Source organism: Pelobates fuscus, chromosome 13 (assembly GCF_036172605.1).
Source record: "Pelobates fuscus isolate aPelFus1 chromosome 13, aPelFus1.pri, whole genome shotgun sequence".
NCBI lineage: Eukaryota > Metazoa > Chordata > Amphibia > Anura > Pelobatidae > Pelobates > Pelobates fuscus.
Window position 1 is genome coordinate 49,392,363 of NC_086329.1, and position 121,896 is coordinate 49,514,258.

Here is a 121,896-nt window from a genome sequence, read left to right on the forward strand (position 1 = left end):
TCTTCCATCTCCCTGTTCCAAAAATCCATTTAATATATGGTCCCCAGATAGGGGACGTATCAGATATTAAACTAAGAACAGATTTTTTTGATTGAAAAAAAAATCTTTATTTCAAAATAAACAGTTTACAGGTTAAAACATATCTGCGTCGAAGCGCAGTGTCAGACATTCTTATATACTTTATACCTTGCTAGCAGTCAGTTTTGGGCACTTTGGGCTGAGACCTTTATTAGTGCCCAAGTACCAACTGCCAACCATACATACATTAAATGCACCCATACCTTCCCACCAAAACAACAATAATAAATAAATAAAAGGGGGAGGGGAGGTGAGGGGGCTTTCCAACTCTTTATCAAATAGGGGTTTTGTTGGTTGGGGTCAAGTCTCAGGAAGAAGAAAGGAGGGGAGGGGGGGGCTGAGGGGTCTTGGACTCAGTCCTCTTCTTCTTCACCGAGGTTATCTATGGTGTCATAATCTCTGAGAAGGCTGTGGATCAGCCTGCGGCAGTCTCGGATAGTGACTTGTTCCCTCCTCAACACCAAGCGATTCCTGGCGAACCATAGGGCATCCTTCACGCAGCACAGTAGGCGCCATGCGTCCTCAATTGCCCCCACTGTGTGCGTTCCGGGAAATAGTCCATACAGGATAGAGTGATATGACAGATGCTGTCTCTCAACTGAGTTCTCTTTCCAGGGCACCCAGCAAAGCCTGTGCAAATTTGCACTGCCAGAAGAGGTGTAGAGAAGTTTCCTCCTCCACAACACACTGCTGACAATGTCTGTATCTGCACAGCCCCCTCGCATGCATGAATGTCCTTAGGGGGAGGCCTCCCTGGATGGCCATCCATGCCAAGTCTTTGTGTCTATTGGTCAGCCTGCCGGATGCCACCTTTTCCCATACAGTCTCTGTTGTGGCGGCTGGCAGCCCTGGAATAGACTCTGTAATGTCCTGTGCTCTGATTAGTTTGTAGATCACCTTGGGGGACCACAGTTCCGGTTTGACTCCTTCCAGATGGTGTTCCTTCACAAACTTTCTCACATCAAGGTAATACCAAGGAGTGTTCCAGTTGTAAGGGATGGAGCTGTCCCACTTGTCCCAGCCCAGCCCTCTCCAGATGGGTAGGAGGAAAAAGCGGGACATGGAGTTCCCAGCAGTGCAGTTTGCATTGTCTCTTAGCGTCCTGCGAACTCCGTTGCATACAAAGAAGGCTCGAAGCCAGGTGGGGATATCTGGAACTCCCTTGCCTCCCTTGCGGGGTTCTTTGTACATCACGGTGCGCTTCACTCTGTCCATCTTGGATCCCCAGATGAAGTGAAAAACTGCTCTTGTGATGGCTCTGCAAACAGCCATCAGAGGGGGCCACGCCTGGGCCGTGTACTGCAGAACAGGGAGGATCTCGTTCCGCAGCACTAGTTTTTTTCCTTCGATGGTAAGGTCTCTGAGGATCCACAATCCGAACTTCTGATTCACTTTTGCCAGTCTCTCGTCCCAGCTTTTCAAGGCAGCACCCTCTCCCCCAAACCAGACCCCTAGAATCTTAATGAGGCCTGTTTTGATGGGAAAGGGAAGAGGGTCTGAGGGTACATCCCACTGCCCAAATAGCATTGTCTCTGACTTCCCGCAGTTGATCTTGGCTCCTGAAGCTCTGCTGAAGTCATCACAGGTGGACTTGAGTGCTCTCACTGCATGGTGGTCGGCGCAGAAGATGGTGACGTCGTCCATGTAGATCGAGCACTTTATTTCTTTCCCTCTGGTTCCTGGTGTGGTGATCCCTCTGATCTCACGGTTCTGCCTGATGGACTCGGCGAAGAGTTCTATGCAACAGACAAAGAGGAGAGGTGAGAGAGGGCAGCCTTGCCTGACCCCTGACCTGACTAGGAAGGGTTCAGTTTTCCAGCCATTCACCAACACAGTGCTGCAGATATCACGGTACATTAGGTTTACATAGGAGCAGAACACTTCCCCCAGCCCAAACCTGAGCAGTACTCTATTCATGAACTCGTGAGAGACACGATCAAAGGCTTTCTCCTGGTCCAGGCACACGAGTGCAGCCCGGACCCGGCGATCCTTGATGTAATGGATCGTGTCTCTGACGAGTGCCAAGCTGTCGGAGATCCGGCGTCCTGGGATGCCACAGGTCTGGTCAGGGTCGATGATCCCTCCTATGACCGCCTTCAGTCTGGTTGCTAAGACCTTGGCCAGGATCTTGTAGTCCACATTAAGGAGAGAGATGGGTCTCCAGTTTTTAAGGTCGCATCTCTCCCCCTTCTGTTTATACAAAATCGTGATCATACCTTCCCTGAGAGTGGGTGGTAGGCTGCCCGTCTCTGCCATCTCCTCATACAGAGCCAGCAGGTCCGGTCCAATGAGGTCCCACAGCGTTGCGTATAACTCGGCTGGGAGACCGTCACTGCCCGGGGTCCTGCCTGGTCTAAAGGATCTGACCGCAACGTGCAGCTCCCCCAGAGTCAGGGGGCCGTCTAGCACAGCTTTCCCTGTTGGGTCTACCGTCCTCGTGATACCCGAGAGGAATCTCTCGGCGGCATCACTGCACATATGCTTAGGGGAGTAGAGGTCCTTCTAGTAGTCCGTTACTACCTTCGTGACCCTCTCTTTCCCCTGTTGCATATCACCATTACCATCACGTAACTCAGACAGGGGTGTGTGGCCAGAGTGGAGTTTCCTAAAGAAGAAAGAGTTGCACTTCTCCCCCTTCTCAAGATTCTCCACTTTGGAACGAAAGAGGATTTACCTGGCTTCTTCCTCAAAGTGTCTTTTCAGACCCTCCTTGGTTTCCTCCAGCTCCTCACCCACGTCCCATCCACAGAGTTGCAGGTCCTGCAGAGACTGCAACTTGCGTTGCAGTCTCTGGAAGTACTGCTTCCTGGCAGCCGCTAGGCCTCTGCCTTTTGCCTGCCAGAAACTGCGGAGCTTGACTTTAGTCTGTTCCCACCATTCCGCCATGGTATGGAACTGACTCTTGTCTATCTGCCATCCTTGGTATGCAGTGCGCAGCTCCTCCACAATTTCCCGTCTCTGCAGCAGGGTACAGTTTAGCTTCCAGGCACCCGGGCCAGGGGGGAAACCCTTTCCCAGTGTACCTTCGAGCCTTACCGCCCTGTGATCAGAGAAGAAGCAGGGAACCGTGGCAGAGTGCTCATGCTTAACTGTTCGGGATGTGAACACAAAGTCTATCCGAGAGCGCTGAGACCCATCTGGGCGGCTCCATGTATAATTAACAGAGCCATTACCCATTGAGCCCACAGCGTCCCTCATGGATGCCTCGGTGATCATTTCCCTAAGCAGTTTGGAGGTTACATCTAGCTTGGCTGCAGTCTGGGAACTGCGGCCATCTTCCTCTATTGGACAGTTGAAGTCACCTCCCATCAAGACTGTTCTGGTAGTTGCGAGTTGGGCCCGCAGGGTTTGGAGTAGTTCCAAACGCTGTCTCTTCTCCGGCGAGGAGTACACGGTGATGAACCTCACTGGTTCCCCTGCCCAGGAGCCGTCCACGACTAATAGTCGACCACAGACAAGCTCCCGGACAGAGTCCACCGTGAAGTGTCCTCCCCGGATTAGGACAGCGGTACCTGCTGACTTGCACCCGTTCCCACCAGACCAGAATGATGGTCCATGCGTCCAGTCCCTGGCCAGGTGGCGGTAGGACTTAGAGAAAGGGATGGAACATTCCTGCAACATAAACACATCACACTTCTGAGAGGCTAGATATCCTAACACAGCATGTCTACGTAACCTATCCTTGATGCTCCTAACATTAATGGTGAGAATAGAAATAGACGCCATAATCAATGTAAGGGAGAAAAGACAGTGTCATTCACAGACATGACTGCTCAGTTACCGCCGCCTTCCCCCTGTTGGGGGAGGCTACTTCCTTCTCCTCCTCCTTGGTCCTTAATGTCCAGTGGTGGTGGTGGAGGTGGTGGGCGTGTCTCCATCTGAACCGGCTCCTCAAGGAGGCGTTGTAGGCTGTCGAGGGTCTCTGTGTACTGCAGCTCTGGGATAAATGATGTACCACATTCTAGAGCTTCTCGGATGAGCTCGTCTGCTTCTGCATCGGTTACCTCTGCAGGGGAGGGGGAGGCTGCTGTTTGTGCCTTTTTATTTTGCTGAACCTTGGGTGGGCTTGTGTCTCCCCTGTTTCCCCCAAGGGAAAAATTCTGCGGGGGGTGTCTAACACCACTCACCTCAGTTGCATCTGGGCGAAGAACAACAAAAAAATTTCTTTTTCCATTGTATACTCCAAATTGATTGACCAGCTTAACCGGCTTGGATACCTGTACACAGTACCTGCTTAGAAAAACTGAAATTTCATCGTCACTAACAAACGGGTTATACATGTGTACAACAAGCGGAACCCGGGACACGGGTACATATGGCAAGAACGTCATACCTGCCAATAAAACATTACCATCTTTCTCTCTTAGCCTTTCCATCACAGTAGTAACGCAGATCTGATCCGTAAATGTAATGTCGTACATACCCCGGGTCTGGAAATCCTGTATGCAAAATAACCATTCCCGAGGTACCTTCAGCAGACCATCCAGAATCTCCTTCTACACCGTGTAAAGGCCAACTTCACTCCGTCTCTCCTCCGTCACCAACAGCCGAACTGTCTTCGGATATGAGGGGGCACCTCTCTCCATCGCTGATCGCTTCCCGTTCCCGGAGTCAGCGCAGATCGCCCCCCAATAGCAGCATCCAGACCGTGTCCCCACTGGGAGAACACAGTCCGGAAGGCCGAGGGGCTAGCGTTGCCGATCCTCCGGGGCCTCATGACTAGACCAGCTTTTACACTTGATCTTGGCCAAAAGGCCGAGAAGCGATAACCAGAATGGGCGCCCAGCTACTCACCTGCCATTCGCCGGCGCTTGTTCAGCTTGCGGTGAGCCTTGGGCACAGTACCGCCTTTTCCTCATCTAGGTGTACGCTAGCTACAAATAGCAACAGAGACAAAGTCACCACAGCAGCACACAACCTCTAAGCCCTTGAAACCCAGCTCCCCTTCTTAACCTTGTCCATTCCTCCCCTCCCCTCCCCTCCCCTCCCCTCCCCTCCCCTCCCCTCCCCTCCCCTCCCCTCCCCTCCCCTCCCCTCCCCTCCCCTCCCCTCCCCTCCCCTCCCCTCCCCTCCCCTCCCCTCCCCTCCCCTCCCCTCCCCTCCCCTCCCCTCCCCTCCCCTCCCCTCCCCTCCCCTCCCCTCCCCTCCCCTCCCCTCCAGACATACCTTGCACCTCTGTCTCTCCAGCTCAGCTGCTACCGCTGATAAGGTGCCTAACGAGGTTGCTGGATCACCTGGTCTGTTCCTCTTCAGCTGCAAGTAGGGTAGATAGAGCAAGCAATTAAGCACCACCTGCTGATTGCTCTCAATCACTCAATAATGCAATTAATTAAACCTTTAATTGATTGATAACCTAGATGTTGCTCAGATTTCCCTCCAAAACATTTGTGCTGTAATTGCAAAGACCAGCATGCTGCAGGCTGCGGCTAATTTGCATAATTAATCCCGCCCACTTTTCCTACATTGATAATGCACGCTGCCAGCCAGCCAGCCAGCCAGCCATACTCTGACTTCACAATGGATATGTACTGGACACTTTTATTCCATGAAGTGATTACACAGATTTACATGATAACAATGAATAAATACATGGGATCGATCAGGTGAACAGAATTGAATCGTGCACAGCACATGATAGATAATAACAATCAGACTAGCTATCAATCCAGACGAAACAATAACAGTTAACAAACATTGCTACAAGGGTCCATAATTCAAGGAATGTAATGTTTTTGGTCCGTTCCGTCCAGGCTTCATTCAGGCATGCCATGCCGCAGACAGGGGGAGGCAGAGCTCGCACTTAGACAGAACAGAGAAAAAAGCAGGGAAGGAGAACAAGTTTGCCTTCGTTCTCACACACCAAGTGAGAGTCCAGTGGCTTGCTTTTTTTTCCCTTTTGCATTCGTTTTTTGTTTGTTTGTTTGTTTGTTCCATCTATTTTTTTAACCAGCATAAGAGAGGTGCACCGGTCCTGGAGGTACTGCAATACCAGGTCAATGCGTGGAGTGGACAGAGCAAGCTCTTCTTCCATCTGCCTGTTCCAAAAATCCATTTAATATATGGTCCCCAGATAGGGGACGTATCAGATATTAAACTGATAAGAACAGATTTTTTTTTTTTTTTTTTTAACCACTCAGTCACAGAGCATTTCCCCCAGATGGCTTTCAAGGAATCTCTCAGGTAACATCCTCATGGTCATTTTCAATAAAAATAAAATTTTATAAACACATCACATCAAATCACAGCAAATCCCATCACCACCCAAAACCCACAGCAAAACACCCACCAAAAAAACTCACTGCAAATTATACATCCTAAACACATTAATTCCTCCAACCATACTTACCCCATTACATACACATAAATACATATATAATATATTTTTTTTTTTTTTTCAATTATACAAACCACAACGCACCCACCACCCCCTCTTTACCTCTTCCCACTATTATGGAGAGGAGTATACAGAAGAAGGGTGACAAACTTCTGGAAGGTATCTCTTTTGTTCCTTACGTGCCGGTGTCTAGGGTTCCTATGGTCGTACACCTTTATAACCCGTTTGTTTCAGACGAAGAAATTATGCTGTTTTTAAGTAGGTACTGTTCAGTGGTTTCTAAACCACTGAAACAGGTGAATAACTTTGGTATCTACAATGGTAAGCGAAAATTCTTTGTTGTGTTAAGGCCGGATACGGCAGAATTAAGTGGGTTAAAACACCCACCACAAAATGTTTCAATCGGGGGTAACAGAGGGTATTTGTACTACCCGGGGCAACCTAGGTATTGCCGTAACTGTTACCAGTTTGGCCATTTGAGCGAAGAATGTGACAAAGGTAGGTGTTGTCGTAACTGCTTTTGTGAAGGTCACACTGCCGCGGAATGCACGGAAAAAAGAGTGCGACCTATGTGGGTCAGATAGACACATGGCCCGAACATGCCCTAATTTGTATAAAGAATGGAAAAGTGAAGGTGCTGAGAATACGGGTGAAGAAACAGATAAGGGGCATGGTGTTAAACCCAGTATAAAAATGAAAATTCCGTTTATCCCGTCCTATGAGTCTTTGCGAACGAGAGAAGAGCATTTGGAAAGATATGAAAAAATAATGTCAGAGGAAGCAAAAAAGAAAAAAGAGAAAACTGGAAGTAAGGAGGATAATGAAGAAGAAATAGAAGCAGCTGAGGTAATGGAAAGTGGTGAGGCCATGGAAGTTGGTGTGGCTATGATTGAATCTACAACAAAGGTAGATTCTGCAGAGGATGAAAGTGAGAAAGTCGCACCGGCCTCAAAAAAAGCGTAAGAGTAGAAAATTTTCAAAAGAAATGCCTAAGAGCCTGATGGAGGCGCCTTTGGAGGTAGGAGAAATATCTGAGTCGGAGGGTTCCGGGTCGGCGTCACCTGTTTTTGATATAAGCGCTGTATCAAGACTGAGCAGTATCTCGGGTTTTTCACAAAAAGAACCGGAGAGTAGAAGTGAGTCTGAGGATGGGACGTGATTGATGATGAGGAAATTCCTCTGATTAAATGTTTACCATATGCTCTCTTAATGTAAGAAGCTTGCAGTCAGTTGCTAGGATAGCTATGGTATTTAATTTTCTTGAAAATATGAATTTTACTTGTTTTTGTTTACAGGAGTGTTGCCTTAAGGACAAACCACAGACAGTTAAATGGGACTTGGGACCAGCTTGTTACTCTTGTGGAAATGGTAATTTGGGGGTGGCGGTTTTGTTTAGGGGGTGGGAGTGTGAAATAGTGGAAAGTGTGGAGATTGTGACAGGGAGGGTTTTAATGATCACCTTATTTGGGGGCACTTTGTTTAGGATCTTTAACATGTATGCACCTGTAAATAGGAGTGAGAGAATGGAGGTTTTTGAGTGTTTGGGCATGTATTTACCAGGGAGAATGGGCACTTTTTTGATAGGAGATTTTAATTGCATTATAAGACGGGAGGATAGAGTGGGGAGTGGGGAGGGTTATAAATTGGATATAACTGGGAAGTGTTTATTGAATATGATAAGAGATTTTGGGTACAAGGATATGGTGTCAGTTGTTGGGGATAATGAAGTTTTTACTTTTTATAGTGATAAAGGCACGGTGAAATCATGTATTGATTATTGTTTTGTTTCACAGGGGATTGTTGCGGAAGAGCTTACTATGAACGGTGCTCCATTTTCGGATCATGTGGTGTTAGAGTGCAAAGTTCGATTGGATGTGAGTATGAAGTTTGGTAAAGGCATATGGAAAATGAATGTGAAAATGTTAATGGATGAAGAAGTGAGAGAAAATATTGTATGATGTTTAAAAGATGGAGAGAATGTAAGGCAAAGTTTGATTGTATAACGAAATGGTGGGAATGGGTTAAGTTGAAAACAAGTGTTTTTTATTAGGTATGGTAAGGAAAAAGTGAAGAATGAGCGGGTATGGTTTGACGTATGGAGAAAAAGGATTGATTATTTGTGTAAATTGAGAGAGTTGGGATGGGATGTGACAGTGGAATTAGAGGAAGCAAGGGAAAATCGGAGAACGAGGAAGAAAGGTGGTGTTTGCTGCCAGAATGAATGTGGTTGAAAATGACGGAAAGTGTACAAGATTCTTTTTTAGAAAAGCATATGAGGGTAAGAAATGTATGGATGGAATTTTAAATGAAAATGTTTTTTTTTTTTTACAAGATAAGGTATCAATGTTGGCTGAAATAGAGAAATTTTATGGTAATTTATATGAAAGAAAAGAGAGGAATGTGCGTTTGGGGACTGAGTTGTTAGAAAACATTGAAGCAGGTGTGAGAAGAGAGGATGAAAGTGATCTAATTAAAGAGATAGGGAAGAAGGAGTTGAGTGATACAATTGGACAATTTAAGTTGAATAAGTCGCCGGGTTGTGATGGACTGCCGATTGAGTTTTATAGAATGTGCTGGGAAGTGATAGAGGATGATTTTTTTAGAAGTGTGTAAATGTGTGTTAAAAAAGGGAGAAATGAGTGAGTCAATGAAAAAAGGTGTGATTGTTTTAATTTTTAAAAAATTGGAGACCAATTACTCTGCTTAATTCAGATTATAAAATTTTAGCTAAAGTAATTGCAAATCGAATGAGAGGTGTGATTGAAGATATGGTTGGCGAAGAGCAAGCGTGTGCAATACCTGGGAGGCAGATTGCAGGAAGTTTGATAGCAGTGAGAGATGTAATATGGGATTGTATGGAGCGAAAGCAAGGAGTGGCAGTTGCGACGATTGATTTTGAGAAAGCGTATGATAGAGTAGAGCATGAGTTTATGTTTGAGGTTTTGAAGAAAATGAGAGTGCCTGATAAACTTTTATATTGGATAAAGTGCATGTATGTAAATATTGAGAGTGTGGTACAAGTAAATGGCTGGACGACTGATAGTTTTAAAATAAAATCTGGGGTTAGACAGGGGTGTCCCCTGTCCCCTATATTGTTTATTTGCGTAATTGAACCTTTATTGGTGAGTATTAGAAATGACAAAATGGTGAGAGGTGTTGAAATTCCAGGTAGTGGTGCGAGAAGTTTGAAAGTTATTGGATATATGGATGATGTGACTGTGGTGTGCAAAAATCAAGCAGGGCTACGAAGAGTAAAAGTATTGGTGGGAATTTTTTGTATGGCAAGTGCTTTTAAAGTCAATTGGGATAAATGTGCGTGTAAGGCTTTTGGTGAATGGAGAGAATTAGAATTGTGTGGGTGGCCGGTAGTAGAGGATGAAATCAAAGTTTTAGGTGTGAAATTTGATGAAGGATTGAAAGGGAAAGAAAGTTGGAATAATGTTGTACATAAGGTTAATCAGAAGATTGGGTGGTGGAATGAAAGAAGGTTGTCATTTGCTGGGAAGGTTTTAATAATAAAGGCGGTTTTAATACCAATTATGTTGTATGTGAATTTTATTTTTCCTATTCAGAATAAATGTTTGAGGAAGTTGAATCGAATATTTTTTTTGTTTTTTTGGAGTGGTCGTATGGAAAGATTAAGTAGGGAAAAAGTAAAAAAATTAAGGGTGAATGGAGGAATGGAAGTACCAGATTTAGAACAATTTCTATTGATACAGTATGTGAGATTATGTGTAAATATTAGTTTAAAAGAAAGTGTAATAGCATGTATGATGAAATATGAGGCTGGTATGAGTTTAAGAAAATGTGGTCTGGGGGGCGGGGCCGGGCCGCCGGAGGGATCAGACGCGTTCTGTCTGAGCTCCCGCTTCAGGGCCAAAAATCGGCAATAACTGGGGGTCAAATCTAAACAAAGACACACTCCGGCGACTAAACCGACGCCCAAACTGTTGGGGTAAGCAGAGATACCTCCCAAAGACCCTACCTGGTGCCAACGGTGACCCGACGGAGGCCCGAAGCACAGGGGAACTTGAGCCGGGAAGAGACGGCTGCTCTCCCGGGTCTCCAGCCGGCGGCTGGCGTCCCCGTGCCCCCCCCTCTGGACCGGGGGGGTTATCCCGGTCTACACGGACATCCATCAAGGCGCCAAACCGGGCCTACAAGAACCACCCCGCCAAGGTACACTTACCGAGCAGTACCCCTCAAGATGGCCGCCGGTACACAAGCCACGTGCATGAACTGCCAGCACAATGGAGCTGATCGCAGAGGAGACTGCCCATCTAACCTTCTCCAGGGCTGTACCGGCTGACCACACCGAGACCGGCAGCGGTGAGAATGACGAGAGCGGGAACAAAGCGGAGGACCAAGCAACCTCTCCCACCTGCACAAGACACTTCACTGACGAAGAGAGGCGGTTGAACTTAGAGGCCACAGCCAGGCTGCCCAACTTGGACCCAGCTTCCTTCACTGGACCACTACCCATCTGATACAAGCTGAATAGACAGCTCGCTGAAACCTGCCAACCACAAGGACTATTTTACCAAACGGTATTGTTCGGACACTCTCTCGCGGGACTGTTTAGTGTCACATACCCATATGCTAGACACCAGGCCCACAAGTCTCCTTATGTAGAATGCCTAACATAGCTAAATCCTTTGGCATGCCAGGCTACTAGCGAATTGAAGGCTACACACAAGCTGAGGGTAACTAAGTATTAAAGAACCAACCTGCTGATTTGGCGTTACTGCATATATACACAGCGATGCCCGTGTTCTAAGAAGCAAAGTATCACTCTCCAGACAAAGCTTCACCCATATAATACACAGCCAAGCTACTTAAAACCACACTGTTATAATCAGATATGACACATATAGTCAGCGTTCTATTCCAGCACCACAAGTGTCATTACGAGCATAGCCTCACACTACCCAAACCTACTAATCTAGCTAAGCTTGTATTTGCATAATCAATCTGCACCGACATCGACACGGATTAGTACTAGCCTGTTTGGGTAGCTACAGTTGAATATATCTGTTACTCTTGACCCATAAAATTTATAAAATGTGCAGCTATCTCAAATGCCACACATGTTTAACACTGTTCTAATAAGCCTGCTAATGCTGTTGTGGCACTGCATGCATATATGTTACTTCTTGCACAATAAAATAAAGAATTAAAAAAAAAAAAAAAAAATGTGGTCTGTATGAATTGGATCGGATGAAACCAGTTTGCTTTAGTACTCCATGGTTCTATAAAAAGATTGAAGTGTGCGTTAAAAAATATGAGTTGGAGAATGTTTCGAAGGAGGATTGGTGTACAAAGAAAAAGGTTTTTCATTTATTGAGGGAGAACGAAGAAATGATTAATATTGATGGAATAACTGTGGAACAGAGTAAGGAAGTATGGAAGAGAATGAATGGGAAAGATATAGTGAATAAACAAAGAGATGTGGCATGGATGGCAATACATAACGTGTTGCAGACGAGAGAATTTCAGTATGGAAGGAGGATTGCAAGGTCGGATGTGTGTCCTAGAGAGGGATGCGGAGGTAGAGAGAACGTTGTGCATTTGTTTTGGAACTGTGATTTTGTTAGGGAGGTGATGAAGAAGTTGTTGAAATTGGTGGTTGGATTATCTGGAATTCAGATTTTTTGTTTTGAGGTGTTAGTGTTTGGTATATGTAAGATTGACAAAGAAAAAGAGAGAGTGTTATGGTTGATGATGGGGTGTATAAAAGAAGTAATGTGGAACGTGAGGAATTTGTTAATTTTTAAACATGAAAGTGTTTCTGTGGATGGTTGTGTGAGAATGATTAGAGGAAGGATGTATGTTTATTACTTAATGGATGTGAGAAAGAAGGGTGAATTGGATGCGGAAGGTGTATGGAAGACAAAAAAATGGAAAAAATGGTGTTCATAGTAAGCTAGGTGGTGGGGTATGTATGAATTGGTGGTGGTAGATTAATGAAAAAAGTTGGAGAAAAGAAGTTGGAGAAAAAAAAAAAGTTACATATATTTGTTTCTGAAATGCATAATTGTATATGTTAACAATATGTGTTTGATTTTTGTTTAGGAAGAAGAAATTAATAAATGGTGGGAAGAGGTAAAGAGTGGGTGGTGGGTGCGTTGTGGTTTGTATAATTGAAAAAAAAAATGCATTATATATATATGTATTTGTGTATGTAATGGGGTAAGTATGGTTGGAGGAATGAATGTGTTTAGGATGTATAATTTGCAGTGAGTTTTTTTGGTGGGTGTTTTGCTGTGGGTTTTGGGTGGTGATGGGATTTGCTGTGATTTGATGTGATGTGTTTATAAAATTTTATTTTTATTGAAAATGACCATGAGGATGTTACCTGAGAGATTCCTTGAAAGCCATCTGGGGGAAATGCTCTGTGACTGAGTGGTTAAAAAAAAAAAAAAAAAATCTGTTCTTATCAGTTTAATATCTGATACGTCCCCTATCTGGGGACCATATATTAAATGGATTTTTGGAACAGGGAGATGGAAGAAGAGCTTGCTCTGTCCACTCCACGCATTGACCTGGTATTGCAGTACCTCCAGGACCGGTGCACCTCTCTTATGCTGGTTAAAAAAATAGATGGAACAAACAAACAAACAAAAAACGAATGCAAAAGGGAAAAAAAAGCAAGCCACTGGACTCTCACTTGGTGTGTGAGAACGAAGGCAAACTTGTTCTCCTTCCCTGCTTTTTTCTCTGTTCTGTCTAAGTGCGAGCTCTGCCTCCCCCTGTCTGCGGCATGGCATGCCTGAATGAAGCCTGGACGGAACGGACCAAAAACATTACATTCCTTGAATTATGGACCCTTGTAGCAATGTTTGTTAACTGTTATTGTTTCGTTTGGATTGATCGCTAGTCTGATTATTATCTATCATGTGCTGTGCACGATTCAATTCTGTTCACCTGATCCCATGTATTTATTCATTGTTATCATGTAAATCTGTGTAATCACTTCATGGAATAAGTGTCCAGTACATATCCATTGTGAAGTCAGAGTATGTATTGCTGGCTGGCTGGCAGCGTGCATTATCAGTGTTGGAAAAGTGGGCGGGATTAATTATGCAAATTTCCCGCAGCCTGCAGCATGCTGGTCTTTGCAATGACAGCACAAACCTTTTGGAGGGAAATCTGAGCAACATCTAGGTTATCAATCAATTAAAAGTTTAATTAATTGCATTATTGAGTGATTGCGAGCAATCAGCAGGTGGTGCTTAATTGCTTGCTCTATCTACCCTACTTGCAGCTGAAGAGGAACAGACCAGGTGATCCAGCAACCTCGTTAGGCACCTTATCAGCGGTAGCAGCTGAGCAGGAGAGACAGAGGTGCAAGGTATGTCAGGAGGGGAGGGAGGAATGGACAAGATTAAGAAGGGGAGCTGGGTTTCAAGGGTTTAGAGGTTGTTTGCTGCTGTGGTGACTTTGTCTCTGTTGCTATTTGTAGCCTGCTTACACCTAGATGAGGAAAAGGCGGTACTGTGGCCAAGGCTCACCGCAAGCTGAACAAGCGCCGGCGAACGGCAGGTGAGTAGCTGGGCGCCCATTCTGGTTATCGCTTCTCGGCCTTTTGGCTAAGATCAAGTGTAAAAGCTGGTCTGGTCAGAAGGTCCCGGTGTTGGCAACGCAAGCCCCTCGGCCTTCCAGCTGCGTCTTCCTTGTGGAGGCGTGGCTTGGATGCTGCTATTGGGGGGCGACCCGCGCTTTCACTGGGAACGAGAAGGGATTTGAAGATGGAGAGAGGTGCCCCCTCGTTTCCAAAATCTGTACGCATTTTGGTGTCCGAAGAAAGGAGACGTGATGTTGGCTTGCAGGTGATCCAGAGGGAGATTCTTGAAGGTTTGCTGCAGATTCCAAGGGCGTGGCTCTTCTGTGTCCAGGATTTTCCCGCTAGAGGTGTGTTCGACGTGACTTTCGTAGAGCAAGACCAGGTGACAACCATGATGGAGAGAAAGCTGCAGGTGGAGGGTAATGTATTGCTGCACGGGATCACCTTTACCCCGTTTGTTCCTGTAGTAAAGGTACCGTTGGTCATTCACATGTATAACCCCTTTGTGACTGATGAAGAGATTATGGTGTTTTTACAGAGATACTGTTCGGTGGTGGCTACACCTGTAAAGCTTGTAAATATGTTTGAGGTGTATAATGGGAAGAGGAAGGTGTTCGTCACATGGCGTCCTGATCCATCGGAGGTGAGTGGGTTAAGGCATCCGCCTCAAAACTTTTCTATTGGTGGTAATAGGGGCTACTTGTACTACCCAGGGCAGCCAAAATATTGTAGGAACTGCTATCAGTTTGGGCATATTAGCCTGGAGTGCGAGAAGGGTATTTGCTGCCGAAATTGTTACGGTGAGGGTCATACGGCAGCAGAATGCTCGGAGAGGAAATCGTGCAACCTTTGTGGCTCAAAGACTCATATGGCCAGGTATTGCCCTGATAGGCGCCGGGATCCTTCCCGTAGCAAGGCTGAAAAGGGAGCAGAAGTGCCCGAGGCAGTCCGTAAAACTGAGGATATGAGTGGGGTGCAGAAACCCAGAATCCAGTTTATCCTGACGTATGGCACTCAACTGAGATCTAAAGAAGAGATTGAAGAGCGCCATGCTAAATTAATGGCTGAAGACATGGGGAGAAAGCAGTCTGGAAAAGCTGTGCTGGAACAAATTGTGGCCGCTGAATCAATGGAATGTGGAGACGAGGCTGTGGTTGCTGGTCCCTCACTTCTGGTGGATTCAGGTGAAGAGGACACGTCAAGTATGCTTCCGTTTCCAAAGAAAACGAAAATAGGTAAGAGTGTTCTCTCTAGTGAATTTCCGACACTATTGATGGAATCTCCCCCTGAGATTGAAAATTTGTCGGATTCTGAAGCATCGGGTTCAATGTCACCTGGTTTTGACTCTCGGACCATCTCTAGACGGGGTCAAGTTTCTATGTTTTCTTTGGAAAGTGGAAGGCTCGAAGAGTTGAATAGAAAGACGTGAAATGATGAGGAGTTTTTTCCTCTGATTTATGTTTCGTATCTACTCCCTTAATGTGCGTAGCATCAAAGCGGCCATAAGGAGAGCTTTCATCTTTGATTTTCTGTGTAAACTCGCTGTGGCCGTAATATGTTTGCAGGAATGCAATTTACCAGAGAGTCCCATAGCTACCAAATGGGAATATGGTCCTGCTGTCTACTCGTGTGGTGGTGGGAATAATATAGGGCTGGCGGTTTTATTTAAGGGTTGGGAATTTAAAGTGTTAAAATATTTGGAAGTTGTGACGGGTAGGATTTTGGTAGTGTATTTTTTGTTTAGGGGAATTGTATATAGGGTTATAAATGTATATGCACCAGCAGGGAAAAAACAAAGAGTGAATGTTTTCGAATGTTTGGGGTTTGTGTTACCAGGGAGGGAGGCTACTTTTTTGGTGGGGGATTTTAACTGTATTATAAGGAGGGGGGGATAGAATTGGGAGTAAGGAAGTAAATAAGTTAGATAAATCAGGATATATGTTGAATAATTTAGTTAGGGATTTTGGTTTTGTGGATTCGGTGGGAGTTATGGGTGATGAAGATGTATATACTTTTTTTAGCGAAAATGGTTCAGTTAAGTCACGTATTGATTTTTGTTTCCTTTCACAGGGTGTGTACGCTGAATCTCTACGCACATCAAGAGTCGCTTTCTCTGATCATGTTGTGTTAGAATGTAAGGTGAAAATGGATGTGAATTTGGAATTTGGGAGAGGATTTTGGAAGATGAATGTAGGAATGCTGGTGGATGAAGATATGAAGGTTGAATATGGTGAAAGGTATAAACAATGGAAACTAAGTAAATGTAAGTTTGATAGTGTAGTTGAATGGTGGGAATGGGTGAAAATGAAGTCTAAATTGTTTTTTATGAAAAAGGGATGGAAGAAAGCTAGAATGGAAAGAGAATGTTGGGATGAATGGAGAAAGCGGTTTGATTATTTGTGTAAGTTGAGAGAATTGGGCTGGGATGTTGAGGAGGAATTGGAAGAAGCGAGAGAAAATAGGAAAAAATGGTTGGATGAGAAGGGGAGAAAAATTGTGTTTGCGGCAAAGTTGAATGTTTTGGAAAATGATGAAAGATGTACAAGATTCTTTTTTAAAAAAGTGTATGATTGTCATAAGGCTATGGAAGGTATTATGAATGAGGATGGTGTGTTGGTACAAGAGAGAGAATTAATGTTAAATGAAGTTTTTAAATTTTATGAAGAATTGTATAAGGAAAAGAAGAGGGATGCAAGGATGGAAGAAGAGGTGTTAGCAAGTATTGAATCTGGTGTAAATGAAACGGATGTTAGTGGTTTGATAAAAGATGTTGATAAAAAGGAATTGAGTGAGACGGTTAGTGAGTTTAAATTAAATAAAACGCCTGGAAGTGATGGTTTGCCTGTTGAATTTTATCGGATGTATTGGGAAGTGATTGTGGATGATTTTTTAGAAGTATGCAAGTCCGTTTTAAATGAGGGGAGGTTGTCTGAGTCCATGAGAAAGGGTATAATTGTGTTAATTTTTAAAAAAGGGGATAAACGTGAGTTGAAAAATTGGAGACCTATCACTCTGCTAAACGCAGATTATAAAATTATTGCGAAAATAATAGCAAATAGAATGAAGAGAGTGATTGAGGATGTGATTGGTGAGGAACAGATTTGTGCAGTGCCTGGACGACAGATTGCAGAATGTTGGATTGGGTTGAGAGATGTTTTATGGTTTTGCAAGGAGAGGAAGCAGGAGGTGGTTGTAGCAACGATTGATTTTGAGAAGGCTTACGATAGTGTCACATGATTTTATGTTTAGTATTTTAGATCGAATGGGATTGCCGAAGAAATTGTTAATGTGGATTAAATGCTTGTATGAAAATGTTGAGTGTCGTACAAATGAATGGATGGATGACGGATAGTTTTAAAGTTGAATCCGGAGTTAGACAGGGATGTCCCCTGTCTCCCATTATTTTTATTTGTGTGATTGAACCATTGTTGCGTAATATTATGAAAGATAAAGTGGTGAAAGGTGTTGAAATTCCTGGTAGTGGCGCTAGAAGTATGAAAGTAATTGGATATATGGATGATGTGACAGTTATTTGTAGAACACAAGCGGGATTGAGAAGAGTGAGATTGTTAGTGGAAATTTTTAGTTTGGCAAGTGGTTTTAAGGTAAATTGGGATAAGTGTGCATGTAAAGCTTTTGGTCAGTGGAGAGAGTTAGAGTTGTGTGGAAGGAGAAATTGAAGTGTTGGGGGTAAAATTTGATGACGAATTGAAGGGAAGAGAAAGTTGGAATAAAATTAATAAGGTTAATCAGAAAATTGGGTTGTGGAGTATGAGAGTGTTGTCGTTTGAAGGAAAGGTTTTAATTATGAAAGCGGTTTTATTACCTATTATTTTGTATTTGAATTTTGTTTTCCCTATTGGGGATAAAAATTTGAGGAAATTGGTATGGATTATGTTTTTATTTTTTTGGGGATGTCGAATGGAAAGATTGAGTCGAGCATTAGTGATGAAAAAACGTAAGAATGGGGGCATGAATGTGCCGGATTTAGAAATTTTTTTATTAATACATTATGTGGGTTTGTGTGTGAGACTTTGTAAAAAAGAGAGTTTGGTTGCTTGTATGTTTAAGTATGCTGCGAGTATGGGTTTACGAAAGTTTGGCCTGATTGTTATAGATAGGACAAAACCAATATGTTTTAGTGTGCCGTGGTTTTATAAAAAAATTGAGGTATGTGTTAGAAAGTATGAATTGGAGAATGTTTCTAGTGTTGAGTGGTGTGAGAAAAGGAAAGTATTTAAAATTTTAAATAAAAGGGAGAGGGTGACTAGAATTGATGGTTTGAATGATTTGCAAAGTAGTGATGTGTGGAAAAGATTGGATGAGATAGAAATTTTTAATAAACAGCGTGACGTTGCATGGATGGCTGTGAATAATTGTTTACCAACAAGAGAGATGCAGTATGGGAGAAGAATGGCTAGGTCTGAAATGTGTCCGAGAGATGGATGTGGTAACAGAGAAAATGTAGTGCATGTTTTTTGGAATTGTGAATTTGTAAGAGAGATGAATAAAAAGTTGTTGAAATTTGTGGTTGGGTTGACTGGGATTTCTGTTTTTTCGTTTGATGTTTTATTGTATGGTTTATGTAAGTTGGAAAAAGAGAGAGAGAGTGTTGTGGATTGTGATGTCATGTATAAAAGAAACATTGTGGGATGTGAGAAATTTGGTGGTGTTTAAGCATGAATATTTGTCTGTAGATGCATGTGTTCGCATGGTGAGAGGTAAAGTATACATGTATTATCTAAGGGATGTCAGGAGGAAGAATGAAATGGATGCGGAGGGTGTGTGGAAAACTAAGAAGTGGAGGAAATGGTGTGCGAAGAGATGAGGTAGGTGGTGGGTGTGTTATTTGTAAAGTAATTGTATTTTTTGAATATTTTGGGAAAAAAAAAAAAAAAAGGTTTCTTAAGGAAATTATTGTGGTCAAGTAATTGAATTAATATGTATACATTGGTTTCTTATATAGGTTAAAATGGAAGAACTGAGGTGGGCAGAGGTAAAGTTGGGTGTGCAGTTTTTGCGACCATATGATGTATATATTCATTACGTGTATATATGAAGAATAATTAAAGGGGTAAGTATGAATGGATGTATGAGTGTGGTTAATAATAATTTTTTGGGGCTGGATGTGTTTGCAGTGTTGTTTTTTGGTGGGTGGGTAGTTTGCTGTGGTTTGCGGGTGGTGGTGGGATGTTGGTTTGCTGTGAATTTTGTGTGATGTTTAACTTTTTTATTATTTTATTGCAAAAGATCATGATGATTTTATTGAGAGGTTCCTTGAATTTCAACTGGAGGAAAGACTCTGACTGAATGATAAAAAAAAATCTGTTCTTATCTTCGCCTTTAGGTGCTTTGGAGTATCTTCCCTTGGCCTTATAGCATCGCCTTAATTGGCTTAAGCTATCTGCTGCTATTAGGGGAAGATCGAACCAGAGTGGCCTTTTGGTGTGGACTAGATACAGTATCCGAACAGCGGTGCTATACACATGCGATCACGGGTTGCTGAGGTTTAGGGTAGTAGGGCCTTCTGCGGAGAAGGAAGCCAAAGCAACACAGATTAGCCCCAGGTAACCTTGGTGAAACTGCTGGAGTTCCCCAACACAGAGTGGATTCTATTCTGGAGAAGGACTCTTGAGGCCTTAGCCAGCAGTGAATCCAGAGGGTGGCATAGACTGGGCATCGACGGAGGAGAAGGCCGAGCAACGGAAGTAGGGCTTCCTGCGGAGGAAGAATACGGGGCGAGGTAGCGCAACCCACTGCACAGCGGGAAGCCAAGGTGGTAGGGCCTTCTGCGGAGAAGGGACCCAAGGCAGCGCAACTTCCGACAGAGGAGAAGGCCAAGCAGCGGAACTAAGATCTCCTACGGAGGAGATATCCAAAGCTAGGCAGCGTAACCCACTGCGGAGCGGGTAGCCCAGGCGGTAGGGCCTTCTGAGGAGAAGGAAGCCTTGGCTAGGCAGCGCAAATCTCCTGTGGAGGAAAACGCCAAGCGGCGGAATTTAGACCTTCTGCGGAGGAGGATTCCAAAGTAAGGCGGCATACCCCATTGCACAGCGGGTAGCCAAGGCAGCAGGAGCCTTCTGCGGAGAAGGTAGCCCAGGCAACGCTAATCTCCTGAAGGGGCGGAGAAAGAGTGGCAGTTGAGCTTCCTGCGGAGGAAAAGCTGAGGTAACCAGAAGCAGCTCCTGCGGAGGAGTGAACCTCAGTGCTCAACATCCCAACCACAATTTCTACTTGCCCCATCACAGCCCCGGGAGCCAAGACTGCGGCGTTAAAAGGCACTGGGCCTGAACCCCAGAACTCCGGGACCACCCCCCTCGCCTCCACTGGGAAGAGCAAGGGAGTCGGGGCAAATCACGGAGAAGCACCCACCCTGGAGCCATGGATGAACACTACAGTGGCCTTGAAGCTGAAGGAAGTAGATGGGAGGATACCCGATTTGAACCCAGAAACCTTCAGCAAGCAGATGGTACTGGACCAAGGGTTCACCGCGGCGGAGACCCTGAGCATACAATCCCTCTCAGCAGGTCTATTCCATGTCACGTTCATAACGATGGCAATCTGCAAGAGGTACTGGGAACAATTCCTTGCGGCCAAACCCGACTCTCCTTTCACTCGATTCATAGGAAGCTGCCCAATAAAGAGAGAGGAGAGAAGGGTGACGGTATCCATGAGGAATCCCCACACCCCTGGCAAGGACATCTCAACGTTTCTAGGCAGATTCTGCACGGTGATGAGTGACCCGGCCCAGATAAAGGACAAGCACGGCTTCTGGATAGGAAGATGGACCCTGATTGTCCGCCTGAAACAGGATCCATCCTCTCCTGGGAACTTACAACACCTGCCGTAGTGCTTCTCCCTAGGTAGCTCAGCTGGCATGCTGTTCTATCAAGACCAACCCAGGAACTGCCGGAAATGCAACCAGCTCGGGCACCAGGGAAAGGATTGCAAGGCATCCGCCTGCAAGGTATGTAAGGTGGCAGGCCACGACACCAAGGACTGCCCCAGGAGAACAACCTGCAACCTGTGTGGGGACACCTCACACATGTACAAGGATTGCCCAAAAAGGACCAGGAGCTACGCGGCAGTAGCAAGTAAGGGGCTACCAGCGTCAGGCCCAGCTGAGACCCTCCAAATGAAGCGGAAGCCAGGCAAAAAGAAGGGTAAGAAAACCACCCCAACCCCCGCTGTCACACTTCCCCCTCCCACAAACCCAGCCACCTCTCCTGACCCCTCTTGCCCCCTACCCTTCCCGACTCCCAAGAGCACCCGCCCCCCACCCAGCTCTCTCCCCTCCGAACTCTACCCCTTACCCACTGCAGCAGATCTAACCTTCTCCCTCACTGCTGCAGACCCCCCCCAGGACCCCTTCCCTGCTCTTCTCCCCGCTACAGGTAATCCCCCTGAGGAACAACTGCGAGACCCCGGTCAGAGGAAACGGAAAATCAGCAGTGAAGAAGCAGGACTGGGAGACACAAGCCCACCCAAGGTTCAGCAAAGTAAAAAGGCACAAACAGCAGCCTCCCCCTCCCCTGCAGAGGTAACCGATGCAGAAGCAGACGAGCTCATCCGAGAAGCTCTAGAATGTGGGACATCATTTATCCCAGAGCTGCAGTACACAGAGACCCTCGACAGCTTAAAACGCCTCCTTGAGGAGCCGGTTCAGACGGAGACACGCCCACCACCTCCACCACCACCACTGGACATTAAGGACCAAGGAGGAGGAGAAGGAAGTAGCCTCCCCCATCAGGGGGAAGGCGGCGGTAACTGAGCAGTCATGTCTGTGAATGACACTGTCTTTTATCCCTTACATTGATTATGGCGGCTATTTCTATTCTCACCATTAATGTTAGGAGCATCAAGGATAGGTTACGTAGACATGCTGTGTTAGGATATCTAGCCTCTCAGAAGTGTGATGTGTTTATGTTGCAGGAATGTTCCATCCCTTTCTCTAAGTCCTACCGCCACCTGGCCAGGGACTGGACGCATGGACCATCATTCTGGTCTGGTGGGAACGGGTGCAAGTCAGCAGGTACCACTGTCCTAATCCGGGGAGGACACTTCACGGTGGACTCTGTCCGGGAGCTTGTCTGTGGTCGACTATTAGTCGTGGACGGCTCCTGGGCAGGGGAACCAGTGAGGTTCATCACCGTGTACTTCTCGCCGGAGAAGAGACAGCGTTTGGAACTACTCCAAACCCTGCGGGCCCAACTCGCAACTACCAGAACAGTCTTGATGGGAGGTGACTTCAACTGTCCAATAGAGGAAGATGGCCGCAGTTCCCAGACTGCAGCCAAGCTAGATGTAACCTCCAAACTGCTTAGGGAAATGATCACCGAGGCATCCATGAGGGACGCTGTGGGCTCAATGGGTAATGGCTCTGTTAATTATACATGGAGCCGCCCAGATGGGTCTCAGTGCGCTCGGATAGACTTTGTGTTCACATCCCGAACAGTTAAGCATGAGCACTCTGCCACGATTCCCTGCTTCTTCTCTGATCACAGGGCGGTAAGGCTCGAAGGTACACTGGGAAAGGGTTTCCCCCCTGGCCCGGGTGCCTGGAAGCTAAACTGTACCCTGCTGCAGAGACGGGAAATTGTGGAGGAGCTGCGCACTGCATACCAAGGATGGCAGATAGACAAGAGTCAGTTCCATACCATGGCGGAATGGTGGGAACAGACTAAAGTCAAGCTCCGCAGTTTCTGGCAGGCAAAAGGCAGAGGCCTAGCGGCTGCCAGGAAGCGGTACTTCCAGAGACTGCAACGCAAGTTGCAGTCTCTGCTGGACCTGCAACTCTGTGGATGGGACGTGGGTGAGGAGCTGGAGGAAACCAAGGAGGGTCTGAAAAGACACTTTGAGGAAGAAGCCAGGCAAATCATCTTTCATTCCAAAGTGGAGAATCTTGAGAAGGGGGAGAAGTGTAACTCTTTCTTCTTTAGGAAACTCCACTCTGGCCACACACCCCTGTCTGAGTTACGCGATAGTAATGGTGATATGCAACAGGGGAAAGAGAGGGTCACGAAGGTAGTAACGGACTACTACAAGGACCTCTACTCCCCTAAGCATATGTGCAGTGATGCCGCCGAGCGATTCCTCTCGGGTATCACGAGGACGGTAGACCCAACAGGGAAAGCCGTGCTAGACGGCCCCCTGACTCTGGGGGAGCTGCACGTTGCGGCCAGATCCTTTAGACCAGGCAGGACCCCGGGCAGTGACTGTCTCCCAGCCGAGTTATACGTAAAGCTGTGGGACCTCATTGGACCGGACCTGCTGGCCCTGTATGAGGAGATGGCAGAGACGGGCAGCCTACCACCCACTCTCAGGGAAGGTATGATCACGATTTTGTATAAACAGAAGTGGGAGAGATGCGACCTTAAAAACTGGAGACCCATCTCTCTTCTTAATGTGGACTACAAGATCCTGGCCAAGGTCTTAGCAACCAGACTGAAGGCGGTCATAGGAGGGATCATCGACCCTGACCAGACCTGTGGCATCCCAGGACGCCGGATCTCCGACAGCCTGGCACTCGTCAGAGACACGATCCATTACATCAAGGATCGCCGGGTCCGGGCTGCACTCGTGTGCCTGGACCAGGAGAAAGCCTTTGATCGTGTCTCTCATGAGTTCATGAATAGAGTACTGCGCAGGTTTGGGCTGGGGGAAGTGTTCTGCTCCTATGTAAACCTAATGTACCGTGATATCTGCAGCACTGTGTTGGTGAATGGCTGGAAAACTGACCCCGTCCTAGTCAGGTCAGGGGTCAGGCAAGGCTGCCCTCTCTCACCTCTCCTCTTTGTCTGTTGCATAGAACTCTTCGCCGAGTCCATCAGGCAGAACCGTGAGATCAGAGGGATCACCACACCAGGAACCAGAGGGAAAGAAGTAAAGTGCTCGATCTACATGGACGACGTCACCATCTTCTGCGCCGACCACCATGCAGTGAGAGCACTCAAGTCCACCTGTGATGACTTCAGCAGAGCTTCAGGAGCCAAGATCAACTGCGGGAAGTCAGAGACTATGCTATTTGGGCAGTGGGATGTACCCTCAGACCCTCTCCCCTCCCCTTTTTTTTTTTTTTTTAACCACTCAGTCACAGAGCATTTTCCTCCAGATGATTTTCAAGGAATCTCTCAAATAACATCCTCATGGTCTTTTTTCAGTAAAATTTAATAAACACAACACAGCAAAAACACAACCAATCCCCTCACCACCCCAAAAACCACAGCAAACTCCCACACCAAAATCCCTGGAAACAAGTTATACCTACCCCATTCATCCAATCATTCATACTTACCCCATTTTGTACTTTTTACCTAAACACGCAAAAAAAGACTACATATTATTAGCATAATAACCATACAACCCACCACCCAACATTACCAGTATCCACTGCTTGTTTTCCCTTTAACCTGTACAGAAACCAATATATACATTAATACAATTATTTCAATACAATTTTTTCCATAACACCAAACTTTTTTTTTATTTTTATTTTATTTATTAACATTTAATACATTTAACCAACTAAAACCTACCCACCACCTACATTGTCTCTACGCACACCATTTTTTCCACTTTTTGGTTTTCCAAAATCCTTCTGCGTCCATTTCTCCACACTTTCTCACATCTCTCAAATAATACAAATATACTTTTCCACGAACCATTCTCACACACGTATCTACTGTTAAACATTCTTTCTTAAAAATCATTAAATTTCTCGCATCCCATACTGTTTCTTTTATACATGACATCACAATCCACAAAACCCTCTCTCTTTCTTTCCCAATCTTACACATACCAAATAACAAGACTTCAAACGAAAAAACTGGAATACCGGTCAAACCCACAACAAACTTCAATAATTTATTCATCAATTCCCTCACAAACAAACAATTCCAAAAAACATGCACCACATTCTCTCTCCCCCCACACCCTTCTCTCGGACACATTTCTGACCTAGCCAAATTCCTTCCATACTGTCTCTCTCTTGTTGCTAAACAATTGTGCACCGCCATCCACCCAATATCTCTCTGTCTATTAACAATTTCAATTTCATCCATTTTTTTCCACACCTCTTTACTTTGCTGTTCATTCAAACCATCAATCCCACATATATTCTCATTCTCATCCAAAATCTTAAAAACCGCTTTCTTTTCACACCATACCTCATTCGACACTTTTTGTAAACCATACTTCCTTACGCACAAATCAATTCTCTTATAAAACCACGGAACTTCAAAACAAATTGGTTTTGTTCTTGCAATCTCACACAAACCATTTTTTCTCAAACACATTCCTGCAGCATACTTCAACATACACGCGACCAAATTCTCCTTATTACATATCTTCACGCATAATCGAACATAATGGATCCATAAGAATCTTTCAACATCCGGAACATCCATACCACCATTCTTACGTTTCTTAACAACTATCTCTCTACTCAATCTCTCCATTCTACTACCCCAAAAAAACTAAAAAATTATTCTCACTAATTTCCTCAAATTTCTATTATCAATTGGAAAAACAAAATTTATATAAAGCATAATCGGTAGCAGAACCGCTTTTATAATCAAAACTTTACCCTCACACGACAACACTCTACTTGACCACAAACCAATCTTCTGATTCACCCGGCTGACAACCTTATTCCAACTAGCTTTCCCTTTCAAATCATCATCAAATTTAACACCCAAGACTTCAATTTCTTCATCCACAACAGGCCAACCACATAATTCCAACTCTCGCCATCTTCCAAAAGCTCTACATGCACATTTATTCCAATTAACTCTGAAGCCACTCACTAAACAAAAAATCTCCACAATCAACTTCACTCTCCTCAAACTAGCTTGCGTTCTACATACAACTGTAACATCATCCATATAACCGATAACCTTCATACATCTCGCACTACTACCCGGAATTTCTACACCTCTCACAACTTTATCATTCATAATATTTCATAACAATGGTTCAATCACGCAAATGAAAAGTATTGGGGACAAGGGACACCCTTGTCTCACACCAGAACATACATTAAAACTGTCCGTCCACCACCCATTCACTTGCACTACACTCTCAATTCCTTTATACAAACATTTAATCCAATTTACCACTTTCAAAGGCAAACCCATCCGTTCCAATATCCCAAACATAAAGTCATGTGTAACCCTATCATACGCCTTCTCAAAGTCAATCGTCGCTATAGCCACATCCATCTTTCTCTCCTTACAGAACCATAACATATCCCTCAAACCAATCAAGCTTTCCGCAATCAATCTTCCTGGCACTGCACATACTTGCTCCTCTCCCACCAACCCTTCAATCACTCTATTCATCCGATTTGCAATAAATTTTGCCAATATTTTATAGTCAACATTCAATAAGGTTATCGGTCTCCAATTCTTCAAATCATTCTTATCACCTTTTTTATGTATCAGCACAATCACACCCTTTCTCATCGTATCAGACAGCAAACCCTAATTCAAAACCAACTTACATACCTCCAAAAAATCCTCTGCTATCACATCCCAACACATCCTATAAAATTCAACAGGCAACCCATCACTCCCAGGCGTTTTATTCATTTTAAACTGAGTCATAGTTTCAGCCAATTCAACCATATTAATATCCCTTTCTAACCATGCCACATCCTCCTTACTCACCCCATTCTCAATACCACTCAATACTTCATCTTCCAGACTAATATCTCTCTCTTTCACTGTATACAACCTCTCATAAAAATTCTTCACTTCATTCAACAGACCATTCCTCTCACTAACTATAACCCCATCTTCACTCAAAACTCCTTCCATCCCTTTTTTCCCTTCAAAAGCTTTCCTAAAAAAGAATCTTGTGCGTTTTTCATCTTTGTCCATCACATTCAACCTAGCAGCAAACACAATCTTCCTTCCTTTTTCTTCCAAACATTTATTTCTATTTTCTCTAGCATCTCTCAACTCACTCTCAACCTCAAACCCCAATTCTCTCAACTTACATAAATATTCAATTCTCCTTCTCCAATCATCCAAATTTTCACTATCCCACCTAGTTTTTTCTTTTCCTTTTTTAATAAAGAATACTTTCGTTCTTACCTTCACCCACTCCCACCATTCAAGCAAATTAGGAAAATTGTTTTTACACTTACGCCACAATCTATATTTTATACAATACTCACCTCTCACCATTTCATCCATTATCATACTCACATTCAACTTCCAATAACTTTTCCCAAAATCCATACTCACTTTCATTCTCACCTCACATTTCAGAAGGACATGATCTGAAAACGGAACCTTCTGGGTGCGCAGACACTCTACTTGTACACCTTGTGAAATAAAACAAAAATCAATACGTGACCTAACCGTTCCCTTATCACTCCAAAAAGTAAATTTCTCATCATTCCCAATAACCCCCACCGCATCTGTATATCCTAAATCCATAATCAAATTTTTCAAAAATTTCCCAGTACTATCTAAGTTATGCTCATTCCTTACCCCCTCCCTATCTTCCCTCCTAATTATGCAATTAAAATCCCCACATAAAAAAGTTATTACCCTCCCTGGCAAATTTAAACCCAAACATTCAAACACACACATTCTTTCCCTCTTATCAGCAGGTGCATAAATATTAATCACCCTACATATAGTGCCCCTATAAGAGAAAAAAACCACTACAACCCTCCCTGAAATAACCTCCAAAACTTTTATTACATTACACTCCCACCCTTTAAATAAAACTGCCACACCTGTATTGTTACCCCTACCACCAGAAAACACAGCGGGTCCCAAATCCCAGGTAGCTATCCGCGGAGCTTCAGACAAACAGCATTCCTGCAAACAGATAATTTGGAAAGTTATGTTTTTCAAAAAATCAAAAATTACAGCTCTTCTTGCTGCAGCCTTAATGCTTCTTACATTAAGAGAACATACTGAAATCGGAGTAAAAACCTATTCAGATAAAATATCATCTCAAGTTTCCTCATCCAATTCCACACTTGTTCTAGGGACCTGCGAAAATCCCGAAATATCCTTGAATCTGGATACTGCACGGGAATCAAAAACAGGAGAGACAGAACCCGAAGCATCCGACTCTATCAAACCACTCCCTTCAGGTGAAGATTCCATCAAAATTTTGGGAAACTCCCTAGAGAGCTTCTGACTCTTCCTTTTCTTTTTAGTAGCTGGAACCACCTCCTCCTCCTCCTCCGAATCTTCAGAACCCACCTGTATAGATGAACCTGCCACATCCATACCGGGTTCAATAGGCTCTCCATACTCCATGGCTTCTGCTACAGCTGAAACTTCCACCTCCACCATAGTAGCCTGTTTTTTCGCCAGATCTTCCGCCATAATTTTAGCATAAATCTCTTCATATTCCTCCCTGGACCTCAACTGGGTCCCATAGGTAGGAATAAAAGCAATTTTCGTTTTAGGAGTCTGCTTCGTCCCCGCCACCTTATCACCACCTTCATTCCCTCCACCGCCAGCACCAAAATCCATAGCAAAAAGATCTTTTTGTACATTCGGGCATGTTCGTGCCATGTGACTGTCAGCACCACACAAATCACACTTCCTTCCTTCTTCACACCTTGCAGCAGTGTGCCCTTCACCAAAACAGTTCCTACACACCAAACCCTTCACACAATCCACACTCAGGTGACCAAACTGGAAACAATTTCGGCAAAACTTGGGTTGACCCGGGTAAAAAAGGTAACCTCTATTGCCTCCAATCGAAAAGTTTTGGGGTGGATGACGAAGACCACTTGCATCAGTAGTATCCTTTTTCAAGGTAACAAAAAACTTTTGCTTACCATTAAAAACCCCAAAACAATTCACCAGTTTTACCGGCTTAGCAACCATGGAACAATACCTACTTAAAAAAGCAGAAATCTCTTCGTCAGTTACAAAAGGGTTGTACATATGAACAACTAATGGAACCTTGGAAACAGGCACATATGGCAAAAAGGATACACCTTCCAACAGAACATCAGACTCTTTCTGCCTACTTCTCTCCATAATGGTCGTTACCTGTTCCTGTTCCATCAGCGTAACATCATATACTCCCCTTGCAGGAAAATCCTGAATGCAGAATAACCACTCACGAGGCACCTTCAAAAGACCTTCCAGGATTTCCTTCTGCACCGTATACAGACCAATATTCTTCCTCTTCTCCTCGGAAATAAACAGCCGAACTGTCTTCGGATAGGCTGGCGTGCCTCGCTCCATCCTACGGGATCACTCCTCGTTTCTGCTGAAGGCGCGGGTCGCCCCCCAATAGCAGCATCAGGTCAATGTCCTCTAAAAGAAGACATAGCCTGAAGGCCGAGGGGCTTGCGTTGCCAAACAAGCAGAACCTTCTGACCAGACTAGAATAAACTGATCTTAGCCAAAAGTGTCCATAATTCAAGGAATGTAATGTTTTTGGTCCGTTCCGTCCAGGCTTCATTCAGGCATGCCATGCCGCAGACAGGGGGAGGCAGAGCTCGCACTTAGACAGAACAGAGAAAAAAGCAGGGAAGGAGAACAAGTTTGCCTTCGTTGTTCTCACACACACACACACACACCAAGTGAGAGTCCAGTGGCTTGCTTTTTTTTTTTTTCCCTTTTGCATTCGTTTTTTGTTTGTTTGTTCCATCTATTTTTAACCAGCATAAGAGAGGTGCACCGGTCCTGGAGGTACTGCAATACCAGGTCAATGCGTGGAGTGGACAGAGCAAGCTCTTCTTCCATCTCCCTGTTCCAAAAATCCATTTAATATATGGTCCCCAGATAGGGGACGTATCAGATATTAAACTGATAAGAACAGATTTTTTTTTTTTTCTTTTTTAACCACTCAGTCACAGAGCATTTCCTTCAGATGATATTCAAGGAATCTCACAGGTAACATCCTCATGGTCTTTTTCAGTAAAATTTTATATTAAATCACAACACAGCAAATCACATCACCCCCATCACCAACCCCCCCCCAAAAAAACAACACAGCAAACCCCACCCACAAAAACCATACCTTCAAACATTATTCTTAGCACTTCCGACCATATTTATGTTTCCTAGTTTACGCACAATATATACACAATAATTTAAACAATTCAAAACACAACCCACCACAATCAATACCCACCAACCTGCTTCCTTACTCCCCTTCCCTAAAGAAGAAAATCAAAATTACAAAATTACAAATTAATACAACCACATTCCTCTATTACCTAATATTCCTCAAATCATACCCTTTAACATTTACCAAATACCCATCACCGAAGCTTCATCTCTACGCACACCATTTCTTCCACTTCTTAGTTTTCCACACACCCTCCGCATCCATTTCATTCTTCCTCCTCACATCTCTCAAATAATACAAATACGCCTTCCCTTTAACCATCCTAACACATGCATCTATCGATAATCTTTCATTTTTGTAAATAAACAGATTTCTTGCATCCCACAAAGTTTCCTTGATACACGCCATTAATATCCACAACACTCTCTCCTTTTCTTTATCAAGCTTACACAAACCAAATAATAAAACTTCATAAGAAAAAACAGGAATCCCTGTCAGTCCTACCACCAATTTTAACAATCTTTTATTACATTCCCTCACAAACTCACAATTCCACAAAACATGCACTACATTTTCACGCCCACCACATCCTTCCCTTGGACACATTTCTGACCTCGCTAATCTCCTACCATACTGCACTTCTCTCGTTGATAAACAATTATTCACTGCCATCCATGCTATATCTCTCTGTCTATTTTCAATCTCAATTCCATCCATTCTCTTCCAAACCTCTTTACTCTGTACCTCACTTAACCCATCAATTCCAGACACTATCTCTCGATCATCTAATATTTTAAAAACTCTTCGCTTTTCACACCATTCATCTCTTGTAACATTCTGTAACTCATATTTCTTCACACATACCTCAATTTTCTTATAGAACCATGGTATATTAAAACAGATTGGTTTTGTCCTGTCAATTACGTACAAACCATACTTCCTCAGTCCCATCCCAGCTGCGTACTTAAGCATACACGCTACCATACTCTCCTTTTTACTTAATCTCACACACAAACCTACATAATGTACTAATAAAAACCTCTCTAAATCCGGTACATTCATTCCTCCATTTTCTCTTTTTTTCATTACTTTTTCACGACCCAATCTCTCCATTCTACTTCCCCAAAAGAACAGAAATAAAATTCTTCTTAACTTTCGTAAACATCTGTCATTCAAAGGAAAAATAAAATTAAAGTACAAAATAATGGGTAATAAAACTGCTTTTATTATTAAAACCTTACCTTCAAATGATAACACACGCTTACTCCACAATCCAATCTTTTGGTTCACACGATTCACAACTTTACACCAACTTTCTTTACCTTTTAAATCGTCATCAAATTTCACTCCCAAAACCTCAATCCCATTTTCAACAATCGGCCATCCACACAACTCCCTTTCTTTCCAATTTCCAAATACTTTGCATGCACATTTACTCCAATTAATTTTAAAACCACTCGCCAAACTAAAAAATTCAACCAGCAATTTTACTCTCCTTAATCCAGCCTGCGTTTTACATACAATAGTCACGTCATCCATATACCCAATAACTTTCAAACATCTTGCATTACTTCCAGGAATTTCAATACCTCTCACCATCTTATCATTCTTAATGCTTCTCAATAAAGGTTCAATCACACAAATAAACAAAATAGGCGACAGGGGACATCCCTGTCTCACACCCGAACGCACCTGGAAACTATCAGTCAACCATCCATTTACTTGTACCACACTTTCTATACCTACATACATACATTTTATCCACTTCAACATTTTTTCTGGTATACCCATCCTCCCTAAAACATTAAACATAAATTCATGCGCAACTCTGTCATAAGCTTTCTCAAAATCAATTGCCAATATCGCCACCTCTTGTTTTCTTTCCTTGCATAACCACAATACATCTCTCACACCTATCAAACTTTCTGCAATCAATCTTCCAGGCACAGCACAGACTTGCTCTTCTCCAACCAAACTCTCAATCACCAGTTTCATCCTATTTGCAATCACTTTCGCCACTATCTTATAATCAACATTCAACAACGTTATCGGTCTCCAATTTTTCAAATCCATTCGATCACCTTTTTTATAAATTAACACAATCACCCCTCTTTTCATTGATTCTGACAATTCACTCTTACTGAAAACATACCTACATACCTCTAAAAAAATCATTCTCTATCACCTCCCAACACATCCGATAAAATTCAACAGGTAATCCGTCACACCCAGTTGTTTTATTTAACGTAAAATTACTAACTGTTTCACTCAATTCCTTTTTTTCCAAATCTCTCACTAACCACCTTCCATCCTCTAAACTTACCCCATCTTCAATACTTTCCAATATATCATTTTCCATTTCCTTATTACTTTCCTTCTCTATATACAATTCTGTATAAAAATTCATTACTTCGTTTAAAATCAACGTCTTATCATTCATCACCATACCCTCTTCATTCAAGACTCCTTCCATACCTTTTCTGCACTCATACGCTTTTTTAAAGAAAAAACTAGTACATTTTTCATCACATTCAAAAACCTTCAATCTAGCAGCAAACACAATTTGTCTTCCTCTTTCTTCCAAACATTGAGATCTTTTTTCCCTTGCATACTCTAATTCTTGTTCCACTTCAAAGCCTAAATCTCTCAATTTACATAAATAATCTATCCTCAATCTCCATTTATTCAATTTTTCTCTCTCTCTATTAGCTTTTTCCCATCCTTTCCTCAAAAAAAAGTTTTTTTTTGATCCATTCCCACCATTCAATTATGTTTTTAAACTTACATTTACATTCTTTCCATTCACAATACATTTTACCATATTCCTCCCTCACATTCTCATCCATCAATAATTTTGTATTTAATTTCCAAAAACCTCTCCCATATTCCACCATTCCTTCCATTCTTACCTCACATTCTAGAAGCACATGATCGGAAAAAACATAAATTTTACTTACCGAAAATTTCTTTTTCCTAAAGATTAGAGGCAGTGCTTATACCACAGGGATATCCAATCTGGAGGGAAAAAACAGGCAGGCAAATCTCCAAACATTTTAATCCCTCCCCTAATTACCTCCTTTCCCATAAGTAGCAGCTCCTCCTGATCATCCCCAGACAATACATAAGCCAAATAGCTGCAAAATTACTTAGTTTATTAGAAAAAAAAGGGGCGGGAATTGTAGCACTGCCTCTAATCTTTAGGAAAAAGAAATTTTCGGTAAGTAAAATTTATGTTTTTCCTTTCAGATTAGAGGCAGTGCTTATACCACAGGGATATAATAAAGCAGATCCAGAGGGCGGGTTCATTTCACTACTGCTTGAAGCACCTTGCGCCCAAAAGCTGCATCCTCCGAGGCCAGTATGTCCAACTTGTAGTGCTTTGCGAAAGTATGGAGCGAGGACCACGTAGCCGCTGAACAAATCTGAGAAGGAGAAGCAGCTGCTCGCAGAGCCCAGGACGTCGAAACAGATCTAGTAGAATGGGCCTTTAATGGGCCTGCATGATCCATGCCATTCTTGGAATACGCCAACTGAATACAATCCTTCAGCCATCTAGCCAGAGAAGTTTTCGAAACCTTCATGCCTTTTCTTGGGCCCTTGAATAATACAAAAAGACTGTTATCCTTCCTGAAGGATTCTGTTGCTTTTAGATATTGCAAAAGACATCTCTTTACATCTAGGCAGTGAAATTTGCGTTCCAAGGCATTAGATGGATTCTGACAAAAAGTTGGTAAGACCACTTCCTGGTTAACATTTGAAACAGAAAAAACTTTCGGGCTGAACGAAGGATCGAGCTTTAGAACCACCTTGTCCTGATGAAAAACTAAAAAAGGAAAATTTGCCCGAAGAGCTTGGATCTCACATACTCTTTTAGCAGATGTAATAGCCACCAAAAAAACAGTTTTCAATGAAATGAGCTTTAGGGAAGCTTCCTCCAATGGTTCAAAGGGCGGCTCACAAAGCGCGGAAAGGACTAAATTTAGATCCCAGGGAGGACAGGTTTCCCTAACATAGGGCACCAAACGAGTCAGAGCTCTGAAGAACCTAGAAATCAGAACATTTGAGGCCAGGCATCTGAGGGAGAAGAAACTGATAGCAGAAACTTGTAATTTCAACGATGCAGGTTTAAGGCCTTTTGCAAATCCCATCTGAAGGAAGCTTAGGATCTTCTGAATGGACGCGGAAACCGGGTTGACTTTAAACCTACAACACCACTGACAAAATATCTTCCAAATTCTAGCGTAGATCTTAGACGTCGATTCCTTGTTAGTTTCCAACAGGATCTTAATCACTTCAGGATCCAGACCTTTGCTCTCTAAAATCTGGAATTCAGAAACCAAGCCGTCAACTGGAATTTCCGAAGGGTCGGAAGAGGCACCATGGCGTCCTCTAGAATTTCTCCTGAAAGCGGCAACTTCCAAAAGGTGGCCCCCGGAAAGTTCAGGAGAACTGAGAACCAACTTCTCCTCGGCCACCATGGAAGGATTAGGATAATCCTTACATTTTCCAGCCTTACTTTTTGAAGTATTCTGGGAATAAGCACTACTGGCGGAAAGATATAAGCCAGGTTGAACTTCCATGGAACTGACAGGGCATCTAGGAATTCCGGCCTGTCCGCTGGATTTAGGGACGCAAACCGTCTTGTCTTCCTGTTCATTCTGGATGCCATCAGGTCTATCTCTGGAACACCGAAGCGGTCTGTGATGAAATTGAAAGTTCTGCATGACAGGGACCAATCTGCTTGTTTCAAATGATGCCTGCTCAGGGCATCTGCCACCACATTGAATTTTCCTAAAATGTGAACTGCAGAGATGGACATAAGGTGCACTTCTGCCCACAGCATGATCATTGAACACAGGCTTTCTAATCTTGTTGATCTCGTACCTCCCTGTTTGTTCAAATATGCCACTGTCGTACGATTGTCTGAACGAATTTGAATATGTCGCTTTATGATGAGAAACTGAAACGCCAAGAGTGCCATCCATACGGCCTTTAATTCCCTGAAGTTCGAGGAACTTCTCATATCCTTCACTTGCCAGGACCCCTGCTTCTTTATGTCTCCCAGATGGGCCCCCCAGCCCAGCGCAGAGGCATCTGTTGTTATGATAGTGAAGGACTTCATCCGGAATGACAGACCCTCGTGGAGGAAACGAGAAGATGTCCACCACTGCAGACTTTTTACAGTTAGATTGTTGAACCTCATCCGCCCATCTAGGCCGAATTCCTGTCGATTCCAGACTAGCAGAATGTTTCTTTGTAGAGGTCTCATTCTGGCTTTTGCCCAACCGACGGCCGGAATTGAGGCTGTAAACAGACCCAGCAAGCACATGGCTTCTCTGATTGAAAACACTCTTTTTACTCTGAGATTCCGGATTAACCTCTTGATCTTTAGTTTCTTTTCTTCTGGCAGAAATAACTTCATTGCGATAGAATCCAAAATTAGACCCAAGAACTGGATCCTTTGAACTGGCACTAGTTCCGATTTTTTGAAATTTATTAGCCAGCCATGCTTTTCCAGCGATTTGATGGCTGTCCCCAGATCTAACTGTAGTTGAACCTGGGACTCTGCAATCAACAGCCAGTCGTCCAAATATGGAATGACAGCGATGCCCAAACCTCTTAGAAAGGCTGAAACGACTACTAGAAGCTTTGTGAAAACTCTGGGCGCTGATGATAGGCCGAAAGGCAGTGCTCTGAATTGGTAATGTTTGGTTACCGATTGGCAGCACACCGCAAACCGTAGAAAACTTTTGCTGGATTCCGCTATGGGTACATGAAGATAGGCATCTTTCAAATCCAGGGACGCAAACCAACTCTTTGGGTGAATAAGCAGAGCCGCTGATTTTACTGATTCCATGAGGAATTTCTTTTTTATAATCCGCTTGTTTACGGCTTTTAGATCTAGAATAGGTCTGAACGAACCATCTGGTTTTGGCACCAAGAAAAGTCTTGAATAGGTGCCTTGATGTCTTTCCTTCATAGGAACTTCTTCCACCACTCTTTTTAGTAACAGAGTTGACACTTCTCGCATCAGAGAGAGTTCCATATCTAGAGACTGAACCCTGGAACATAGAAACATGTTTATAGGGGCTTGTGATAATTCTAGAGCGTATCCGTGCTCTATCACTGTAAGGACCCAGCGATCTGATGTTGTCTCTTTCCAGTGCTCTAGGAAGTGACTCAACCTTCCACCCACCGGCCTGGCATCATAATTTTTTATTTCTCTTGGCAGTAAACCTTTCCTTCTTCCTATAATCAAAGGCTCTTTGCTGTTGACCCCTGAAACAGTTTCTACGAAAGGAACTTCTGAATGAAGGACGTGTCTCTGCGTGACGGCTTCTAGACTGCTTCCTATATGATACTGGTAAAGCTTTCCTTCCTTCCTTCATCTGTTTCAACAGCTCATCCAGCTTAGAACCGAAAAGTCTTCCTGGTTCAAAAGGTAGTTCACACAGAGAATTTTTAGATGCCGCATCTGCAGACCAATTTCTAAGCCAAAGCGCTCTCCTGGCGACTGTTGAGATACCAATATTCTTGGCCGACAATTTCAGGCTTTCTGTAGAAGCATCCACTAAAAAAATCAGACGCCATCTTGATATTTTTTAATAGCTTTAACGGGTCTTCCTTAGCTTCTCCCGTATATACCTTTTCTAGTTCTTCCAACCAAAGTTTTTGGGCCTTGGCAACGGATGACCCCGTAATCAAGGCTTTAGCTTGGGCTGCAGAAGAGATGAACAACTTCTTTAAAGAGGAGTCCATGCGTTTATCCATGACATCCTTGAGCCCGCTTGAATCTCCAATCGGTAAAGTAGTCTTTTTACCTATTTGAGCAATAGGGACGTCCACTACAGGGACCGTATCCAGCTTGCAGTCTTGCTCTGATTCTATGGAAAAAAGAGTTTTAAAATGCTTAGACATAAACGGCTTGTGACTAGGGAACTTCCATTCTTTCAAAATCAATTCCTTAGTCTGTGGGTGAAAAGGAAACACTTTGGACTTTTTCCCTGTGACCCCAAAATCAAAGATGCACTGCACTTCTTTAATCAATTTCCCAATGGCTTCATCTGGGAAAGCAAATTCCTCATCTGAGGAATCACTGCCTGAATTATCTTCATAATCAGAACCACTAGTTCCCGAACTAGTATCAGATGTTTCCCAAGATCTCAGTCTTTTCTTAGCATGCTTTACCATCTGAGAATCCTGGGCAACAGAAGCCTGGACTGACTGTGATGCAGCTGACTGCATATCCACAAATGTTTGCTGCATACTTTGCTGCAACCAGCTGAGAAAAGTGGACATTTCTGTTCTCTTTGCTTCCTCTGAAGCTTCTTTTGAACACACTGAGCAAAGTTTCTTTTTACAACCATCAGGCATAGGTTGGCCACACACAGAACACATTAAATGCTTGGTTTTAGATGCACATTTCCCCTTCTCAGCAACTTTATCCATACTTTCCGGATTAGACATACTGGAAAACAAGAAAACAAGAAAGGGGAAAATAATCAAAATTTTCTCCTTACGGATTCAGGCTAAGAACCATTTAAAATGAAAACTTAACAGTCTTACCTTAAATGGCCTGAGAGTGTGTTGGAGGGCAGGTGAGAAACACACTTCACAACCGATCTGAGAGCTCCTGGCAAACAGAGGTTGCTGCTGGTACATGCTCATATAAGTCCTGTAACCAAACGGAAACGTCCAGTTCGAATTTGGCGCCTGAATCCAGGTTCGCATTGCGCATGTGCATAGCGCTCTGCGACTCCCTGGTGGAACGCAACGCAACCTGTGTGTGCGTTCCACCGACAGGACCTCCCAGCCGACGCACGCCTGCGTCCTTCGTCATACCGGCACCTGGCACGGCAAAAGACGGCAACATAAATTTCGAGTGACCACGCCGGCCGGCGTGTTGCACGCTACTTACCGGACATCAAGGAAGCAGAGCCTCCAGAGCCTCAGCCCTTCTCACCTACTTCCTGGAGAACCTTCCTGTCTAACCTCCCCTGCCGAAGGCAGGCAAAGAACTGGGGATGATCAGGAGGAGCTGCTACTTATGGGAAAGGAGGTAATTAGGGGAGGGATTAAAATGTTTGGAGATTTGCCTGCCTGTTTTTTCCCTCCAGATTGGATATCCCTGTGGTATAAGCACTGCCTCTAATCTGAAAGGAAAAACTACCTTTTGTGTACGTAAAGATTCGGCTATCACACCCTGTGAAATAAAGCAAAAGTCAATTCGTGATTTAACCACACCCTTATCACTAAAATACGTAAAAGCATTATCATTACCCATCACACTTATTGCATCTGTATACCCAAATTCCTTAATCAAACCACTAAGAATATTCCCCGTTCTATCCAATTTATAACCTTCCCCTGTGCCTACCCTATCTTCCCTTCTTATAATACAATTAAAATCCCCTGTGAGCAACGTAAATTCCCTCCCCGGCAAAACCAATCCCAGATTCTCAAATACTTTTACTCTTTCACTTTTCTCTGCCGGTGCATACACATTAATTACCCTACACCTTATACCTCTATACAAAAAATACACCATTAAAACCCTCCCCGACACAATTTCCAACACTTTTGTTACATCATATTCCCACCCCTTAAATAAAACCGCTATACCTACATTTCTCCCAACACCCAAAGAATAAACTGTAGGACCCATCTCCCATTTCACACTAAACGCTTCTTCTGTTCGATTACATTCTTGTAAACATATATTGTCCACAGACAAATTATGCAGAAAATCAAAAATCACAGCTCTTCTAGCTGCTGCTTTAATGCTTCTTACATTCAAAGAAGCAATCCGTAACATTTATCAGAGGAGTTTTTTACCTCATCATATCACGTCTCACTATCAGACCCACCCTCCGATCTCTCTCCAGGTTCCTGAGAAAAACCAGAGATGTCGGCCAATCTTGACACTGCATGAGGATCAAACAGCGGAGAATAAGAACCAGACGTCTCTGATCCAGAGTGTTCCTGACCCTCTGATGATGACTCTGTCAATAACTTTGGAACTTCTCTTGAGAGCATTACATTTCTTATTATTTTTATTCTCTTTGGCTCAGGAGCTTTACCAACCTCTTTATCTTCCGGTACTTCAGAAGTAGAAGGACCTTCCATCACATCTTCTACCACCACCGGTTCTCCACACTCCATCAACTCGCCTGCAACACACTCTGCTACTTTCTCTTGTTTCTTAACCGCCTCCGCCATAATCTTTTCATGCCTATGTTCGTGTTCTTCTTTAGATCGTACCTGTGTCCCAAAAGTAGGAATAAAAGGAATCCTCACCTTTTCATCAGGTTTCTTACCTGGACTCTGTTGTCCACCTTCTAATTGTTTAAATTCTACTCTCGGTTCCATCACCGGAGGGACTAAGCGCAGATTTGGACAAAGTCTTGCCATGTGCCTCTCTGAGCCACAAAGATCGCACTTTCTTCTCTCAGCACATTCTGCTGCAGTATGCCCTTCCGAAAAACAATTCCTGCAACACAAGCCTTTTGAACATTCGTCACTAGTAGGGCCAAATTGGAAACAGTTACTGCAATACCGAGGCTGCCCAGGGTAATACAAATATCCACGGTTACCCCCTATCGAGAACTTTTGCGGGGGATGTTTAACCCCACTCGTCTCACTTGCATCTGGTCTTAAAATCACATAGAATTTTCTCTTACCATTATAGACGCCAAAAGAATTCACCAGCTTCACCGGCTTTGATACAAGTGAACAATATCTGCTTAAAAAAAGCATAATTTCGTCATCCGACACGAAAGGATTAAACATATGTACACATAAGGGAAGACGGGAGACAGGTACATAAGGGGTAAAGGTTATGCCTTCCAATAGCTTGTCTCCATCTTTTTGCCTTTTCCGTTCCATCAGGGTCGTTACCTGATCTTGCTCATTAAAGGTAATATCAAAAATACCTCTAGTCTGGAAGTCTTGCACACAGAACAACCAGTCTCTCGGAATCTTCAGAAGTTCTTCCAATATTTTGCGTTGAATGACGTACAACCCCACAGCACTCCGTCTCGACTCTTCGACGAACAGCCTCACTGTCTTCGGCTAAGAGGGCGCTCCTCTCTCCATCTTTGACCGCTTCCCGTTTCCGAAGTCAGCGCGGATCGCCCCCCAATAGCTGCAACCAGACCGTGTCCCCACTGGGAGAACACAGCTCGGAAGGCCGAGGGGCTAGCGTTGCCGATCCTCCGGAACCCTCTGGCTAGACAAGAATAAACTTGATCTTAGCCAAAAGGCCGAGAAGCGATAACCAGAATGGGCGCCCAGCTACTCACCTGCCATTCGCCGGCGCTTGTTCAGCTTGCGGTGAGCCTTGGCCACAGTGCCGCCTTTTCCTCATCTAGGTGTAAGCTGGCTACAAATAGCAACAGAGACAAAGTCACCACAGCAGCAAACAACCTCTAAACCCTTGAAACCCAGCTCCCCCCTTCTTAATCTTGTCCATTCCTCCCTCCCCTCCAGACATACCTTGCACCTCTGTCTCTCCTGCTCAGCTGCTACCGCTGATAAGGTGCCTAACGAGGTTGCTGGATCACCTGGTCTGTTCCTCTTCAGCTGCAAGTAGGGTAGATAGAGCAAGCAATTAAGCACCACCTGCTGATTGCTCGCAATCACTCAATGCAATTAATGAAACCTTTAATTGATTGATAACCTAGATGTTGCTCAGATTTCCCTCCAAAACGTTTGTGCTGTCATTGCAAAGACCAGCAGGCTGCAGGCTGCAGCAAATTTGCATAATTAATCCCGCCCACTTTTCCAACACTGATAATGCACGCTGCCAGCCAGCCAGCCAGCCAGCAATACATACTCTGACTTCTTCACAATGGATATGTACTGGACACTTTTATTCCATGAAGTGATTACACAGATTTACATGATAACAATGAATAAATACATGGGATCAGGTGAACAGAATTGAATCGTGCACAGCACATGATAGATAATAACAATCAGACTAGCGATCAATCCAAACGAAACAATAACGGTTAACAAACATTGCTACAAGTGTCCATAATTCAAGGAATGTAATGTTTTTGGTCCGTTCCGTCCAGGCTTCATTCAGGCATGCCATGCCGCAGACAGGGGGAGGCAGAGCTCGCACTTAGACAGAACAGAGAAAAAAGCAGGGAAGGAAGGAGAACAAGTTTGCCTTCGTTCTCGCCAAGTGAGAGTCCAGTGGCTTGCTTTTCCTTTTTGCATTTTTTGTTCAATCAATCTATTTTTTAACCAGCATAAGAGAGGTGCACCGGTCCTGGAGGTACTGCAATACCAGGTCAATGCGTGGAGTGGACAGAGCAAGCTCTTCTTCCATCTCCCTGTTCCAAAAATCCATTTAATATATGGTCCCCAGATAGGGGACGTATCAGATATTAAACTGATAAGAACAGATTTTTTTTTTTTTTTGAACCACTCAGTCACAGAGTATTTCCTCCAGATAATATTCAAGGAATCTCACAAGTAACATCCTCATGATTCTTTATCAATAAAATTTAATAATACATCACATAATAATACACGTCAAACCCCACCACCATCCCAAAACACAGCAAACCACCCAATCCAATACACAGCAAATAATAATACCTACCGCATACTTTCTTCCATTCATACTTACCCCCATTGTTATTTACAACAAGGAAAAGACCACCCCACATTTTAGCAATTATAAACCAAAAAACACCCACCACCCACACATTACCTCAACCCACCATAAAAAGTTTGATTACTGTTAGAAAAAAGAAGAAAAGAACACACATTAATTACTTAACAGTTTTCATTAAACTTCTACGCCATCATTAAACTTCAATATTAACAATTTTTATTTTTATCAAAAAAAACCAATACCAGAAATTACACAAGAATTACCTCCACCTACCTCGTCTCTACGTACACCATCTTTTCCACTTCTTTGTCTTCCACACCCCTTCCGCATCTAGCTCCCCATTTTTTCTTACGTCCCTTAAATAGTACAAAAACACCTTCCCTCTAATCATTCTCACACATGCATCCACAGACAAACATTCATTCTTAAACACCATTAAATTTCTAACATCCCACACAACTTCCTTTATACAGGCCATCAAAATCCACAATACCTTTTCTCTTACTTTTTCCAACATACACAATCCAAATACCAACACTTCATACGAAAATACAGGAATCCCAGTCAAACCTACCACTAACTTCAAACACTTTTTCATTACATCTCTCACAAAATCACAATTCCAAAACACATGCACGATATTCTCTCTCGCCCCACAGCCTTGCCTCGGACACATTTCTGATCGTACAAGCCTTCTCCCATACTGAAATTCTCTCGTCGCCAAACAATTATGTATAACCATCCATGCAATATCTCTCTGTCTATTTAACATCTCAATTTCATCCATTCTTTTCCAAACTTCTCTACTCAAATTTTCATTCAACCCATCAATAACTATCACCTCCTCCCTATCATTCAATATTTTAAACACTTTCTTCTTCTCACACCATTCATCAATCGAAACTTTCTGCAATTCATACTTTTGAATACAAACCACAATTTTTTTATAAAACCACGGCCCATCCAAACAAACTGGCTTCGTCCTCTCCAAAACAAATAACCCAAACCTTCTCAAACTCATCCCCGCCGCATACTTCAACATACATGCTACCAAGCTTCCCTTCATACTGATTTTAATACACATCCTCACATAGTGGATCAACAAAAATCTTTCTACATTTGGTACATCCATACCTCCATTTACTCTTTTCTTTACCACTTTCTCTCTCCCCAATCTCTCCATTCTGCTACCCCAAAAAAAGAAAAAAACAATCCTACACAATTTTCTCAAATTTTTGTCAGATGGTAAAAACACAAAGCTCAAATACAAAATAATTGGCAACAACACTGCCTTAATTATTAGCACCTTACCCCCAAAAGACAACACTCTATCATTCCATAACCCAATCTTCTGATTCACTCGACAAACCACTTTCTTCCAGCTTTCTTTCCCTTTTAAATCATCCCCAAACTTCACACCTAAAACATCAATATCATTTTCCACCATCGGCCACCCACACAATTCCAATTCTCTCCAACTCCCAAAAGCCTTACAAGCACATTTACCCCAGTTCACTCTGAATCCACTTGCCATACAGAAAATCTCTACTAACAATTTCACTCTCCTCAAACTTGCTTGTGTCTTACAAATCACCGTAACGTCATCCATATAGCCAATCACTTTCATACACCTTGCACCACTGCCCGGAATTTCAATCCCTTTCACAACTGTATCATTCCTAATACTTCTCAACAAAGGTTCAATCACACAAATAAACAGAATCGGGGACAAGGGACATCCCTGTCTCACTCCCGAGCACACTTTAAAACTCTCAGTCAGCCATCCGTTAACTAGTACTACACTTTCAATATCTTCATACATGCATTTTATCCATTTCATCAATTTCATTGGTATACCCATCCTTTCCAAAATCTTAAACATAAACTCATGTGCCACCCTGTCATATGCTTTTTCAAAATCTATCATTGCAATCGCTACCTCTTGTTTCCTCTCCTTACAATACCAAATAACATCTCTCAATCCTATCAAACACTCCGAAATTTGTCTCCCAGGCACAGCACACACTTGCTCCTCACCCACCAACCCTTCAATCACTCTTTTAATCCTATTCGCAATCACTTTAGCAATAATTTTATAATCAACATTCAACAAAGTAATCGGTCTCCAATTCTTTAAATCACACCTATCCCCTTTCTTAAAAATCAATACAATCACCCCCTTTCTCATCGATTCAGTCATACCACCTCCATTTAAAACCACATTACACACTTCCACAAAATCATCCGCCAACACTTCCCAACACATCCTGTAAAACTCAATCGGCAAACCATCACACCCAGGCGTCTTATTCAATTTAAATTGGAAAATAGTTTCAAACAGTTCAATTTTATTCATACCTCTTTCTAACCAACTTACATCCTCATCATTCACACCATTCTCAATACCACACAATACATCTTTTTCCAGACCCACATCTCTGACCTTCTCCTTATACAATTCTTCATAAAAAAGTTTTACTTCTTTCAACAAAGCATTCTTATCATTCACCACACACCCATCCTCTTTCATTATTCCTTCAACACCTTTTCTACCATCATACACCTTTTTAAAAAAGAACCTCGAACACTTCTCATCATACTCCAATACATTCAACTTTGCAGCAAACACTATCTTTCTACCTCTTTCTTCCAACCATCTACGTCTATTATCTCTAGCATCCTCTAGCTCCTTTTCGACTTCCAAACCCAACTCTCTCAGCTTACATAAATAATCAATCCTTTTTCTCCATACATCCCAACATACTCTTTCCTGTCTCGCTTTTCCCACCCTTTTTTCATAAAAAAACATACGAGTCTTAATTTTCATCCATTCCCACCAATCCAAAACACTATCAAATTTATTTTTACATTCCTTCCAATAACTATACATTTTCACATATTCATCCTTCACATCCTCATCTTTCAAAATACTTACATTTAATTTCCAAAATTTCTTACCATATTCCATTTGTACTCCCATTCTCACCTCACATTCCAAGAGCACATGATCCGAAAAAGGAACTTTTTAGTGTACGTAGAGACTTGGCCTGCGCACCCTGTGAAATAAAACAATCAATCCGAGACCTCACAGTGCCCTTATCACTAAAAAAAGTAAACTTATCACAGTCCCCCAATACATCTATCGCATCAACAAACCTAAAATCCCTAATCATATCAATCAAAAATCTCCCCGTTTTATCTAATTTATAACCATCACCCACACCCATCCTATCCCCCCTTCTAATAATACAATTGAAATCCCCACACAAAAAGGTCAATTCCCTCCCAGGCAGCATAAATTTCAAACATTCAAACACATTCATTCTGTCATTTTTATCTACAGGTGCATACATATTAATAATCCTACACACAGTGCCCCTATACCTAAAATAAACCATTAACACCCTCCCAGAAACAATTTCAACCACCCTCAAAATATCATACTCCCACCCTCTAAATAAAATCACTACCCCAATATTTTTACCTACACCACAAGAATAAACTGACGGTCCCAAATCCCATTTTGTGCTTAAAGGTTTATCACCCAAATTACATTCTTGTAAAACAACTAAATTAAAGACTAATGTCGTCAAAAAATCAAAAACAAAAGCTCTTCTTACAGCAGATTTTATGCTTCTCACATTTAGAGAAGCAATACGAAAAAGATTACTCAGAGGTACAAAACCTCATCATCTCACGTCCCTTCATCGGAACAATAACTGCTTTCCTGCTCCTGAGAAAAGCCCGAAATGTCAAAAAGCCTTGAAACAGCCGCCGTATCAAAGATAGGAGAATAAGGCCCCGAAGTCTCTGACTCAGAACGTTCCCCCACCTCAGGAGAAGAAACTGCCAAAGGCCTCTGGCATTCACCAGACACCTCTGTCTTTTTTCTTTTTGCTACTGGTACTTTTTCATACCCACCGGTGACCCCAGAAGTGGAGGCATCCGACTCTTTCAAACCCACCACCGGCACCTCTTCACACTCCATCACCTCAGCCACAACTTCTTCTTTTGTACTTTCCTGCTTGGCTGCTTTTAAAGCAGCTTCCTTCATAATTTTTGCATGTCTTTCCTCATGCTCTTCCACCGGACGTAATTGCGTGCCAAACGAGGGAATAAAAGGCACTCTTACCTTTTCAGCAATTTTCACCTCAGGCTTACGTTGCACATCTTTACCTTCTGCAGGCTCTGCCACGGGAGGATCTAAACGGACACTCGAACACCATCTTGCTAAATGGCGGTCTGAACCACATAAGTCACATTTGCGCCTCTCAGCACATTCAAATGCCGTATGACCCTCCCCAAAACAATTCCTACAACATACGCCCTTACTGCAACTTTCACTAAGATGCCCGAACTGGAAACAGTTCCTACAATATAAGGGCTGTCCAGGGTAAAACAAATACCCCCTATTTCCCCCAAGAGAGAAATTTTGCGGGGGATGTTTCACTCCACTCACCTCCGTAGAATCAGCCTTCAGGACAACAAAAAACTTCCGCTTACCGTTGTAGACTCCATATGCGTTTAGCAACTTAACCGGCTTTGACACGGATGAACAGTACCTGCTTAGGAACACAAAAAGCTCTTCATCACTTACAAACGGGTTGTACATGTGAATACAGAGTGGAATCCTAGTCACAGGCACATAAGGCACAAAGGTAATACCATTCAAAAGATTATCACCTTCCTTCTGCCTCTTCCGCTCCATAATGGTAGTAACTTGCTCCTGTTCCATAAGAGTAACATCAAACATACCTCGGGTCTGAAAATCCTGCACACAAAATAGCCATTCCCGAGGTACTTTCAGCAGACCTTCCAAGATTTCTCTCTGGACAGAAAACAAGCCAACATCCTTCCGTCTCTCCTCCGCCACCAAGATCCTCAAAGTCTTCGGGTAAGAGGGGCCACCTCGCTCCATTGTAGATCACTTCCCGTTTCCCGTGGTGGTTCAGGTCGCCCCCCAATAGCAGCAGCCGGACTGTGTCCTCCAAGGAAGACACAGCCGGAAGGCCGAGGGGCTTGCGTCACCAACCAACAGGAACCTTCTGACCAGACCAGCTTTTACACTTGATCTTAGCCAAAAGGCCGAGAAGCGATAACCAGAATGGGCGCCCAGCTACTCACCTGCCGTTCGCTGGCGCTTGTTCAGCTTGCGGTGAGCCTTGGGCACAGTGCCGCCTTTTCCTCATCTAGGTGTAAGCTGGCTACAAATAGCAACAGAGACAAAGTCACCAGAGCAGCAAACAACCTCTAAACCCTTGAAACCCAGCTCCCCTTCTTAATCTTGTCCATTCCTCCCTCCTCCCCTCCAGACATACCTTGCACCTCTGTCTCTCCTGCTTAGCTGCTACCGCTGATAAGGTGCCTAACGAGGTTGCTGGATCACCTGGTCTGTCTGTTCCACTTCAGCTGCAAGTAGGGTAGATAGAGCAAGCAATTAAGCACCACCTGCTGATTGCTCGCAATCACTCAATAATGCAATTAATTAAACCTTTAATTGATTGATAACCTAGATGTTGCTCAGATTTCCCTCCAAAACGTTTGTGCTGTCATTGCAAAGACCAGCATGCTGCAGGCTGCAGCAAATTTGCATAATTAATCCCGCCCACTTTTCCAACACTGATAATGCACGCTGCCAGCCAGCCAGCCAGCCAGCCAGCCAGCCAGCCAGCAATACAGCAATACATACTCTGACTTCTTCACAATGGATATGTACTGGACACTTTTATTCCATGAAGTGATTACACAGATTTACAGGATAACAATGATTAAATAAATACATGGGATCAGGTGAACAGAATTGAATCGTGCACAGCACATGATAGAGAATAACAATCAGACTAGCGATCAATCCAAACGAAACAATAACAGTTAACAAACATTGCTACAAGTGTCCATAATTCAAGGAATGTCATGTTTTTGGTCCGTTCCGTCCAGGCTTCATTCAGGCATGCCATGCCGCAGACAGGGGGAGGCAGAGCTCGCACTTAGACAGAACAGAGAAAAAAGCAGGGAAGGAAGGAAGGAGAACAAGTTTGCCTTCGTTCTCACACACCAAGTGAGAGTCCAGTGGCTTGCTTTTTTTTCTTTTCCCTTTTGCATTCGTTTTTTGTTTGTTTGTTCCATCTATTTTTTAACCAGCATAAGAGAGGTGCACCGGTCCTGGAGGTACTGCAATACCAGGTCAATGCGTGGAGTGGACAGAGCAAGCTCTTCTTCCATCTCCCTGTTCCAAAAATCCATTTAATATATGGTCCCCAGATAGGGGACGTATCAGATATTAAACTGATAAGAACAGATTTTTTTTTTTTTTTTTCTTAACCACTCAGTCACAGAGCATTTTCCTCCAGATGATTTTCAAGGAATCTCTCAAATAACATCCTCATGGTCTTTTTTCAGTAAAATTTAATAATAAACACAACACAGCAATAACACAACCAAACCCCACCACCACCCCAAAAACCACAGCAAACCCCCACACCAAAATCACTGTAAACGCTTTATACCTACCCCATTCATCCTTTCATTCATACTTACCCCTTTGTTTTTCCTTTAAACACACAAAAATATCTACATATTATTAACATAATAACCATACAACCCACCACCCAACATTACCAATATCCACTGCTTGTTTTCCATTAAACCTGAATAAAACCAACATGTACATTAATACAATTTTTAAACACCTTTTTTTTTTTTTCATAACACAATTTTTTCTTATATTACAAACACCTTTGAATACTGAAATCCCACCACCTATACTGTTCCTACTTGCACCATTTCTTCCATTTTTTCGTTTTCCATACTCCCTCTGCATCCAACTCTCCATTTTTCCTCACATCTCTTAAAAAATACAGAAATATCTTTCCTTTGACCATTCTTACACAATCATCCACTGACAAACTTTCCTTCCTAAACACTACCAAATTTCTTACATCCCACATAGTTTCTTTAATACACGCCATTATAATCCATAACACTCTCTCCCTTAGTTTCTCTAACCGACATATCCCAAACATCAATACTTCAAACGAAAACACTGTTATCCCAGTCAATCCCACTACCAACTTCAACAACTTTTGCAACACCTCTCTCACAAAACCACAATTCCAAAACACGTGTACAACATTCTCTCTTCCCCCACAACCTTCTCTTGGACACATTTCTGATCTCACCAAACTTCTTTCATACTGCTTCTCTCTCGTTGCCAAACAATTATGTACAGCCATCCATGCCACATCTCTCTGTTTATTTAAAATTTCTATTTCATCCAATCTTTTCCATACACTTTTACTCATTTGTTCAGTCAGCCCATCTATTCCAATCACACTCTTTTTCATCCAATAATTTAAACACTTTTCTCTTTTCACTCCACTCCTCCCAAGATACATTCTGCAATTCATACTTTTTAACACACACATCAATCTTTTTATAAAACCACGGGGTATTAAAACATACAGGCTTCGTTTGATCCATCTCATGCAATCCATATCTTCTTAAACTCATACCCGCTGCATACCTCAACATACATGCTATCACATTTACTTTTTTAGAAATCCTAACACACATCCTCACGTAATGAATCATTAAAAACTTTTCCAAATCTGGCACATTCATACCTCCATTTATTCTTTTCTTAACAACTTTCTCCCTACACAATCTCTCCATTCTACTGCTCCAAAAAAACAAAAATTATTCTAGTCAATTTCCTTATATTTTTATTATCGGGGGGGAAAACACAACTCAAATATAACATAACAGGAATCAGCACAGCCTTAATTATCAACACTTTCCCTTCAAGAGACAGGATCCTTTCACTCCACAATCCAATCTTTTGATTCACACGGCTAACAACTTTCTTCCAACTTTCTTTCCCTTTCAACTCATCCTCAAATATTACACCTAAAAGTTCAATACCATTTTCTACCACCGGCCAACCACATAACTCCAATTCTCTCCATTTACCAAACGCCATACATTTGCATTTATTCCAATTCACCTTAAACCCACTAGCCATACAAAAAAATTCTACTAATAATTTAACCCTTCTCAAACTCGCTTGTGTTCTACATACAACAGTCACGTCATCCATATAGCCAATCACTTTCATACATCTACCACTGCTTCCAGGAATCTCAACCCCTCTCACAACTTTATCATTAACTATACTACGCAATAAAGGCTCTATTACACATATAAAAAGTATTGGGGACAAGGGACAACCCTGTCTAACTCCAGAATGTACTCTAAAACTTTCCGTCATCCAACCATTAACTTGCACAACACTCACTATCTCTCTATACTTACTTCTTATCCAGCTCAACAATTTCCCAGGCAAACCCATTCTTTCTAATACTTTAAACATAAACTCATGCGCTACTCTATCATACGCTTTCTCAAAATCAATCGTTGCAATTGTCACCTCAATCTTTCTTTCCTTACAATACCATAAAACATCTCGTACACCTATCAAACTTTCCGCAATCTGTCTACCAGGCACTGCACACACCTGCTCCTCACCTACCATTCCTTCAATCACTCTTTTTATCCTATTTGCTACTAATTTTGCAATTATCTTATCTGCATTCAATAATGTGATTGGCCTCCAATTACCCAACTCATACTTATCACCTTTCTTAAAAATCAAAACAATTATTCCTTTTTTCATTGATTCAGACATCACACCTTCACTTAAAACAACCTTACACACTTCTAAAAAATCATCCGCAATCACTTCCCAAAACGTTCTATAAAATTCTACAGGCAAACCATCACACCCTGGCGTTTTATTCAATTTAAAATTATAAATAGTTTCATACACTTCCACCTTATTCACATCTCTCGTTAACCACTCACCATCCTCTACACTCACTCCTTCCTCAATACATTCCAACACTTCATTTTCTAAACTCACATTTCTTTCTTTTTCCGTATATAAATCCTTATAAAACTCAGCCACTTCACTTAAAACCATACCGTTCTCATTTACTACAACCCCTTCTCTACTCATAATACCATCCATCCCCTTTCTACATTCATACGCTTTTTTAAAAAAGAACCTAGTACACTTTTCATCATTCTCTAACACGTTCAATTTTGCAGCAAACACAATCTTTCTACCTCTTTCTTCAAAACATTTATTTCTAGATTCCCTCGCATTCTTCAATTCATCCTCCACCTCCCATCCTAATTCTCTCAATTTACATAAATAGTCAATCCTTTTTCTCCACTCATCCAGGCATTCTCTCTCCGCTCTAGCTTTCTCCCATCCTTTCTTTGTAAAAAATTCTTTTGTTTTCCACTTAACCCATTCCCACCATTCAATTGAAGATTATGCTAGCGCTAGTGTACTTATAATCTTAATTTTAATAATGACAGGAGGCGAGTATTTTGCATTACTCTCTTTACTAAACTCCACAGCAGTAAAGAAAGTGAAAACATTTAAACCAATCAAAATGCAAAACAGTGAGCATATAGTCCCTGTGAACAGGCTCCTCCCCCTCTTTCGGAGCGACATCGGAACAGGGAAGAAGGTTGATGATAAAGTCTGTAATGAACATCAGTAGTAATCTTTAACGGGAGTGATGAACTTCTTGGCTTGAGTAGAAAAACAGGTACCAACAGGTGAAGTGTCCGATAGGGTCTTTGGTCTTTGAAATACGAGCCGTAATCCTATGGATATATGGTAGATGTTCCCAATCTTTGCGAAGTTAAACTGAAAGGAGAATATGAGAAGGTTAGGCACCGGTCTTAAAACTGTTTGTAGTCATGACAGTGATCCATCGGATAATATTGCATTAATAATAATAATAATAATTGCGAGTTCAGTGTGAAATCTACTAGTAGTTTAATAGGCTGATGATAATAATGGATATGTTAAGCCAACACATTAATATTGAGAAACAATTAGCAGGAAAGGAAAGATGTAGACAAGAAATATAACTAGAGTAGTTCCCCTCCTCCGGGTGGGAAGGGTGGGAAAATACTCGCCTCCTGTCATTATTAAAATTAAGATTATAAGTACACTAGCGCTAGCATAATCTTCAATTTTATCACATGACAGGAGGCTTCCTATTTTGCATTTTTAACGCTGTAGGATAAGAGACATAGCCGCACCAGAGTTCGGTCGGAAATAGAAGGTGCGGAATGTAGATTCTCTAGACCAGTCTGCGGAGCGTAGGATATCCGATAGGGAAGCGCCCGCCATAAAGGCTGAGGATGCTGCTGCTCCGCGCACCGAGTGGGCTCCAAACGTAGTGTCAACGCCGGCTAGCGATAGTAGCCAGCGAACCCATCTTGCTAGAGTGGTGGTAGTGATGGGGACATGTGGTCTAACGTATGACACTAGGAGTTGACCTGATGGTGAGGATCGGAGTGGTAGGGTAGTTTCCACGTAATGTTGTAGAGTGGAGACGACACAGAGTTGTGGATCTGTGGGGAAGAAAGGATAAAACACAGATGTGGAGTCCGTCTTAGTGCGGCGAGATATCCGGAATGTAACTCCTTCAGGGGAGATTGAGAAAGCGTCTATGTCCAGAGCTCGAATGTCTGAGACCCTGCGGAAGGAGACCAGGCAAAGCAAGACTGTGAGTTTTGCTGATAGCTGACGGAGGGAGAGTCTGTCGTTAGTTGGCCAATCTCTCAGGAATCGGAGGATAATGTCGACGTCCCAGAATTGAGAATATTTCGGCCCTGGGGGGCGTTGTAATCGAATGCCTCTCATGAGTCGACATACGAGTGGGTCCTTTCCCACCGGGATCCCTTGAATGGGGACATGGGCCGCTGAAATAGCTGAACGGATTACGTTTAGTGATCTGTAGGATCGGCCCAATGAGAATAGGTGAGATAGGAAGTTCAAAATGGTTGAAATAGTGGCCGTAAATGGATCGAAGTTTCGTTCCAGACACCAAGTGGACCAGGAATTCCAGGCGGATAGGTAGCATCTTCTGGTTCCAGGGGCCCATGAGTCCCATAGTAGTTCCTTAGCAGCCTGCGATAGTTCGCCGACTTGCCAGGAGCCCCTGAAAGCGTCCAAGCCACCAGATGGAGACGATTGTCTAAGATGAGAGGATGCGGATTGCCTTTGGGATCTGTGAGAATGTACTGATGATGAGGTAGTAGGAGAGGATCGTTGCATGATAGAGCTAGGAGATCTGGGAACCATGGTTGTCCCCTCCATAGTGGAGTGATGAGTACCAGCGAGGTTTGCTGGTTCTTCAGGTAGTGTATGGTCCTCGCTATCATGGCGAAGGGAGGGAAGGCGTAGGCTCCCGTGATTGGCCATGGTTGTAGAAATGCGTCTACTGCTGCACACTCCGGGTCTGGGAGCCAGCTGAAGTATAATTTCATTTGTCTGTTGTTGCGGGACGCAAATAGATCTAGGTGGAGAGGACCTAGGCGATCCGCGATGTGGTTGAAGATTTGTGGATCCAATTTCCAGTCGCTGGTGTCCCGCCAGTGGCGTGAGAACCAATCCGCTGTGAGGTTCGTCTCTCCTGGGAGGTATTCCGCCGTGAGGGAGATGTTGCGAGGTAGGCAGAAGTTGAAGATGTCTTTCGTTATTTCTGATAGGAGCCGGGAGCGGGCTCCGCCTAGGCGGTTGATGTAGCGGACTGCGGAGATGTTGTCCATCCGGAGGAGGATGCAGCAGTCCGACTTGTCCTTCGCTAGGCTTCGGATGGCGAAGGACCCCGCCAGAAGTTCTAGGCAGTTTATATGTAAGTTGAGGTCCTGGGATGTCCAGGCACCTCCTGTCGATATATTTCCGCTCGTTGCGCCCCATCCCCAGAGGCTGGCGTCTGATTCTAGTATCATGTCGGGAGCCTTTCCGAAGATGGCTCGGCCGTTCCACGCCTCCATGCTGTCCAACCACCATCTGAGTTCGTCTCTGACTTCCTCTGTCATCGGGACCAGCTGGTCGTAGGAGGGGTTTTCCCTGAGGAAAGAAGCTTTGAGACGTTGCATCGCCCGGTAGTGAAGTGGACCCGGGAATATAGCTTGAATGGAAGCAGAGAGAAGTCCCACTATGCGTGCGAGGGCGCGGAGTGGAATGGTGTGGCAGCGGATGGCTCTGCGTAACTCCTTGCGGATGGCTGAGATCTTTGCTGTTGGCAGCCGTAGGGTGCTGGAGATGGAATCTATCTCGAATCCCAGAAATTGTACCGTCTGTGACGGGGAGATAGCCGACTTCTGAAAGTTCACTATGAAGCCCAGAGATGACAGGAGATCCGTGGTATACCGTGTGTGACGTATCAGTCTGAGTCTGTCTGAGCAGAACAGTAGGAGGTCGTCTAGGTATATGATGCAGCGAATTCCTTGCGCTCGAATATGTGCGACCACGGGCTTCATCAGTTTGGTGAAACACCAAGGGGCCGAGCTGAGGCCGAAGGGGAGGCACGTGAATTGCCAGGGAAGGCCTTGCCAGTGGAAACGAAGGTATTGTCTGCAGGATTGGTGGACGGGAACTGATAGGTAAGCGTCCTTGAGGTCTAATCTCATGAACCAATCCTTGTCTTGTAGCAGGTCTCGTAGAAGATGTATGCCTTCCATCTTGAAGTGGTTGTAAGAAACGAATTCGTTGAGTAGTCGTAGGTTTATGACGGGCCGAAGGTCTCCCGTTTTCTTCTTTACCAAGAAGATGTTGCTGAAAAAGCCTAGAGGGTCGGAGGCGGGTTCGATCGCGCCTTTCGAGTATAGGGTTTGAAGTTCGTCGTCGATAAGAGAGGTGTCTATCCTTGAGTTGTGGATGGGACGTGGTAGTTCCGTCTGTCGTGGTTCGTCTACGAAGTCTATGACGTAGCCTTGTACCGTCTGAAGGACCCATGCGTCCGTGGAGATGGAGGTCCATTCCTGAAAGAAAAGGGATATACGACCTGCTGTATGCATGGGGAGAGGAGAATGAGTGAAATGGTTGCTTACCTGAGGAAAAATGAGCTCTGCCTCGGGTGCGTGGTCCTCGACCCCTGTCTGCGCCTCGAGTGTAGGAGTATGGGCGATATCCCGCCTCTGGGTAAAAAGGTTGGGGTCTCGTAGAGCGGGGGCCTGAAGGCCAAAATCGGCTGGCAGCACGGCCCCTTTGGCGGCCAGCCCGTCCAAAAACACCCCTGGTAGGGTTTTGTCTGAAGACTCTACGCATAGAAGTCTGAGCCTTGTTTAAGGATGCGTAGACGTTTACATGTCTGCTTAGCTCTTTTAGGAAAGCTTCTCCAAAGAGCTTGCCCTGTGCCATAGGACCTAGTTCCTTGGTGCCCAACTCCACCAATTTCCCGTCAATGCGGAGAAGTGCTGCTTTGCGTCGCTCAGAAGAATGCGACATTGGCATTACCCACAAAACAGAAGCACCTTTGTGCCCATTCCCGCACATCATGCGCCCATTCTCGTACCATAGTAGCGTCAAATTGATCGGCTTTGGTTAGGGCGTCGTCAGCTAAAAACATAATTCTGGACAATGGTCCCACAGCATCCAGGAGTTTATCCTGTACCCCTCTGAACCCTTTCTCCACACCTTTGCGTGGGTCGCGGCCACCTCGCGACATAAAGGTGGTCATCACCTGGTCAAATTCTGGAGTGTCCGCAACGTGATCAGGTAAAAACGGTCGTGGGCATTCCGACCTTAAGCGGTTGCGGACTGTCTTGTCCATGGACTTCCGTAACCAGAGGTGCATGAACCTCGCTAAGTGGTCGGGCGGTGTCCAGTCGCTTGAGCGTGGGTGTCGTATTTTTCGTGGGTCAAACAGTTTTTGCCCTAACGGGTCTAATATAGTGTCTTCATCTTCTTGCGGGGTCTCCGCAGTGTCTGGTTCATGGGGTTCTCCCGTGAACGTGTGTTGTGGGAAAAAGGATTGGGATCCTGAATCTGCATCCCAAGCGTCTTCGTTGGAATCTGAGTCATCCGCTTGCCATTCATCTATGATGGCCATGGGTTTAGCTTGCGATTCTTCTTCATCTGAAGAATACTCATGTTGCGGGTTCGGGGTGGTGGCTATAGTGGGTTTAGCGCGTTTGGCGGGAATTTTGCCTTTAATAGGGTTTTGGAGACCCTTTTCGCCTTTCCAGTGGCGTTTGCCCGTGAAAGTTTCTGGGCTTTTGCGTGATTCTGGTTCGTCAGAATCTGAGTCATTGCGGGTTGTGTGGGTTTTTGATGGTTTCCTCTTGTCGGGACCAGAGGCCATCATTTTGGAGAGAACTTTCTCCATGGAGGCGGATACGGCCTCGTTTACCATATTTTGGAGCTCTGTTGTCTGAGAGGTCTCCATAATGCCTGAATATGTTTGGCACAGGGCGTATAATAGAGGTCAGTATGTTGTATAGTGACAGAAATAAGCTGTTGTGATATCTTTATGCGAGCCCCAGCAGGGTGTAATAATTTTGTTTTCGTTGTACAGAGTACAAAATACCCCAGCAGGGTTCAATAAAAGGTAATGGTTTGAGAAACCAAATAACCCCAGCAGGGTTGTAAATATATATAATACCCCAGCAGGGTATGTAGTGGTATGAAAGGGAAGGTATACCCTCCGGGTTCTGTCCAAAGGCAGAGTATAATGCCAGAAATTATAGTCGTAATAGATAGTGCCAGTAAGGCAGGATGCAAACCACCGGTTGGGATTTTTTGTTCTGGGCCTCACCCAGGTTGTAGAGGTGGCCACAAAGCGACCTCTGTAGCAGCACAATTTAAGGGCAGCACCCCAAGTATGCACAGGTATAAATACCTAAGTGCTTAAACAGCTTTACAACGGTTTTGAAACAGCTAAAAAAGCTTAACTGACCTCAGCGACAGTATCGTACAAAAATCCGTGAAGGGAGCTCCTGTGTGACCCTCGCGGCACTCGCGGCACTCACAAAATGGCGTCCGTAATCTCGCGAGATGCGTGACTAAAGATGGCCGCCGTGAGTGTATCCGCGGCTGGAGCCGAGCCGCGGGAACTGAGTGAGAAAGGCCGATAGCCGGTAAAGTTCTGGGGCCGCCCGAGGGCGGAATGGAAATGACGAAAAAAGGGGGGAAAGAACCGGGAGCGAAGTTGCTGGAGAGCAACCAGTCCCAGTAAGGAGCATAAGAATTAAGATAGTTAGAAAAGAAGAATACAGATAATAGAAATAGGTTATAATAATATATAAAAATATATAAAAGAATATATAGCGATAACAATGAAACATATAAATATTATGAGGTAATAGGGAAGAGCCAAAAACTCTGACCTGTCTGCGATGGAGCAGTAAAGAAAGAGGGGGAGGAGCCTGTTCACAGGGACTATATGCTCACTGTTTTGCATTTTGATTGGTTTAAATGTTTTCACTTTCTTTACTGCTGTGGAGTTTAGTAAAGAGAGTAATGCAAAATAGGAAGCCTCCTGTCATGTGATAAAATTATATTTTTAAACCTATTTTTACCTTTCATCCAAAATTCATACATCTTACAATACTCTTTCTTCACATCCTCATCCATTAACATACTCACATTCAATTTCCAAAATCCTTTCCCAAATTCCATTCTTGCGTCCAGTCTCACCTCACATTCCAACATCACGTGATCAGAAAAATTCACTCTTTGTGTCCGTAGAAACTCAACCTTCACCCCCTGTGAAATAAAACAGAAATCAATCCTAGATTTAACCGAACCCTTATCACTATAAAACGTAAACTTATCATGTTCCCCTATATACCCCACCGCATCTACCAAACCATAATCTTTTACCAAATGCATTAACTTTTTCCCTGTTTTATCCAATTTATACCCCTCACCCACCCCCTCCCTATCTTCTTTACACAAAATACAATTAAAATCCCCACACAAGACAGTAACCTCCCTCCCAGGCAAAACCAATCCTAAACATTCAAACACTTCCATTCTTTCATTTTTATCAACAGGTGCATAAACATTTATTATTCTACCCACTGTACCCCTATATTCAAAATACACCATTAACACCCTCCCTGATACCACCTCTATAGACTTCAAAATACTAAACCCCCACCCTTTAAACAAAATTGCCACACCAGTGTTTTTTGTTATTCCCAATGAATACACGGATGGTCCCTTAACCCACTGAAATGATACAGGCTTTTCCATCAGGCAGCATTCCTGTAAGCAAAGAATATGAAACGTTAATTTGCCTAAAAAGTCAAAAATAACCGCCCTCCTTGTTGCAGCCTTTATACTTCTGGTATTCAAAGAAATAACACGGAACATTGATCAGGGGTTTTTAACCCTCATCATCTCACGTCCCTTCACCATGTTCTGAGCTACTGTCATGGCCTACTTGAAACCCAGCACCGTCCAACTCTGTTGAAACCGTCTGAGTCACCATCATTGGGGAACAAGATCCCGATACATCCGACTCAGACCAGTCTCCACCTACAGGGGAAGAAGCTAACAAAATCTTCTGAAAGTCAACAGGATCCAACTCCTTACCTTTCCTATTTTGCTTTTTTGCCGCTGGAACTATTTTTTTGGGCTCACTAGCCCCTACTTCCATTAAATTTGAAGGACCTGCCATTTCAGCTTCCATGACTTCTGGCTCTGTACTCCTTACCTCTGTCTCTGGAACTACTTCAAGTGACTCCTTCTTATCAGCCTTTTTCAATAATTCCGCAGCCATAATACTTGCATGCCTCTCTTCATGCTCATGCTGGGTTCTCAGTTGTGTACCGAAAGTCGGAATAAAAGACAACCTAGTCTTCTGTACAGTTTTTCTTTCCACAGGAACTTCAACAGTTTCTGTTTGTTCAGGCCCCGCTACAGTCACCGCCGGAGGGGGACCCTGCTGCAAATTCGGGCAGAACTTTGCCATATGACGCTCCGACCCACACAGGTCACATTTGCGCCTTTCAGCGCAATCTGCAGCAGTATGTCCCTCCCCGAAGCAGTTCCTGCAGCACATACCCTTTGAACATTCAACACTCACGTGACCAAACTGGTAGCAATTACGACAGAACTTTGGCTGTCCAGGGTAGAACAGGTATCCCCTGTTCCCCCCGATTGAGAAATTCTGAGGAGGGTGTTTCAAACCACTTACCTCTGAGGTATCTTGACGTAGCATGACAAAGAATTTTCGCTTCCCGTTATACACCCCATAAGCATTGATCAGTTTCACTGGTTTCGACACTGAAGAACAATACCTACTCAAGAAAATCATTATTTCCTCGTCCGAGACAAACGGGTTGTACATATGTACACATAAAGGAATTCTGGAAACTGGCACAAATGGTACAAACGTAATGCCTTCCAATATTTTCTCATCTTCCTTTACCTTCATCCGTTCCATCACCGTAGTAACGTGATCTTGTTCAGTAAAAGTAATATCGTAAATACCTCTCGTTTGAAAATCCTGGACGCAGAACATCCACTCTCTCGGCACTTTCAATAAATTCTCCAAGATCTCCCTCTGTATCATACATAAACCAACCGATATCCTCTTCTCAGCCGCAACATAAATACGGATGGTTTTAGGAAAAGACGGACCTCCTCTCTCCATCGTTGGTCGCTTCCCGTTCCCAGAGTCAGCGCGGATCGCCCCCCAATAGCAGCATCCAGACCGTGTCCCCACTGGGAGAACACCGTCCGGAAGGCCGAGGGGCTAGCGTTGCCGATCCTCTGGGACCTCCTGACTAGACCAGCTTTTACACTTGATCTTAGCCAAAAGGCCGAGAAGCGATAACCAGAATGGGCGCCCAGCTACTCACCTGCCGTTCGCCGGCGCTTGTTCAGCTTGCGGTGAGCCTTGGCCACAGTGCTGCCGCCTTTTCCTCATCTAGGTGTAAGCTGGCTACAAATAGCAACAGAGACAAAGTCACCACAGCAGCAAACAACCTCTAAACCCTTGAAACCCAGCTCCCCTTCTTAATCTTGTCCATTCCTCCCTCCCCTCCAGACATACCTTGCACCTCTGTCTCTCCTGCTCAGCTGCTACCGCTGATAAGGTGCCTAACGAGGTTGCTGGATCACCTGGTCTGTTCCTCTTCAGCTGCAAGTAGGGTAGATAGAGCAAGCAATTAAGCACCACCTGCTGATTGCTCGCAATCACTCAATAATGCAATTAATTAAACCTTTAATTGATTGATAACCTAGATGTTGCTCAGATTTCCCTCCAAAACGTTTGTGCTGTCATTGCAAAGACCAGCAGGCTGCAGGCTGCAGCAAATTTGCATAATTAATCCCGCCCACTTTTCCAACACTGATAATGCACGCTGCCAGCCAGCCAGCAATACATACTCTGACTTCTTCACAATGGATATATGTACTGGACACTTTTATTCCATGAAGTGATTACACAGATTTACATGATAACAATGAATAAATACATGGGATCAGGTGAACAGAATTGAATCGTGCACAGCACATGATAGATAATAACAATCAGACTAGCGATCAATCCAAACGAAACAATAACAGTTAACAAACATTGCTACAAGTGTCCATAATTCAAGGAATGTCATGTTTTTGGTCCGTTCCGTCCAGGCTTCATTCAGGCATGCCATGCCGCAGACAGGGGGAGGCAGAGCTCGCACTTAGACAGAACAGAGAAAAAAGCAGGGAAGGAAGGAGAACAAGTTTGCCTTCGTTCTCGCCAAGTGAGAGTCCAGTGGCTTGCTTTTCCTTTTTGCATTTTTTGTTCAATCAATCAATCTATTTTTTAACCAGCATAAGAGAGGTGCACCGGTCCTGGAGGTACTGCAATACCAGGTCAATGCGTGGAGTGGACAGAGCAAGCTCTTCTTCCATCTCCCTGTTCCAAAAATCCATTTAATATATGGTCCCCAGATAGGGGACGTATCAGATATTAAACTGATAAGAACAGATTTTTTGATTTAACAAAAAAGTCTTTATTTCAAAATAGACAGGTTACAGTTTAAAACATATCTGCGTCGAAGCGCAGTGTCATACATTCTTACATACTTTATATCTTGCTAGCAGTCAGTTTTGGGCACTTTGGGCTGAGACCTTTATTAGTGCCCAAGTACCAACTGCCAACCATACATACATTAAATGCACCCATACCTTCCCACCAAAACAACAATAATAAATAAAAGGGGGAGGGGAGGTGAGGGGGCTTTCCGACTCTTTATCCAATAGGGGTTTTGTTGGTTGGGGTCAAGTCTCTGGAAGAAGAAAGGGGCGGAGGGGGGGGGGCGGCTGAGGGGTCTAGGGCTCAGTCCTCTTCTTCTTCACCGAGGTTGTCCATGGTGTCATAGTCTCTGAGCAGGCTGTGGACCAGCCTGCGGCAGTCTCGGATAGTGACTTGTTCCCTCCTCAACACCAAGCGATTCCTGGCGAACCATAGGGCATCCTTCACGCAGCACAGTAGGCGCCATGCGTCCTCAATTGCCCCCACTGTGTGCGTTCCGGGAAATAGTCCATACAGGATAGAGTGATATGACAGATGCTGTCTCTCAACTGAGTCTCTGAGTTCTCTTTCCAGGGCTCCCAGCAAAGCCTGTGCAAATTTACACTGCCAGAAGAGGTGTAGAGAAGTTTCCTCCTCCACAACACACTGCGGACAATGTCTGTATCTGCACAGCCCCCTCGCATGCATGAATGTCCTTAGGGGGAGGCCTCCCTGGATGGCCATCCATGCCATGTCTTTGTGTCTATTGGTCAGCCTGCCGGATGCCACCTTCTCCCATACAGTCTCTGTTGTGGCGGCTGGCAGCCCTGGAATAGACTCTGTAATGTCCTGTGCTCTGATTAGTTTGTAGATCACCTTGGGGGACCACAGTTCCGGTTTGACTCCTTCCAGATGGTGTTCCTTCACAAACTTTCTCACATCAAGGTAATACCAAGGAGTGTTCCAGTTGTAAGGGATGGAGCTGTCCCACTTGTCCCAGCCCAGCCCTCTCCAGATGGGTAGGAGGAAAAAGCGGGACATGGAGTTCCCGGCAGAGCAGTTTGCATTGTCTCTTAGCGTCCTGCGAACTCCGTTGCATACAAAGAAGGCTCGAAGCCAGGTGGGGATATCTGGAACTCCCTTGCCTCCCTTGCGGGGTTCTTTGTACATCACGGTGCGCTTCACTCTGTCCATCTTGGATCCCCAGATGAAGTTAAAAACTGCTCTTGTGATGGCTCTGCAAACAGCCATCAGAGGGGGCCACGCCTGGGCCGTGTACTGCAGAACAGGGAGGATCTCGTTCCGCAGCACTAGTTTTTTCCCTTCGATGGTAAGGTCTCTGAGGATCCACAATCCGAACTTCTGGTTCACTTTTGCCAGTCTCTCGTCCCAGCTTTTCAAGGCAGCACCCTCTCCCCCAAACCAGACCCCTAGAATCTTAATGAGGCCTGATTTGATGGGGAAGGGAAGAGGGTCTGAGGGTACATCCCACTGCCCAAATAGCATAGTCTCTGACTTCCCGCAGTTGATCTTGGCTCCTGAAGCTCTGCCGAAGTCATCACAGGTGGACTTGAGTGCTCTCACTGCATGGGGGTCGGCGCAGAAGATGGTGACGTCGTCCATGTAGATCGAGCACTTTACTTCTTTCCCTCTGGTTCCTGGTGTGGTGATCCCTCTGATCTCACGGTTCTGCCTGATGGACTCGGCGAAGAGTTCTATGCAACAGACAAAGAGGAGAGGTGAGAGAGGGCAGCCTTGCCTGACCCCTGACCTGACTAGGAAGGGTTCAGTTTTCCAGCCATTCACCAACACAGTGCTGCAGATATCACGGTACATTAGGTTTACATAGGAGCAGAACACTTCCCCCAGCCCAAACCTGCGCAGTACTCTATTCATGAACTCATGAGAGACACGATCAAAGGCTTTCTCCTGGTCCAGGCGCACGAGTGCAGCCCGGACCCGGCGATCCTTGATGTAATGGATCGTGTCTCTGACGAGTGCCAGGCTGTCGGAGATCCGGCGTCCTGGGATGCCACAGGTCTGGTCAGGGTCGATGATCCCTCCTATGACCGCCTTCAGTCTGGTTGCTAAGACCTTGGCCAGGATCTTGTAGTCCACATTAAGGAGAGAGATGGGTCTCCAGTTTTTAAGGTCGCATCTCCCCCCCTTCTGTTTATACAAAATCGTGATCATACCTTCCCTGAGAGTGGGTGGTAGGCTGCCCGTCTCTGCCATCTCCTCATACAGGGCCAGCAGGTCCGGTCCAATGAGGTCCCACAGCGTTACGTATAACTCGGCTGGGAGACCGTCACTGCCCGGGGTCCTTCCTGGTCTAAAGGATCTGGCCGCAACGTGCAGCTCCCCCAGAGTCAGGGGGCCGTCTAGCACGGCTTTCCCTGTTGGGTCTACCGTCCTCGTGATACCCGAGAGGAATCTCTCGGCGGCATCACTGCACATATGCTTAGGGGAGTAGAGGTCCTTGTAGTAGTCCGTTACTACCTTCGTGACCCTCTCTTTCCCCTGTTGCATATCACCATTACCATCACGTAACTCAGACAGGGGTGTGTGGCCAGAGTGGAGTTTCCTAAAGAAGAAGGAGTTGCACTTCTCCCCCTTCTCAAGATTCTCCACTTTGGAACGAAAGATGATTTGCCTGGCTTCTTCCTCAAAGTGTCTTTTCAGACCCTCCTTGGTTTCCTCCAGCTCCTCACCCACGTCCCATCCACAGAGTTGCAGGTCCAGCAGACACTGCAACAAAGATAAGAACAGATTTTTTTTTTTTTTTTTTCTTTTTTTTTCTTTTTTTTTTTCTTGAACCACTCAGTCACAGAGCATTTCCTCCAGATGACATTCAAGGAATCTCTCAGGTAACATCCTTATGATTCTTTTCAATAAAATATTTTAATAATCACAACACACAAAAAAACAACAATTCCCATCACCTTCCCCACAACCCACGGCAAACCACCCACTTCAAAAACACATCAAAATTAGAAATCCTAAACCAATCATCCTACCATTCATACTTACCCCATTTTTTTTTTTTTTAAAGAAAACACACAGTATATATACAGTAATTCAAAACATACCCTAAAAAAACGCCACACAATCCACCACCCAATAACACCAATACCCACCAATTCATCTTATTAGCCCTCAACCCACCAATTTTGCATGTCTTCGTTTCCTGAATAAAACAAAACATACATTAACAAAAATACAGCATAACCCTTTTTTTTTCTCTTTCCTTTTTCCTTTTTCTTTTTTCTTTTTTTTTTCAAAAATAACAACAACCAAGCTACAAACTCTACCCACCACCCATCATTCCTATGCACACCATTTTTTCAATTTTTTTGTCTTCCAAAACCCTTCCGCATCTAACTCACCTTTTTTCCTTACATCCAATAAATAATACAAATACATTTTCCCTCGAATCATTCTCAAACATCCATCAACTCCTATACTATCATTCTTAAATACTAACAAATTCCTCACATCCCATAATACTTATTTTACACAACACATCATCAACCATAACACTCTCTCTCTTTCTTTATCAATTTTACACACTCCATATAATAAAACTTCAAACGTAAAAACTTGTACACCACTCAAACAAACAAACATCTTCAACAATTTCTTCAAAACATCCCTCACAAAACAACAATTCCAAAACATATGAACCACATTTTCACAACATCCACACCCAACCCTCGGACACATTTCAACTCTCGCTAAACTCCTTCCATGTAAAAATTCTCTCGTAGGTAAGACATTATGTACTGCCATCCACGCTATATCTCTCTGTCTATTTACCACCTCAATACCATTCATTCTTTTCCAAACTTCTTTGCTCTGATCCATACTCAAACCAACAATTCCCAACATTTCTTCTTTACCTCGTATTAGTTTAAACACTCTTTTTTTCTCACACCATTCATCTTTTGACACATTCACTAAGTCATACTTTTTCACACATACCTCAATCTTCCTATAAAACCAAGGTATATTAAAACAATAAGGTTTCATTCGATCTAATTCATGTAAACCATACTTTCTCAGAATCATTCCTGCCTCATATTTTAACATACATCCTATCATATTTTCTTGTAAACTAATTTTCACACACATTCTAACATAATGCACTAACAAAAATTGCTCCAGATCTGGCATACCCATACCTCCATTCTCTCTCTTTTTCATAACTTTTTCTCTGCACAACCTCTCCATCCTTCCACCCCAAAAAAACAAAAACATAATCCTAACTAACTTCCGTAGTCTTTTATGGTCTATAGGAAAAATAAAATTAAGATACAACATAATAGGAATTAAAACTACTTTAATAATTAAAATCTTTCCCTCCATTGATAAAATCCTTTCATTCCAAAATCCAATCTTCTGATTCACTCTATTCACAACCTTTACCCAACTCTGTTTTCCTTTTAATTCCTCATCAAAACTCACCCCTAATACTTCAATCCCATCCGTCACCACTGGCCACCCACATAATTCAATCTCTCTCCAGTCACCAAAGGCCTTACATGCACATTTATCCCAATTCACTTTAAAACCACTCGCCAAACAAAACAATTCAACTAATAATTTAATTCTCCTTAAACCCGCTAGATTCTTGCAAACAACAGTCACGTCATCCATATAACCCAACACTTTCAAACTTCTCGCACCACTACCTGGGATTTCCACACCTCTCACCAATTTATCCTTCCTTATACTCTTCAACAATGGTTCTATCACACAAATAAAAAGAATTGGAGACAGGGGACACCCCTGCCTCACCCCAGAGCCTACTTTAAACACATCAGTCCACCAACCATTCACTTGTACCACACTACTAATATTTGCATACATACATTTTATCCAATTTAATAATTTACTAGGTATTCCCATTCTATCCAAAACTTTAAACATAAAACCATGCGCTACCCTATCATACGCCTTTTCAAAATCAATCGTCGCAATCGCTACTCCTTGCTTTCTTTCCATACAATCCCACAACACATCTCTCAAACATATCAAATTCTCCGCAATTTGTCTCCCAGGTACTGCACATACTTGCTCTTCACCAATCATATCTCCAATCACATCTTTCATCCTGTTTGCAATAATTTTGGCTAAAATTTTATAATCCGAATTAAGTAAAGTTATTGGTCTCCAATTTTTCAAATCTTGTTTATCACCTTTTTTAAAAATTAAAACAATCACACCTCTCTTCATTGATTCAGTCAATTCTCCCTTACATAAAACCATTTTACATACATCCAAGAAATCATCTCCAATCACTTCCCAAAACAACCTATAAAATTCAATTGGCAACCCATCACATCCAGGCATTTTATTTAGTTTAAAATTATCAATCGTACTACGTAGTTCATTCTTATCTATCACTCTTACCAGGCTATATTCATCCTCCTTTCTCACACCTCTCTCAACTTTTTCCAACAAATCATTCTCCAAACTCACATCCCTTTCCCTATCAGTGTATAACTTTTCATAAAAACCTTTAACTTCATTTAACATTAGATCTTTTCCCGTTAACAAAACCCCATCCTCATTCAAAATACCACCCATACCTTGCTTTCCTTTATACACCTTCTTGAAAAAAAACCTCGTACACTTTTCATCTTTATCAAAAACATTCATCCTCGCAGCAAATACAATCTTCCTTCCTTTTTCATCCAAACATTTCTTCCTTTCTTCCCTTGCTGTCTCTAGCTCCTCATTCACTTCCCACCCCAACTCTCTCAACTTACATAAATAATCAATCCTTTTCCTAATACCCTCAAAACATTCTCTCTCTCTCTTAGCTTTCGCTCTGCCTTTACGAATAAAAAATTCCTTTGTTTTTTCTTTCACCCATTCCCACCAATCAAGTATACATGCAAACTCATTTTTACTTTCTCTCCACCTCTTATACATCACCAAATAATTCTTTTATTTCTTCATCTTCTAACATACTCACATTCATCTTCCAACAGCCTTTTCCATATTCCATGCGCACCTCCATACGAACTCTTCCTTCCAACATCACATGGTCAGAAAACGGGACTTTGTGCATAAGAAGACATTCTACCATAACACCCTGTGAAACAAAACAATAATCAATTCGTGATTTCACAGTCCCCTTATCACTAAAATACGTATACACCTCTTTATCTCCTGTGACTTTCACCATATCAATGTAATCAAAATCCCTAATCAAATTACCCAACATCCTACCTGATCTGTCCAATTTACAGTCGTCACTATTACCCACCCTGTCCTCCCTCCGTATAATACAATTAAAATCCCCCATAAGAAAAGTGAACTCCCTTCCCGGCAAATACATACTCGGACACTCAAACACATCCACCCTTTCATTCCTATTAACCGGTGCATACATATTAAAAATCCTAAACCTTGTGCCCCTAAACAAAACATTAACCAACAACACCCTCCCTGACACTATTTCAATTACATCAATTATTTCAAATTCCCACCCCTTAAATAGAATCGCAACCCCTACGTTTTTCCCATCACCACAAGAAAAAACTATTGGTCCTAAATTCCAGGAATATGACTGCGGCACCTCCTTCAAACAACATTCCTGCAGACAACAAAAGGTTCTCCTTTTAAATACTCAAAAATCAAAACTCTCCGTTTTGCTGCAAAAATACTTCTCACATTTAGTGAGCAGAAAATAAACATGAATCAGAGGGGAAAAACCTCATCACACTTCACGTGCCACTGTCCGTATCAACAAACTTTTCAGAGCTTTGAGAGTATCCCGAAATCCCAACCAGTCTCGACACGTCCCTCGTGTCAAACAAAGGTGCTGCAGAACTAGAAGTATCACCCTCAGAGCCGGACACCCTTCCTGGAGACACCTCCCTCAGCACCTTCTGGAATTCCTTAGATAATTTACGGCTCCTCCTACGCACCTTTTTTGCAGCATGAACCGTTTTTTCCTGTTCCTCACTTTCCGAATCTACAGTCGAAGGACCAGCCACCACATTTTCCACCACTTTTTCCACCTCCATCGACTCACCTTCAACCATACTCTCAGAAACTAACACCGACTCATCACTGGCTTTCTTTTTTGCCAGGTCCTCAGCCATAATCTGAGCATGACGAGCTTCATGCTCCTCCTTTGATTTCAAAACAGTACCAAATGTGGGAATGAAAGGAATCCTGACTTTCTCTCCAGCTATTTTCTTTTCCTCATTTTCACCCACCACCGTGCTCTCAGAAACCTTCACCCATGAAAAATCATGCTGTACATTTGGACATGACCTGGCCATATGCCTCTCAGAACCACACAGGTCACAACGCTTCTTTTCAGCACATTCTGACGCTGTGTGGCCTTCACTGAAGCAATTTCTACAACACTGGCCCTTTTCGCATTCGTCGCTAGTATGTCCAAATTGAAAACAATTTCGGCAGTACCTGGGCTGACCGGGATAAAATAAGTAACCCCTATTACCTCCGATTGAGAAGTTTTGGGGCGGGTGTACTAACCCATTTATACCAGTTGCATCTGCCTTTAAGACGACAAAAAAAACTTACGTTTGCCGTTGTATACACCAAACATGTTCACTTGTTTGAAGGGCTTGGAAACGGACGAGCAATACCGATTCAAGAAGGCCGTAATTTCTTCGTCGCTAACAAAGGGGTTAAACATATGTACAATTAGGGGTAGTCTAGACATTGAAACGTGCGGTACAAAAGTAATACCTTCCAGCAGGAAATCTGTCGCCTTCTGTCTTTCACGTTCCATCACCGTAGCCAGTTGTTCTTGAGTCATAAACGTGACGTCGTACATTCCCCTCGCCGGGAAATCTTGGATGCAAAACAACCACTCCCTGGGGACCTTCAATAAACCTTCCAATATCTCCTTCTGGACTGTATGCAAACTCACGGACCTTTTCTTTTCTTCAGCAACGTACAACCGCACAGTACGTGGATAAGAGGGCGCTATTCTCTCCATCCTGGATCCCTCCTCGTTCCTAGTGGCAGATCAGGTCGTCCCCCAATAGCAGCAACCGGACTGCGCCTCCCAAAGGAAGACACAGCCGGAAGGCCGAGGGACTAGCGTCTCTACACACCAGGACCTTCTGACCAGACCAGCTGTTACACTTGATCTTAGCCAAAAGGCCGAGAAGCGATAACCAGAATGGGCGCCCAGCTACTCACCTGCCGTTCGCCGGCGCTTGTTCAGCTTGCGGTGAGCCTTGGGCACAGTGCCGCCTTTTCCTCATCTAGGTGTAAGCTGGCTACAAATAGCAACAGAGACAAAGTCACCAGAGCAGCAAACAACCTCTAAACCCTTGAAACCCAGCTCCCCTTCTTAATCTTGTCCATTCCTCCCTCCTCCCCTCCAGACATACCTTGCACCTCTGTCTCTCCTGCTCAGCTGCTACCGCTGATAAGGTGCCTAACGAGGTTGCTGGATCACCTGGTCTGTTCCTCTTCAGCTGCAAGTAGGGTAGATAGAGCAAGCAATTAAGCACCACCTGCTGATTGCTCGCAATCATTCAATAATGCAATTAATTAAACCTTTAATTGATTGATAACCTAGATGTTGCTCAGATTTCCCTCCAAAACGTTTGTGCTGTCATTGCAAAGACCAGCATGCTGCAGGCTGCAGCAAATTTGCATAATTAATCCCGCCCACTTTTCCAACACTGATAATGCACGCTGCCAGCCAGCCAGCCAGCCAGCCAGCCAGCAATACAGCAATACATACTCTGACTTCTTCACAATGGATATGTACTGGACACTTTTATTCCATGAAGTGATTACACAGATTTACAGGATAACAATGATTAAATAAATACATGGGATCAGGTGAACAGAATTGAATCGTGCACAGCACATGATAGAGAATAACAATCAGACTAGCGATCAATCCAAACGAAACAATAACAGTTAAAAAAACATTGCTACAAGTGTCCATAATTCAAGGAATGTAATGTTTTTGGTCCGTTCCGTCCAGGCTTCATTCAGGCATGCCATGCCGCAGACAGGGGGAGGCAGAGCTCGCACTTAGACAGAACAGAGAAAAAAGCAGGGAAGGAAGGAAGGAGAACAAGTTTGCCTTCGTTCTCACACACCAAGTGAGAGTCCAGTGGCTTGCTTTTTTTTCTTTTCCCTTTTGCATTTGTTTTTTGTTTGTTTGTTCCATCTATTTTTTAACCAGCATAAGAGAGGTGCACCGGTCCTGGAGGTACTGCAATACCAGGTCAATGCGTGGAGTGGACAGAGCAAGCTCTTCTTCCATCTCCCTGTTCCAAAAATCCATTTAATATATGGTCCCCAGATAGGGGACGTATCAGATATTAAACTGATAAGAACAGATTTTTGATTTAACAAAAAAGTCTTTATTTCGAAATAAACAGTTTACAGTTTAAAACATATCTGCGTCGAAGCGCAGTGTCAGACATTCTTACATACTTTATATCTTGCTAGCAGTCAGTTCTGGGCACTTTGGGCTGAGACCTTTATTAGTGCCCAAGTACCAACTGCCAACCATACAAACATTAAATGCACCCATACCTTCCCACCAAAACAACAATAATAAATAATGTGCTGTCATTGCAAAGACCAGCAGGCTGCAGCAAATTTGCATAATTAATCCCGCCCACTTTTCCAACACTGATAATGCACGCTGCCAGCCAGCCAGCCAGCCAGCCAGCCAGCAATACATACTCTGACTTCTTCACAATGGATATATGTACTGGACACTTTTATTCCATGAAGTGATTACACAGATTTACATGATAACAATGAATAAATACATGGGATATGGTGAACAGAATTGAATCGTGCACAGCACATGATAGATAATAACAATCAGACTAGCGATCAATCCAAACGAAACAATAACAGTTAACAAACATTGCTACAAGTGTCCATAATTCAAGGAATGTAATGTTTTTGGTCCGTTCCGTCCAGGCTTCATTCAGGCATGCCATGCCGCAGACAGGGGGAGGCAGAGCTCGCACTTAGACAGAACAGAGAAAAAAGCAGGGAAGGAAGGAGAACAAATTTGCCTTCGTTCTCGCCAAGTGAGAGTCCAGTGGCTTGCTTTTCCTTTTTGCATTTTTTGTTCAATCAATCAATCTATTTTTTAACCAGCATAAGAGAGGTGCACCGGTCCTGGAGGTACTGCAATACTAGGTCAATGCGTGGAGTGGACAGAGCAAGCTCTTCTTCCATCTCCCTGTTCCAAAAATCCATTTAATATATGGTCCCCAGATAGGGGACGTATCAGATATTAAACTGATAAGAACAGATTTTTGATTTAACAAAAAAGTCTTTATTTCGAAATAGACAGTTTACAGTTTAAAACATATCTGCGTCGAAGCGCAGTGTCATACATTCTTACATACTTTATATCTTGCTAGCAGTCAGTTTTGGGCACTTTGGGCTGAGACCTTTATTAGTGCCCAAGTACCAACTGCCAACCATACATACATTAAATGCACCCATACCTTCCCACCAAAACAACAATAATAAAAGGGGGGGGGGGGTGAGGGGGCTTTCCGACTCTTTATCCAATAGGGGTTTTGTTGGTTGGGGTCAAGTCTCTGGAAGAAGAAAGGGGCGGAGGGGGGGGGGGGGCGGCTGAGGGGTCTAGGGCTCAGTCCTCTTCTTCTTCACCGAGGTTGTCCATGGTGTCATAGTCTCTGAGCAGGCTGTGGACCAGCCTGCGGCAGTCTCGGATAGTGACTTGTTCCCTCCTCAACACCAAGCGATTCCTGGTGAACCATAGGGCATCCTTCACGCAGCACAGTAGGCGCCATGCGTCCTCAATTGCCCCCACTGTGTGCGTTCCGGGAAATAGTCCATACAGGATAGAGTGATATGACAGATGCTGTCTCTCAACTGAGTCTCTGAGTTCTCTTTCCAGGGCTCCCAGCAAAGCCTGTGCAAATTTACACTGCCAGAAGAGGTGTAGAGAAGTTTCCTCCTCCACAACACACTGCGGACAATGTCTGTATCTGCACAGCCCCCTCGCATGCATGAATGTCCTTAGGGGGAGGCCTCCCTGGATGGCCATCCATGCCATGTCTTTGTGTCTATTGGTCAGCCTGCCGGATGCCACCTTCTCCCATACAGTCTCTGTTGTGGCGGCTGGCAGCCCTGGAATAGACTCTGTAATGTCCTGTGCTCTGATTAGTTTGTAGATCACCTTGGGGGACCACAGTTCCGGTTTGACTCCTTCCAGATGGTGTTCCTTCACAAACTTTCTCACATCAAGGTAATACCAAGGAGTGTTCCAGTTGTAAGGGATGGAGCTGTCCCACTTGTCCCAGCCCAGCCCTCTCCAGATGGGTAGGAGGAAAAAGCGGGACATGGAGTTCCCGGCAGAGCAGTTTGCATTGTCTCTTAGCGTCCTGCGAACTCCGTTGCATACAAAGAAGGCTCGAAGCCAGGTGGGGATATCTGGAACTCCCTTGCCTCCCTTGCGGGGTTCTTTGTACATCACGGTGCGCTTCACTCTGTCCATCTTGGATCCCCAGATGAAGTTAAAAACTGCTCTTGTGATGGCTCTGCAAACAGCCATCAGAGGGGGCCACGCCTGGGCCGTGTACTGCAGAACAGGGAGGATCTCGTTCCGCAGCACTAGTTTTTTCCCTTCGATGGTAAGGTCTCTGAGGATCCACAATCCGAACTTCTGGTTCACTTTTGCCAGTCTCTCATCCCAGCTTTTCAAGGCAGCACCCTCTCCCCCAAACCAGACCCCTAGAATCTTAATGAGGCCTGATTTGATGGGGAAGGGAAGAGGGTCTGAGGGTACATCCCACTGCCCAAATAGCATAGTCTCTGACTTCCCGCAGTTGATCTTGGCTCCTGAAGCTCTGCCGAAGTCATCACAGGTGGACTTGAGTGCTCTCACTGCATGGGGGTCGGCGCAGAAGATGGTGACGTCGTCCATGTAGATCGAGCACTTTACTTCTTTCCCTCTGGTTCCTGGTGTGGTGATCCCTCTGATCTCACGGTTCTGCCTGATGGACTCGGCGAAGAGTTCTATGCAACAGACAAAGAGGAGAGGTGAGAGAGGGCAGCCTTGCCTGACCCCTGACCTGACTAGGAAGGGTTCAGTTTTCCAGCCATTCACCAACACAGTGCTGCAGATATCACGGTACATTAGGTTTACATAGGAGCAGAACACTTCCCCCAGCCCAAACCTGCGCAGTACTCTATTCATGAACTCATGAGAGACACGATCAAAGGCTTTCTCCTGGTCCAGGCGCACGAGTGCAGCCCGGACCCGGCGATCCTTGATGTAATGGATCGTGTCTCTGACGAGTGCCAGGCTGTCGGAGATCCGGCGTCCTGGGATGCCACAGGTCTGGTCAGGGTCGATGATCCCTCCTATGACCGCCTTCAGTCTGGTTGCTAAGACCTTGGCCAGGATCTTGTAGTCCACATTAAGGAGAGAGATGGGTCTCCAGTTTTTAAGGTCGCATCTCTCCCCCTTCTGTTTATACAAAATCGTGATCATACCTTCCCTGAGAGTGGGTGGTAGGCTGCCCGTCTCTGCCATCTCCTCATACAGGGCCAGCAGGTCCGGTCCAATGAGGTCCCACAGCGTTACGTATAACTCGGCTGGGAGACCGTCACTGCCCGGGGTCCTGCCTGGTCTAAAGGATCTGGCCGCAACGTGCAGCTCCCCCAGAGTCAGGGGGCCGTCTAGCACGGCTTTCCCTGTTGGGTCTACCGTCCTCGTGATACCCGAGAGGAATCTCTCGGCGGCATCACTGCACATATGCTTAGGGGAGTAGAGGTCCTTGTAGTAGTCCGTTACTACCTTCGTGACCCTCTCTTTCCCCTGTTGCATATCACCATTACCATCACGTAACTCAGACAGGGGTGTGTGGCCAGAGTGGAGTTTCCTAAAGAAGAAGGAGTTGCACTTCTCCCCCTTCTCAAGATTCTCCACTTTGGAACGAAAGATGATTTGCCTGGCTTCTTCCTCAAAGTGTCTTTTCAGACCCTCCTTGGTTTCCTCCAGCTCCTCACCCACGTCCCATCCACAGAGTTGCAGGTCCAGCAGACACTGCAACAAAGATAAGAACAGATTTTTTTTTCTTTTTTTTTTTCTTGAACCACTCAGTCACAGAGCATTTCCTCCAGATGACATTCAAGGAATCTCTCAGGTAACATCCTTATGATTCTTTTCAATAAAATATTTTAATAATCACAACACACAAAAAAACAACAATTCCCATCACCTTCCCCACAACCCACGGCAAACCACCCACTTCAAAAACACATCAAAATTAGAAATCCTAAACCAATCATCCTACCATTCATACTTACCCCATTTTTTTTTTTTTTTAAAGAAAACACACAGTATATATACAGTAATTCAAAACATACCCTAAAAAAACGCCACACAATCCACCACCCAATAACACCAATACCCACCAATTCATCTTATTAGCCCTCAACCCACCAATTTTGCATGTCTTCGTTTCCTGAATAAAACAAAACATACATTAACAAAAATACAGCATAACCCTTTTTTTTCTCTTTCCTTTTTCCTTTTTCTTTTTTCTTTTTTTTTCAAAAATAACAACAACCAAGCTACAAACTCTACCCACCACCCATCATTCCTATGCACACCATTTTTTCAATTTTTTTGTCTTCCAAAACCCTTCCGCATCTAACTCACCTTTTTTCCTTACATCCAATAAATAATACAAATACATTTTCCCTCGAATCATTCTCAAACATCCATCAACTCCTATACTATCATTCTTAAATACTAACAAATTCCTCACATCCCATAATACTTCTTTTACACAACACATCATCAACCATAACACTCTCTCTCTTTCTTTATCAATTTTACACACTCCATATAATAAAACTTCAAACGTAAAAACTTGTACACCACTCAAACAAACAAACATCTTCAACAATTTCTTCAAAACATCCCTCACAAAACAACAATTCCAAAACATATGAACCACATTTTCACAACATCCACACCCAACCCTCGGACACATTTCAACTCTCGCTAAACTCCTTCCATGTAAAAATTCTCTCGTAGGTAAGACATTATGTACTGCCATCCACGCTATATCTCTCTGTCTATTTACCACCTCAATACCATTCATTCTTTTCCAAACTTCTTTGCTCTGATCCATACTCAAACCAACAATTCCCAACATTTCTTCTTTACCTCGTATTAGTTTAAACACTCTTTTTTTCTCACACCATTCATCTTTTGACACATTCACTAAGTCATACTTTTTCACACATACCTCAATCTTCCTATAAAACCAAGGTATATTAAAACAATAAGGTTTCATTCGATCTAATTCATGTAAACCATACTTTCTCAGAATCATTCCTGCCTCATATTTTAACATACATCCTATCATATTTTCTTGTAAACTAATTTTCACACACATTCTAACATAATGCACTAACAAAAATTGCTCCAGATCTGGCATACCCATACCTCCATTCTCTCTCTTTTTCATAACTTTTTCTCTGCACAACCTCTCCATCCTTCCACCCCAAAAAAACAAAAACATAATCCTAACTAACTTCCGTAGTCTTTTATGGTCTATAGGAAAAATAAAATTAAGATACAACATAATAGGAATTAAAACTACTTTAATAATTAAAATCTTTCCCTCCATTGATAAAATCCTTTCATTCCAAAATCCAATCTTCTGATTCACTCTATTCACAACCTTTACCCAACTCTGTTTTCCTTTTAATTCCTCATCAAAACTCACCCCTAATACTTCAATCCCATCCGTCACCACTGGCCACCCACATAATTCAATCTCTCTCCAGTCACCAAAGGCCTTACATGCACATTTATCCCAATTCACTTTAAAACCACTCGCCAAACAAAACAATTCAACTAATAATTTAATTCTCCTTAAACCCGCTAGATTCTTGCAAACAACAGTCACGTCATCCATATAACCCAACACTTTCAAACTTCTCGCACCACTACCTGGGATTTCCACACCTCTCACCAATTTATCCTTCCTTATACTCTTCAACAATGGTTCTATCACACAAATAAAAAGAATTGGAGACAGGGGACACCCCTGCCTCACCCCAGAGCCTACTTTAAACACATCAGTCCACCAACCATTCACTTGTACCACACTACTAATATTTGCATACATACATTTTATCCAATTTAATAATTTACTAGGTATTCCCATTCTATCCAAAACTTTAAACATAAAACCATGCGCTACCCTATCATACGCCTTTTCAAAATCAATCGTCGCAATCGCTACTCCTTGCTTTCTTTCCATACAATCCCACAACACATCTCTCAAACATATCAAATTCTCCGCAATTTGTCTCCCAGGTACTGCACATACTTGCTCTTCACCAATCATATCTCCAATCACATCTTTCATCCTGTTTGCAATAATTTTGGCTAAAATTTTATAATCCGAATTAAGTAAAGTTATTGGTCTCCAATTTTTCAAATCTTGTTTATCACCTTTTTTAAAAATTAAAACAATCACACCTCTCTTCATTGATTCAGTCAATTCTCCCTTACATAAAACCATTTTACATACATCCAAGAAATCATCTCCAATCACTTCCCAAAACAACCTATAAAATTCAATTGGCAACCCATCACATCCAGGCATTTTATTTAGTTTAAAATTATCAATCGTACTACGTAGTTCATTCTTATCTATCACTCTTACCAGGCTATATTCATCCTCCTTTCTCACACCTCTCTCAACTTTTTCCAACAAATCATTCTCCAAACTCACATCCCTTTCCCTATCAGTGTATAACTTTTCATAAAAACCTTTAACTTCATTTAACATTAGATCTTTTCCCGTTAACAAAACCCCATCCTCATTCAAAATACCACCCATACCTTGCTTTCCTTTATACACCTTCTTGAAAAAAAACCTCGTACACTTTTCATCTTTATCAAAAACATTCATCCTCGCAGCAAATACAATCTTCCTTCCTTTTTCATCCAAACATTTCTTCCTTTCTTCCCTTGCTGTCTCTAGCTCCTCATTCACTTCCCACCCCAACTCTCTCAACTTACATAAATAATCAATCCTTTTCCTAATACCCTCAAAACATTCTCTCTCTCTCTTAGCTTTCGCTCTGCCTTTACGAATAAAAAATTCCTTTGTTTTTTCTTTCACCCATTCCCACCAATCAAGTATACATGCAAACTCATTTTTACTTTCTCTCCACCTCTTATACATCACCAAATAATTCTTTTATTTCTTCATCTTCTAACATACTCACATTCATCTTCCAACAGCCTTTTCCATATTCCATGCGCACCTCCATACGAACTCTTCCTTCCAACATCACATGGTCAGAAAACGGGACTTTGTGCATAAGAAGACATTCTACCATAACACCCTGTGAAACAAAACAATAATCAATTCGTGATTTCACAGTCCCCTTATCACTAAAATACGTATACACCTCTTTATCTCCTGTGACTTTCACCATATCAATGTAATCAAAATCCCTAATCAAATTACCCAACATCCTACCTGATCTGTCCAATTTACAGTCGTCACTATTACCCACCCTGTCCTCCCTCCGTATAATACAATTAAAATCCCCCATAAGAAAAGTGAACTCCCTTCCCGGCAAATACATACTCGGACACTCAAACACATCCACCCTTTCATTCCTATTAACCGGTGCATACATATTAAAAATCCTAAACCTTGTGCCCCTAAACAAAACATTAACCAACAACACCCTCCCTGACACTATTTCAATTACATCAATTATTTCAAATTCCCACCCCTTAAATAGAATCGCAACCCCTACGTTTTTCCCATCACCACAAGAAAAAACTATTGGTCCTAAATTCCAGGAATATGACTGCGGCACCTCCTTCAAACAACATTCCTGCAGACAACAAAAGGTTCTCCTTTTAAATACTCAAAAATCAAAACTCTCCGTTTTGCTGCAAAAATACTTCTCACATTTAGTGAGCAGAAAATAAACATGAATCAGAGGGGAAAAACCTCATCACACTTCACGTGCCACTGTCCGTATCAACAAACTTTTCAGAGCTTTGAGAGTATCCCGAAATCCCAACCAGTCTCGACACGTCCCTCGTGTCAAACAAAGGTGCTGCAGAACTAGAAGTATCACCCTCAGAGCCGGACACCCTTCCTGGAGACACCTCCCTCAGCACCTTCTGGAATTCCTTAGATAATTTACGGCTCCTCCTACGCACCTTTTTTGCAGCATGAACCGTTTTTTCCTGTTCCTCACTTTCCGAATCTACAGTCGAAGGACCAGCCACCACATTTTCCACCACTTTTTCCACCTCCATCGACTCACCTTCAACCATACTCTCAGAAACTAACACCGACTCATCACTGGCTTTCTTTTTTGCCAGGTCCTCAGCCATAATCTGAGCATGACGAGCTTCATGCTCCTCCTTTGATTTCAAAACAGTACCAAATGTGGGAATGAAAGGAATCCTGACTTTCTCTCCAGCTATTTTCTTTTCCTCATTTTCACCCACCACCGTGCTCTCAGAAACCTTCACCCATGAAAAATCATGCTGTACATTTGGACATGACCTGGCCATATGCCTCTCAGAACCACACAGGTCACAACGCTTCTTTTCAGCACATTCTGACGCTGTGTGGCCTTCACTGAAGCAATTTCTACAACACTGGCCCTTTTCGCATTCGTCGCTAGTATGTCCAAATTGAAAACAATTTCGGCAGTACCTGGGCTGACCGGGATAAAATAAGTAACCCCTATTACCTCCGATTGAGAAGTTTTGGGGCGGGTGTACTAACCCATTTATACCAGTTGCATCTGCCTTTAAGACGACAAAAAAAACTTACGTTTGCCGTTGTATACACCAAACATGTTCACTTGTTTGAAGGGCTTGGAAACGGACGAGCAATACCGATTCAAGAAGGCCGTAATTTCTTCGTCGCTAACAAAGGGGTTAAACATATGTACAATTAGGGGTAGTCTAGACATTGAAACGTGCGGTACAAAAGTAATACCTTCCAGCAGGAAATCTGTCGCCTTCTGTCTTTCACGTTCCATCACCGTAGCCAGTTGTTCTTGAGTCATAAACGTGACGTCGTACATTCCCCTCGCCGGGAAATCTTGGATGCAAAACAACCACTCCCTGGGGACCTTCAATAAACCTTCCAATATCTCCTTCTGGACTGTATGCAAACTCACGGACCTTTTCTTTTCTTCAGCAACGTACAACCGCACAGTACGTGGATAAGAGGGCGCTATTCTCTCCATCCTGGATCCCTCCTCGTTCCTAGTGGCAGATCAGGTCGTCCCCCAATAGCAGCAACCGGACTGCGCCTCCCAAAGGAAGACACAGCCGGAAGGCCGAGGGACTAGCGTCTCTACACACCAGGACCTTCTGACCAGACCAGCTGTTACACTTGATCTTAGCCAAAAGGCCGAGAAGCGATAACCAGAATGGGCGCCCAGCTACTCACCTGCCGTTCGCCGGCGCTTGTTCAGCTTGCGGTGAGCCTTGGGCACAGTGCCGCCTTTTCCTCATCTAGGTGTAAGCTGGCTACAAATAGCAACAGAGACAAAGTCACCAGAGCAGCAAACAACCTCTAAACCCTTGAAACCCAGCTCCCCTTCTTAATCTTGTCCATTCCTCCCTCCTCCCCTCCAGACATACCTTGCACCTCTGTCTCTCCTGCTCAGCTGCTACCGCTGATAAGGTGCCTAACGAGGTTGCTGGATCACCTGGTCTGTTCCTCTTCAGCTGCAAGTAGGGTAGATAGAGCAAGCAATTAAGCACCACCTGCTGATTGCTCGCAATCATTCAATAATGCAATTAATTAAACCTTTAATTGATTGATAACCTAGATGTTGCTCAGATTTCCCTCCAAAACGTTTGTGCTGTCATTGCAAAGACCAGCATGCTGCAGGCTGCAGCAAATTTGCATAATTAATCCCGCCCACTTTTCCAACACTGATAATGCACGCTGCCAGCCAGCCAGCCAGCCAGCAATACAGCAATACATACTCTGACTTCTTCACAATGGATATGTACTGGACACTTTTATTCCATGAAGTGATTACACAGATTTACAGGATAACAATGATTAAATAAATACATGGGATCAGGTGAACAGAATTGAATCGTGCACAGCACATGATAGAGAATAACAATCAGACTAGCGATCAATCCAAACGAAACAATAACAGTTAAAAAAACATTGCTACAAGTGTCCATAATTCAAGGAATGTAATGTTTTTGGTCCGTTCCGTCCAGGCTTCATTCAGGCATGCCATGCCGCAGACAGGGGGAGGCAGAGCTCGCACTTAGACAGAACAGAGAAAAAAGCAGGGAAGGAAGGAAGGAGAACAAGTTTGCCTTCGTTCTCACACACCAAGTGAGAGTCCAGTGGCTTGCTTTTTTTTCTTTTCCCTTTTGCATTTGTTTTTTGTTTGTTTGTTCCATCTATTTTTTAACCAGCATAAGAGAGGTGCACCGGTCCTGGAGGTACTGCAATACCAGGTCAATGCGTGGAGTGGACAGAGCAAGCTCTTCTTCCATCTCCCTGTTCCAAAAATCCATTTAATATATGGTCCCCAGATAGGGGACGTATCAGATATTAAACTGATAAGAACAGATTTTTGATTTAACAAAAAAGTCTTTATTTCGAAATAAACAGTTTACAGTTTAAAACATATCTGCGTCGAAGCGCAGTGTCAGACATTCTTACATACTTTATATCTTGCTAGCAGTCAGTTCTGGGCACTTTGGGCTGAGACCTTTATTAGTGCCCAAGTACCAACTGCCAACCATACAAACATTAAATGCACCCATACCTTCCCACCAAAACAACAATAATAAATAATGTGCTGTCATTGCAAAGACCAGCAGGCTGCAGGCTGCAGCAAATTTGCATAATTAATCCCGCCCACTTTTCCAACACTGATAATGCACGCTGCCAGCCAGCCAGCCAGCCAGCCAGCCAGCAATACATACTCTGACTTCTTCACAATGGATATATGTACTGGACACTTTTATTCCATGAAGTGATTACACAGATTTACATGATAACAATGAATAAATACATGGGATATGGTGAACAGAATTGAATCGTGCACAGCACATGATAGATAATAACAATCAGACTAGCGATCAATCCAAACGAAACAATAACAGTTAACAAACATTGCTACAAGTGTCCATAATTCAAGGAATGTAATGTTTTTGGTCCGTTCCGTCCAGGCTTCATTCAGGCATGCCATGCCGCAGACAGGGGGAGGCAGAGCTCGCACTTAGACAGAACAGAGAAAAAAGCAGGGAAGGAAGGAGAACAAATTTGCCTTCGTTCTCGCCAAGTGAGAGTCCAGTGGCTTGCTTTTCCTTTTTGCATTTTTTGTTCAATCAATCAATCTATTTTTTAACCAGCATAAGAGAGGTGCACCGGTCCTGGAGGTACTGCAATACTAGGTCAATGCGTGGAGTGGACAGAGCAAGCTCTTCTTCCATCTCCCTGTTCCAAAAATCCATTTAATATATGGTCCCCAGATAGGGGACGTATCAGATATTAAACTGATAAGAACAGATTTTTGATTTAACAAAAAAGTCTTTATTTCGAAATAGACAGTTTACAGTTTAAAACATATCTGCGTCGAAGCGCAGTGTCATACATTCTTACATACTTTATATCTTGCTAGCAGTCAGTTTTGGGCACTTTGGGCTGAGACCTTTATTAGTGCCCAAGTACCAACTGCCAACCATACATACATTAAATGCACCCATACCTTCCCACCAAAACAACAATAATAAAAGGGGGGGGGGGGTGAGGGGGCTTTCCGACTCTTTATCCAATAGGGGTTTTGTTGGTTGGGGTCAAGTCTCTGGAAGAAGAAAGGGGCGGAGGGGGGGGGGGGGCGGCTGAGGGGTCTAGGGCTCAGTCCTCTTCTTCTTCACCGAGGTTGTCCATGGTGTCATAGTCTCTGAGCAGGCTGTGGACCAGCCTGCGGCAGTCTCGGATAGTGACTTGTTCCCTCCTCAACACCAAGCGATTCCTGGCGAACCATAGGGCATCCTTCACGCAGCACAGTAGGCGCCATGCGTCCTCAATTGCCCCCACTGTGTGCGTTCCGGGAAATAGTCCATACAGGATAGAGTGATATGACAGATGCTGTCTCTCAACTGAGTCTCTGAGTTCTCTTTCCAGGGCTCCCAGCAAAGCCTGTGCAAATTTACACTGCCAGAAGAGGTGTAGAGAAGTTTCCTCCTCCACAACACACTGCGGACAATGTCTGTATCTGCACAGCCCCCTCGCATGCATGAATGTCCTTAGGGGGAGGCCTCCCTGGATGGCCATCCATGCCATGTCTTTGTGTCTATTGGTCAGCCTGCCGGATGCCACCTTCTCCCATACAGTCTCTGTTGTGGCGGCTGGCAGCCCTGGAATAGACTCTGTAATGTCCTGTGCTCTGATTAGTTTGTAGATCACCTTGGGGGACCACAGTTCCGGTTTGACTCCTTCCAGATGGTGTTCCTTCACAAACTTTCTCACATCAAGGTAATACCAAGGAGTGTTCCAGTTGTAAGGGATGGAGCTGTCCCACTTGTCCCAGCCCAGCCCTCTCCAGATGGGTAGGAGGAAAAAGCGGGACATGGAGTTCCCGGCAGAGCAGTTTGCATTGTCTCTTAGCGTCCTGCGAACTCCGTTGCATACAAAGAAGGCTCGAAGCCAGGTGGGGATATCTGGAACTCCCTTGCCTCCCTTGCGGGGTTCTTTGTACATCACGGTGCGCTTCACTCTGTCCATCTTGGATCCCCAGATGAAGTTAAAAACTGCTCTTGTGATGGCTCTGCAAACAGCCATCAGAGGGGGCCACGCCTGGGCCGTGTACTGCAGAACAGGGAGGATCTCGTTCCGCAGCACTAGTTTTTTCCCTTCGATGGTAAGGTCTCTGAGGATCCACAATCCGAACTTCTGGTTCACTTTTGCCAGTCTCTCGTCCCAGCTTTTCAAGGCAGCACCCTCTCCCCCAAACCAGACCCCTAGAATCTTAATGAGGCCTGATTTGATGGGGAAGGGAAGAGGGTCTGAGGGTACATCCCACTGCCCAAATAGCATAGTCTCTGACTTCCCGCAGTTGATCTTGGCTCCTGAAGCTCTGCCGAAGTCATCACAGGTGGACTTGAGTGCTCTCACTGCATGGGGGTCGGCGCAGAAGATGGTGACGTCGTCCATGTAGATCGAGCACTTTACTTCTTTCCCTCTGGTTCCTGGTGTGGTGATCCCTCTGATCTCACGGTTCTGCCTGATGGACTCGGCGAAGAGTTCTATGCAACAGACAAAGAGGAGAGGTGAGAGAGGGCAGCCTTGCCTGACCCCTGACCTGACTAGGAAGGGTTCAGTTTTCCAGCCATTCACCAACACAGTGCTGCAGATATCACGGTACATTAGGTTTACATAGGAGCAGAACACTTCCCCCAGCCCAAACCTGCGCAGTACTCTATTCATGAACTCATGAGAGACACGATCAAAGGCTTTCTCCTGGTCCAGGCGCACGAGTGCAGCCCGGACCCGGCGATCCTTGATGTAATGGATCGTGTCTCTGACGAGTGCCAGGCTGTCGGAGATCCGGCGTCCTGGGATGCCACAGGTCTGGTCAGGGTCGATGATCCCTCCTATGACCGCCTTCAGTCTGGTTGCTAAGACCTTGGCCAGGATCTTGTAGTCCACATTAAGGAGAGAGATGGGTCTCCAGTTTTTAAGGTCGCATCTCTCCCCCTTCTGTTTATACAAAATCGTGATCATACCTTCCCTGAGAGTGGGTGGTAGGCTGCCCGTCTCTGCCATCTCCTCATACAGGGCCAGCAGGTCCGGTCCAATGAGGTCCCACAGCGTTACGTATAACTCGGCTGGGAGACCGTCACTGCCCGGGGTCCTGCCTGGTCTAAAGGATCTGGCCGCAACGTGCAGCTCCCCCAGAGTCAGGGGGCCGTCTAGCACGGCTTTCCCTGTTGGGTCTACCGTCCTCGTGATACCCGAGAGGAATCTCTCGGCGGCATCACTGCACATATGCTTAGGGGAGTAGAGGTCCTTGTAGTAGTCCGTTACTACCTTCGTGACCCTCTCTTTCCCCTGTTGCATATCACCATTACCATCACGTAACTCAGACAGGGGTGTGTGGCCAGAGTGGAGTTTCCTAAAGAAGAAGGAGTTGCACTTCTCCCCCTTCTCAAGATTCTCCACTTTGGAACGAAAGATGATTTGCCTGGCTTCTTCCTCAAAGTGTCTTTTCAGACCCTCCTTGGTTTCCTCCAGCTCCTCACCCACGTCCCATCCACAGAGTTGCAGGTCCAGCAGACACTGCAACAAAGATAAGAACAGATTTTTTTTTTTTTTTTTTTCTTTTTTTTTCTTTTTTTTTTTCTTGAACCACTCAGTCACAGAGCATTTCCTCCAGATGACATTCAAGGAATCTCTCAGGTAACATCCTTATGATTCTTTTCAATAAAATATTTTAATAATCACAACACACAAAAAAACAACAATTCCCATCACCTTCCCCACAACCCACGGCAAACCACCCACTTCAAAAACACATCAAAATTAGAAATCCTAAACCAATCATCCTACCATTCATACTTACCCCATTTTTTTTTTTTTTTTTTAAAGAAAACACACAGTATATATACAGTAATTCAAAACATACCCTAAAAAAACGCCACACAATCCACCACCCAATAACACCAATACCCACCAATTCATCTTATTAGCCCTCAACCCACCAATTTTGCATGTCTTCGTTTCCTGAATAAAACAAAACATACATTAACAAAAATACAGCATAACCCTTTTTTTTCTCTTTCCTTTTTCCTTTTTCTTTTTTCTTTTTTTTTTCAAAAATAACAACAACCAAGCTACAAACTCTACCCACCACCCATCATTCCTATGCACACCATTTTTTCAATTTTTTTGTCTTCCAAAACCCTTCCGCATCTAACTCACCTTTTTTCCTTACATCCAATAAATAATACAAATACATTTTCCCTCGAATCATTCTCAAACATCCATCAACTCCTATACTATCATTCTTAAATACTAACAAATTCCTCACATCCCATAATACTTCTTTTACACAACACATCATCAACCATAACACTCTCTCTCTTTCTTTATCAATTTTACACACTCCATATAATAAAACTTCAAACGTAAAAACTTGTACACCACTCAAACAAACAAACATCTTCAACAATTTCTTCAAAACATCCCTCACAAAACAACAATTCCAAAACATATGAACCACATTTTCACAACATCCACACCCAACCCTCGGACACATTTCAACTCTCGCTAAACTCCTTCCATGTAAAAATTCTCTCGTAGGTAAGACATTATGTACTGCCATCCACGCTATATCTCTCTGTCTATTTACCACCTCAATACCATTCATTCTTTTCCAAACTTCTTTGCTCTGATCCATACTCAAACCAACAATTCCCAACATTTCTTCTTTACCTCGTATTAGTTTAAACACTCTTTTTTTCTCACACCATTCATCTTTTGACACATTCACTAAGTCATACTTTTTCACACATACCTCAATCTTCCTATAAAACCAAGGTATATTAAAACAATAAGGTTTCATTCGATCTAATTCATGTAAACCATACTTTCTCAGAATCATTCCTGCCTCATATTTTAACATACATCCTATCATATTTTCTTGTAAACTAATTTTCACACACATTCTAACATAATGCACTAACAAAAATTGCTCCAGATCTGGCATACCCATACCTCCATTCTCTCTCTTTTTCATAACTTTTTCTCTGCACAACCTCTCCATCCTTCCACCCCAAAAAAACAAAAACATAATCCTAACTAACTTCCGTAGTCTTTTATGGTCTATAGGAAAAATAAAATTAAGATACAACATAATAGGAATTAAAACTACTTTAATAATTAAAATCTTTCCCTCCATTGATAAAATCCTTTCATTCCAAAATCCAATCTTCTGATTCACTCTATTCACAACCTTTACCCAACTCTGTTTTCCTTTTAATTCCTCATCAAAACTCACCCCTAATACTTCAATCCCATCCGTCACCACTGGCCACCCACATAATTCAATCTCTCTCCAGTCACCAAAGGCCTTACATGCACATTTATCCCAATTCACTTTAAAACCACTCGCCAAACAAAACAATTCAACTAATAATTTAATTCTCCTTAAACCCGCTAGATTCTTGCAAACAACAGTCACGTCATCCATATAACCCAACACTTTCAAACTCCTCGCACCACTACCTGGGATTTCCACACCTCTCACCAATTTATCCTTCCTTATACTCTTCAACAATGGTTCTATCACACAAATAAAAAGAATTGGAGACAGGGGACACCCCTGCCTCACCCCAGAGCCTACTTTAAACACATCAGTCCACCAACCATTCACTTGTACCACACTACTAATATTTGCATACATACATTTTATCCAATTTAATAATTTACTAGGTATTCCCATTCTATCCAAAACTTTAAACATAAAACCATGCGCTACCCTATCATACGCCTTTTCAAAATCAATCGTCGCAATCGCTACTCCTTGCTTTCTTTCCATACAATCCCACAACACATCTCTCAAACATATCAAATTCTCCGCAATTTGTCTCCCAGGTACTGCACATACTTGCTCTTCACCAATCATATCTCCAATCACATCTTTCATCCTGTTTGCAATAATTTTGGCTAAAATTTTATAATCCGAATTAAGTAAAGTTATTGGTCTCCAATTTTTCAAATCTTGTTTATCACCTTTTTTAAAAATTAAAACAATCACACCTCTCTTCATTGATTCAGTCAATTCTCCCTTACATAAAACCATTTTACATACATCCAAGAAATCATCTCCAATCACTTCCCAAAACAACCTATAAAATTCAATTGGCAACCCATCACATCCAGGCATTTTATTTAGTTTAAAATTATCAATCGTACTACGTAGTTCATTCTTATCTATCACTCTTACCAGGCTATATTCATCCTCCTTTCTCACACCTCTCTCAACTTTTTCCAACAAATCATTCTCCAAACTCACATCCCTTTCCCTATCAGTGTATAACTTTTCATAAAAACCTTTAACTTCATTTAACATTAGATCTTTTCCCGTTAACAAAACCCCATCCTCATTCAAAATACCACCCATACCTTGCTTTCCTTTATACACCTTCTTGAAAAAAAACCTCGTACACTTTTCATCTTTATCAAAAACATTCATCCTCGCAGCAAATACAATCTTCCTTCCTTTTTCATCCAAACATTTCTTCCTTTCTTCCCTTGCTGTCTCTAGCTCCTCATTCACTTCCCACCCCAACTCTCTCAACTTACATAAATAATCAATCCTTTTCCTAATACCCTCAAAACATTCTCTCTCTCTCTTAGCTTTCGCTCTGCCTTTACGAATAAAAAATTCCTTTGTTTTTTCTTTCACCCATTCCCACCAATCAAGTATACATGCAAACTCATTTTTACTTTCTCTCCACCTCTTATACATCACCAAATAATTCTTTTATTTCTTCATCTTCTAACATACTCACATTCATCTTCCAACAGCCTTTTCCATATTCCATGCGCACCTCCATACGAACTCTTCCTTCCAACATCACATGGTCAGAAAACGGGACTTTGTGCATAAGAAGACATTCTACCATAACACCCTGTGAAACAAAACAATAATCAATTCGTGATTTCACAGTCCCCTTATCACTAAAATACGTATACACCTCTTTATCTCCTGTGACTTTCACCATATCAATGTAATCAAAATCCCTAATCAAATTACCCAACATCCTACCTGATCTGTCCAATTTACAGTCGTCACTATTACCCACCCTGTCCTCCCTCCGTATAATACAATTAAAATCCCCCATAAGAAAAGTGAACTCCCTTCCCGGCAAATACATACTCGGACACTCAAACACATCCACCCTTTCATTCCTATTAACCGGTGCATACATATTAAAAATCCTAAACCTTGTGCCCCTAAACAAAACATTAACCAACAACACCCTCCCTGACACTATTTCAATTACATCAATTATTTCAAATTCCCACCCCTTAAATAGAATCGCAACCCCTACGTTTTTCCCATCACCACAAGAAAAAACTATTGGTCCTAAATTCCAGGAATATGACTGCGGCACCTCCTTCAAACAACATTCCTGCAGACAACAAAAGGTTCTCCTTTTAAATACTCAAAAATCAAAACTCTCCGTTTTGCTGCAAAAATACTTCTCACATTTAGTGAGCAGAAAATAAACATGAATCAGAGGGGAAAAACCTCATCACACTTCACGTGCCACTGTCCGTATCAACAAACTTTTCAGAGCTTTGAGAGTATCCCGAAATCCCAACCAGTCTCGACACGTCCCTCGTGTCAAACAAAGGTGCTGCAGAACTAGAAGTATCACCCTCAGAGCCGGACACCCTTCCTGGAGACACCTCCCTCAGCACCTTCTGGAATTCCTTAGATAATTTACGGCTCCTCCTACGCACCTTTTTTGCAGCATGAACCGTTTTTTCCTGTTCCTCACTTTCCGAATCTACAGTCGAAGGACCAGCCACCACATTTTCCACCACTTTTTCCACCTCCATCGACTCACCTTCAACCATACTCTCAGAAACTAACACCGACTCATCACTGGCTTTCTTTTTTGCCAGGTCCTCAGCCATAATCTGAGCATGACGAGCTTCATGCTCCTCCTTTGATTTCAAAACAGTACCAAATGTGGGAATGAAAGGAATCCTGACTTTCTCTCCAGCTATTTTCTTTTCCTCATTTTCACCCACCACCGTGCTCTCAGAAACCTTCACCCATGAAAAATCATGCTGTACATTTGGACATGACCTGGCCATATGCCTCTCAGAACCACACAGGTCACAACGCTTCTTTTCAGCACATTCTGACGCTGTGTGGCCTTCACTGAAGCAATTTCTACAACACTGGCCCTTTTCGCATTCGTCGCTAGTATGTCCAAATTGAAAACAATTTCGGCAGTACCTGGGCTGACCGGGATAAAATAAGTAACCCCTATTACCTCCGATTGAGAAGTTTTGGGGCGGGTGTACTAACCCATTTATACCAGTTGCATCTGCCTTTAAGACGACAAAAAAAAACTTACGTTTGCCGTTGTATACACCAAACATGTTCACTTGTTTGAAGGGCTTGGAAACGGACGAGCAATACCGATTCAAGAAGGCCGTAATTTCTTCGTCGCTAACAAAGGGGTTAAACATATGTACAATTAGGGGTAGTCTAGACATTGAAACGTGCGGTACAAAAGTAATACCTTCCAGCAGGAAATCTGTCGCCTTCTGTCTTTCACGTTCCATCACCGTAGCCAGTTGTTCTTGAGTCATAAACGTGACGTCGTACATTCCCCTCGCCGGGAAATCTTGGATGCAAAACAACCACTCCCTGGGGACCTTCAATAAACCTTCCAATATCTCCTTCTGGACTGTATGCAAACTCACGGACCTTTTCTTTTCTTCAGCAACGTACAACCGCACAGTACGTGGATAAGAGGGCGCTATTCTCTCCATCCTGGATCCCTCCTCGTTCCTAGTGGCAGATCAGGTCGTCCCCCAATAGCAGCAACCGGACTGCGCCTCCCAAAGGAAGACACAGCCGGAAGGCCGAGGGACTAGCGTCTCTACACACCAGGACCTTCTGACCAGACCAGCTGTTACACTTGATCTTAGCCAAAAGGCCGAGAAGCGATAACCAGAATGGGCGCCCAGCTACTCACCTGCCGTTCGCCGGCGCTTGTTCAGCTTGCGGTGAGCCTTGGGCACAGTGCTGCCGCCTTTTCCTCATCTAGATGTAAGCTGGCTACAAATAGCAACAGAGACAAAGTCACCACAGCAGCAAACAACCTCTAAACCCTTGAAACCCAGCTCCCCTTCTTAATCTTGTCCATTCCTCCCTCCCCTCCAGACATACCTTGCACCTCTGTCTCTCCTGCTCAGCTGCTACCACTGATAAGGTGCCTAACGAGGTTGCTGGATCACCTGGTCTGTTCCTCTTCAGCTGCAAGTAGGGTAGATAGAGCAAGCAATTAAGCACCACCTGCTGATTGCTCGCAATCACTCAATAATGCAATTAATTAAACCTTTAATTGATTGATAACCTAGATGTTGCTCAGATTTCCCTCCAAAACGTTTGTGCTGTCATTGCAAAGACCAGCATGCTGCAGGCTGCAGCAAATTTGCATAATTAATCCCGCCCACTTTTCCAACACTGATAATGCACGCTGCCAGCCAGCCAGCCAGCCAGCCAGCAATACAGCAATACATACTCTGACTTCTTCACAATGGATATGTACTGGACACTTTTATTCCATGAAGTGATTACACAGATTTACAGGATAACAATGATTAAATAAATACATGGGATCAGGTGAACAGAATTGAATCGTGCACAGCACATGATAGAGAATAACAATCAGACTAGCGATCAATCCAAACGAAACAATAACAGTTAAAAAAACATTGCTACAAGTGTCCATAATTCAAGGAATGTAATGTTTTTGGTCCGTTCCGTCCAGGCTTCATTCAGGCATGCCATGCCGCAGACAGGGGGAGGCAGAGCTCGCACTTAGACAGAACAGAGAAAAAAGCAGGGAAGGAAGGAAGGAGAACAAGTTTGCCTTCGTTCTCACACACCAAGTGAGAGTCCAGTGGCTTGCTTTTTTTTCTTTTCCCTTTTGCATTTGTTTTTTGTTTGTTTGTTCCATCTATTTTTAAACCAGCATAAGAGAGGTGCACCGGTCCTGGAGGTACTGCAATACCAGGTCAATGCGTGGAGTGGACAGAGCAAGCTCTTCTTCCATCTCCCTGTTCCAAAAATCCATTTAATATATGGTCCCCAGATAGGGGACGTATCAGATATTAAACTGATAAGAACAGATTTTTGATTTAACAAAAAAGTCTTTATTTCGAAATAAACAGTTTACAGTTTAAAACATATCTGCGTCGAAGCGCAGTGTCAGACATTCTTACATACTTTATATCTTGCTAGCAGTCAGTTCTGGGCACTTTGGGCTGAGACCTTTATTAGTGCCCAAGTACCAACTGCCAACCATACAAACATTAAATGCACCCATACCTTCCCACCAAAACAACAATAATAAATAATGTGCTGTCATTGCAAAGACCAGCAGGCTGCAGCAAATTTGCATAATTAATCCCGCCCACTTTTCCAACACTGATAATGCACGCTGCCAGCCAGCCAGCCAGCCAGCCAGCCAGCAATACATACTCTGACTTCTTCACAATGGATATATGTACTGGACACTTTTATTCCATGAAGTGATTACACAGATTTACATGATAACAATGAATAAATACATGGGATATGGTGAACAGAATTGAATCGTGCACAGCACATGATAGATAATAACAATCAGACTAGCGATCAATCCAAACGAAACAATAACAGTTAACAAACATTGCTACAAGTGTCCATAATTCAAGGAATGTAATGTTTTTGGTCCGTTCCGTCCAGGCTTCATTCAGGCATGCCATGCCGCAGACAGGGGGAGGCAGAGCTCGCACTTAGACAGAACAGAGAAAAAAGCAGGGAAGGAAGGAGAACAAATTTGCCTTCGTTCTCGCCAAGTGAGAGTCCAGTGGCTTGCTTTTCCTTTTTGCATTTTTTGTTCAATCAATCAATCTATTTTTTAACCAGCATAAGAGAGGTGCACCGGTCCTGGAGGTACTGCAATACTAGGTCAATGCGTGGAGTGGACAGAGCAAGCTCTTCTTCCATCTCCCTGTTCCAAAAATCCATTTAATATATGGTCCCCAGATAGGGGACGTATCAGATATTAAACTGATAAGAACAGATTTTTGATTTAACAAAAAAGTCTTTATTTCGAAATAGACAGTTTACAGTTTAAAACATATCTGCGTCGAAGCGCAGTGTCATACATTCTTACATACTTTATATCTTGCTAGCAGTCAGTTTTGGGCACTTTGGGCTGAGACCTTTATTAGTGCCCAAGTACCAACTGCCAACCATACATACATTAAATGCACCCATACCTTCCCACCAAAACAACAATAATAAAAGGGGGGGGGGGGTGAGGGGGCTTTCCGACTCTTTATCCAATAGGGGTTTTGTTGGTTGGGGTCAAGTCTCTGGAAGAAGAAAGGGGCGGAGGGGGGGGGGGCGGCTGAGGGGTCTAGGGCTCAGTCCTCTTCTTCTTCACCGAGGTTGTCCATGGTGTCATAGTCTCTGAGCAGGCTGTGGACCAGCCTGCGGCAGTCTCGGATAGTGACTTGTTCCCTCCTCAACACCAAGCGATTCCTGGCGAACCATAGGGCATCCTTCACGCAGCACAGTAGGCGCCATGCGTCCTCAATTGCCCCCACTGTGTGCGTTCCGGGAAATAGTCCATACAGGATAGAGTGATATGACAGATGCTGTCTCTCAACTGAGTCTCTGAGTTCTCTTTCCAGGGCTCCCAGCAAAGCCTGTGCAAATTTACACTGCCAGAAGAGGTGTAGAGAAGTTTCCTCCTCCACAACACACTGCGGACAATGTCTGTATCTGCACAGCCCCCTCGCATGCATGAATGTCCTTAGGGGGAGGCCTCCCTGGATGGCCATCCATGCCATGTCTTTGTGTCTATTGGTCAGCCTGCCGGATGCCACCTTCTCCCATACAGTCTCTGTTGTGGCGGCTGGCAGCCCTGGAATAGACTCTGTAATGTCCTGTGCTCTGATTAGTTTGTAGATCACCTTGGGGGACCACAGTTCCGGTTTGACTCCTTCCAGATGGTGTTCCTTCACAAACTTTCTCACATCAAGGTAATACCAAGGAGTGTTCCAGTTGTAAGGGATGGAGCTGTCCCACTTGTCCCAGCCCAGCCCTCTCCAGATGGGTAGGAGGAAAAAGCGGGACATGGAGTTCCCGGCAGAGCAGTTTGCATTGTCTCTTAGCGTCCTGCGAACTCCGTTGCATACAAAGAAGGCTCGAAGCCAGGTGGGGATATCTGGAACTCCCTTGCCTCCCTTGCGGGGTTCTTTGTACATCACGGTGCGCTTCACTCTGTCCATCTTGGATCCCCAGATGAAGTGAAAAACTGCTCTTGTGATGGCTCTGCAAACAGCCATCAGAGGGGGCCACGCCTGGGCCGTGTACTGCAGAACAGGGAGGATCTCGTTCCGCAGCACTAGTTTTTTCCCTTCGATGGTAAGGTCTCTGAGGATCCACAATCCGAACTTCTGGTTCACTTTTGCCAGTCTCTCGTCCCAGCTTTTCAAGGCAGCACCCTCTCCCCCAAACCAGACCCCTAGAATCTTAATGAGGCCTGATTTGATGGGGAAGGGAAGAGGGTCTGAGGGTACATCCCACTGCCCAAATAGCATAGTCTCTGACTTCCCGCAGTTGATCTTGGCTCCTGAAGCTCTGCCGAAGTCATCACAGGTGGACTTGAGTGCTCTCACTGCATGGGGGTCGGCGCAGAAGATGGTGACGTCGTCCATGTAGATCGAGCACTTTACTTCTTTCCCTCTGGTTCCTGGTGTGGTGATCCCTCTGATCTCACGGTTCTGCCTGATGGACTCGGCGAAGAGTTCTATGCAACAGACAAAGAGGAGAGGTGAGAGAGGGCAGCCTTGCCTGACCCCTGACCTGACTAGGAAGGGTTCAGTTTTCCAGCCATTCACCAACACAGTGCTGCAGATATCACGGTACATTAGGTTTACATAGGAGCAGAACACTTCCCCCAGCCCAAACCTGCGCAGTACTCTATTCATGAACTCATGAGAGACACGATCAAAGGCTTTCTCCTGGTCCAGGCGCACGAGTGCAGCCCGGACCCGGCGATCCTTGATGTAATGGATCGTGTCTCTGACGAGTGCCAGGCTGTCGGAGATCCGGCGTCCTGGGATGCCACAGGTCTGGTCAGGGTCGATGATCCCTCCTATGACCGCCTTCAGTCTGGTTGCTAAGACCTTGGCCAGGATCTTGTAGTCCACATTAAGGAGAGAGATGGGTCTCCAGTTTTTAAGGTCGCATCTCTCCCCCTTCTGTTTATACAAAATCGTGATCATACCTTCCCTGAGAGTGGGTGGTAGGCTGCCCGTCTCTGCCATCTCCTCATACAGGGCCAGCAGGTCCGGTCCAATGAGGTCCCACAGCGTTACGTATAACTCGGCTGGGAGACCGTCACTGCCCGGGGTCCTGCCTGGTCTAAAGGATCTGGCCGCAACGTGCAGCTCCCCCAGAGTCAGGGGGCCGTCTAGCACGGCTTTCCCTGTTGGGTCTACCGTCCTCGTGATACCCGAGAGGAATCTCTCGGCGGCATCACTGCACATATGCTTAGGGGAGTAGAGGTCCTTGTAGTAGTCCGTTACTACCTTCGTGACCCTCTCTTTCCCCTGTTGCATATCACCATTACCATCACGTAACTCAGACAGGGGTGTGTGGCCAGAGTGGAGTTTCCTAAAGAAGAAGGAGTTGCACTTCTCCCCCTTCTCAAGATTCTCCACTTTGGAACGAAAGATGATTTGCCTGGCTTCTTCCTCAAAGTGTCTTTTCAGACCCTCCTTGGTTTCCTCCAGCTCCTCACCCACGTCCCATCCACAGAGTTGCAGGTCCAGCAGACACTGCAACAAAGATAAGAACAGATTTTTTTTTTTTTTTTTTCTTTTTTTTTCTTTTTTTTTTTCTTGAACCACTCAGTCACAGAGCATTTCCTCCAGATGACATTCAAGGAATCTCTCAGGTAACATCCTTATGATTCTTTTCAATAAAATATTTTAATAATCACAACACACAAAAAAACAACAATTCCCATCACCTTCCCCACAACCCACGGCAAACCACCCACTTCAAAAACACATCAAAATTAGAAATCCTAAACCAATCATCCTACCATTCATACTTACCCCATTTTTTTTTTTTTTTTTAAAGAAAACACACAGTATATATACAGTAATTCAAAACATACCCTAAAAAAACGCCACACAATCCACCACCCAATAACACCAATACCCACCAATTCATCTTATTAGCCCTCAACCCACCAATTTTGCATGTCTTCGTTTCCTGAATAAAACAAAACATACATTAACAAAAATACAGCATAACCCTTTTTTTTCTCTTTCCTTTTTCCTTTTTCTTTTTTCTTTTTTTTTCAAAAATAACAACAACCAAGCTACAAACTCTACCCACCACCCATCATTCCTATGCACACCATTTTTTCAATTTTTTTGTCTTCCAAAACCCTTCCGCATCTAACTCACCTTTTTTCCTTACATCCAATAAATAATACAAATACATTTTCCCTCGAATCATTCTCAAACATCCATCAACTCCTATACTATCATTCTTAAATACTAACAAATTCCTCACATCCCATAATACTTCTTTTACACAACACATCATCAACCATAACACTCTCTCTCTTTCTTTATCAATTTTACACACTCCATATAATAAAACTTCAAACGTAAAAACTTGTACACCACTCAAACAAACAAACATCTTCAACAATTTCTTCAAAACATCCCTCACAAAACAACAATTCCAAAACATATGAACCACATTTTCACAACATCCACACCCAACCCTCGGACACATTTCAACTCTCGCTAAACTCCTTCCATGTAAAAATTCTCTCGTAGGTAAGACATTATGTACTGCCATCCACGCTATATCTCTCTGTCTATTTACCACCTCAATACCATTCATTCTTTTCCAAACTTCTTTGCTCTGATCCATACTCAAACCAACAATTCCCAACATTTCTTCTTTACCTCGTATTAGTTTAAACACTCTTTTTTTCTCACACCATTCATCTTTTGACACATTCACTAAGTCATACTTTTTCACACATACCTCAATCTTCCTATAAAACCAAGGTATATTAAAACAATAAGGTTTCATTCGATCTAATTCATGTAAACCATACTTTCTCAGAATCATTCCTGCCTCATATTTTAACATACATCCTATCATATTTTCTTGTAAACTAATTTTCACACACATTCTAACATAATGCACTAACAAAAATTGCTCCAGATCTGGCATACCCATACCTCCATTCTCTCTCTTTTTCATAACTTTTTCTCTGCACAACCTCTCCATCCTTCCACCCCAAAAAAACAAAAACATAATCCTAACTAACTTCCGTAGTCTTTTATGGTCTATAGGAAAAATAAAATTAAGATACAACATAATAGGAATTAAAACTACTTTAATAATTAAAATCTTTCCCTCCATTGATAAAATCCTTTCATTCCAAAATCCAATCTTCTGATTCACTCTATTCACAACCTTTACCCAACTCTGTTTTCCTTTTAATTCCTCATCAAAACTCACCCCTAATACTTCAATCCCATCCGTCACCACTGGCCACCCACATAATTCAATCTCTCTCCAGTCACCAAAGGCCTTACATGCACATTTATCCCAATTCACTTTAAAACCACTCGCCAAACAAAACAATTCAACTAATAATTTAATTCTCCTTAAACCCGCTAGATTCTTGCAAACAACAGTCACGTCATCCATATAACCCAACACTTTCAAACTTCTCGCACCACTACCTGGGATTTCCACACCTCTCACCAATTTATCCTTCCTTATACTCTTCAACAATGGTTCTATCACACAAATAAAAAGAATTGGAGACAGGGGACACCCCTGCCTCACCCCAGAGCCTACTTTAAACACATCAGTCCACCAACCATTCACTTGTACCACACTACTAATATTTGCATACATACATTTTATCCAATTTAATAATTTACTAGGTATTCCCATTCTATCCAAAACTTTAAACATAAAACCATGCGCTACCCTATCATACGCCTTTTCAAAATCAATCGTCGCAATCGCTACTCCTTGCTTTCTTTCCATACAATCCCACAACACATCTCTCAAACATATCAAATTCTCCGCAATTTGTCTCCCAGGTACTGCACATACTTGCTCTTCACCAATCATATCTCCAATCACATCTTTCATCCTGTTTGCAATAATTTTGGCTAAAATTTTATAATCCGAATTAAGTAAAGTTATTGGTCTCCAATTTTTCAAATCTTGTTTATCACCTTTTTTAAAAATTAAAACAATCACACCTCTCTTCATTGATTCAGTCAATTCTCCCTTACATAAAACCATTTTACATACATCCAAGAAATCATCTCCAATCACTTCCCAAAACAACCTATAAAATTCAATTGGCAACCCATCACATCCAGGCATTTTATTTAGTTTAAAATTATCAATCGTACTACGTAGTTCATTCTTATCTATCACTCTTACCAGGCTATATTCATCCTCCTTTCTCACACCTCTCTCAACTTTTTCCAACAAATCATTCTCCAAACTCACATCCCTTTCCCTATCAGTGTATAACTTTTCATAAAAACCTTTAACTTCATTTAACATTAGATCTTTTCCCGTTAACAAAACCCCATCCTCATTCAAAATACCACCCATACCTTGCTTTCCTTTATACACCTTCTTGAAAAAAAACCTCGTACACTTTTCATCTTTATCAAAAACATTCATCCTCGCAGCAAATACAATCTTCCTTCCTTTTTCATCCAAACATTTCTTCCTTTCTTCCCTTGCTGTCTCTAGCTCCTCATTCACTTCCCACCCCAACTCTCTCAACTTACATAAATAATCAATCCTTTTCCTAATACCCTCAAAACATTCTCTCTCTCTCTTAGCTTTCGCTCTGCCTTTACGAATAAAAAATTCCTTTGTTTTTTCTTTCACCCATTCCCACCAATCAAGTATACATGCAAACTCATTTTTACTTTCTCTCCACCTCTTATACATCACCAAATAATTCTTTTATTTCTTCATCTTCTAACATACTCACATTCATCTTCCAACAGCCTTTTCCATATTCCATGCGCACCTCCATACGAACTCTTCCTTCCAACATCACATGGTCAGAAAACGGGACTTTGTGCATAAGAAGACATTCTACCATAACACCCTGTGAAACAAAACAATAATCAATTCGTGATTTCACAGTCCCCTTATCACTAAAATACGTATACACCTCTTTATCTCCTGTGACTTTCACCATATCAATGTAATCAAAATCCCTAATCAAATTACCCAACATCCTACCTGATCTGTCCAATTTACAGTCGTCACTATTACCCACCCTGTCCTCCCTCCGTATAATACAATTAAAATCCCCCATAAGAAAAGTGAACTCCCTTCCCGGCAAATACATACTCGGACACTCAAACACATCCACCCTTTCATTCCTATTAACCGGTGCATACATATTAAAAATCCTAAACCTTGTGCCCCTAAACAAAACATTAACCAACAACACCCTCCCTGACACTATTTCAATTACATCAATTATTTCAAATTCCCACCCCTTAAATAGAATCGCAACCCCTACGTTTTTCCCATCACCACAAGAAAAAACTATTGGTCCTAAATTCCAGGAATATGACTGCGGCACCTCCTTCAAACAACATTCCTGCAGACAACAAAAGGTTCTCCTTTTAAATACTCAAAAATCAAAACTCTCCGTTTTGCTGCAAAAATACTTCTCACATTTAGTGAGCAGAAAATAAACATGAATCAGAGGGGAAAAACCTCATCACACTTCACGTGCCACTGTCCGTATCAACAAACTTTTCAGAGCTTTGAGAGTATCCCGAAATCCCAACCAGTCTCGACACGTCCCTCGTGTCAAACAAAGGTGCTGCAGAACTAGAAGTATCACCCTCAGAGCCGGACACCCTTCCTGGAGACACCTCCCTCAGCACCTTCTGGAATTCCTTAGATAATTTACGGCTCCTCCTACGCACCTTTTTTGCAGCATGAACCGTTTTTTCCTGTTCCTCACTTTCCGAATCTACAGTCGAAGGACCAGCCACCACATTTTCCACCACTTTTTCCACCTCCATCGACTCACCTTCAACCATACTCTCAGAAACTAACACCGACTCATCACTGGCTTTCTTTTTTGCCAGGTCCTCAGCCATAATCTGAGCATGACGAGCTTCATGCTCCTCCTTTGATTTCAAAACAGTACCAAATGTGGGAATGAAAGGAATCCTGACTTTCTCTCCAGCTATTTTCTTTTCCTCATTTTCACCCACCACCGTGCTCTCAGAAACCTTCACCCATGAAAAATCATGCTGTACATTTGGACATGACCTGGCCATATGCCTCTCAGAACCACACAGGTCACAACGCTTCTTTTCAGCACATTCTGACGCTGTGTGGCCTTCACTGAAGCAATTTCTACAACACTGGCCCTTTTCGCATTCGTCGCTAGTATGTCCAAATTGAAAACAATTTCGGCAGTACCTGGGCTGACCGGGATAAAATAAGTAACCCCTATTACCTCCGATTGAGAAGTTTTGGGGCGGGTGTACTAACCCATTTATACCAGTTGCATCTGCCTTTAAGACGACAAAAAAAACTTACGTTTGCCGTTGTATACACCAAACATGTTCACTTGTTTGAAGGGCTTGGAAACGGACGAGCAATACCGATTCAAGAAGGCCGTAATTTCTTCGTCGCTAACAAAGGGGTTAAACATATGTACAATTAGGGGTAGTCTAGACATTGAAACGTGCGGTACAAAAGTAATACCTTCCAGCAGGAAATCTGTCGCCTTCTGTCTTTCACGTTCCATCACCGTAGCCAGTTGTTCTTGAGTCATAAACGTGACGTCGTACATTCCCCTCGCCGGGAAATCTTGGATGCAAAACAACCACTCCCTGGGGACCTTCAATAAACCTTCCAATATCTCCTTCTGGACTGTATGCAAACTCACGGACCTTTTCTTTTCTTCAGCAACGTACAACCGCACAGTACGTGGATAAGAGGGCGCTATTCTCTCCATCCTGGATCCCTCCTCGTTCCTAGTGGCAGATCAGGTCGTCCCCCAATAGCAGCAACCGGACTGCGCCTCCCAAAGGAAGACACAGCCGGAAGGCCGAGGGACTAGCGTCTCTACACACCAGGACCTTCTGACCAGACCAGCTGTTACACTTGATCTTAGCCAAAAGGCCGAGAAGCGATAACCAGAATGGGCGCCCAGCTACTCACCTGCCGTTCGCCGGCGCTTGTTCAGCTTGCGGTGAGCCTTGGGCACAGTGCTGCCGCCTTTTCCTCATCTAGATGTAAGCTGGCTACAAATAGCAACAGAGACAAAGTCACCACAGCAGCAAACAACCTCTAAACCCTTGAAACCCAGCTCCCCTTCTTAATCTTGTCCATTCCTCCCTCCCCTCCAGACATACCTTGCACCTCTGTCTCTCCTGCTCAGCTGCTACCACTGATAAGGTGCCTAACGAGGTTGCTGGATCACCTGGTCTGTTCCTCTTCAGCTGCAAGTAGGGTAGATAGAGCAAGCAATTAAGCACCACCTGCTGATTGCTCGCAATCACTCAATAATGCAATTAATTAAACCTTTAATTGATTGATAACCTAGATGTTGCTCAGATTTCCCTCCAAAAGGTTTGTGCTGTCATTGCAAAGACCAGCATGCTGCAGGCTGCAGCAAATTTGCATAATTAATCCCGCCCACTTTTCCAACACTGATAATGCACACAGCCAGCCAGCCAGCCAGCCAGCAATACATACTCTGACTTCTTCACAATGGATATGTACTGGACACTTTTATTCCATGAAGTGATTACACAGATTTACATGATAACAATGATTAAATACATGGGATCAGGTGAACAGAATTGAATCGTGCACAGCACATGATAGAGAATAACAATCAGACTAGCTATCAATCCAAACGAAACAATAACAGTTAACAAACATTGCTACAAGTGTCCATAATTCAAGGACTGTAATGTTTTTGGTCCGTTCCGTCCAGGCTTCATTCAGGCATGCCATGCCGCAGACAGGGGGAGGCAGAGCTCGCACTTAGACAGAACAGAGAAAAAAGCAGGAAGGAGAACAAGTTTGCCTTCGTTCTCGCCAAGTGAGAGTCCAGTGGCTTGCTTTTCCTTTTTTTTCCTTTTGCATTCGTTTTCTGTTTGTTTGTTCCATCTATTTTTTAACCAGCATAAGAGAGGTGCACCGGTCCTGGAGGTACTGCAATACCAGGTCAATGCGTGGAGTGGACAGAGCAAGCTCTTCTTCCATCTCCCTGTTCCAAAAATCCATTTAATATATGGTCCCCAGATAGGGGACGTATCAGATATTAAACTGATAAGAACAGATTTTTTTTTTATTTATTTTTTTAATCACTCAGTCACAGAGCATTTTCCTCCAGATGATTTTCAAGGAATCTCTCAGATAACATCCTCATGGTCTTTTTTAGTAAAATTTAATAATAAACACAACACAGCAATAAACCAACAAAACCCCACCACCACCCCAAAAACCACAGCAAACCCCCACACCAAAATCACTATAAAAATTTGATACCTACCCCATTCATCCTTTCATTTATACTTACCCCTATGTTATTCCTTTAAACACACAAAAATATCTACACATTATTAACATAATAACCATACAACCCACCACCCAACATTACCAATATCCACCGCTTGTTTTCTATCAAACCTGAATAAAAACCAACATATGCATTAATCCAAGTTTTAAACACCGTTTTTATCTCAACACAATTTTTTTTTTTTTTTAAATACAAATATTTCTACATAACCCAACACCCAACACAACCCCCCACCATACCAATACCCACCATTACTCTTCCATTACCCTCCACCCTCCATTAAGATTTTCTTCTTGGACCTATTCAAAAAATACAAAATATTCATATTATTTACATCAAAACAAAACCATCCCTACCCACCATCTTTTCTAATAACATAATACAATAATTAGTTACAAAAAACCTTTCCCCATTTCACGTTATACCTCATTAACCATAGAATATAAAAAAACAAACAAAAACCACCACCTACCACCACCCATCTTACTATGCACACCATTTTTTCCATTTTTTTGTCTTCCATACACCCTCTGCATCCAATTCACCCTTTCGTCTTACATCCATCAAATAGTACAAATACAGTCTTCCTCGAATCATTCTCACACAACCATCCACAGAAATACTTTCTTTCTTAAATATTAATAAATTCCTTACATCCCAAATAACCTCTTTAATACATCCCATCATCAACCATAACACTCTCTTTTTCTTTTTCTATCTTACATATACCAAACATTAACACTTCAAACGTAAATACCTGTATTCCAGACAATCCTATAACCAATTTCAACAATTTCTTTAAAACCTCCCGAACAAAATCACAATTCCACAACATATGCACAATATTTTCTCTTCCACCACATCCATCCCTCGGACACACATCAGATCTTACCAGCCTTCTTCCATACTGAAATTGTCGCGTTTTCAAAACATTATGTATACTCATCCATGCAACATCTCTCTGTCTATTTAGAATTTCTCTTTCATTCAATCTCTTCCATACATCTTTACTTTGTCCAATCGTCAACCCATCAATCCCCAACATTTCTTCTCTATTTTTTATAATATTAAAAACGTTCTTCTTCTCACACCATTCATCTTTTGACACATTCTCCAACTCATATTTCTTTATACATACTTCAATCTTTTCATAAAACCACGGTGCATTTAAACAAACAGGTTTCTTTCTATCCAAAACATACAATCCATATCTTCTTAATACCATTCCAGCCTCGTATTTCAACATACATGCAATCATACTATTTTTTAAACTTAATTTCAAACACACTCTTACATACTGTATTAATAAAAACTGTTCTAAATCTGGAACACCCATACCACCATTCTCTCTCATCTTCATCACTTTCTCTCTATTCAAACTTTCCATCCTACTCCCCCCAAAAAATAAAAACATTATTCTGACTAACTTTCTCAAACTCTTATTTTCTACGGGAAACACATAATTTAAATACAATATTATTGGGATTAAAACTGCCTTTATAATTAAAACCTTTCCTTCAAATGATAAAACTCTCTCATTCCAAAATCCAATCTTCTGATTCACTCGATTTACTACTTTCTTCCAACTTTCTTTCCCTTTTAAACCATCAAACTTCACCCCTAACACTTCAATTTCATTCTCAACCACTGGCCATCCACACAATTCCAACTCTCTCCATCTACCAAACGATTTACATGCACATTTACTCCAATTTACTTTAAAACCACTTGCCATACAAAAAATCTCAACCAATAATTTAATCCGCCTCAACCCTGCTTGTGTTTTACAAATCACAGTCACATCATCCATATAGCCAATCACTTTCAAACTCCTCGCACCACTACCTGGGATCTCCACTCCTCTCACCATTTTATCATTCCTTATACTCTGAAGTAGCGGTTCAATCACACATATAAAAAGTACAGGGGACAAAGGGCACCCCTGTCTAACTCCAGACATTACTTGAAAGGCATCAGTCATCCACCCATTCACTTGAACTACACTCTCAATATCTTTATACATACACTTGATCCATTCCAATAATTTACTAGGCACACCCATTCTTTCTAATACCTTAAACATAAAATCATGCGCTACTCTATCATATGACTTTTCAAAATCAATCGTAGCAACCGCTACTTCTAGTTTTCTCTCCATACAATCAAATAAAACATCTCTCAACCCAATCAAGCTTTCTGCAATCTGTCTCCCAGGTACTGCACATATTTGCTCTTCACCAATCATATCTTCAATCACCCCTTTCATTCTATTCGCAATTAACTTTGCTAAAATCTTATAATCTACATTTAACAGGGTAATTGGTCTCCAATTTTTTATATCATTCTTATCACCTTTTTTAAAAATTAACACAATCACACCTTTTTTCATAGATTCAGACAACTCACCCATACTCAAAACATACTTACATACTTCTACAAAATCATCCCCAATCACTTCCCAACACATTCTATAAAATTCCACTGGTAATCCATCACAGCACGGTGTTTTATTTAATTTCAAATTCATTATTGTATCACTCACTTCTTTTTTCCCAATCTCTCTTATTAATCCATCCACATCTTCTCTTTTTACACCCTTTTCAATTTTTTCCAATAATTCATTCTCTAAACACCTATCCCTTTCACGCTCAGCATACAATTTCCCATAAAAAGTTTCAATTTCTTTCATCATTTGCTCTTTATCATTCATTAAAACCCCATCTTCACTTACAATCCCTTCGATACTTCTTCTACATTCATACGCCTTTCTAAAAAAATATCTTGTGCACTTTTCATCTTTCTCCAACACATCCATTCTTGCAGCAAACACAATCTTCCGACCTCTTTCTTCCAAACACTTCTTCTTTTCATCCCTCGCCATTTCCAACTCCTCTAACATCGCATCCTAAATCACGCAATTTACACAAATAATCTATTCTCTTTCTCCAACCATCAAAACATTCTCTCTCTTTTTTAGCTTTAGCCCAACCTCTTTTAATAAAATATTCTTTTGTTTTAATCTTTATCCACTCCCACCAATCAATTACTCTATTAAAATCATTTTTACATTCTCTCCATCTTTTATACATTAAAAAATAATCTTCTTTTACAACCTCATCCATCAATATACTTACATTCATCTTCCATACTCCTTTTCCAAATTCCAATTTTCCATCCATTCTTACCGTACATTCTAACATCACATGGTCTGAAAAACATACCTTGTGCATAGTAAGATTATCTGCTATAACACCCTGTGAAACAAAACAAAAATCGATCCGTGATTTCACATTTCCTTTATCACTAAAAAATGAATACACCTCCTTATCTTTTGCTACCGTCACCATATCCGTATACCCAAATTCTTTAATCATTTTATTTAATTTTCTCCCCGTTCCATCTAATTCATACTCTACCCCTTGGCCCACCCTATCCTCCCTCCTTATTATACAATTAAAATCTCCCACCAAAAAACTTAAATCCCTTCCCGGTAAATATATTTCCAAACACTCTAAAACATCCATTCTTTCCCTCCTATTTACAGGTGCATACATATTTATAACCCTATACCTCGTGCCCCTATACAAAAATCTTATAATCAACAACCTCCCCGAAACCACTTCCAAAACATCAATTATTTCAACATCCCACCCTCTAAATACTATTGCCACCCCTTCATTCTTCCCACCACCAAATGAAAAAAAAGCAGGTCCGATATTCCACTTAGCCTCCTGCGGTTTGAAACTTAAACCAATTTCCTGTAAACAAAACAGAGTACATGTTATGGTCTTCAACAAATCAAAAACCATAGCTCTCCTTGTTACACTTTTTATACTTCTCACATTAAGTGAGCCTATAGAAATCATTGATCAGTTTCCTCATCATTTCACGTGCCTTCATCAGACTCCCCACTTCTGTCCGTGGACTGCATCCCAGGAATCTTAACCATAGTTCCGGAGGCTGCGCCACCAGACGTCTCTGCCTCTGAAACCCCCTCAAGCTCTTTCAAACCTTTTGAAAGTTCTTTAGAAAGCTTCCTACTTTTCCTCCTTTTTTTTAAAGGGCCAGCTTTCATCTCTTCCTCATCAGAGATTACCAAAGTCGAAGGGGTTTCTTCTACTTCCATAATAACTCCTTCTTCAGCAGCTACTTCTTCTTCTTCCTCCACCTGCTGTGCTGCTTTTTTCTCCTGATCTTCCGCCATTATTCTGGCATGTTCCCTCTCAATCTCTTCTTGTGTTTTTATTTTTGTACCAAACGTAGGTATAAAGGGAATTCTTACCTTTCCCATCAGTCTCCTTATTCCAGGCTTTTCTGCCACGTCAGCTCCATCCAGCCCCACTGTAGCTTCACCTCCAATTTCCTCACGCTGTAAGTTGGGACATGTTCTAGCCATGTGTCTTTCCGACCCACAAAGGTCACACTTCCTCCGTTCGTCACACTCAGCTGCAGTGTGACCCTCGCCAAAACAGTTTCGGCAACACATCCCTTTATCACACGTGTCTGCCAAATGTCCGAACTGAAAACAGTTGCGGCAAAACATTGGCTGCCCTGGATAAAATAAATATCCTCTATTGCCACCAATAGAGAAATTCTGGGGCGGATGTTTCAGCCCGCTGAACTCCGTTGGATCCGATCTCAAAGAAACAAAAAACTTTCTTTTGCCATTATAAACACCATACATATTTAGCAGTTTCAATGGCTTTGATACATTAGAACAATACCTACTTAGAAAGGCCATAATTTCTTCGTCAGAGACGAAGGGATTATACATATGCACCACCAACGGGATTTTAGACACAGGCACATAAGGGATAAAAGTCATACCTTGAAGAATAGGCTCAGATTCTTTCTGCTGCTTTCTTCCCATTACTGTATTTACCTGGTCCTGTTCCACGAAGGTGACGTCATATATCCCCCTGGCAGGAAAATCCTGGACACAAAAAAGCCAATCACGAGGCACTTTCAGCAACCGCTCCAGTACTTCTTTTTGCACGGTGAATAATGACACAGCTCTCCTCCTCTCCTCAGACACCACAACTCGAATGCTCTTCGGATAGGCTGGCGCACCACGCTCCATCCTGGGATCACCTCTCGTTTCCAGTACCCGGCTCAGGTTGTCCCCCAATAGCAGCAGTCGGACTGCGTCCTCCAAGGAAGACACAGCCGGAAGGCCGAGGGACTAGCGTCACCAGGCACCGGAACCTTCTGACCAGACCAGCTGTTACACTTGATCTTAGCCAAAAGGCCGAGAAGCGATAACCAGAATGGGCGCCCAGCTACTCACCTGCCGTTCGCCGGCGCTTGTTCAGCTTGTGGTGAGCCTTGGCCACAGTACCGCCTTTTCCTCATCTAGGTGTAAGCAGGCTACAAATAGCAACAGAGACAAAGTCACCACAGCAGCAAACAACCTCTAAACCCTTGAAACCCAGCTCCCCTTCTTAATCTTGTCCATTCCTCCCTCCCCTCCAGACATACCTTGCACCTCTGTCTCTCCTGCTCAGCTGCTACCGCTGATAACGTGCCTAACGAGGTTGCTGGATCACCTGGTCTGTTCCTATTCAGCTGCAAGTAGGGTAGATAGAGCAAGCAATTAAGCACCACCTGCTGATTGCTCGCAATCACTCAATAATGCAATTAATTAAACCTTTAATTGATTGATAACCTAGATGTTGCTCAGATTTCCCTCCAAAACGTTTGTGCTGTCATTGCAAAGACCAGCATGCTGCAGGCTGCAGCAAATTTGCATAATTAATCCCGCCCACTTTTCCAACACTGATAATGCACGCAGCCAGCCAGCCAGCCAGCCAGCCATACATACTCTGACTTCTTCACAATGGATATGTACTGGACACTTTTATTCCATGAAGTGATTACACAGATTTACAGGATAACAATGAATAAATACATGGGATCAGGTGAACAGAATTGAATCGTGCACAGCACATGATGATAGAGAATAACAATCAGACTAGCGATCAATCCAAACGAAACAATAACAGTTAACAAACATTGCTACAAGTGTCCATAATTCAAGGAATGTAATGTTTTTGGTCCGTTCCGTCCAGGCTTCATTCAGGCATGCCGCAGACAGGGGGAGGCAGAGCTCGCACTTAGACAGAACAGAGAAAAAAGCAGGGAAGGAGAACAAGTTTGCCTTCGTTCTCGCCAAGTGAGAGTCCAGTGGCTTGCTTTTCCTTTTTGCATTTTTTGTTCAATCAATCAATCTATTTTTTAACCAGCATAAGAGAGGTGCACCGGTCCTGGAGGTACTGCAATACCAGGTCAATGCGTGGAGTGGACAGAGCAAGCTCTTCTTCCATCTCCCTGTTCCAAAAATCCATTTAATATATGGTCCCCAGATAGGGGACGTATCAGATATTAAACTGATAAGAACAGATTTTTTTTTTTTTTTTTCTTTAACCACTCAGTCACAGAGCATTTTCCTCCAGATGATTTTCAAGGAATCTCTCAAATAACATCCTCATGGTCTTTTTTCAGTAAAATTTAATAATAAACACGACACAGCAATAACACAACCAAACCCCACCACCACCCCAAAAACCACAGCAAACCCCCACACCAAAATCACTGTAAACGTTTTATACCTACCCCATTCATCCTTTCATTCATACTTACCCCTTTGTTTTTCCTTTAAACACACAAAAATATCTACATATTATTAACATAATAACCATACAACCCACCACCCAACATTACCAATATCCACTGCTTGTTTTCCATTAAACCTGAATAAAACCAACATGTACATTAATACAATTTTTAAACACCTTTTTTATCATAACACAATTTTTTCTTATATTACAAACACCTTTGAATACTGAAATCCCACCACCTATACTGTTCCAACTTGCACCATTTCTTCCATTTTTTCGTTTTCCATACTCCCTCTGCATCCAACTCTCCATTTTTCTTCACATCTCTTAAATAATACAGAAATATCTTTCCTCTGACCATTCTTACACAATCATCCACTGACAAACTTTCCTTCCTAAACACTACCAAATTTCTTACATCCCACATAGTTTCTTTAATACACGCCATTATAATCCATAACACTCTCTCCCTTTGTTTCTCTAACCGACATATCCCAAACATCAATACTTCAAACGAAAACACTGATATCCCAGTCAATCCCACTACCAACTTCAACAACTTTTGCAACACCTCTCTCACAAAACCACAATTCCAAAACACGTGTACAACATTCTCTCTTCCCCCACAACCTTCTCTTGGACACATTTCTGATCTCACCAAACTTCTTTCATACTGCTTCTCTCTCGTTGCCAAACAATTATGTACAGCCATCCATGCCACATCTCTCTGTTTATTTAAAATTTCTATTTCATCCAATCTTTTCCATACACTTTTACTCATTTGTTCAGTCAGCCCATCTATTCCAATCACACTCTCTTTTTCATCCAATAATTTAAACACTTTTCTCTTTTCACTCCACTCCTCCCAAGATACATTCTGCAATTCATACTTTTTAACACACACATCAATCTTTTTATAAAACCACGGGGTATTAAAACATACAGGCTTCGTTTGATCCATCTCATGCAATCCATATCTTCTTAAACTCATACCCGCTGCATACCTCAACATACATGCTATCACATTTACTTTTTTAGAAATCCTAACACACATCCTCACGTAATGAATCATTAAAAACTTTTCCAAATCTGGCACATTCATACCTCCATTTATTCTTTTCTTAACAACTTTCTCCCTACACAATCTCTCCATTCTACTGCTCCAAAAAAACAAAAAAATTATTCTAGTCAATTTCCTTATATTTTTATTATCGGGGGGGAAAACACAACTCAAATATAACATAACAGGAATCAGCACAGCCTTAATTATCAACACTTTCCCTTCAAGAGACAGAATCCTTTCACTCCACAATCCAATCTTTTGATTCACACGGCTAACAACTTTCTTCCAACTTTCTTTCCCTTTCAACTCATCCTCAAATATTACACCTAAAACTTCAATACCATTTTCTTCCACCGGCCAACCACATAACTCCAATTCTCTCCATTTACCAAACGCCATACATTTGCATTTATTCCAATTCACCTTAAACCCACTAACCATACAAAAAAATTCTACTAATAATTTAACCCTTCTCAAACTCGCTTGTGTTCTACATACAACAGTCACGTCATCCATACATCTACCACTGCTTCCAGGAATCTCAACCCCTCTCACAACTTTATCATTAACTATACTACGCAATAAAGGCTCTATTACACATATAAAAAGTATTGGGGACAAGGGACAACCCTGTCTAACTCCAGAATGTACTCTAAAACTTTCCGTCATCCAACCATTAACTTGCACAACACTCACTATCTCTCTATACATACTTCTTATCCAGCTCAACAATTTCCCAGGCAAACCCATTCTTTCTAATACTTTAAACATAAACTCATGCGCTACTCTATCATACGCTTTCTCAAAATCAATCGTTGCAATTGCCACCTCAATCTTTCTTTCCTTACAATACCATAAAACATCTCGTACACCTATCAAACTTTCCGCAATCTGTCTACCAGGCACCGCACACACTTGCTCCTCACCTACCATTCTTTCAATCACTCTTTTTATCCTATTTGCTACTAATTTTGCAATTATCTTATAATCTGCATTCAATAATGTGATTGGCCTCCAATTACCCAACTCATACTTATCACCTTTCTTAAAAATCAAAACAATTATTCCCTTTTTCATTGATTCAGACATCACACCTTCACTTAAAACAACCTTACACACTTCTAAAAAATCATCCGCAATCACTTCCCAAAACGTTCTATAAAATTCTACAGGCAAACCATCACACCCTGGCGTTTTATTCAATTTAAAATTATAAATAGTTTCATACACTTCCACCTTATTCACATCTCTCGTTAACCACTCACCATCCTCTACACTCACTCCTTCCTCAATACATTCCAACACTTCATTTTCTAAACTCACATTTCTTTCTTTTTCCGTATATAAATCCTTATAAAACTCAACCACTTCACTTAAAACCATACCTTTCTCATTTACTACAACCCCTTCTCTACTCATAATACCATCCATCCCCTTTCTACATTCATACGCTTTTTTAAAAAAAGAACCTAGTACACTTTTCATCATTCTCTAACACGTTCAATTTTGCAGCAAACACAATCTTTCTACCTCTTTCTTCAAAACATTTATTTCTAGATTCTCTCGCATTCTTCAATTCATCCTCCACCTCCCATCCTAATTCTCTCAATTTACATAAATAGTCAATCCTTTTTCTCCACTCATCCAGGCATTCTCTCTCTGCTCTAGCTTTCTCCCATCCTTTCTTTGTAAAAAATTCTTTTGTTTTCCACTTAACCCATTCCCACCATTCAATTATATTTTTAAACCTATTTTTACCTTTCATCCAAAATTCATACATCTTACAATACTCTTTCTTCACATCCTCATCCATTAACATACTCACATTCAATTTCCAAAATCCTTTCCCAAATTCCATTCTTGCGTCCAGTCTCACCTCACATTCCAACATCACGTGATCAGAAAAATTCACTCTTTGTGTCCGTAGAAACTCAACCTTCACCCCCTGTGAAATAAAACAGAAATCAATCCTAGATTTAACCGAACCCTTATCACTATAAAACGTAAACTTATCATGTTCCCCTATATACCCCACCGCATCTACCAAACCATAATCTTTTACCAAATGCATTAACTTTTTCCCTGTTTTATCCAATTTATACCCCTCACCCACCCCCTCCCTATCTTCTTTACACAAAATACAATTAAAATCCCCACACAAGACAGTAACCTCCCTCCCAGGCAAAACCAATCCTAAACATTCAAACACTTCCATTCTTTCATTTTTATCAACAGGTGCATAAACATTTAATATTCTACCCACTGTACCCCTATATTCAAAATACACCATTAACACCCTCCCTGATACCACTTCTATAGACTTCAAAATACTAAACCCCCACCCTTTAAACAAAATTGCCACACCAGTGTTTTTTGTTATTCCCAATGAATACACGGATGGTCCCTTATCCCACTGAAATGATACAGGCTTTTCCATCAGGCAGCATTCCTGTAAGCAAAGAATATGAAACGTTAATTTGCCTAAAAAGTCAAAAATAACCGCCCTCCTTGTTGCAGCCTTTATACTTCTGGTATTCAAAGAAATAACACGGAACATTGATCAGGGGTTTTTAACCCTCATCATCTCACGTCCCTTCACCATGTTCTGAGCTACTGTCATGGCCTACTTGAAACCCAGCACCCTCCAACTCTGTTGAAACCGTCTGAGTCTCCATCATTGGGGAACAAGATCCCGATACATCTGACTCAGACCAGTCTCCACCTACAGGGGAAGAAGCTATCAAAATCTTCGGAAAGTCAACAGGATCCAACTCCTTACCTTTCCTTTTTTGCTTTTTTGCCGCTGGAACTATTTTTTTGGGCTCACCAGCCCCTACTTCCATTAAATTTGAAGGACCTGCCATTTCAGCTTCCATGACTTCTGGCTCTGTACTCCTTACCTCTGTCTCTGGAACCACTTCAAGTGACTCCTTCTTATCAGCCTTTTTCAATAATTCAGCAGCCATAATACTTGCATGCCTCTCTTCATGCTCATGCTGGGTTCTCAGTTGTGTACCGAAAGTCTGAATAAAAGACAACCTAGTCTTCTGTACAGCTTTTCTTTCCACAGGAACTTCAACAGTTTCTGCCTGTTCAGGCTCCGCTACAGTCACCGCCGGAGGGGGACCCTGCTGCAAATTCGGGCAGAACTTTGCCATATGACGCTCCGACCCACAAAGGTCACATTTGCGCCTTTCAGCGCACTCTGCAGCAGTATGTCCCTCCCCGAAGCAGTTCCTGCAGCACATACCCTTTAAACATTCAACACTCACGTGACCAAACTGGTAGCAATTACGACAGAACTTTGGCTGTCCAGGGTAGAACAGGTATCCCCTGTTCCCCCCGATTGATAAATTCTGAGGAGGGTGTTTCAAACCACTTACCTCTGAGGTATCTTGGCGTAGCATGACAAAGAATTTTCGCTTCCCGTTATACACCCCATAAGCATTGATCAGTTTCACTGGTTTCGACACTGAAGAACAATACCTACTCAAGAAAATCATTATTTCCTCGTCCGACACAAATGGGTTGTACATATGTACACATAAAGGAATTCTGGAAACTGGCACAAATGGTACAAACGTAATGCCTTCCAATATTTTCTCACCTTCCTTTACCTTCATCCGTCCCATCACCGTAGTAACGTGATCTTGTTCAGTAAAAGTAATATCGTAAATACTTCTTGTTTGAAAATCCTGGACGCAGAACATCCACTCTCTCGGCACTTTCAATAAATTCTCCAAGATCTCCCTCTGTACCATACATAAACCAACCGATATCCTCTTCTCAGCCGCAACATAAATACGGATGGTTTTAGGAAAAGACGGACCTCCTCTCTCCATCGTTGGTCGCTTCCCGTTCCCAGAGTCAGCGCGGATCGCCCCCCAATAGCAGCATCCAGACAGTGTCCCCACTGGGAGAACACCGTCCGGAAGGCTGAGGGGCTAGCGTTGCCGATCCTCTGGGACCTCCTGACTAGACCAGCTTTTACACTTGATCTTAGCCAAAAGGCCGAGAAGCGATAACCAGAATGGTCGCCCAGCTACTCACCTGCCGTTCGCCGGCGCTTGTTCAGCTTGTGGTGAGCCTTGGCCACAGTACCGCCTTTTCCTCATCTAGGTGTAAGCAGGCTACAAATAGCAACAGAGACAAAGTCACCACAGCAGCAAACAACCTCTAAACACTTGAAACCCAGCTCCCCTTCTTAATCTTGTCCATTCCTCCCTCCCCTCCAGACATACCTTGCACCTCTGTCTCTCCTGCTCAGCTGCTACCGCTGATAAGGTGCCTAACGAGGTTGCTGGATCACCTGGTCTGTTCCTCTTCAGCTGCAAGTAGGGTAGATAGAGCAAGCAATTAAGCACCACCTGCTGATTGCTCGCAATCACTCAATAATGCAATTAATTAAACCTTTAATTGATTGATAACCTAGATGTTGCTCAGATTTCCCTCCAAAACGTTTGTGCTGTCATTGCAAAGACCAGCATGCTGCAGGCTGCAGCAAATTTGCATAATTAATCCCGCCCACTTTTCCAACACTGATAATGCACGCAGCCAGCCAGCCAGCCAGCCATACAGCCATACATACTCTGACTTCTTCACAATGGATATGTACTGGACACTTTTATTCCATGAAGTGATTACACAGATTTACAGGATAACAATGAATAAATACATGGGATCAGGTGAACAGAATTGAATCGTGCACAGCGCATGATAGAGAATAACAATCAGACTAGCGATCAATCCAAACGAAACAATAACAGTTAACAAACATTGCTACAAGTGTCCATAATTCAAGGAATGTCATGTTTTTGGTCCGTTCCGTCCAGGCTTCATTCAGGCATGCCATGCCGCAGACAGGGGGAGGCAGAGCTCGCACTTAGACAGAACAGAGAAAAAAGCAGGGAAGGAAGGAGAACAAGTTTGCCTTCGTTCTCACACACACCAAGTGAGAGTCCAGTGGCTTGCTTTTTTTTTTTTTTCCCTTTTGCATTCGTTTTCTGTTTGTTTGTTCCATCTATTTTTTAACCAGCATAAGAGAGGTGCACCGGTCCTGGAGGTACTGCAATACCAGGTCAATGCGTGGAGTGGACAGAGCAAGCTCTTCTTCCATCTCCCTGTTCCAAAAATCCATTTAATATATGGTCCCCAGATAGGGGACGTATCAGATATTAAACTGATAAGAACAGATTTTTTTTTTTTTTTTTTTTTTAAACCACTCAGTCACAGAGCATTTCCCCCAGATGACTTTCAAGGAATCTCTCAGGTAACATCCTCATGGTCATTTTCAATAAAAATAAATTTTTATAAACACATCACATCAAATCACAACAAATCCCATCACCACCCCCAAACCCACAGCAAAACACCCACCAAAAAAACTCACTGCAAATTATACATCCTAAACACATTCATACCTCCAACCATACTTACCCCATTACATACACATAAATACATATATATAATGCATTTTTTTTTTTTTTTTTCAATTATACAAACCACAACACACCCACCACCCACTCTTTACCTCTTCCCACCATTTATTAATTTCTTCTTCCTAAACAAAATCAAACACATATTAACATATACAATTATACATTTCAAAATATATGTAATTTTTTTTTTTCTCTCAATTATACAAACCACAACGCACCCACCACCCACCATTTATTAATTTCTTCTTCCTAAACAAAATCAAACACATTGTTTTTTTTTTTGTAAATCTCTTTTTATTGAAGAAGGGAGTGAGAAAGGGAAATAATGGAAGGCGCGCAGGCCTCCATGCATAGTTTTTGCAATAGTATATTACGTTTAACATGTCAAACATTTTAAGGATAATTTAGCGCAGTATGTAACAGTATGAAGCATAGCATGGCTCAGATACTCAGACATAATGAAAAATATATAACATGAGAAATTACCCAGCAGGTGAGTATGCCTTAGAATCGATGACATTGCTTTTAAACTAGAAACTTCATAGGGATATATATCTTAGTTCCCAACTAACACCTGGTGTAAGGGACATCTTCCAGTCCTCTGTGTGGTTTTTGATCAAGTTAACAAGTTAAGGAAGTCAGGAGTAGTACACATAGAACACTGTGAGTGAGCGTAGAATAACCAGGTCAAATTATACAAGTCCTCTACCAATGTGTTCGAGGAGCAGTATCATATCTTGAGTGTGAGCCTCTAGGCTTGCGGGCCCAGAGTAGTGGTGTGTGAAGTGTCCGTATGTGTCGTCTGTGCTACTGGAGTGATCCAAGAAGGGTGCAAGCTTGGTAAGTCAGAGGATACGTGTTCAATTAAACTTGTCGGACCCGAGAGTCACAGTAAGGTATTGTGTCCTGGGTTCGGCTCGTCTTCTTTCGCGTATCTGTGGGCTGTTGTGTATATGGGATTGTAGTGACTGATGGTGTCTTTCTAAAGACTAATTTACATGTTAACCATTTCCTGGTTCTGAAGGTCAGGGATAAGTTGGGCTTGCATCTCCCCTATGTCTAACTGCGGGCGTCGTAGAATCCATATGGAGGGTGATTCATGTGGAGGAGCAGTGTGTCGGGGATCATGAAGCTTTATGTGTATCGCGTGTCAGTTCTATTTGTGTATTCCCAGTAATCCTGGTGATCTACAGTTGATATCCCTGCTCACAGGAGGTAGAGTGCGGGCATCAGGTTATGGCGTTGGTGTTTGCGTTAAATTCAGTATGAACACGATGCACTATGTGTGTTGAATGTGGTCTCCTCGGACTCTCCCCGTATCTCCCCGTATCTCCCCGCTCCTGCACTCCGGACCCCAACCAACAATGTGCAACAAGAATGCAAACACATTGTTAACATATACAATTATACATTTCAAAAACAAATATATGTAAATTTTTTTTTTTTTTTTTCTTATTTTCCAACTTCTTTTTCTCCAACTTTTTTCATTAATCTACCACCACCAATTCATATATACCCCACCACCTAGCTTACTATGAACACCATTTTTTCAATTTTTTTTGTCTTCCATACACCTTCCGCATCCAATTCACCCTTCTTTCTCACATCCATTAAGTAATAAACATACATCCTTCCTCTAATCATTCTCACACAACCATCCACAGAAACACTTTCATGTTTAAAAATTAACAAATTCCTCACGTTCCACATTACTTCTTTTATACACCCCATCATCAACCATAACACTCTCTCTTTTTCTTTGTCAATCTTGCATATACCAAACACTAACACCCCAAAACAAAAAAATCTGAATTCCAGTTAATCCAACCACCAATTTCAACAACTTCTTCATCACCTCCCTCACAAAATCACAGTTCCAAAACAAATGCACAACGTTCTCTCTACCTCCGCATCCCTCTCTAGGACACACATCCGACCTTGCAATCCTCCTTCCATACTGAAATTCTCTCGTCTGCAACACGTTATGTATTGCCATCCATGACACATCTCTTTGTTTATTCACTATATCTTTCCCATTCATTCTCTTCCATACTTCCTTACTCTGTTCCACAGTTATTCCATCAATATTAATCATTTCTTCTTTCTCCCTCAATAAATGAAAAACCTTTTTCTTTGTACACCAATCCTCCTTCGAAACATTCTCCAACTCATATTTTTTAACGCACACTTCAATCTTTTTATAGAACCATGGAGTACTAAAGCAAACTGGTTTCATCCGATCCAATTCATACAAACCACATTTTCTTAAACTCATACCAGCCTCATATTTCATCATACATGCTATCACACTTTCTTTTAAACTAATATTTACACATAATCTCACATACTGTATCAATAGAAACGGTTCTAAATCTGGTACTTCCATTCCTCCATTCACCCTTAATTTTTTTACTTTGTCCCTACTTAATCTTTCCATACGACCACTCCAAAAAAACAAAAAAATTATTCGATTCAACTTCCTCAAACATTTATTCTGAATAGGAAAAATAAAATTCACATACAACATAATCGGTATTAAAATCGCCTTTATTATTAAAACCTTCCCAGCAAATGACAACCTTCTTTCATTCCACCACCCAATCTTCTGATTAACCTTATGTACAACATTATTCCAACTTTCTTTCCCTTTCAATCCTTCATCAAATTTCACACCTAAAACTTTGATTTCATCCTCTACTACCGGCCACCCACACAATTCTAATTCTCTCCATTCACCAAAAGCCTTACACGCACATTTATCCCAATTAACTTTAAAACCACTTGCCATACAAAAAATTCCCACCAATACTTTTACTCTTCGTAGCCCTGCTTGATTTTTGCACACCACAGTCACATCATCCATATATCCAATAACTTTCAAACTTCTCGCACCACTACCTGGAATTTCAACACCTCTCACCATTTTGTCATTTCAAATACTCACCAACAAAGGTTCAATTACGCTAATAAACAATATAGGGGACAGGGGACACCCCTGTTTAACCCCAGATCTTATTTTAAAACTATCAGTCGTCCAGCCATTTATTTGTACCACACTCTCAATATTTACATACATACACTTTATCCAAAATAAAAGTTTATCAGGCACTCTCATTTTCTTCAAAACCTCAAACATAAACTCATGCTCTACTCTATCATACGCTTTCTCAAAATCAATCGTCGCAACTGCCACTCCTTGCTTTCGCTCCATACAATCCCATATTACATCTCTCACTGCTATCAAACTTCCTGCAATCTGCCTCCCAGGTATTGCACATGCTTGCTCTTCACCAATCATATCTTCAATCACACCTCTCATTCGATTTGCAATTAACTTAGCTAAAATTTTATAATCTGAATTAAGCAGAGTTATTGGTCTCCAATTTTTTAATTCATTCTTACTACCTTTTTTAAAAATTAAAACAATCACACCTTTTTTCATTGACTCACTCATTTCTCCCTTTTTTAACACACATTTACCCACTTCTAAAAAATCATCCTCTATCACTTCCCAACACATTCTATAAAACTCAATCGGCAGTCCATCACAACCCGGCGACTTATTCAACTTAAATTGTCCAATTGTATCACTCAACTCCTTCTTCCCTATCTCTTTAATTAGATCACTTTCATCCTCTCTTCTCACACCTGCTTCAATGTTTTCTAACAACTCAGTCCCCAAGCGCACATTCCTCTCTTTTCTTTCATATGAATTACCATAAAATTTCTCTATTTCAGCCAACATTGATACCTTATCTTGTAAAAAAAAACCATTTTCATTTAAAATTCCATCCATACATTTCTTACCCTCATATGCTTTTCTAAAAAAGAATTTTGTACACTTTTCGTCATTTTCAACCACATTCATTCTGGCAGCAAACACCACCTTTCTTCCTCGTTCTTCTAAACACTTTCTCCGATTTTCCCTTGCTTCCTCCAATTCCACTGTCACATCCCATCCCAACTCTCTCAATTTACACAAATAATCAATCCTTTTTCTCCATACATCAAACCATACCCTCTCATTCTTCGCTTTTTCCTTACCATACCTAATAAAAAACACTTTTGTTTTCAACTTAACCCATTCCCACCATTTCGTTATACAATCAAACTTTGTCTTACATTTTCTCCATCTTTTAAACATCATACAATATTTTTCTTTCACTTCTTCATCCATTAACATTTTCACATTCATTTTCCATATGCCTTTACCAAACTTCATACTCACATCCAATCGAACTTTACACTCTAACACCACATGATCCGAAAATGGAGCACCGTTCATAGTAAGCTCTTCCGCAACAATCCCCTGTGAAACAAAACAATAATCAATACGTGATTTCACCGTGCCTTTATCACTATAAAAAGTAAAAACTTCATTACCCCCAACAACTGACACCATATCCTTGTACCCAAAATCTCTTATCATATTCAATAAACACTTCCCAGTTATATCCAATTTATAACCCTCCCCACTCCCCACTCTATCCTCCCGTCTTATAATGCAGTTAAAATCTCCTATCAAAAAAGTGCCCATTCTCCCTGGTAAATACATACCCAAACACTCAAAAACCTCCATTCTCTCACTCCTATTTACAGGTGCATACATGTTAAAGATCCTAAACAAAGTGCCCCCAAATAAGAAGGTGATCATTAAAACCCTCCCTGTCACAATTTCCACACTTTCCACTATTTCACACTCCCACCCCCTAAACAAAACCGCCACCCCCAAATTACCATTTCCACAAGAGTAACAAGCTGGTCCCAAGTCCCATTTAACTGTCTGTGGTTTGTCCTTAAGGCAACACTCCTGTAAACAAAAACAAGTAAAATTCATATTTTCAAGAAAATTAAATACCATAGCTCTCCTAACAACTGACTGCAAGCTTCTTACATTAAGAGAGCATATGGTAAACATTTAATCAGAGGAATTTCCTCATCATCAATCACGTCCCATCCTCAGACTCACTTCTACTCTCCGGTTCTTTTTGTGAAAAACCCGAGTTACTGCTCAGCCTTGATACAGCGCTTATATCAAAAACAGGTGACGCCGACCCGGAACCCTTAGACTCAGATTTTTCTCCTACCTCCAAAGGCGCCTCCAGCAGGATCTTAGGCATTTCTTTTGATAATTTTCTACTCTTACGCTTCTTTTTTGAGGCCGGTGCGACTTTCTCACTTTCATCCTCTGCAGAATCTACCTTTGTTGTAGATTCAATCATAGCCACACCAACTTCCATGGCCTCACCACTTTCCATTACCTCAGCTGCTTCTATTCCTTCTTCATTATCCTCCTTACTTCCAGTTTTCTCTTTTTTCTTTTTTGCTTCCTCTGCCATTATTTTTTCATATCTTTCCAAATGCTCTTCTCTCGTTCGCAAAGACTCATAGGACGGGATAAACGGAATTTTCATTTTTATACTGGGTTTAACACCATGCCCCTTATCTGTTTCTTCACCCGTATTATCAGCACCTTCACTTCTCCATTCTTTATACAAATTAGGGCATGTTCGGGCCATGTGTCTATCTGACCCACATAGGTCGCACTTTCTTTTTTCCGCGCATTCCGCGGCAGTGTGACCTTCACAAAAGCAGTTACGACAACACCTACCTTTGTCACATTCTTCGCTCAAATGTCCAAACTGGTAACAATTACGGCAATACCTAGGTTGCCCCGGGTAGTACAAATACCCTCTGTTACCCCCGATTGAAAAATTTTGTGGTGGGTGTTTTAACCCACTCAATTCTGCCGTATCCGGCTTTAACACAACAAAGAATTTCCGCTTACCATTGTAGATACCAAAGTTATTCACCTGTTTTAGTGGTTTAGAAACCACTGAACAGTACCTACTTAAAAACAGCATAATTTCTTCGTCTGAAACAAACGGGTTATAAAGGTGTACGACCATAGGAACCCTAGACACCGGCACGTAAGGAATAAAAGAGATACCTTCCAGAAGTTTGTCATCCTTCTTCTGTATACTCCTCTCCATAATAGTCGTGATATGGTCTTGTTCCTCGCAGGTAATGTCGTACACCCCTCGTGACGGAAAATCTTGAACACAATAGAGCCACTCACGAGGAATCTTCAGTAAGCCATCCAGAATCTCTTTCTGTATATCATACAGACTCACAGCTTTCCTCCTCTCCTCCGCCACGACCAGCCGAACTGTCCTAGGATACGAAGGCGCTCCTCTCTCCATGATTGACCGCTTCCCGTTTCTGGTGTCAGCGCAGATCGCCCCCCAATAGCAGCATCCAGACCGTGTCCCCACTAGGAGAACACAGCCTGGAAGGCCGAGGGGCTAGCGTTGCCGATCCACCAGAACCTCCTGACTAGACCAGTTTTTACACTTGATCTTAGCCAAAAGGCCGAGAAGCGATAACCAGAATGGGCGCCCAGCTACTCACCTGCCGTTCGCTGGCGCTTGTTCAGCTTGCGGTGAGCCTTGGGCACAGTACCGCCTTTTCCTCATCTAGGTGTAAGCTGGCTACAAATAGCAACAGAGACAAAGTCACCAGAGCAGCAAACAACCTCTAAACCCTTGAAACCCAGCTCCCCTTCTTAACCTTGTCCATTCCTCCCCCTCCCCTCCAGACATACCTTGCACCTCTGTCTCTCCTGCTCAGCTGCTACCGCTGATAAGGTGCCTAACGAGGTTGCTGGATCACCTGGTCGGGTCCTCTTCAGCTGCAAGTAGGGTAGATAGAGAAAGCAATTAAGCACCACCTGCTGATTGCTCGCAATCACTCAATAATGCAATTAATTAAATCTTTAATTGATTGATAACCTAGATGTTGCTCAGATTTCCCTCCAAAACGTTTGTGCTGTCATTGCAAAGACCAGCATGCTGCAGGCTGCAGCAAATTTGCATAATTAATCCCGCCCACTTTTCCAACACTGATAATGCACGCTGCCAGCCAGCCAGCCAGCCAGCAATACATACTCTGACTTCTTCACAATGGATATGTACTGGACACTTTTATTCCATGAAGTGATTACACAGATTTACATGATAACAATGGTTAAATACATGGGATCAGGTGAACAGAATTGAATCGTGCACAGCACATGATAGAGAATAACAATCAGACTAGCTATCAATCCAAACGAAACAATAACAGTTAACAAACATTGCTACAAGTGTCCATAATTCAAGGAATGTAATGTTTTTGGTCCGTTCCGTCCAGGCTTCATTCAGGCATGCCATGCCGCAGACAGGGGGAGGCAGAGCTCGCACTTAGACAGAACAGAGAAAAAAAAAGCAGGGAAGGAAGGAGAACAAGTTTTCCTTCGTTCTCGCCAAGTGAGAGTCCAGTGGCTTGCTTTTCCTTTTTGCATTTTTTGTTCAATCAATCAATCTATTTTTTAACCAGCATAAGAGAGGTGCACCGGTCCTGGAGGTACTGCAATACCAGGTCAATGCGTGGAGTGGACAGAGCAAGCTCTTCTTCCATCTCCCTGTTCCAAAAATCCATTTAATATATGGTCCCCAGATAGGGGACGTATCAGATATTAAACTGATAAGAACAGATTTTTTGATTTAACAAAAAAGTCTTTATTTCGAAATAAACAGTTTACAGTTTAAAACATATCTGCGTCGAAGCGCAGTGTCAGACATTCTTACATACTTTATATCTTGCTAGCAGTCAGTTTTGGGCACTTTGGGCTGAGACCTTTATTAGTGCCCAAGTACCAACTGCCAACCATACAAACATTAAATGCACCCATACCTTCCCACCAAAACAACAATAATAAATAAAAGGGGGAGGGGAGGTGAGGGGGCTTTCCGACTCTTTATCTAAT

General features: G+C 42.8%; 7 non-coding genes and 10 pseudogenes across 7 annotated transcripts in view; 1 reads left to right on the forward strand and 16 right to left on the reverse strand.

Annotated features, from left to right (window-relative positions):
* The window catches only part of LOC134584204 (U2 spliceosomal RNA), a 189-nt gene extending 68 nt beyond the window's left edge, over window positions 1–121 (reverse strand). Inside the window, exon 1 of the small nuclear RNA XR_010086492.1 lies at window positions 1–121. This exon is cut by the window's left edge and continues 68 nt beyond it. This is a non-coding gene — a small nuclear RNA (U2 spliceosomal RNA).
* Window positions 122–6,033: 5,912 nt separating this feature from the next.
* LOC134584203 (U2 spliceosomal RNA) lies at window positions 6,034–6,227 on the reverse strand. Its single transcript, XR_010086491.1, has one exon. It is a non-coding gene; the product is annotated as a U2 spliceosomal RNA (small nuclear RNA).
* A 6,571-nt stretch (window positions 6,228–12,798) lies between these two features.
* LOC134584172 (U2 spliceosomal RNA) lies at window positions 12,799–12,991 on the forward strand. The gene has a single exon (XR_010086481.1). It is a non-coding gene; the product is annotated as a U2 spliceosomal RNA (small nuclear RNA).
* A 16,640-nt stretch (window positions 12,992–29,631) lies between these two features.
* On the reverse strand, window positions 29,632–29,841 carry LOC134584165 (U2 spliceosomal RNA; annotated as a pseudogene).
* Window positions 29,842–41,297: 11,456 nt separating this feature from the next.
* LOC134584164 (U2 spliceosomal RNA) lies at window positions 41,298–41,487 on the reverse strand. The gene has a single exon (XR_010086475.1). It is a non-coding gene; the product is annotated as a U2 spliceosomal RNA (small nuclear RNA).
* A 6,323-nt stretch (window positions 41,488–47,810) lies between these two features.
* LOC134584173 (U2 spliceosomal RNA) lies at window positions 47,811–48,006 on the reverse strand. Its single transcript, XR_010086482.1, has one exon. It is a non-coding gene; the product is annotated as a U2 spliceosomal RNA (small nuclear RNA).
* A 12,303-nt stretch (window positions 48,007–60,309) lies between these two features.
* On the reverse strand, window positions 60,310–60,486 carry LOC134584145 (U2 spliceosomal RNA; annotated as a pseudogene).
* A 9,203-nt stretch (window positions 60,487–69,689) lies between these two features.
* LOC134584148 (U2 spliceosomal RNA) lies at window positions 69,690–69,865 on the reverse strand (annotated as a pseudogene).
* Window positions 69,866–70,627: 762 nt separating this feature from the next.
* On the reverse strand, window positions 70,628–70,803 carry LOC134584158 (U2 spliceosomal RNA; annotated as a pseudogene).
* Window positions 70,804–79,976: 9,173 nt separating this feature from the next.
* LOC134584150 (U2 spliceosomal RNA) lies at window positions 79,977–80,152 on the reverse strand (annotated as a pseudogene).
* A 769-nt stretch (window positions 80,153–80,921) lies between these two features.
* LOC134584159 (U2 spliceosomal RNA) lies at window positions 80,922–81,097 on the reverse strand (annotated as a pseudogene).
* A 9,202-nt stretch (window positions 81,098–90,299) lies between these two features.
* LOC134584151 (U2 spliceosomal RNA) lies at window positions 90,300–90,475 on the reverse strand (annotated as a pseudogene).
* A 762-nt stretch (window positions 90,476–91,237) lies between these two features.
* On the reverse strand, window positions 91,238–91,413 carry LOC134584160 (U2 spliceosomal RNA; annotated as a pseudogene).
* Window positions 91,414–100,579: 9,166 nt separating this feature from the next.
* Window positions 100,580–100,776, reverse strand: LOC134584184 (U2 spliceosomal RNA). Its single transcript, XR_010086484.1, has one exon. It is a non-coding gene; the product is annotated as a U2 spliceosomal RNA (small nuclear RNA).
* Window positions 100,777–107,218: 6,442 nt separating this feature from the next.
* On the reverse strand, window positions 107,219–107,414 carry LOC134584181 (U2 spliceosomal RNA). The gene has a single exon (XR_010086483.1). It is a non-coding gene; the product is annotated as a U2 spliceosomal RNA (small nuclear RNA).
* A 6,277-nt stretch (window positions 107,415–113,691) lies between these two features.
* LOC134584179 (U2 spliceosomal RNA) lies at window positions 113,692–113,913 on the reverse strand (annotated as a pseudogene).
* A 7,558-nt stretch (window positions 113,914–121,471) lies between these two features.
* LOC134584146 (U2 spliceosomal RNA) lies at window positions 121,472–121,648 on the reverse strand (annotated as a pseudogene).
* Between the last annotated feature and the right edge of the window lie 248 nt (window positions 121,649–121,896).